This window comes from Dromaius novaehollandiae, chromosome 1 (genome assembly GCF_036370855.1).
Source record: "Dromaius novaehollandiae isolate bDroNov1 chromosome 1, bDroNov1.hap1, whole genome shotgun sequence".
Taxonomy (NCBI): Eukaryota; Metazoa; Chordata; class Aves; order Casuariiformes; family Dromaiidae; genus Dromaius; species Dromaius novaehollandiae.
Window position 1 is genome coordinate 20,921,989 of NC_088098.1, and position 144,179 is coordinate 21,066,167.

Here is a 144,179-nt window from a genome sequence, read left to right on the forward strand (position 1 = left end):
GCCAGAGGTGATTTCACTATTGCTTGAGGTATGTATATAGTCCTAAATATAAACCTCAGCCCATGAACTAAAATTACTAATGGAATTTGGCTCTAGCCACAGAAAGGATTTAAAATCATCTGTCTAAAGTCCTATTTAATCATGCTTCCATTACTGCTTACCTGTTGCAGTATGCTGAATTAGATATGCGACTATTCAGGTTCTTGTATTATGGTCACTGTATTCATCAAAATTACCACTATTTAGGCTTTATTATGCCTATATTTCTTCCTAGGAATTTCCACAAAGAAGTATCTGTTTATGGTTTTGTATATATGTTTATTCAGCATACAGGCATTTAGCCCGGTATGTCCAGGATGCATTGACCTACGGAGCCCTAACTGTGAAAAGCCATGTTGGTTTCATGGACTATTCTGCATTCAGACCCTGTGTGGAGTGGGACATCCTACAGTCAGGAGTCAGCAGCAGATGCCAAATACCTAGAAATTTTGCAAAAATAACCAAATACTACTTTTTCATCCTGGACAAAATTTCTGTCAAGAAACAGAGGACAAGTCTGGGAAACCCAGATGACTAGTAATCCTACTGAGACCAGAAGCAACAATTAAATCATCTGTTTGACCCTGTACATGTCACAGACCAGTAATTTTTATTCTTTCCATTTGGTCCCTTAAATCTGTTGTGACCAAGGACAGATCCACAAAGGGACTGATGTAGCTGCCTTTGGAATTGGAATTTACATCTCTAACCAAGTTATTTGTGGCAATTATATAGAGTAAATAAAAAATAAGGAGAAATTCTGAAGAACGGGGGAAAAAAAAAACCCAAACCAGCCCACTGAGTAGGGCAGAAGGATGCTTGAGCTGATCTTTTGTTTGTTTGCTCCTGTGTGTGTGCGTGCACACGCACATGTGTGTGTGAGAGAGAGAGAGAGAGAGAGAGAGAGAGAGAGAGAGAGAGAGAGAGAGAGAGAGAGAGAGAGAGAGAGAGAGAGAGAGAGAGAGAGAGAGAGAGAGAGAGAGAGAGAGAGAACCAGAGCTAAGTGTTTTGCTACACTCTGACTTAGGCACTACATAATGCTGACATCCACCATGTGAAATCAATTTTGAATTTAGGGCTTTTGAACTTTTTCTTTCCCCTAACATAAAAGGGATGGTAGAATTGCAAAAGGCTGAAGTGCAGTTCACTTCTGATAGAGTAGTTTAAAGATTATTTAAGCAGATGTATTTTCCTCTAGGCATGTACAGAAATATACTGCCAAGTGCATCACAGCACGGCTAAGAGTGTTGTTTAGTCAGGTTTGGAAGTGATCTGACAAAACTCTGTAGGAACCATAATTAAAGTTATGAGATTATTTCTCAAGTAATCAAGCAACAACATGCTGCTTGATTTCCTTTTTTTTTTTTTTTTGGTCCATCAAAATCCACTTTTTCTTTAAAAAAGCCTACATAAAGTCTCTCAGTCTTTGCCAAGAATTATACCATGCTACCTTGCATGCACAGAAGCTGTAGTTGGGAACATACACTCCGCCAAAATAGCAAAAAGGAACCTTTGATTTTTTTTGGAGAATTTTATAATAGGATTATAATTCTCAAAATACAAAATGTGTTATATTTCAGGCCAATTACATGACAGAGAAGTGCAGGTAGTGATTTAATTTTCTTTGCCATACTAAATTACACATTTCTTTTCCAAATAATCTGATGCTAAAAAATGAGAGCAGTAATCATGTTTATCATCTTCATTAAGGAGTCCCTCAGGAAAATTCTTCTTGGAATAATCATTAAAAACAATTTTTATCCTTTATTTACCTAAATTTCCATTTACTGTTCCACACAATTATTATAGTATCCGTATTCTGACTTTAGCCAGTATTTGGATAATACAATGTTGATTTAAAACATAAAATCCAAGTTGAGCTTTAACGTGCTGGTTTTTCAGAAAAACCTGTTCCCATAAAAGACCTGTTTACAACAAATATCAGGGTGTTCTGAACCATAAAACGAACTAAACAATTCTCCAGCTAGTCAAAAATAGTAAAGAAATGAGTCAAAGTACAGATTGTACAGTTATTTTTTTAAAACTAATCTAAATGTATCCCTTCTCCATACAGATCATATTCTTTATATAGGATATAGTTCTTGAGAACTGGTGGAAGTGGAAACTTCTTCATGGATGACAGTTTCTGGAGGCTCTTTAGTCCCATGAGTTTACGTATTTTCAGACGACATAGATGCTTCAATGAGCGAGGATTATCTAAAAAAATAGCAAGAGAGAAACGGTGGGGAAAAAACGCCATCAACAATGATGGTACCCCAATTCACAACCTTAAAACATGCTCTAATAAAATTAACATCAAAATCTATTACCTTGGAGTGCTATTAATTTGCCATTTATGAATAAAATACCATTCCTTTTACTTCCAAAATGTGATGTTACATGCTGTTGATATTTCATGATAAACCTTCTTCTTTCAGCTATCTGCCTAACATTACTGTCCACTTTCGGAAATATGCACACCGAACTGCATCTCCAAAGTATCTGAATAATTAAACCAGGACATTATTTAGCATAATAAATGATGAGTGGTGAATGATCTCTCCTTTCTTTAGGTGCACATCTTAAAAAAATGGATGCTGAGGCCAGCCATGCAAACTACCTAGCATCTTCAATTTCTGCTGTATCAATAATGCACCAGGACCAGACCTTATCATGCCTGGGACTTTTGAGTCTTCTAAATAAACACTTCATATGAGAATTTACATCACTGCAAGAGCTCAGCTTTCCTGAACAGATCAATGTATTTCAACATACTTGAAGTATGAGTACTTAAGACAACCAAATTATTTTGATGTTCCTGTGACAATAACCAGAAGGATTTCCTCTGCATGCTGATATAAACTATGAAAGCAAAATTAAATACAGGGTATCAGCTTTAAATCTAAATATTTTGCTCTTAAACAGCTGATGTTAAATCAAATGCTATCTAAAAATTTAAAAAAAAGTTAAATAAAATTAATGAATACAAAAATAACTGTTTATATGTTTCCCCAACAGAACAATGTATAAGAAAAAATAAGGAAAAGACAGCTAAGAATAAAAAGGTTGTTTCATGTTAGACATGTTAGATGACCCTCCAAAGAATTTTATCAATAATATACAAGTTTAATAAACTTGTATTAAAATTCATTATCTAATTTTTAAAGTCATAATTCCAGTTTATCATCTGGATATTTATGGAGCATTTTCCAGTGAATTTAACCACTCGTTATGCAAAGCCTATTGCAGTCTAGTTTATATCCTGGTACATTAACATTTTCACATACCAAAAGAAATTGTCAGATGCTTTTCTAAGGACAATTAGAAATTCATTCTTTGCATGAACTGAATTTTGGAGATCTAAAAGTATGTTTTCAAAATATTATTGCAACAGCTATAAAATAATTTATTTAAAATAATAAAAAATAAAATAATAATTACATTCTGTATTACTAATGAATTATCTAAATTTACCGTCCTTCAAAATGTGGGATTAAGTTATCCCACATACACATGAAATCACATACTCTAAGTTACCAGGCAAATATGTCAGATTTTGTGAATCTGATTTATTAGGTTAAATGACAGGCCGATTAAAATCAAAGTTTCACTATTGGCTTTGGTGCTTCTCAGTGTATTTTTCCCAGGCTCATTTTTTAGATGGTAAAGGTTTCATTTCACCACTGAATTGGAAAGGAAATCAAAACTCCTAAATATCAAAGTTCTAAATCTTCTGAGATGCTGGCAGATCTTGAAAGATCTACTGGACTCAGGAAAAACTATATACAGCTAAGAAGTGAGATTCATTTAAGCTAACTTATGGTATACATGATATAAATGTCCATTAAACTGAATTAGATGCCCACACTCCCCTTGTAGCAATGAAGGGGAAATAATCATCTTGGTTCATCTCATCCTAATATATATCTCATCTTAATATATCATAGACGAGTTACTTTCTAGAAGTTTTTCTCCACACAGCTAGCTCAGATGTAGACATCCAGCCTGTAGATTTTTAAATTTAAGGGAGGTCAAGCCTATCTTTGGTGCCATCAAAGGTGGAAGACCCAGGATAATTTGTAGAGTTTTAAAAATAAAAGCATACATAGGAAATATTATTCAACTGGTGTACTAAAAATGACAACCCCAAACATGTATCATGAAAATCAGACTTCAGAAATGATGGTACAATTGTGATGGTACACTCATTGTCACCACCTATAATCCTGAATATTCTGGCATGTAAAACCTGTTCTTATGGTACTCCTCAAACAACTAGTAGAGCTGAAGGATCAAGGGAGTGAAAAGAAAGACAAATGTGCGAGCAATATTCCTCGTTAAAAAACATCCTGTCTCCCACAGCTGTCCAGTGGCTGGTGTCTTAAAAATGCATGGGTTAATAAGGAGTTTGAGAAGTACCTCAACAGTCCCAGCTAACTAAAGGGGCTTCCCACAGAACAATGACATTCTCTGTGAGAGTAATTCTCACCAGGTGCATGTTTGCTATATTCCAGGGAAGTTAGCTAACGTATGACAAGCGGCAACAGGCAAAGATCTGCCTCAATCTGAGAAATGGATGATGGACAAAACCTGCTTCTTAGCTAGTACAGGGGAATTGTAAAATATTTTGGATGAATATGGCCTGGCATAGGCAGTTAAAGTCTCTAATAAATCATAAAGTCATTAACTGGAAGGTAGATATTTACCCAGTATCTGACGTATCTCTGGCCATTCCTTCTGTGTTTCTAGGACAAACTTAATTTTTGTGCATAGAGGAACATAATCCATATAATCTATGAAAATACGAACCACTTTTCCTGCTAAATGTTTCAACCAAGGAACAGAAATAAAATCACAGAACTGAAAGGGAAAACACATCAAATAATAATTTCAAAATTTGTGCAAAAGAATACCAAAATAACAAATTTTAAAGCAATGATAGAAGATAATTAAAATAAAGTATTAGAAATAATGTTAACAGTCATAAACTAATACCTAGGTAGATTACTTCAAAAGTCATTTGCTTCCACGCTTAACTTCTGTGATCCCTTAATCTGTCTGGACAGGCTTGAAGGCCAATATCTGTGACAACATTGCTATAATTTCCTGCACTGTTCTGTTTGACAGTGATTTCTCTTTGGAAATACATCTATTCCATTTGTTGGACAGAAATAGAAATTCTGATTTCTTGCCCTGTGGCTTCTTAAATCTTTCTTCCTAAATCTCTAATATACAAGCCCCAAACTAGTCACTCCTCACACATAATTTTCTCCATCTCAGAGTCAAAACTGAAGAAAGGCTCTTTTATTTTTAAGGTCTTTTAAAAAGGGATTTTGCCAGTATCTTAATCTTAATTATGCACAATAATCAGGAAATTTTAAAACTGGCCAATAAGAAAAGTGAGGAGAAGGAAATAAGGTATGTATTTACTGGATTATCCTTAATTGCAGAAGAAGTCCATCCTGGGAGAATTTCTTCCTCTGGAGTTGACCATACAAAGGAATTTCCAAAGATATCTTGATGCATACAGTCAAAACACATCTCCACATTGTATCCATGATTGAGCAAGAGCCTTAACATCACCTCATCATTCAAGGCATACTGAATGGCACTGGGGAAATGGGTATCATTGACCACCATAAAGCAGCAGTTGACATTTGCTCCATAGGATAGGAGCAGCCTTACTATTTCATGATTACCAGCTCTCACTGCCACAAGGAGACAGTTTAAAGGATCCTTGTTCGGATTTGCACCTGCTTTGAGTAATATTTCGGTGCAGAGAATGTCATTGTTAGAAACAGTAAAATAGAGTGCTGTTTTCCTTTCATCATCATAACTGTCTGAAATGTGTTCAGCCAACAGAGTATTGACATCAAAATCACTTTCAATGAGGAGCTCTAGACATTGCAAATTCTGGCCATCTGCTGCTGAGTGAACAGGGCTTAACCCACTTTTCTGGATGGCAGTTTGGGATGTGACTGGAATGAGATATTTCAGGGCCCTAAAAAACAGTGAAGATAATTAGTAAGGCATCACTCCCCTGCACGAAGAAAACAGACCATCATCCAGCTGTATGCTAACTTACAAGACACTTTGCACAAGAATATTACAACACACAAACATCTGTTTTCAGCAGTGTCAAATGGGACCTTGTGTTAATTTGTTTCAGTGGTTTTCACTTAGTCCTAGGCAGTAAGTTTGGTATTTTGTAGTGTATGTGCTAAAATAACATTTAAAAGTTAATTCATATTAATGTAATACAAGTACTTCTGAAATACAAATGATCTGTACATTTGCATGTTTAACACAGTCTTCTTCAATTTGACCTTGAGCCACAGAGTATCTTAAATAAAATGTGAAGCCCGAACTCATACTCACAGGTAATGTCCCTCATAAGCTGCTTTGTGTATGGGAAGCAGTCCTGCCTTATTAGGCACATTGCCACTTCCTCCATACTCCAAAAGAAGTGCTATGCAGTCTGGATTACCTCCTCCAGCTGCATCAAATAGTATCGATGCACCATCATCTGCTAAGGCCTGGACATCTCCACCTTGAAGAAGGATAGGGAGTTTATTGTTATATCACAGTTAATTTGCAGGTCATCACAAAAATCAGCCCAGATTACTTTCCTCCTCATTTTCAGAAGAAAAGAAGAAATATTTCTCATGGCAAATTTTAACCTCAAAGGCAAAACACATCTTGTACAGATACAAATGCAAGTGTTGGAAAATGCTCACTTGAGTGAGGTCTGCTTTGAACTAAAGCTTTTAACTGAGTTTTTCAAAATTCAAAACACACTTAATTCCAGTAATTAATACCACTATAATTCTATACACTTTTGGAGGGAAGGAAGGGTAGGAAGGGAGTGAAAGGCAGGGAAGGGAAAGGAATGGAAGTCAGAGAAGGAAGGGGAGATAAAGCAGTAAGTCCCTCCTTGATTGAAATGGATTGATAGCAAACCTGCCACCTCTCTTACATACATTATGGAAACGTGTAAACATCATTCCAGTCCATATTCACATATGCTTCCTTTCCTTCCAAGTATCCAAATCTGATTCATCACTGCTCTTCCTTTCCTTTTCTATTACTGCCCTAAACATATGGAGGTGCGGCTTTTTTTAACCTGACTACATACCTTTATGAATAAGATGCTCCAGCACATCACAGTGACCATATTCAGCAGCAACACCTAATGGTGTTACTCCATATCCATCCCTGAGGTTCACATTTCCACCATTCTTCAGAAGAAGAGAAACAATATCTTTGCAACCCTGTTTTGCAGCTTCATGCATTGCTGACCAACGTTTCACACACGGCTGGTGGATATGACAGTTGTGTTTAATCAGAATAGATGCCATTTGAAAAGAGCGCCTCCTTATAGCTTGAAGATTTTAAAAAGGGATGAAAATAATACAATTAAATTTTTAGATATATTGTCTTGAAAGTTAAAAGATGAACTAGTAAGTCTAGAAAAATTTTTTCTTCTGCACCGATATGAGGAAATTAAAAAGATCTCCAGTTCTAGAAATGTGGGGATCAAACTCACCGGCAAGTAAACAGTGATATCCACTACACAGGAAATCAAGGTAAAACAACACAAGTTGTAAAATATGTTAGTTTGGAACATTGAGAGCAAAAGCAGCATCAGTTAGATTCTGAGAAAGCAGAAGTGACTTCTAGAAGGAAAAAGCAACAATAAAAATAATACAATATTAGAACACAGTCCTTTACTTTTAATGATGGTACAAACATTACAATGCTCCCAGAAAATTACAGTTGTAACTTAGTCATCTCGTATCTCTAATCCTAGAGTGTACTCTGTGGCTGCTGTTAGCCAAAGTACAATTGACATCTGTCATACTTACAGGCCACATTCTGCCCTTTTGAGATTCCAAGTTTGAAATTTTGATGGATAACTACAACTGGAACTTATCTGCATAAAAGATCCAGAGTAAGAGTCTAATTTCACTTCCAAACTGTCCTTTGGAATAGTGGATCTCTCCACTGATTGATGAGGGAGCTGAGAGAGATCAGCATCAGGGGTTAATAAAATTAACTTCTGTGAATGTCCCATTATACAAGTCAAAGGTTTTTAAGAGGCAATAGTCTTCATAATTATCCATAATTGCTTTCAAGTAGAGTATTAGTTAATGAACCTGAAAGCAGAAATTATCCCACTAGATACTTCAGCATTTACCTTTGTTTGTACTGAAGAACCCTTTAAACCAGAGTTTTAGAATTAAAAGGAATAACTAAATGATAACTAACTCTGAATATCATCTATTAAATGTTAGCCACCTGATCCTCTGTCATGCTGAGTCTAAGACTGAAATACATGATGCAGACCAATATCTACTAGCATATCTCAGCCCAAGGTGATACAAAACCACAAACAATACATAGCTGATGATCTGATTTTCAGGAGTTTGTGTAGGGAAATATTTATGGAAATAAATTGTCATTATAAGGGAAAACATCCTTTATATTACTGATAGTTTTTCTTTCCACAATTCATTAAATAGCAAAGGCTGAAAATAGTGTAAAAGTTTCAGACTTAAAACAACTGTAAAGAGCTGAAACAACATAAAGAAAGATATTTCAAAGTAGGCCTCTAGAAACACCTTAGATCCTTAAAATTTCAATACATTAATTGCATCTGAGTCAATCAAAGTCAAAAAAACCTCAGAGAACTGAGCATTTTAATATTGCTAATTGCATTATATATCATATTTTCTTACACAGTATAATGGTATTTTGTTATACAGTACATGAGAATTGTAGTAATTTTACAGATTATCTTCAGAAAAATGAAGATATTTCCAGTTTCAACAGGAATTATAACCTGATACAGCTAAATTACTCATATATGGTAAAGCATATTTAAATCTACCAACAGTATAAAATCTTCCAAAAGAATCGCCTTTCTTGAGGTATTACTCAGCAATGTAGTTGAAGCTCATTTTCTATAGAGGGAGGGAAATGAGCTGGGTGATTTTGAAATCATTCAATAGAAATAAAAATCTCCAATAAAAACTACAGGTCCAAAATTTAAGCAACAGCTTATTCTTTGTACAATACTTGTACCTTAAGATGGGTATCTGAAGATATAGAGAAGTTGTGTTGAAGAAAATAAATAGGTATCAGACTCTTAGGAGTATCTTTAAGAGCAAAGTTTCAGCTCAGTGATCACCTAGGGCATAACTAGTGCTCAGCTGAATGCTGGGCACATTTTAGTAAGTGCTGGATATTAGTTTCATCTTAAAAGATGACCACCATTTAAAACATATAAACCAACAGGAGTACTTAGGTGAATAAAAATTACTCACAGTTATAAAGATTTGCAAAAATGGCCCTATATTCCCTTTGTTAGAGTCAGGTTTTGAGTCTGCAGAAATGGACATGACAGTTTAGTTGAGAGGAAGCGCTACAATTCTTTTTGCTTAAACACAGGGAAAGGAGGCGATTACCAATAAGAAGTGGAGTTTCTCCTTTGTCATTTGTGGTATTTGGCCAAACACCCTTTTCCAGTAATGTTCTTACATTTTCCACAAAGCCAGCTTTTGCTGCCAAAGTTAATGGTGTTTCTCCATCACATGTTTTGTATTCCCACATTGTTTTATAAGATGCTAGAGTTAATAAAGAGAAAAAAGATAAAATTAAAGCACGAGGCTATTAGGACATACACATACACCAGAAATCCTCACATGCTAAATCTTTATGAAAATTATTTGTAATTATGCTTAACTTAATCTAACTAGTACTGCCAGACTGAGTACTGAATAGCAATTTTTGCTCTACATACCTATAGGTTTTTGAACAAAGTGTTAAAACATGGCCCAAGGTCTTTGCTCATGTAAATTCATATGACCTCCCCAAAACAAAGTTTGCCTGATATTTAAACAACATAGCAAGATGCTCCATGAAGGAACATGTTCATACTTTCTTTAATAATCAGTTCCAGCTTATTTCTGTGCATGCTTGCTTATTGTTGTTTCTTTGCTGCTCCCACTATCTTGGGTCTTGTGTGATATCTTTACCTTACTCACCATCCAAAATGATTTCAAGTATTTGCTGAATTGGCTGAGCTGCAGCCTCATGCAGTGGAAACCACCCTTTTTCATCAGCTTCATCCAAAGCATATTTCTTTTTCACAAGGTCTTGGAGCCCAAATACTTGACCTTAATAAAATCCAATAGATAAATGAGATGCAGTTGAAAATAATATGCTGAAAGCTCAGAGTTTTGCATAAAGATTATTTCATTTTAGGGGTTTTACCTTGCTTTATGGCTGTTACAATTTTCCTGTTTTCCTCACTAGGTGGTACAAATCTATCAAAAAAACTCAGAAAACAGAAAATACAACCAAATAATAAATGCATTATATGAAATCATTTATTCAATATTTGCCATTTGCTTCTCATCAGAGCCAGCTTTCCTTCAAATACATTAGCTGCAATCTTGATTAGCCTTGTGACCTCTTTAGTTTTGCCTGTATTGTGGCACTTCAAAAGTATCCAAAGTTCCTAAGTTAGATGCAATTCATGCTGCAAGATGACTTCATAAGGAATCCCCAGAGCGTATTCTTCATGTTCCTTTCCCTTCTCCCCACTCTGCTCCCCTAGTATAGCAGTTTCCAGAAGCAGCTGTGAAGTGCTCTGACAAATCTTCTAATTTGGAACAGAAGTGGACTAAAAAGTGTTTTTGTCACACGGTTACACAGAAACAAGCGTTTCAGATTCAGAAACATTAGATAGTAAATAATTTGATGGCATCAGAATATCAATATTCCTTAATGAAAGAGAGCTTGATGGCATCAATGTTACAATTTTCTCTGAAAATGAGTTGTCAATATTGTTAACAATATCATTTAAACCTGCATGAAATAGAAGTTGAATGCTGGTGCTTGCTAGTGCCTTGAGATATTTTGATGATAAATACATCATAATAACCGGACCAGAAAAAAAATAGATAAAGGAGCAGTCAAATAAAAAAATACCTAGTGGCTTTAGTGAGAGCCTTCAGTAAACAGAGAGATTCCAATCTTACAATAGGAGCCCCTTATGAGGACCTAAACTTCCTTGAGATCTCACAGGAAATTAGTCAATTGAGACTTACAGTTCTGTCTCCCTTTCAATTTTACATAGAGCATTCTGCAAAAAATATTTATGAGATTATTGCCAAAGAACTTCTATTAAGATCATGCTTCGTTTCACAAATATACTTTTTAAAAGAATGCAAATGGCCAAAAAAACTAGGGGAAGTATTAGTGTAGCCAAGTGAATTTAATCTTCTCTGTAAACCCCAAAGAGATAGGTTGCTCTAGAAGGCATTTCAGAGCAGCTCTCTTCAGCTCTTAGAACGTTGCTCATACAGCACAGATCTCTGAGTAACTGCAGGTAGAGTTTTGCCACCCTGAATAGCTCAGTTGAGGCCAATATTTTCTAGTCGAAGGAACTAGTCTTAACCATATCATTAATGTCGTGTATGAATCCTTGGTGGATCATTCCTGAGGGCTTTTTATTGTTATTTTAATTTGGATTTTTTTGTATAAGCAGTTTGAGTGCACAGGGAAGGGCTGCAACAAGCAGACAAATAACTAACAAATCACATGTTCTTGTAAGTTTGATCTTCTAGAAATGTATGAGAAAAAAAAAAAATCAACATTTTATTCTGCTTACTCTTTTTAATCATTGCTTCAGACAATGCTTCATTGAGAAAGACAGATAATGGCCGAACTAAGAATTCTTTTTAGGAAGATACAAAGCACTAAAACAATAGGAGTGTCTCAAAACACTCTAAAAATATGGCATAATCTCTTCACATGTGCATTGAATTCACAGTACCTGTCGTTATAGCTGGAAGATACTGGTGTCTTGGCTGCATTTGATTCTTGAATGCTAAGCTGTATGGCATAATCAGTGAGCAGATCTTCGACCAAATCTTCACTTCCATCCATCATTTATTATGGAATGATGAGCTATCTTGAAAGACGCACAAAATATACTTGCTAAGGATCATACGCTGCAAAGGTATATCTGAATATTTCTTATAACAGAATCAGGTGTTTCTATCAATTTGTTTTAATTTAATAATATTCTGGTGAGTTTATTCCTATTTAAAAATGATAGAAAAAGAAACGACCCTGGAAACATTTGAACTGGGAGTACTGGACATGCCATTTGGAAAAGCTTTTTATTACTTGCATATTACATTTACCACCTAGAACCAAATATTAGACAATTTGTGAACCACAAAACAAGACATTTCCTCTTTAGAAAGCTACGGTCATCAAATCAGTGAATATATGATTTCCACAAAAGTATAATGAACAGTAAACAAAGTTATAAACTTACGAATGATTCCCAATCTAAAACAGGCATTCACAAGCAATTCATGAACAAACCAAACTACATATATGTTTAAAATTCATAGTAAAAAGAAAAAAAAGACTGAATTATTTACAGGGAAGGTCAGCTACTGAGAATCAAATATTATGTTATAAGGATGATCACATATCATACTTGTTCAGGATTATACAAAAATCAAATTAATTCATAGAAGCTATTAACTAACCTGACTCTTTTTTTGATGGAAAAAGAGAATTTTTTCCTGCTTCCTTCACCTAGAGTGGTATTGGCAGTAGATGTAAGTGATCCACCAATTAATACTGTTTGGACACAGAATTTCAGACTGAGAAAGCCCATGGCATCTCATTACAGCTTGTGTGGTAGCTCTTCACCCAGTTCTGAATTCAAAAGAACTTTACTAGATAGTTTTCAGTTGCAACCTGTATTCCCCCCCCCCCCCCCCCGCCCTTCTTGGTGCGGAACAGACCATGGGGATGTCTTCTCAATTAAAAAATATGGGATTTGAGAGATATAACATCAAATGCAAAAGCCAATCATATTAATATAATATTGTATAAGATTTTACACTTCACAGACAGGTAATACTGTATAATAAAACATCACAATGATCTTGTGTCATTAATTATCACTTGTAATGATCATTAATATGGTCAAAAAAAGCCTCACTTCCAAATCTTGCTTTACTTTTGCACCGCCAATGCATGACGTATGAAACTAAGCAAAGGTCTTTAAGTCTTTGCACTATTCTTGCGATCCTGAATTTCACTGGACGTTCAGAAGACAAGCCATAGTGATGCTAAACTTCCCTGGATTAGGCTCTTAGTGATTATTTTCAAGGTTTGAGAGTAGTTGGAATGCTCAGAGGATTAGTAATGGAATATGCTGCATCTTTTAACTATAGTCACTAGTTTAAATTTGGTCTGCTCATATCACCAACTTTAACTGTAGCTGATGTTCAGTATGTTTTGCACTAGTGATATCACATCAGCCAAATGCCTTACTAGCAAATTTTAAGTGGAAGGTCAGGAATGTTGCCTGTTACACCATTTTCCTGTAGGTCCTTTAAGTGTAAAATAAAGTATCTATAGATCATAAAACGTCTGTAAAGAACAAAAACTTGCAAATTAGTATTTGATCTACAGGAGAAAATGCTAACAATATTTCTTTTTAGAAGGAAGTTTCAGAAATTAATAACTCAATCAAAACATCATACCCAGTATTATAATCCCATCCACAAACAGTTTACTATTTAGTATAGTATGATAAATCTCACAAAACAAAACAGTAAGATTCTGAGACAGAATGACTCTGAAGCTAAAGGTCTCTTGATTCAGATTCACACCTCTTTCAATGTGTATGTATTAGTGTCACGATCCAAGATAGCCAATGTGAAGGCAAGTGAAAAAAAACCCCCAAACCTCAGCCCCATTTTATTTGAAGGAAAACATACACAACTTTGGTCTTGACTGCCACTTCTGATTGCAAAGAACTTCCATAAATTAAAAAAAATCTTTTATGGCCTGCCCCTTTCTTTTGTTCAAAAGAATAGTCCTTCATGTTATTCACCATAAACAACGCTAGTCTAAAGGATTCTCTGCTCCTTACCTCTGTTTCTAAACAGGGCTTCAGCATAACAGGTCGAAAAAGATTTTACACACTAGCTAGTTGATGAACTGGTCAGCAGAATGCAAACACAAGTACTAAGATGTTTCACATACTACCTAATGTTAAATCCACTGTATGTCCTGTTCATGCTCAGAAGTTCTGGAAGTTGTGTTCTAGAACAGTGAACTTCAGGCAGAACTCCTGCGGAAAAGGATTTCTGAAATTTCTGAGAACTTTGATCAAGTTTCCTGTCAGATGCAGAACAGTATGATCTTCTCCATATGTATACAAAGAATTATAAAGATGTTCTGAAACTCTTATAATCAAAACAAGCTTATGAAAGCTTATCAAATTTGTTGCAGCAAAAAGAATTAAGTTTTTTCTTCTACATTTTCCCCAAAATTTGCTTTATGCAGAAAGGAAGACGTCCTTTCTCAAACTTTCAAGGTGCAATACAAAACATAGGAATGTCAAAAAAACTATGTAAAATGAAGCAGGTGAAAACGTATTTCCTAAATGATGCCACAAGTTTCTTATTAACAAGAACTTAAAATTTTCCTTATCACCAACAAAAGCCATGAAACTGAGCCTCTGCTCTTCGACTCTTACTGTTGGCAATATACTTTGTTGACAGGCGGGAAAATTTTGTGGCAAGGTTCTGTTGTGTGTTTATTTTACTCCCATCTTCATAAAAATGTTTTTAATTTTGATGGTAGCGTAAAACTCTTTGTGTAACATTCATAACTTCTTGTTTCTACCACAGCAGCTTAAAGGTAAACAGTAAACCACCTTCCTTTTCTTCACATTTTATGTTTAGAAAACCTTCTATCTGAAGTCTTCATGCATGTCAAGTGCTCTCCTTTTCCACTGCTGAACTTTGTGAAGAGTCCTGCCTATGAAGCAGCATAGCTGAACTGTATCTGTATGGGTGGACTTCCACGCTCTGCAAGCCCTACTGAAATTGCAGCCCTTAGGAGAATCAAGTTCTAATGTTTGTTTATTATTACATTACAGCCCATCATATTATATTTACTTTAGAGCCTGAACCAAAGCCAAATTATTTGAGTGGAAAGACTCCTAGAGACTTATACAGGCTTTGGATTAGGCCTTCACATTGCAAGCTCTTTGAAAGAAGGCTGGTTTGGTATATTCCTGTTACTTTATTGTTCATAAAAGTTCCCAACATTTCTTAACAGGTTTAATCTTGTGAGGTGATGAATACCCTCCAGCTTCACAGATTCCAAAAAGAGATTAAGAGCGCACAGCACTTCGCAGGATAACCCTAGTTAGAAATTTATTAAGAAAATCCATATATTTTGGAAAAAATATATATATTGCCTGTCCTCCTCCTCATCTCTGATGGATTATAAAAATAAAACAGTTTACAGGTCATCATATAATTTTTTTTTCTTTTTCCTGGTTGTATAGCTTTCTTACCTATTTGGTCAACTAACTCCTGCTTTGCTGTACTCTCCAGAACTGATTATGCCACCAAGCTCTGCTTGAACACAGACTTAACTAGAAGGGTCTCAGTTTAGTAATGCTTTAAAAATGTTGTGTGTACTGTTCTCAAAATACTTGATCCCACAAAAAAAAAAAAAATCATAAAACGGAAAAAGTTAAGAAGGTAGCAAGTGACTGTGACATGGTAGAATAAGTAGGATAAAGCAAGTAGCTCATAATAGCACAAGTGCTGGACATATTACTAGAGGTTTATAAATGCTTTGGGAGCTTGATTTGCTATATCACTGCTGGTAATATGCTGTGCTGAGGTGACAAGATCCAAATGAAGTGTGGATGTTCCACTGGGATCACAGTGGAATATAGCTGTGGCTAGTACATTGAGCAGCAGTAGAAGCATCCTCTTATACGAGGTAGCAGTGAAAAAGTTAAAATGCTCAGTAGCAAAATCTTCTTTCATTTGCTTATGGAAATTCAGTTTTTCTATTACCAGATCGAGATACTAGATCACTAGAAACAATTGCAAATGCTTACTCTAAACAAATTTTAGTCTTTGCACTACCAAGAATATTTTTCTGAAAAAAACATTTTGAGTAATATGTCCTTTTTCTGATTTTGTTTCCGCTTTTCCCTGGAAAAAAATAAAAAGTTTAGTTATTGTTGCTCTTTAACTTTGTATTATGGGCATACTTACTGTGAAATGAAAATTCAGTTTTCCTAAAAAACCAGTTCAGCTTTCTTGAAGTTAATGGTTTTTTTCATTGCAAAAGGTCTGAAATACTTGCTAATCATGGAAATCATGTCCTTCCATAGAAAAAAGTGTATCAAAGGTTTATCACTATTAAACATACAGACACAAAATTAATGTTATGCATTAATGTTATTCTAATTTCTTATCTTTAAAATAAACTAGGCAATCCTAGCTTAGCTCTCTATAAATAGAAGGCCCTTAGGCATGCAGTCTCAAAGAGGTTATTCATAGCAATAAAATGATTAATAACACTCTAGATTTGGATTCAGTATATTAAATATTACAGTTTTAAAGTATTTCACTATTAGTCAAATTGGCGAGCATAACACATTCTCACCTTTTCAACCCATTATCTTGTCACTGTTACTCTTGGGCCTGCTTTTCGAATAGCCAAGAATAATGCCCTGCAAGCTGAGGTGTCCTGTGATATTTCTAAAATTAAATACACAGTTGCTAGTTAAATTAAGGTCTGACCTTGTACAACTGTAACATAAGCATGCTCAGCCCACAGGAAAGTATTACACATGACTTCTCTAAAAGCTCATGAAATGTAACACGAGGTCTGGATGGCATAGTAAGATTATCTGTGCCCTCATTGGTTCAAAAAATTCTCATTAAGACAAATTATTTGCCAACTTACTCTCAATGGCTCTATTAAGAAAATCTGTTAACATATTTACATAAATTAAAATAAAACAAATCTGAGGTTTAGTCTTGAACTAGTCTTGGGTTTTGTCACATTACATCACCAAATATTAATCACTTTCTCTGAAGCTTATATACAATACTTTACAGATTCACTGACAGTCAATTATAGTACTTATTTAAGTAGATTTAATAGCCTGAAATTGGACAAATAAGCAGGAAACAGAGCACAACAGGCAGTAGTGAAGCAAAGCAGAATAACCCAAGCGTAATATCAAGAATGGCAGCACCCAACAAGTTAACACACAGGCACAGGATGAGTCGGAAGCTGTATTTTTTTCTCTAGCTAGACTGACACTGATGCAAATTAACCTGTCCTGGTTTTGTTTTTAACCAATTAAAGTTCCAAAGATAAAAAGAAATACAAGTATCTATACCAAATTGAACAGTCACAAACTGAACATAACAAATTGAAACAATAAACTTTCAACTTGTCTTCAATTGTTCTGAAATGATGAAATGAAAATTTTAGACTGTGAACTCTGAGGAGCTGATATAAACAGGCAGATACTTACTGGAATAAATGTTCAGAACTCCATTGCTCCTCTGCACCCCATGCTTCACTTGCATTTATAGAACAACGAAACTATAAGCCTAACTAGGGCACTAAATGCATGTCATCTTTGGGCATAAGATCAATGAAATAATTTAATGATAACAAATAATATTCACTTCAACCGCTTTTGCAAGTGTGACTTAAATAACTGTGAGGCGCCTCCAAAATAAAACCCGTCAATATAACAGAAACAAACAGAAGCAGTGCTGGGAACCTACTCCACAGTTGGCTAAGACATAATATATTTTTATATATTGAAAACAAATATATAAAAAATATACAACTATATGAGGTATATATATATATGTGTATTATTTGTGTGTGTGTACATATACACATACATATAAAAACACAGATGTTTTAATTTCTTACCTTTAGCTCTTTCATCTCCTTTACATCACCAGTACACTACCAGAACTAGTACAAATCCGTATTACAGGCATAGTATTATTTTGCTTTTCAAATTGTTTTCAATATTATTTTGCATTGTTGTGTAAACAGTGTCTGATTCTGATTTTACATAGTTATCAGGTTTAAATCCATCAGTCAATTATGTTTCATGGATGTAAAGCCAGAATAAATAAGACTCTTGTCCAGATATTGAATCATATGGCAATTTGCGGGACTGCATGCTGTGAGATAAATTCACTGGTGAGACAAAAAAGGGAAGAGAAGTCGCAGCTATAGCAAGGCCTTCTTAGGGTGCCTACGCACTGGGTATTCAGAACACACAGGATAACACTGCTAACAGAGACCCCAATGCTAAGACAACAAATAATAAACTGTAAAATGCTATGTAGGTCTTTCTTTCAAAAACAGGCAATTATTGTATGTACTCTGATAATACTTCTATGTACACATGGTCTGGGAGTTGTTATATATTAAAATACATACACTATCTTTTGAAACAGGGCTTAACAATTTGAGGAATTTGTTACTGAAACACTTCTGGGTTCCTGATAGATTTTATCAACTGCCTTACTAATATGTCTTAATATTTTGTACTCTTTGTGCTAGGATGTGGCAGGGACACCTGTATGTTTGGGTTGCCTAAACAGATCACTACAACTAGTATTTGAATGGCGCTAATTGGGCTATATGGCTAATTTGGCTAAAGATGACTGCAAACCACAGAAAAATTTCTGCTGTGGTTGGTTATGAATCACGTACTAATCTAGTTGAAACACCACAAAGAATGGAAAACTACAGTGATGGTCCAATAAAAAGGGCTGAAATTTTTGAAGAATTTCATTTTGAAAGGACAGACAGATTCCCTATACCTCAGAAAGGCCATGTTCAGAAATCTCAGAACTTTCTGATGTGATCCCAGAGAACACTCAAGAGTGAAGAAGCACAGACTGTGTATTCTAATAGTAATTCTGTCAATGAGTTTGCTTCAGTTATGCAGCTCAGGTAGCCCATGTCTTATTCAAAGACTGATTTTCAGTGAAAATTCTATGATATTCTGTAAGCTCAGTTTGTTGGTTTTGCTTATGAGTTAGAGGAGAAAGAAAAGAGGAGCTCAAAAGCAGACCAAAAGAAATATAAAGAAAAAATTATGCAGAATAAATACAATATAAAAAGTTACAACACAAATATTATCAAGTCCTACTGTGCAAAATTCACCCTTTAAATAAGCAGCTAGGTCATTAAGATAAATCTCTGTATAATGCCAACTCAGTCTTCATATGAACATCACATTTACCTCCAGTGTTTACTTAAAATGTATTTCTAGTGCTTATTTCTTCCATTCTATTACAAGTCCCTTAATTAACAGGTTTCTGTTTTTCACAAGTATTCTACATCTTGATTTATTAACTTATCACATTAACTCAGAAATTACCAATTTGCCATATCCTATTACAGTGAACCTTATTTTTGCTCCTGCAGTGAAATTGTTCCTTTTTATGCAAGTTTCTAGTCACCCCAATTTCACAACTAAAATTCATAAAATGTATATGCATGCTTCTGCTCATTAAAGCAATACCAAAAGAGCTAGTAATTCTCACGACCTTTCCTGAACAGAGGTAGTAAGTTACTGATATCAGGAGACTAGACTGACAACTACATGTGCATACAGCCTTTAATACAAAAAGGAAAATGATTTTCTTTAATAATCTAACTGTTTATAGGCTTAGGCCTTACTTCTAAATTGGACCCTATTTCCAAAATTGAAAATGTTACACATTGCATCAGTAATCTATCAGCAAGGTATTTATTTTTACATGTATGTTGTAGAAATCCAGAACTTATTACTAGATACTTCTGCAAAGCCTAGATACTTGTGTGTTTCTTGAAACAATGCCAGAAACTGAAGCATATTCAATCTCATCAACTATACCAAAATCTCACTTTGAATGGACTTACACACCTTTACATTAAAGAAAAATCATACAGACTGCTTTCAGCAGCAGCCAAACATGCTTCTGAAGCTTTAAGGCTTGACTGTTGTTTGACTGCAAAAGAAAGCTTTGAAATTAATTTTGAGCTCTACTAAGCTGGGATGCTGAAGGATGACTGCAAAATGTTTTGGCAAAAAATCCCAAAGCATATGATTCTACAATAGTTCTAAGAACACATTACTTGCAGTTACTATTACCAAGCTAACTATTGCTTGGTACAAATCTGTTGATTTCAACTGTCACCAGTGATAGAGAAAACACTAACTGCTTGTATAATTACACCATTTGTTTACCAGAAATAAAGTGAAAATCTAAATGCAACGCATAGGACTTGTGATTTCTGTGTGAAGCATCTTTAATAACACAGCCTTCAACGGAGCTGCCCTCATTCAAAAGGTTCTCTGCCAAATTTTGCAAATGGATCATTAATTTCACATTTAGCAGTTTCACACAGACATCTTCACTTACGTGAAAATCCGTTTCCACTTAAAAAGGTATATTTATAAAATGCTAAGTAGCTGCAACACGACATAACACGGGACTATACCCATCCCATTTAAATGTGCTGGGTTTGAAAATGAGGGCTGCCTTCAAACTGGACACCCCCCAACAGCTGACTCTCCCTCGGGGTGCGGGCCTGGGAGAGCAGGCCTAGTAACCTCTCCCCACACACAGCAGGCCACAGCGCGCGGTCAAGGCCAGGCCAGGCCAGAGCCCCCATCTCGACGGCTGCCCCCCAGCTCCCGCCCCCCACGCGCCCTCCCCGCCCCTGCGGCTTCACACAAAACGTCTAGGCACCTGCCCCCTCCACAGCGACCTCGCCACCACACAGCGAGGCAGCTTTATCCGTACGGGAGCCCCGCGCTGTGCCGCAGCGAACCGCGGCGCCCAGCAAGGCGACGAACTGCAACCACCGAGCTCAGGCAAACTGCGCGCGCGAACTTACCCCTCCGCTCCCACAGCTCTGCGCATGCGCCCAGCCTGCCGCATTCACACGGCGCATGCGCTGAATTATACTGCATCTCCTGGCGCGCGCGCACGCCTGAACCAACCGGCCTCCTGTTTTACTCGCCGCCCGGAGGCAGAAGTGGGCGCTACTGCGGCGCGTGCGCAGTCCGCCGTCCTTCGCCATGTCCTCTAGCCGGCGACCGCAGGCGCCCGGCATGGCGCATGCGCGCGGCGGCGGCTCCGAAGCTGGTGGTGCCTAAGTGGGCTGGCGAAGCGGGCGGCGCCGCGCGGCGCAGCTATGGCGGGGGCCGTGAGGAAGGTGAGGCGCCGCGCCGCCTCGCGGGGTGCGTGTGCCGGGTGTCCCCCGCCATTTTCGGGTGGAGGGGTTGGCCGAGCTGCGGGAGGTGGCCGGCGGGGCGCGCAGGGGCCGGGTCCCCGTACGGCTGCCGGGGCCGCCTTTCCGCCGCCTCCGGGGCGCCCGCCGCGGCCCCAGTGCGCCGCGGGGAGCCGCGGCCGTTAACGGGTGTGTGGGGGAAGAGCGAGGCGGGGGAGCCGCGGTCACGCCACCAGAAGCTTTGTCGGTAGCGGCTCGGTAACGAAAGCTGCTCCCTGTCTTGGCCCTCTTCTTCCCTTCGTGTGCGCGGCACAAAGCGCCGCAAACCGGCGGAGTCTGACGTGCGCGGCGCTAGAGGTGCTCATGTCGCAGGAGGTTCCGAGGAGGGGGTGCTGGGGGGGGAGCAAAACAGCAGTCAGACAGCTCGAAAATAGCTGCTTTGGGGTATTAAACGCTCTTCTTTATGCTCTCTGTACAGACTACTGGGCTTGTAGGACTGGCGGTAGCTGAAAATCCTCACGAGGTATGTTACAAGTTATTCTGTATTTAACTGAAATTGAGAGGGAGAGCAAAGTTTGTTTGGGTTTTTTGGCTGTGAATGCAGGTACGCTGAGTCCCTTAAAAAGATGACAAATTAAATGACAGATCGTAAAAGCGTTCCAAAGTGATAAAGAAAGAAAATTAATTCTTAAAGTTTTAATTCAGATCACAGGACATTATTTCGAATATATATTCTTGTTGCATGTGCTCATTTCAAAAACCTCTCTTCCTGCAAGTTCTTTTCTGAGTCCATTTTTGATACATCTTTTATAGTACTCCAATTCAAATGCAATAAATAAATCTTTAAATTCAATCCTTTATAAATATCATTACTAGTTCACAGGCATACAGTTTTTTCCTACCTCACTATTTTATTTCCAATAAGTACCAAAAAAAGCTATACCTGATCTGGTATATATCTGACTACCTGGGGTAATTTTACCTGATAGACACCTTACTTGGAGGCTAGCCATTTAATGGCAAATCAGATCCAGGCCCTGTGATGTTAAGCACTGGTGAGATTGGAATATCTCATTGGTTCTTGGGGAGCACATTAACAGATTCATGAGCAATTTGGTACTTTCTTATTGCCTCCTCTGGGAAGATATGTTTGCCACATCTTGCTTGTTCATACAGGAGATAAGAACTTTGGAAGGATTTCCGAAATTTTTTATTTTCTCCTTGCTTTGAAATTTCTGGCTATGCAGCAATTCTATTTAAAATATGCTTCTACCACCAATTTTTAGGAATAGTGTCAGAAGGTATGATTGTTAAAACTATTATTACTCTCTATAAATGATTCTAGTTTAGTATACAGACTTGTTAAACACCTTCTGAGTGAACTTAGTAAATTTTGTTTTTTCAGTGATTTAGGGTGCTAAGGAAATCATCAATGGTTTAGTTAAAATCTAATCTATGTTAGTGCCCTTTCATTTTCTGTTGTTTATTATTTATATTTCTATTTACTACAGTATTCAGCTTCTGTTTCTTATTTTTCTTATAGAACTTCCATTCCTCTTCAGTTAGATACTGCTACCAAGCCAACAGATGTCCCAAAAGCTGTAATTTCTTCATCATCTCGTTATGTCCTTTATCACTGCATATAAATACAGCAATATAATAAGTTCAGGTTTTAGTTGTATTTATGAACTTTGAACTTTGCACCAGCATGAGAAAAGATGGAAAAAAAAACCCCAAAAAACAAAAAACCAAATCTGAAAAACAATAGTTATACTTTGAGTTATAAGCATCTTTTTATTTTCCCAGGTAATTTTTCTGAAACTAATTGTTTGAGGTTGAATTTGTTTAATATGTGAAAGATCTGGTTAATGCTAGAAATACAGATTTCTAGTTTCAATTTTGTATCAGATATACTTCAAATTACAATATCATTTTATTTTTTTAGGAAGCTGCCAGTGATAACTTCCCACTCCTGATATATCCTAGTCCAGCCCAAGATAGAGTTGTGTGGTTCGGGCTTGGCTATTTTGTTATTTCAGACATTTCAGATCCAAATACCTTCAGTACTTTATATTTTGTATACAAATGGTTAAGTAGGAGAGGTGATTAAGTCCAGTTTTGTATTTTAACTGTCTTGTGATCAATTTAGCGCCTGCGAATACTGTACACAAAAATTCTTGCTGTCCTGCAAAACATTCCCAAAGATGCAGCATATAGGAAATACACTGAGCAGATTGTAAATCAGCGAATTAATTTGGTGCAAACGGTAAGTACAGTGCTATTTCATAAATATTACATGTGAAAAGATTTTAGGATGTGAAGAATGACTTTTGAAGTGACTGGCTGTTTTCCAGGGGTATAAGCAACTTTCAGATACCAATTCAGAAATAACTGAGGTCCCAATTTATTTTTGTTATTGACTAGAATATGTTCGATGATATATTAGAAATAATTGTTAGTTTCTGTTACTGATACTTTCTGTGAAAATTAGAAGAAAAATAATTTTCTGAAGATTTGTAGAATAGTGGTAATTTCCACACATTTGTACCAGAAAATCCGTGTGCTGTTAGCACGATCTTCACATTTGACATTTTAAAACAACTATTGGGTGCAGTAAGCTATGTAGTACTGGTATTGTATTTAAGGTGATAATTGGAAGGTTGCATCTCATTCTCCAAAGAAGATAAGAAAAATATCTTTCAAGAAGTGTACTCCAGCTCTTTGCTGCTTCTTTGTATATCATTAAATAGTACTGCTTTTCAGTATATATAGTTGAGAACTTGACATTGTGTTTATGCTAAGAAAAGTGTGAGATTTCTTTGATAATGTAAAATGATAGAAGCTAGCTAGTTTGGTAGTCTTTAGGAAGACTGGAGTGTGATCTATTTAAATGATTTCTTTCATTCTGTATCTGTGCTTTCTACTTCTAAGTAAAACTAAACACATGTATTTGAATACACAGGAAACTGATGTGCAAAAACTACAAGACAAACTGAATAGTGGTCACATAGAAGAAGTCATTGTACAGGTAAAACTGGGACATTTAAGATTAGGTACAAGTTGGAGTAGTATTTTCCAGTGTTGCTTCAGCTGAACTTCTGTTTAGAAAATTGGCAGTTTACCTACCTTTTCTATAAAACAAACAAACAAAAAATATTTCTGAGGAAGCTGAAAATGAAATGTGAAAGGGATGATCGTGTTGAAAAGTAACACAATTAGTAATGTTCACCATGTTAGTAAAAAGTATATGCTTAACTTACTTACAGTTCATGGAAGGGGCAGATGACTGAATGAGATTGCAGGATAATCCGGATAGGATATCAAGGGCAAAGAGGTTATCATGAAGCAGTCATTGGGAATGACTAGGTGAACAGTCTGTCTGTGTGAGCATTTGGGGTTCACCTGATGTATTAAAAATCAAAAGGAACTGGGTATTTTTTTTGTCTGTTCGTTTTTAAGATAAAATTTGAAGTAGTCCTGGACCATGCTAGGTGGTGACATATCACTGGTATGATGAACTGGAATAAAGTTAATTTCATACTTTGGTTGATATTTACTATTAAAGAACTTGCGTATGATGTTTCTTAACAGGCTGAAAATGAGCTTTCCCTGGCAAGAAAAATGATACAGTGGAAACCATGGGAGCCTCTAGTTGATGAACCTCCTTCTGACCAGTGGAGATGGCCAATATAATACTCAAAATGGTGTAACTTCTTGAAATTCAAAAAAGTTAAATATTGATCTAATGTTACTGACAATTGTCCTTAAATTAAAGAAAATAACTTAATAAAAACATGTTTTGTTTTAATATCCATTTATATTTAGCAATCTCAAGACTACTTCCAGTGTCTTGCAGAAGTGGTTTAAAAATATGCTTTTCAGCTGTTCTACAACTTTATTTCATTTTGTCACTTCCAGATTAACAGCGTATTTATGCCTAATTCTGAGCTGCACAACATTTCTTGTCTCTTCAAAAAACAAAAAAGGTTTTGCAAACCATTTTTAATGTTTTAAAATCACTGTACAGTGTAAGTTATCATATGAGTAGATTATAGTATCATTGAGCATTTTAAGAGATGAAGAGTATTGCAATTGACAGTTATTTTTATAATCTGTATTTGCATGTTAACAAATACAGATGTGATAGGCCATTGGAAATCAAAATCAAAGTTATAGAAAGATGTGATCTTGCCCTTTTCTCGCACCTTTGCTTGAGTATTTTTGTCAACTTTATAGAGCTAGTACAGTGTCTCTGTGACCATGCAGCCACCAGGATGAGGTTTCTGATGTGAACCTTACCAAAAATAACAGTATTTTTTAGTTTTTAGCTGGATCACTTCCTTGATCTGGCTGACTTCACTGGACGTGTAGACACTAATTCTGGCAAAGGGGAAGCAGCAAGAAGATCCAAGATGAGAGAGGGAGGGATTAACCCTTCAGGTGACAACAGGGACAGAGGTTTCTTGATCACCGAGTAGGTTACCCCATTTAGTATAACAACATAGCACAAGACTAAGTGTTGCTCTCCTTTTATATGTATAGAAATTGGTTTTATAAAGGATTTGTATATAAACATGTATTTTTCTAGATTTATTTGTGTATCATGGATCTTGAACTGGAATATTACCTTCTAATAAGGAGGGAAAGAAAGTAGATCTTATTTGGCACATCTGGCTAGGTTCTTCTTTCAAACATTTAAATGAAAACAGTATATATCCCTCCTCTGAAAACTTTTGTTTGTTGTACAAATTTAAACTTACGGGCACCAGTTAAAAATACTCAAAACAGAGCTAAGAATACTGTGCAATTTGCCTTTGCTCATATTTTTCAGTGCCATCAACAAAGTTGTTATTGCAAGATAAAGATAAAAATGTATCTGTATGAGGAAAAACCTATATAGAGTGCATTAAAGGTTGGTAAAGTGCCACTACACTCAACTACATAACATATTTTGTAATAGCTTTGTAATAGCTTTGTCTTTAATGAGTACAAAGGATGCCTGGTCTAATAAGAAAACTGATGCTGGCCAGTAAATATGTTAAAATAAAATGAAGTCTTTTTCATATGGGTTGGGATTATGGTAAAACCCAACCTTTGTAGTTAATACAATATTAACACTTCATTTGCTAAACTGTCTTATTTAAAATGAAGCATTTAGCATTAATGCTATGCTTAACAGAGTACTAAAGCCAAAGGTTGGGAGTAACTATTAAAATTACTGTACTACTAGTAGTTTGGTCCTTTTTGTGCATCTAATAAATTAATAAACAATTAGAAAACAGTTACAGTGGGTAAAAGGCTTTTTCCTATTTTCAATATAATTGCTTATAGACAGATATTAATACAGTAGTTCTGAGGACTTGATAATTCTCCTTGTACATATGGAACTCATGACGTTACTGGCAGTTACCTTCCATGTTCGTATTAGATTAGAAACCTGGTATCTGGCATTTGCCATGGCACATCAAATTTTATCATTTGAAGTCATTGTTTATTTTTATCTCATTTCAACTGTTCAGATACAAATAATAATGTGAATGTGTACGAGCATATAAACATTTCCTATATCGGGACCTAAATCCCAAGTGTGAGGATTCTTCCTTGTTTGAATGATGGCCCTGGGATATTGCTAGAACATAGCTGTTGCTGACTTTGATTTATCTGGTAGATTGACAAAAGGACAAACTATAACCTAGGAGCTCTAAAGCTATTTTGTTGTGGTTCTTGTAAGATGATCATCTTTATTAGTTCTCTTCAGTAGCGTATTAAGCAGTTGCTAGTTTGTTCTTATAAAAGCAAAAGGCAGGAGCAGTTCAGAAGCTTCTTTTGTTTAGGAGTTATGATTTGTATTTGGTAGGCATCAGAGGATATCCATCTCGCAACATTTAAGAAAGCGGGGTCAGATATGTCTGTGGAACAGTCAAGTTTGACTGTTATTAATTCATGGGATTGCTCAGACATTCAAAAAACGTAAGGGAAAAAGAAATCTCCTATATTGGAAGTGTTTTATCCTTTCTGTGAAGAATTACATTTTGCTAGAGAAAAATTGCTGTTATCTTGTTGTATTTTAAGGCATTCATGTTAATGAAATACTCAAGCCAGTGTTCCCTTCCTAGGGCAGCCTTAGCTGTACACCTAGAGCATGTGTATTACGATAGTATTCTCAGATACAGATAGCTAACGGTGCATAACCATTACACATTTTCAGGAAATTTTGTAAATTATTTAAAAATAAGAGCCCCCAGAATGTTATACATGTCAAGGTGAAGGGAACAAGCTTTACTGATCAGTTTATTGGGCTTGTATATATCTTTTCAACATTAAAATCTAAAACTTACCTTTTTCTGTACTACCTTCTGACAATTTTGTCTGAAGAAAAACCATGTGAGCTTGTAAGGGATTATGAACTTTTCACAGGATCCATTGTGGTGCTATAATCAGATCTGATACTTCGTAGTTGTGAGTATAAAATTTGAACATGTAGATATTAATACATGTATTGACCACTAGAAATAGACTCCTTCCAGACTTAGAGTTTAGTAGCAAATTAATTTATAAGGTTTCTTTTATGATTTTTTTTGTTTTGTGTCATAAGGACTATTAGTTTACCATTATTATTAATGATGAATTGCATCTTTATATGGTATTTTATCAAGGTATTAGAGGAGTAGGACAGCAGAAAATGGTTCAAGCAGGTAGAAGAGAAATTACAGCTAGTTTAAGTTACCTGTTGCTTTTATTGATTTATTCCTCTAGCAACTATTTTCACAGTATTCCATTCTTTAGGGTTTTTTTTTTCCTCACTGATATTATTACTGTAGTTACAGAATTCTTAAACTTCTGAAAATTTCAAATAGGCTTTTTTCAGCCTTGACAAAGGTAAAAGCTGGCCTCTTCCAAGATGAAGCCACTAGATGGCATTCCAGAGGACAAAAATTAACAAAAACAATTTTTCAAATGAGAAATGCTAAAGGATTATAAGCTTAAATGAAGGCAAATGATAGCAAATGAGAAATGAAGATGAATGGTTGTAGGTAATAAATATTGCGCTGATGTGTGAAGAAGCAAAATAAAAATATGAAGTCTAGTATGAATTATACTGGCATGTAATAGTTGAGGAAAAGAAAGCTCCCCAAAGTACGGTGACAATTATTGGAATTCTGTCTACTCTTTCATAACTGAAACGTTAGCTGAACTCTTCTTGCTCAGTTATTTTTTCCACTTCTAATGCAGTATTTGTCGTGTGACTTATAACAGTTGTCTTACAAGCTTGTGATTATGTTGCAGGGGAAAAGAAATCTCTTATTCTTGGCCCACTGCTGCTAAAAGTTGGTATCTGATATTTTAAAACTGAATTTCACTGTTCAAAAGCTTATTCGCATCTTTTTTTCCCTTTCTCAAAAGCACAGTCCTCACTAGGGATTCTGATGTAAGTTGTTTGCTGTCCTGAAGGGATTTTTTTAGAGGTATATTATCTAATTTGTATTCTCACTGATTTCTCTGGTCTAGAAATGTTTCTTCCATGTGACTCAAAAATAGGATAATTTTATAAATCTTTCTATCCAAAACAAGCTGAATGCTTTAGTTTAGGAATCAATTTGAGTTTCAAAAGGTCTTACCGAAGACAAACTCTAGGAATCACAATTTTTCAGCTTTCTAAGCTTTTAATCAAATCTTAAAATTATTATGATTTACTTTCATGGTTTTATTATTGGTTAAATTGCCATTTGGTTTAATTAGTGTAAATTAATCACATCTGTGCTACATGATGAGATTACTAATTTAATAATTGTGTTGTAGCATCAACATTAAATAGTCACTGAGACTGAAGGCAGAAAACACAATGGATGAAAGTTTTGGGATAATATCAGTGTATACCCTTTGTAAAATGTTTCATCCTGATTCCTGGCTAATTTAAAAATACATCTTTGCCAAGAAAGGAAACGAAGTAATTTTTACTTTGTCTATTAACTCTGTAACTATATATCTGATACTTATATCCACGCTGTAGCAACGAACAGTACACACATATTTTACAGGCAAGAGAGAATCTATATTAGGAGTACTATGTTGCAAGTAATTTATTTTAAGATGAATATGCTAGCAAGGCATAATTTAGAGACTGATTGTAATGATTTTGCTTGATTTTTCTCCATTAACTATGCTGGAAATAAGTGATGAAGGAAGAGATTTTATGATTATCTGTCATAAGGTAAATCACTGTAAACCCTAGAGTTAAAACTTTTAAAACACTTTGAGATCTTCTGATTAAAGTCATTATGTGGGTGAAAACCATCATATCTCTAGGATAAGACCTAATAATACAAGAGATGGAGCTTGCTAAACCAGGAAAACAACTTCGGATTGCCATGTAACAGCAGTACTCAGGTTTTTTATTATTCTTAATTTGCTGTCCTTACTACCTAATGTGTTTTCAGTGACTGTGTTCTGACCAGGACACTGTTTTTATCTTTGACATAGGAGTTTCTGATGATTCATGTTGGAAGGAAGATGAAGTGAAAGCTGCTTTCTATTTACAGTATATAAGCTATTTGTTTACAAAGAAATGAAAATTCATTTTTCAACCTGAAAGCGAGTTGGAATGTATAATCAAGTTGATAATACGATAGTAGCAGAGCAGAGAACTTTCTGTAGAGTTACTGGTGGTACAGTGGTCCTGTTCTACTCTGAGCGCAAGTTCAATCCAGGCCTCAGGACAATTTCTGTCCTATTGATGGGAAGCAGGTAGTTCATATGCTTAACTATGTCTATGAAACTTGAAAACAGTGATTGTGGTATACTATTACATAGCATAGGGATGTAATTTCAAGACTGGCCTATTTAAACATACAACTTTTTTTTTTGGATTTCTCCCAGAGTCTAGTGTGACACAGCTCTGCATTTCTCCTCTAAAATGGTTGCGTGTGAAGTCAGTTGAGTCTCAGTTTTCCTGTTGTGTGCTGAAATACTCACAAGAGTTGTTTCAGAAATCACACATCAAACCCCAGGAAATTCAGTTTTGTATCTTCTTAATTCTGGTAAAAATACTATTTCTGCTCAACAGTCTCAATCCTCACACCAGGTCTGCAGACTGCGCAGGGCAGTGTAACACTGCATTACGCTGAACACACAATTTACACTAAATGGTGATATACAGCTAGAGGATGTTGGTTTTTACAACAAGGGCTATCACCATTTCTTGGAAACTTTAAAACATACTTTTCATAATATCCAGTAAACAGTTGCAGGAACTGAAAGTGCAGGTGCAATTTCAGCTGGTATGCTTACTGCACTCAAGCAAAACAAAAAAAAAAACCCCTCAGTATTTTCTTATTACTACATCAGTGCCACTGTAGCTTGGTAAGAGTTCATTTTCACCTGCCCGTAAATTACAACTTAGGGAAGGCGAGGTGCCGGGACAGGGGGAGGAGGCAGCGCTGGGTGCCGCAGGCGCGTTAACCCGAACAGGTAGGTCAGTAGCGCAGGTAACAACGCACGTCCCGCCCGGGCGCGGCGCTCTGCGCCCCCTCGAAGGGCGAGGCAGAGCCCTGCAGGTCCCGCCCCGCGGGCCGCTCCTGCACCCCCGCTGCTCTCTCGCGGCCCTGCCGCTGGGGCGGGTGGGCAGCAGGGCCGAGAGCTCCGCGGCGGGCGGCGGCCCGGCCACTCAATGCGCACGCGCCGCCGCTCCGCGCGCCTCCCCCCTCCCCCGGCTGCCACGGGCTCCGCGAGACGCGGCGAGGTCTGGGGTTGCTATAGCTACCGACGCCGGCGCGGGGAGCGGCCCGTCCGGAGGGGAGGCCCGGCGAGCGCCCTGGCCGGAGAGCAGCGGAGGCGGGGCAGGTGTGCCGAGGGGCGCTGAGCGGCCGCCGGGACCCCGCACCTTCGCCGATCCGCGGCCGGGCCCCTGCTGCGGCCGGTACGCCGTGGGCCGGCGGCGCGTGGCATGCCGGGAAAGCGAGCCCGACGGTGGCCGTTACCGCTGCTCGCCACGTGCCTCTGCCCCTAGCAGGCCCCTGCCCGCAGCGCGTCGCCTGGGCGAGGGCCCCGCGGGCGCTCCCCGGCCGCGCCCCCGGCCTCCCACGCGGGGCCCCGCGGAGCGCCGTGTTGGCGGGGACGCGAGGCGGCATGACTTGCGTGCCGCCGCGCTAAGTGGGAAGGGTGGCGGCGGGAAGCCGGCGGTTAATGGTGGAGCATCCTCTGCTGTCCTCGGCAGCGCAGCGGCCGGTGTTACCTGCCTGCGCGACTTGTGGCGGCTGCTTTTCTGGCCTAGACTCGAAGCCACGTTGACTGGGCTACCTCTGTAGGCGATAGCTTGTTTGCCTCAGCTGTGCCTCTCTCGTTATCCGGTTCTTCTTGTTTTCTGTTCCATTATGAATATGAGATTTAGATTCAGTGCATGTCATTTCAGTTGCAGAGCAGAAAATATGAAGTGATTGCTCGGTACATTTATATGCATGCACACACGTATTATGCTGGCCACCTCTTGGCTGTGCCATGGGCCCTTATGCTTGCTAAAGACTGGTGAGAAGGTGTTGTTGAGTGTTTTGCATTTGGTGGAAAGTAAGACCTCAAACTATTCTAAATAGACTGGGAAATGATCTAAAAAAAGTGTCTCTGGAGATTGCAGTGCATATGCTTGGGAGTAAAGATGTACTAGCATGCATTTTTAAATAGATACTGTGCTTATTCTTGCAGAAAGTTTAGAAATGTACAACCTGTAATTTAGAAAATGGAAGATACATCAGATAGTGGCAGCAAAGTAGATAAAACCGAAACGTCAGATACACACCAGCCAGCTGTGTTCCCCCAGATAAAAGAGTTTGCAGATGCTAATGATGTGGACCCAGCAGAGAAACCTTTGCTCCCAGAAAAAGCTACAGACACAATGCAATCAAATGAGGAATGTGAGCAGCAGTCTGCTCTGGAGCAGCCAGATGTGGAGGAACAGGAGCAGTCAAGTATAGTGGAGTGGAAACTACCTGCAGAAGGACTAGATAATCAAGAAGAACCGCTAGAAAGTATTGAGCGAGATGAATTTGAGCCAGATGCCTCAAGCATCACATCATCTGATAATGCACCTCCTGTTATAATTAAAAAGTACACTACTTTACCTGAATTAGGAAATTTAGAAAAGGAGAAACAAAGGTCTCAAAACTTAGTACTGTCAGAAGATACATCAAGTGCCACAGTAACAGGTAAAGAATTTGTTGAACACCGAACATTACTGTTTTAAAAAGATTTTTTTTTCAACTTGACTATAGTGTCTTGCACACCTTCCCCCCTGCAATTCAGTTCAAGTTTGCATATTTTTTACCTTAAAGTGACTTTTAAAATTGCCATGTAAAAAAGCATGCTTGAGAAGGTGAGAAATATATTTACCTCAAATTGTGGAAGCAATTTATGGGCTAAAGAATGGCATTTTATAAAGTGATCCTTGTTCCTGAAAATGTACGTGAGTATGCATGTGTATTTTGTACATGTATTTTAAAAATAGCAGTGCATAATTCATATGAGTACATGGGCTACTAATAATTTAGACTGGATCATAGCAAACATTTTACCATTTTACATTTCTAGCTGCTCCTGTAATTCACCTGCCACCTTTCTATTTTCTATGCCTCCTACCTGCAATCCCTTAAACACTTCACTCTTTCCTTCAATTTGTTTTTCTCAGTTTTGAGTGTTCTGCATTACTTCCTCTCTTCAAATCAGTGCCCCTTTCTTAGGTCTTTGGAGGTGAAGGGTAGCATATCCTGTTAAGCATGTGAGAGCACTGACTGACCCTTCATATTATGGAGCTGCTGATTGTCTAGTCCATACCATACTCTTAGCTGGTTTGCATTCAGATGGTCTTATTTTGAGTAGTCAGTGATCACTTCCTAGGAAATGCACTAATTAAAAGGAATAGATGTCAAATGAACGTCCTATCTCTGAGTCAAAAAGAAGTAACTTCTGAAGCTTCAAGTCGTCTAGTTCAGGATGTTGTCTCTGAATAAGCTCCACAGAGTCAAGTATTGCACACAAGAGCGCGCTCATTCAGCCATCAGATCAGGTCTAAACTGAAACAGGTTTAGGTCAGATTTTCAAAAAATGTTGAGTGTATGAATGAATAACTTTGATTTAAAATTCTTTATTTGCAAATACAATAAGTAAATATATTCATTTTATGTTTGGTATAATATGAATGACTATCTAATGACAGTATTATGTTAGACATCACTTTTTAAAAAAAATATGTGGTGATGTGTGTCAGTTTTTATGTAAACTCTTTTCAGCTCAAAAATCCATGATTATACTTCAATAAAATCATCTGAAGGTAGGTAAATTTGAAATTCTTATTTATTTCTTTTGAGAAGAACATCAGAAATTAGTTTGTGGGTTTTTTTGTTTTTTTGTTTTTTTTTAAGGAAATGTGATTGAGGATAATGAAAATCCTACAGGGACTGTGGCAAAGTCTCCTGAAACTATCAAGTCTGAGGTGTTATGTCTTGATCCAGAACGTTCTTCTAGGAAAGCAATTCAACAGGAATGCCACATGCCTGACATAATAACTGTCAGAGTACAAACAGGTAAATAGTGTTTTAAAATATGTGTTAATATATATTATCTCCGTTTGTTACTTAAGTAATATTTTGATCTTGTAACTTCTATTTTAACAGATTTAGATTCGTTCCAAGATGTAACTGTAAAAATAGAAAGACCTACCTATCATAAACCATTTCTCGGTGGATTTAAACATAGGATAACAGGAGTGGAATTTCATAATGCAGGCTCACAAACAGTACCCAAAAAACGACCTGACAAAGGGATCAAAGTATTTTGTAGGGAAACACAGGTAATCTGTTTATAGTGTTTCCTTTAGAATATTTTTTTGCCAAACTGAATACAATGTCAACATAATTTCAAGTAGGAATGAATCAATAAATGAGAAATGAGTATGCACTTGAATGTATTTAACAGATGAATATCATTAGGCTTTATGATTTTTGTTATAAATAGTTAATTTTACCAGTTATTGTAATGAGAAAAAACTGTATATTTTATTATTTGACATGCATTTTTTCCAGACCGTTTTTGAGAAAAATAAGCTTCAACAAACAGTAAATACAACATCCACACAGATGGCTAAAATTGGCCTTTATGTGTCAAACATGACTGACAAACTAATAAGACCTGGAAAGTATGTTACAGCGGATGAATATCATAAACATAGACTTGAAGCAGTAAGTTTTTCCCTCTTTGAAACTGTATCTGTAAAGCCTGCCATATGTAGGCAGGTGTTTTTTGCCATATGTAGGAGGCGTGTATCAGCTCATTTATAACATTAATAATGGTTTTAGCAACATCTGAGAGTTGTTTGTCTATATGCAGCATTAGGGGGTTAAAAAGTAAACTTTTTCCTATGGCAATCTCATGATCTCTTTAGAAGGGCCCAAGCTACATGCTTAATGCCATGAATGACCTCGTATAGATAGAGCATTAGATGAACACTTCGGAGACCTGGATTCAACTTCTGGGTTTTTCTTTTTAATAGGCCTGGTAGGTGACATTTGGCAAACTGATTGATTTTTGATAGTGTGCAGGCTACCTGCTTTGGCATGAAGGTAGAACCTGCCTGTTCAAACCAACTTCGTGGGTTTTTTGATTGAGAGTTTTCTGGGGCACTGAACCACTTTATGCAGGCTCCTTGTGTAGTCAGAGTGCAGAGGTCACCATTTAGGCATTCTGTTCTGAATTGCTCTTTGATAACTTTCTTTTCAGTGACTGCACATGTAACTCAAGTATTCCCAGTCACCATGTTAGACTTGGCACCTGCTTCTTAAATATTCTACTTCTTAATTTGGATGCTTAAAATAGGCAGTCTGAATCTAGCTGTCTGTGCATTGATTTCCTCAGTTGTTGAAGTGGGATAATTGTATTCATGTGGTTGGCAAGGTGCTTTGAAATCTCTTGATTAAAAGCTTTCTGTAGGAACTAGATATTCTTAATTACTTGGTTAATACCATCTGACAGCAATAAGCATCTTTGTACAAATAGACCTGAATAGGTAAGTGTGATCATTAGTGCCACTTACTGAAATCGTTAATGCTATAAATGTCATTACACAGTGATTTTTTTTCTTTAATTTTCACTTGGAAATCAAATATTTTGTAAACACATTCCAAAATACTTCCTCTCCTCACTGTGGTCTCATAAAACCAGAATCTGCTTTCAGGTTTTAATGTCATCTCTACGGTGAAGTCTTCTGTATTTCTTCGTTGCAGGAACAAATCCAGGAATAAGTCTTGATTGTTGATATATAGCATGCTAAACATTTGTTACAATGTATCTATGTCAAGGTGTAGAGCACAATACACAGACATCAGCTTGGCGGTGATCCAAGTTGATGGATTTGCACAGTGCAGTGTACTTCTATATTGAAATATTAACTGATGACATATTCAAGAGAAATGTTAGGTTAAGATACCTCTAGAAACAATATAACTGTATTACCACAGTTTTGCTAAACTGCTTGTGGTTCAGGTGCTGACTTAGTTGGTGGCAGCTTAGGCTTCAGCATTGTTCCCCCTAGTATAGTACAGACATTTCCTTAGTCTTTAATAGCTGCTGCAGCTTTGGAAGCCTTTTTTTTTTAAATAGTATCATAACAGCGTTGTTTGTATCACGTTCGTTGTTCATTTGCAAACAAAATGCCGTTGATTTCTTGTGTGTATATGTTGATCTTTATTTAGAGATTTAGAAAAAAAATTGCAACTGTGTATCTAGGTTCCCATTCAAGTTGTGATTACACAGTTTAATTTGTATGGCTGAACTTCTAGAAGACGAAGTCATGAGCTAGTCAGTGTGCAAATTGCTAATAAAATGAGGATCTCTGCCCACAAAGCTGACAGGAAAAGAACAAAAACAATAAATGGCAAGAGACAGTTTTTAAGAAGAGATTGGAAAAAGAAAAACGAATTTTGTTATTGCAACTTGCACTTCAATTTTGATAATTTGAACTTAGTTTCTCTGCTGTACCGACTGAGTGCACTTCTGCAGTTGCCTAAGAAATAAGCGTGCTAGTGCTTAGACTAATGGTACATGACTGTTTTTATAACACAAAAATAAGTTTGAGTACAAGACAAATGTTAGAAAATGTAGTTAATTAGCTAGAAAAGTAGTGTAAATAGTGTACCATTTTTGTTCTTAACTGTTGTGTTTTAGATTGATGATTCTTCTGTATTGTATCGCATGTAGGTAGTAGTATTACAGACCTATTTCCGTCGTTGGCATGCTATAAATCTAGTACAAAAGCTGAGGGAAGAAAAGAGGTTAAGGCTGGAATGGGAAGCACAAGAAGAGTTAAACAAAAAAAAAGAGAAAGAAGAAAAAATAAGAAGTGAGCACAAGCGGAGGCTGAATCCTAAAACAAAAGAAGACTATGAGCTGCTTTACCATGCTTTAGAATGTAAGTTTTTCTTAAAGAGATGCTCTCAAATCAGCAATATTTTGTTTAAAACAGTATATTTTGTTTAAAACAAGCTTTCCTGGTTTTATGGTTCTGTAGCTACTTTCTTGAATGTTTTTGACTTACAGTGGAATTTCATTTTTAAAGAATCATTTAACGTTTGTATATTTCTAGAAGCCTTATTAGGAAATAATCAGCCTATAGAGTGATGCTGATTGTTGTGCTATGGGGCAGTTTTATTATTTTCTTCACTCAGCTCTAATGTTAAGGCCAGTTAGAAGAGAAGGACCTATTTTTTGTAGAGTAATAAGATTAAAATAACTCTGACACATTTAAGTAGTTGAAAATAATGCCATAAAGAATTCAATGTTAAGGTCTATCATAACTTAATATATACAATTTTTATAGTGGATTAAATTCTTACCCAGAATTTCACAAAAGATAACTGAGGCTCTTTTGTCTGTGTCCTTTACTGCTGTTGTTTTTTCTCCTATTTTCTTTATTTCATGGTTCAGTAAACTGTTGTCAGTCCTACAGGGCATCCTCAAAGACTTACTTCTCTTACAGGAGTGAAATGTGTCTAATACAGACAAGCACCTCTAACCTTTGCTGGCAAAGTAAAGTGAATGCTGCAGATAACTGGCATAACAACTTACAGGAGAATGGCATTGCAAATACAACAACAAAAAAAAACCAGTGTAATCCTTTTTGGAAGAACAAAACTGAAAACCAGTAGAAAGCAATGAACTTATACCAGCATAGAGTAAAACTGCAGGAATTCTTTTAAAATGTCTCCATTAAGCAAGGTGCTTGCATTGTGACTTGTAACAGAGCATGTTACCTGAGGCTGCAGTGCTTGTTTAAAGCATACCTCTTTGGCAGTTGTTACTGTACTCCTGTAGGAGATTACTGTGCCTGTTGCACAGTAGACAGAATAGATCACTTGCTTCATTGCATAGGCTGTTAAAGCTATTTCTTCCATGGTAAACTGACCATAAATTTGGTGGCATGTGCTGTGGTGGAGGCAACAGTTTCTTATTCAGAGGCCTTAGGATCATGATTCAAGTATTCCCAAGTTATATCCTGATCTTTTAATTCTGTCAAATTTTCAGTGTGGCCTTGAACAAATCACTTCAGTTGTTTGAAAGTATGAATGATTTAAAATTATTGCTCTTCCTCATGACAAATTTAAACATTTTTATTGGTCTTGAGCTTTTGAGTCTTGGGAATGGTCTCTTCATAGGGCTTGCTTTTCTTTTTCTTTTTTCCTTTTCTGTTCTTTTTCTTTTTTCTTTTTTTCTTTTTTTTTTTAATTTTCTGGGTTTTTTTTTTCATTTTTCTTCCAGAGAGTCAAGCTTTTCACTTCTTAAGAATCAAGCTCTTTTACAAATGTATTTGATTAGGTAATCGAAAGCCAACATACTCAGATCACCATTTTTTCCTCTCCGTTTATTGCAAGCCCTATTGTTTGGAATCTGATTTCTTCCAATGTTTTGTTTAGAAAACTGTTCTCTGGTTAATGTTCTATTGACTGCGTGATCCAGTGTTTTTTGTGTGAAGAGTCTTATTTGCAGTAGAAACAACAAAGCTCAGAGTTGAACTTGTGAATGAGCCTGACATTTCTGATATTTTTAGATTTGAAACTTATGGTTTTATAAGCATCTCATTTGCTTAGTTAAATACCACTGGATTCACAAATAACAAAACCCTTTGCATGTTCAGGAATTTAGTGTCTGGGTGTCAACCTGAGAAGCATTTGCCAATTCAAAAGATGTGAAAGAACAAACTCCAGTATTTGAAATGCCTCTTTCATGTTTTGTTGTAAATAATGATCTGATATCAATCTCTGTTTTTCTTTGCTGTAGTTGACTAGTTGCATCTCTATATGGACATTTGCAGTCATTCTCTTTATTGTAATGGAGCTTAGTGATTCTATGAACTATTTTTTCTACCTGCAGCTGAAAACAACTTTCACATTCTTATAGTGTCAACAGTCTACACAAGCTAAATCATTGTGACACTAATAGAATGAGATTATTGTCCTCTAGAGAGCTGTGAAGGGTATTGCTGCTGATCACAACAGGGGGATATTATTACAGGGTCAGCCAGTACAAGCAATTGCTTTTGGTACAAAAACTTGCCTGTTGACTGTATGGTGTAAATAAGATATATCTATGTATTCAATGTGTCTGCATCTAGAGACATGCATTATTTATTTTTAAAAGCATCAATTATTTTATTTATATGCTTCATAAAAACTGGAACAAAAATTATAATGAATAAAATTTGCATGCCTGTAAAACAGACAATCCAAGAGGAGTATTTCTAACCTGATTGTACATATATAGAAAATCAGTAGATGAATATTGATGATAATTGTGTTTGAGAGGCTCTTCATTTCTGTAAGTACAAAATTGCTTACTGTATTTATTAGCTTTACCTTTGAAATTGCTGCCCCCTTTAGGCATATAAAGCTTCATGTAAATCCGTGCTATGCAGTGCTATTCTTAGCTAAACTGGTTTTATTTGAAAATATCTTGAGGTACTTGGAACTTGTCAGACAGCAGTCATATTAATACCGAAGCTTGGAAAGCTTTAAGGAAATGAACTGAAATACTTTAAAATGGAAAACATAAGGTGTTGTAGCTGAGAAAACCACAGACAGAAAATAAACATTCCCCCTCTAACCCTCCCTCTGCCATGCCCCATTCTTTCCTGATAGAGAATATTAGAGATTTTTGTGGAAGTGCACATTTCATACTGGATTTTCTTTTTTTTTTACACTGTGCTCCGTTTTTGTATAACTGTTCGGAAACAGTAATGACACTTGGAGATAAGATTCAGGAATGCAAAAGTTTTAGATCTTACAAAACCCCCCTCTCTCCCTTGCCCCTCTGCCCCCTCTTCTCTCTCCTGAGGAAAAAAGACACTCCAAATGAATTTGAAATGAAGCAGACCTCTCAAAGACAGGAACTGTAATATTGTATGCAAAGAAAAATACTATTCAGTAAACATGATTCGATTTTACTAACAGATTTCTGTAAGGGCATGTAGACGGTTTATCATCAGTTAGAGTCAAGAAAGGAGCAGTGCAAAATAAATGATAAAACATCTGTATGTTTTTATCATTAAGTAGCTTACATATTTAAATGCAGCAGGTACCCATGGTTTGGTGATTTCACCGTAACAGTCAGAATGCCAGATTTTTAACAGCATGTACTGATTCACATGCTGCTGATATTATTGTATGGCTTGCATGTCCCTTCCTTTCACTTGAAGGACTCAGTAGTAGAAGAGGAAAGGGAGAGGAAAGCTGACTGTCTAACAGTTAACACATGTGAACTGTATTAGATGCCAAAAGATGATACTACTGAAATATTCAGTTTATGACCTTGAGTGCTAGAATTGGCTGTCTAAATTTGACTAAGTTTTATCTCAATTTTAGATGACTTCAAGCTTCTTGAGATTTTACTACTTTATGCAGGGGAAAACGGTAGTATTATATGCATTGAATACTTGTGGTACCACAATAAGATACTGTCCTTCATCAGTTGAGAAGATCTTCATGGTATCTTTTCTTGCTTCTTTGTTAGTGATGATTTTTAACTATCATTAGGAGCATAATTGTTTATACCCTTTAGAACTGTTTAAAGCTCAAACAGCTGTTTCTGATGCAAAATCATGAAGAAATCATTTCATCACACATCTCCAAGAAGTGAATTCTTCCATCTCACATACAGAGTTCCTTTTTTTTTTCTCATAAAGCATCTCTGAAGTTGCAGCATGAATTGACAGTTTGGCATTGATGTACACAAACACACACTCACTCACAGAATATCTACATATTACAAATTTAATTTCTGTGCCATTTTGTGCATCTTGAGAATATGCATAACAATCCCCTAACATGCAAGCTAGCTTTTAATTAATATAGAAAATTAAATATTATTTCTTATATATGAAAGCACAAATTTCACTTGAAAACACCTTCTTGGTAAAAATACCAAAAATATTTGTATTTATAGCATGGAGGCAGGAGGAGATGGAACAATTTAACAGAACTCTTACTGGAACCGAAAGAAAGGCAGCCCTTTGTGGATTTCTAGAGCAAGAGACACAGCTGATTGCTTCCATTGGGAGACACAAACTAGATGCAGATGAAGAGAATCAACAAAAAGCAGTACTGCGCTTTCTGGATAAGGTCAGTGAAGTAATTTTAGTTTGAACATAAACAATACAAAAGCACAGGAATATGACAGACATCTGCCAACTATTGGACAAAAGTTCCTCTTAGCTTTGCCAGTTAATCATGTCAATGCAAAAGTTATCTATTGTTTAATTATCCTGGTTTTATTCATGTCAATAAAATTCAGTGGTGTGTTTTTTTTTTCCAAAGCTGAGAATTTTCTATCTCTCTGACAGATTATTGATGGAAGATAAGAACAATGCATCATTACGGCTATCATCTGAGTTTTAGCATAGATGCAGCTAGTTATATACCTAATATAAAAATTAGCACCAAGTGGATAATTTTGCATTATGTAGCTATTGCGCATAAAAGACGTGATTCTGATGGCACTGTTGTCAGCATTAAAGGGTCAAATTCTAACAGAATTCCTAATTGCTAATTTGATGTTATAAAGCATCACGATAATTCCTACCATTACACATTTTGTGTTGTGTGAATTATAATGATGTAGTAATCCATGCATGAAACTTTAACTATGTTCATTCTTAATCTATTTTTTGAAACTTTAAAAAGCTGCCAATTAGCTTCTCTTTTAAAAATACCCAGTTTCACTAATCAAAACTAATGACTAAGTGATCTTCCCCTCAGATGTGTTCTATTCATTGCTCTATATACTGAAAAGTTTGCTATTGCATTTTAACTTTCGATGCAAACACTTAAGCATGCCTTTAAATGCTTGTAAAATTAAATTTTAGCCCTGAAGAATAGATTGATAGTTTATTTTCTTCTCCACAAAATGTTGTCATATAGGAACTAGATTCATCGTTTATTCCCCTGTTCTGCATAGGCTTTGGGTCATAGGTCATCGTATGTCTGTCTGAAAAAGAAGTGCTTATTCTGTGTTCATGTACAGGATAGAGAGTCAAGAGCGCATTGACTGAATCTTACCTTATTAAACAAAGGGACTAAACTGACTGGTCTCAACTGGGCTAGAATTTTAGCCTGATACTTTATTCTTGTATGATCTGAGGGATGAAGTGTACTTCAGTCTTTCATCTATAAAAACAAAGATGAGAATACATTTATATAAAGATGATTTAAAATCACACTTAAGCTTAAAAGTGAAACATCTTAAAAACTCCTTAGTTTCCATAGCTGGGAGAAATAAAAGTTCAAATAACTGACAAGCAGTCTGGCAGTTCTTCATTGCTGTGGTACTCCCATAAAATTCATCAGAGGTATTCTAAATAGTGTTTTTTTGGAATTTGGCTTAAGTGAGGAATGGATTTTTTTGGCATGAACTACATGAAGGCGCAGCGAAGGCTGTTAGGCTCCCTTCAATCTAAGATAAGGAAAAGGCTATTAAGGGAGGGAAGACAGTTAAAAGAACTTCACCTAAATGAAGAAATAGGAAAAGACTTAAATATTTACATGAAATATAATAGTGACATGCTGGAGATGCAGGCAGTAATAAGAAAAATAAGAAACAAGTGTCATTTCTCTCTCAAAATATTTTGTACAATGTTTGCTTCAGGCTGTACAAATATATTGCCATAAACCTAAGTTACACTAATACAGCCTGTCAGATGAGTACTTCAGCAATATAGGGTATGGAACATAGGTATGCTTAATTCTTTGCTGTGATGTATGTACATTTCAGTATTAAAATTTAAAAAATTCTTTGTTGTCTCAACTGTAGAATTAAGTCTTAAAAAGCTGCCAGTAGTCTTCAGCAGAAAAAATGAATTTCTCACCCATTGCAGTTAATGGCTGTCTTTTCAGAGGTCTGAATCCACTTCTAGCAGGACAAACATACAAGCATGTTTTCGATTGCATTTGTGCAATCTAGTTAATGTATATTTTCACAAGGTTTGTTAGCTGGGGCAACCTGACTGCTGTGATTGCAGATTGCGTCTCTTATCCTCACCTTGTTCATCAAGAGAGCACTAGGGGGAAGATTCCCAAAGAAGGAAGCATCCTGGCTTCTGCATCTCTGTTCATAAGATGATTTCTAGTTTTTGTTAAATGACTTTAATGTAAAATACAGAAAAAGTCCTTTTGAATAGAAATAACATCCTAGCAATGCATCCACTTGGATAGCCAGTTGCATCTGATTGCATCCATCTGTGAAATAATTATGAAAAGAAATGTTGCAGGAGAAAATTTTTTGAATGTTTGAATTTTTTAATTTAGAATGTTTGATGATAAAAAGTAAAAATGACAATTTTTGTCCAACAAATATTTTTATTGCCCATTCTTTTTAATATTGACGTATGGGAACTGCTCATCAAAAACCAATTTGATTAAAATCTATGACCTTTCTTCGTTACAAACAAATTACTTGATCTGAAATGCTGATGGAACTGTTATGAGTTTATTATCATAATATGATTGTATTCTATGTTACTGTTTTCAAGAGCATAAAAAACAAGGAAACTCTTATGCTAAACATTTGCATCTACTTTTTAACCCCTATTCCATCAGAATTAAAGAAAGGAAAAGGTGTTTTTTGAGATATACAGTTTCTTCCCCAGGGGTTTATAGAAGCCTAGAACTGTCTAAATCAAATATATTTCTCTCTTGAATGCGTCTCTATCTTTATTTTTCCTTTAAAGGGCTGCTTTTCAATATCACCTGACATAGATTATTTCCAGGATATATTCTCAGGAGTCGCATGGTTTTCTTGAGTCTAGGGATTGGAAGCAAAATGCTTTTCAGTACCAGAAATCCTAATAGTAACTGATGGCCGGAGATTCCTAGATACGTGGCAAATGAGATGCTATGTCTTTCCATCAGCATGGCATATTTCTGAAATACTTACTAATAATTTATTTCTTTATATTTTAAACTTTATTTCACTTCTTTTCAACTTTGAATATGTGCCCTAACCATGCATGTGTGTTTTAGAATGGTTGCTACTGATCATACATGCATTACATTCTAAGCATTTTTTATGATGAGCTCATTCTTCTGCCTCTATATTTTAAAGGGGAAAAACTTGATTTGAACAGCCAACAGATTTTCTTTTAAAGAAATTCCTGCATCATTATTAACTATTGCTCAAGAGTTCATAGCTTTCATGCTCTGTGCTATTTCTGTACCCATCCTATGGATTTTTTTCCTTCTTCTTTTCTTACCTTTTTTTTTTTTTTTTTTTTTTTTTTTTTTCCTGTGTCCATGCTCTTCCTGTGCTGGCAAGAGAGTGCAATTATAGTACTCTTGCTCTCTGGAGCAATACAGATAACAGGATTATTGCAAATTCCACACCACTGCCAGCTGACTAAAAAGCAGGAAGGAGCTGGAGAAGAAAATCTGGAGGTTTAAATTTCTCACATTGATCTTGAATGCATGAAAATAGTCCTGAAATCAGAGAGTTTGAGATTCTGAAACACTCAAAAACTTTGTTTTCCTATTGATAAGACTTTTATATTTTTTTTCAGTAAAGAGCTGCATCTCTTTTTTTGCTATAGTACCCACTTATGGTGAGATGATGAGGAAAAAAATACAGAAATGACAGATATGATATAATGATTTGAATAAGCTAGGTATCACCATAATATAATTAGTCTGTGTTACAGCTTTTCTGCAGTGTGTAAAATGAAGACTGTTATCTTATATATCTTATATGTGGGTTATGTAAATTTATCAAAGGAAGCTAACTTTAATAACCATTTCCTAGTGGGTAAGCTTTGCCCATTGACTCTCTAACATGAGCAAATGACCTTTCAGTCTTGCAATAAATGATTTTGTTGAGAAGGATCAAATGTAGATAATGAATATAAGTATCCTCTAGAAACATTAAGAAATTTAAACTGTAACATAATGTAAAATCCTGAATGATTTTTTTTTGCCTAGAGGGGAATTATAAATGATATAGCTCCTAAATTTTTAAAGGATTTCTAGTGCTGTACAAATGTAATGAAACAAAGTCCTGAAGACATAGTAGAATGCATCCTTCCTTATGGCAGAAAGAAAATCGTCTCTTTCTCGTTTTGCAGAAGTTCAAATATTTCACTAAGGAATTAAAAGTTTTAATTTTACAGATGTCTCTCTTACTATTGAGTTTCTTAGTCACTGTTGGGTCTGGACTCTGACCTCTGAATAACATATCTCATTTAATTATAGTTCCACCCTCATTCATAATGTAATAATCAATATTTATTGTATAAATGTCAGATATTCAGCATTAAATCCTCTTTCCAGTTGTTTTGTCTGTCTTTTGCATACCTAGTTTTATAATATATTTCTTACAATAAAGTTTTCTGCATTTTTTATTTAGTATAGACTAATTATATCTGTTCTAAATATCTAATATTTCAGACAACTTCTCATTGTGTATAGAAGTTGATGTGCAAAGAGAGAAGTGAGGTAGTAGGCATGTGTTACGTAGTAAGCTTGCAAGCAAGGAGCTAGCTGAAGTGTCTGATAAGCTGTAAACTCGTACCATACCTTAGTCGGCTTTAACTAAGTTTATGCATTTTATCCATCTGTATGGCTAACATATCTCAAATCGAACAGCTCTGTGAAGATGCTTCATACCGCTGTAGGCTTTGAGGGCTTAAGTCTGCAATCTTTACAAAGTCAGTAGTCTCACTGAGTTTAGTGATAGTTTAGACTGATTAATGACTCCAAGGTGAAATACTGAGAACTGTCACTAAGCTCATTTTAAAGTAGCGCCTATCCCAGTAGGAGAATATTATTTGTTTTTAATACACCATAAGCCAAAATTTTGATGACCTGAAATTTTAAATAAATTATGCAATATAGTGCTTGCTCTGGTAGAAAAGGTATTGTAGAAATATCAAAAGTAGGATTGGCCTTTCATATTAGCCAAGCATTAGAGTTAAGTCCTTGTTTGCTCTGGTGAAACTTGATGTAACATAATGCACTTGTTCAGCTGGTGATCAGATTATAATAGCTCAAAGTGATACAAATTATTTCTGAAGTGTGCACAGCCTAAGAGTTGGAAAGCATTTGATGGAAAAATCACTGAAATGGATACACAGTACACACTCCGTGCCAGAGAACTATTTGAAATCTACCGCAGCATTAGCATGAACGAAATCCTGAAAGATGAGAGAATAGATGTGCTGTTAACACTCAGACGTACAGTGAAGGTATGTTTTATTTTTCTGTTTGTTTAGCTTGAAGGTGTGCTTTCCAAACCCAGAGATACAGTCTCTTAATTATGTTGACACATCAGCAGTGCTTCGCCTGGCAAATGGGTGCCAGAATGATCAATTGGCAGCAAGAGAGAGAAAGCCTAGCGTACCAGCTGGCATGGGAGAGTAGCTGTTACATGCCAGATATGAAGTGCAACATGAATTTAGAACATGCGATGTGCACTGATTTTTTCTTCAAGTTGTGTTAGAATTATAACACCATTGTTTTAACCTTTTTTGTGTGTTAATATATAATAATTTCAATATAAAGTTTAGTTTAATATTTATTACAACCTGATAAAAAGCTATGACAGAAATTTTAATGGTTATTATAATTTTTTGTTATTTTTCTTAACTCTTTGAAGTGTCTTTTTAGAACCTCATTGGTTTATTTTGTCACTGTTACAGCTGGCAAGTACTGATGCTCTCCACCCCACACACTCCCCTACCTCTACTGCTACTACTAGTATTCCTATGAAATAGCAGCTGGCAGCATATCTTCTGATGTTTTGTTTTCATTTTCTATTCATGTACAAAAATAAGAATATAATGAGATTTAAAGTACTTTCAGGATGCTGTTGGCATCAAAATAAAATACCATGCTGCTTCCTGGTCTTATTGAAACACATGAATACCTGGTTGTTGGCTTTGGTAGTACGTTTGTAATAATTCAGTCTAAAGTCAGTACAACAATGGGAATGTTGCTGGTACATGAACTTCTGCTCATTTTGATGAGAGTCAATATTATTGTAGCGAGCAACTTTTGGAATTTCTGTGAATTAGTATTCTATTTTAGGTAAAGAAACATTGAACTCATTGTCATTCACCTGTCATCATCTATCTCTGGAGATCTGTCTTTAAGCATTTGAAATATTGGAGTTATTCATTCCTAAACGTAATCATCAATTCCCCCATGCCTATTGTGATTTTTTTTCCTCTTTTTTTTTTTTTAAAAAAAAACCTACTTACTGTGTATATTCATTACACCTCCTGTTGCATTCCCGGTTGAAGCTTCTTAGGGAGATACTTCTGGACCTATTGGAGGCTGAAAATTTTGCATGTGCCCTGTGTCTCATCTCAGATGCTTAGCTTTCTTCAGTGCCTCCAGATTTACAGTTTCTCACAGCTTCAATACAGGCTTTGACAGCCATAGTCCTGCCTCTTGTAAGCAGAATCTGTAAGCATTCTCAGGTTTTTTTAGCTCTTTATGTTAGTTTTCTTGGAGGTTGTTTTCTTGGAAGTTGTCTGGCTTGTGTTTTGTTTACTTTTTTATGGTGATTTCTGTTTTCAGAGTTAAAAAAGGAACATTGAGTAGGTCTTTTTAAATGGAAGCATTAAATGACACATTTGCAATCTGATGACAGGAAAATCATTAGTAAAATCTGGTTCCTTAGATGTTTAATATTGCTTCTCCAAAGGGAGTGGAACTGTTTAGAAAAATGTATCAATTCTTAAGGTAATAAGATCTTGTTTTTATTAGACTAGATAGAATAGCCACACATGAAATTTCAGTAGAAGTCTAAAATTGTCCTGTTTTGGACATAAAATATAACATTTCTAAGACATTAAGGGGTCCTTTTGTGTGTTTTTTGTTTGTGAACATACAGAGGTATGAAAGGTGAATGGCATAGAATCCATAGGGTTTTTTTGCATCTGTGTTAGAATTTTTTTTTTTTTTGGTATGATTTCTTATTGATGTACTTCTGGTTTTGTTTTTTTTTTCTTTCTGTGATTTCTTTCAGGAACATGGATGTAAGTTAACGCAAGAAATAGTGGAATTAATTGACAGAGAAGTCGATCTTATGTTGAGAGACGTGAAAGAATGCAACTTAGAAGGACTGAGGAAAAGAATTTGTACATTATTTCTACAGTATATTAAAACTCCAAAATTTAACCCTGAAGTTGCTAGAATACTTAAGGTATATTCCTATTCTGCAGTCTGACAGAGGGGCTAGCAAACTAAAGATAGAGAAGGGGAATGAGAAACAATTAATGCTTTTTATCTTACTTCCTATTAGCTTTTATGGTAGAATTGCAGGAGGAGTTCCTCAAGAAGTAAAATGTTGAAAGAACACAGTTCTTGCACAGATAGCTATTTGTATAGGGAGCATGGGGCATAGACATGATTATAAGAACCTGACAAATGGTTGTATTCTGTGGTAGTACTAACAGAGCCCAGGAACTCTAGGTATGAAATAGCAAATTTGAGAATTGTAAATGGGTAGGGCTTACAGGGTGATAACAGTAAACTGCAAGAGGGGAGCCAATAGATTTAATGAAAGTGATATAATAAAAAAACAACACTTTTGTTCTTTGCTGCTGGAAGGAGGGCAGCATCCCATCAGTCCAGAGAGGAGGCATATTGCCTTTGTCAGTGATATGCAGTGAACTTCCACCTAAGCAGATGTTGTGGTTACCAGCTTCTATTGTGCAGCCCATTGCTACTTCATGAAAAGCAGATATGGGTAGGAAGTGGACATAGTAGTGGACAACTGTTTTAAATTATATGTTTTTTTCTTGTCTGACGACAAATTACGTGAAAAATATAATTCATTATGGCTGCTTTAGGCAGCATTGTGTAGTCTGCATTGATCAGCAGAGGATTCCTCTTAATTGTGTTTGATGACATCTCAGGAATAGAGGCCTAGTAAGTAATAGTGGGATTTGGAACCAACTAATAATTATTTCATATTACCTAGGTTTAGTAGGTATAGTGCAACCTAGATGAGTCACAACAGAGACTTTGTCTTCTGTAGCTTTTGGTTTACTGCACTCTAACTTCAAGTTTGAATTGCACCTATATCTGTATTAGAATCCTGTAACCTTCAACAAACCAGTTGTACTGACAAAAATTAAAAAAGATGGCAGTTCATTGACAGACAGCAAGGGGACACAGGCCCCAGGTTTCTCTCGGAAAGGGCAAATGACCATAGTGGGTGGCTGAATTGTCAGACTGTTTAAACTCACCAGTAATGGCCATGGGCCCTCCTCACAGGCTATATCATATTCCTCACAGACCCCATGAAGCAAGGGGAGGGTGAGGAGCTTGTTAGCAGGTCTAGATTATTATCTTCCCCTCTTTTTTTTTTTTTTTTTTGACAAATAGCTCTGCTGTTTTTATATTCTTATGCCAAAATATCAATATGCCCATAATCTCGGTGTTTCATTTTTGATATAAAGGACTGTCTAAATGAAAAATTAAATGCTGAAAAATTACTTTGTTTTCTCTCTATTGTTATCTTTCCAAAGTGGCTGATTATCTGCATACATAAAAGTGCCAGCAACAGCACTGGACCATAATGTTTGAGGTCTTTATATAGTTCAAGAATGAAGGGACTGATTTGTGTGACTGTTTTTAACAAATACAGTAAGAAGATAGAATAGCTTTTGGTCTTTTATTTAAAAAAAAATCTATTGGGTATTTTAAAATAAATTTTGCTAACTTTTAAATATTAGACTATTTGGAAAAAATTTTGTAAAGGGTATTCCTTATACTCTTAGGATTACATGCTAGTAATAGCCAGATACTCTGTGATAAATTGACTTTTTCTTTTTTTAAAACCTTTTAGGTTCCACCAGATCCCTTAAAGCTTTATAAAAATGTTAACTTCTGTCGTAGCTGCAAAAATTACTTGCCATCTACTGAGTTCTCTGTTCCTGCTAATTCACGCACCATTGGCAGATGTCGCTTATGTTGTAAGATCGATAATGAGGCTCGGCAGCGAGAAGAGTTTTTGAAGTACAGACTTATACTAAAAAATCTCAGAGAGTCTGAAGCTGATTATCAGGATGATGCTAAAATTGTTTACTTAGTTCAGGTACTGTCTGAAAGAACATTGCTAGTAATGAAAATAAGTGCCTTTGGCTATAATTTTTCTTTTATTTTGTGTGTGTTCTTCATAAGAAAAGAGATTGGCTAAAAGGTACAAAAACTTCTTCCTGTGATATGGAATGCTCCATACCATAAGGAAGCTCTCAAGTTCTGGAAGTATAGCTATACTTTCAAAAGTGATTACAAGCAATACAGTAGAAGAAAGTAAAAGTCTAGTTGTTGGGTCAAAGAATCAGGTGATAAGAATTATTCTGGTTTTGCAGCTGCCCTCCTGTTGCTTGAAGATAATTGGCATCATCGTTAAAGTGGCAATGATGTTTTCATAGGTATAATTCTGTTCAAGAGATAGTGCTTTTAAAGCATTTATAGACCATTGAGAATTTGTTTTAGTAAAACAACTATATCATTTTGTGTTTTCAGAAGGCAAAAATGAAGAAGCTGAGGTTTTGACATTCTTGTTCAATGTTAGTAGAATATTTGTGTGTTTGGAGGTTCTACTGTTTTGCCTTCATTAGGAGTGAGAGTCATTAAATATTTTAATTGTCTGAATTTTTTACCATCATCTGTATTCATCTGTTATCTTATGCATTATTACTAAGTAGCTAATGTTTCTTAATAATCATTACTGGAACAACATCTCAGTTCAAAGAACTTCTTGCCTCTGTCTTCAGCAAATTTTCTCTTTAGTTCTCTTTAATTTATAACTTATTTTGTCAACAAAACAATTTGACATCCAATAACTACTGGGAAGGTTTTAAACTCTGAGGTAATTGCAAAGTCTTACTTATTAAAAATATCCAGCAGTCCAGATTTTTATTGCTAAGTCTCTGAAACAGTTCAAATAAAATTTATAGTTAACATTCATTGCACACTTTTTGAACTGTATTGTCAGTATGTGTAAAACAACAGACAAGCAAACAAACAAAGTCAAACACCAACAGCCCACTGCCACCAACATAGTCCATACTGTGGTTTAGCACTTTACCACAGACAGCTGCCAAAAGGAATATTGAGATTCTTTAAATATCATGACTGTGTTAAGAAACACTATGAAAGAACTTCAACTTTATAGCTGTTGGTTGTTCCTGCCAGTTTCCAATTAAGCCGAAAAGCTTTTTGTCTGTGTGTCTAACTCAGTTTGTCTTAATATGTAGACATCCTCCAGACTGTCTTGGGCCCTACTCTCATCACACAACTTCTGAAATTTTTCCAGGTAACAGCTTTTGCTGCTGACATATAATATTTCAGCTAACATATATATGCTGATATATAACAACAAATGTCTGACTTCACAGAATGTTGGTGGTCACTAGTGTACTCAGGCATGACATACTTTTTAACTTGACACTGAAAGCCCTCGCTTTGGCAGTTCCACTTGCAGTTGTACCACTGCAATGTCTCTAGATATTGTGTGTCACTTTCATCCAGATTAACTTCAGGTTCTTCTCTTTCGAATTATAAATATCTAAACAGCAGAGGATCTTGGTCTGGTTTTTGTATCTTAGGTTAAGTCACTGAAGTTTTCTTAAATTATTACGTTTTCTGACCTAATGCTTTTTTCTCTGGCAAGAATTTAAATGGGCTTCTGGCTTTTGGAAGCAAGATGGGTGAGAATACATGAGGTCACATTTCATCAAAAGCATTGTGTTAGTATACCTTCATTAATCCTCTGTCAGGAATTCACTATGTAACAAGTAAATACCATTATTTAATCACATAAGTCAAAATTTCTTTTTAAAAGAATGAGTCTACTTCAGATGGCTAGCTTGGAGGAAAACCTGTTTAGAAGTCTGGTGTTGCAGTCTCATGTAGATAAAATTCTCTAATAATTTTTCCATGACCAACAGAGAAGAATTAATGGAGGGTGACAGAAAAGCTTGCCAAAGTTTGGTGGTAGCCCATGAGTCAAAATATTTTTTTGCATTCAAGAGGCTGTTTTTATTGAGAATTAGTAGTGATTTCAGATGTGTAGTAGTAAAATAACAAATTAAGATTAATGTAAATTAACCTTAAACACATGTAGAAAATACATTTAAAGGCCTTTCTGCACGAGAGAACCTTTACAAACAGACCTTCCACTATTTTTGTTTGTTTGTTTATCTTGTATCATAGCTACCTGATGTTATAACTTCATTTGGTAAAATTCATAACAGTATCATGTACACAATAAACTCTTCCTAGGCAGAGGGAGGGGAAGGAAGCAAAGTAGGCAGTGATTTAGAGTCAGTCACAGGTTGGGGGGTTTGTTGTCCTAATTTCCCATGTTTTCCAGACCAAATTATTCTGAATACATGTAAACTTCAAGTAACTTAGCAAATAGTAATAATTAATTTATTGAATAACATGAGAATAAATGTATCAGTGCCACACCACACTAAAGGAAAATGTGCTATATATCTAGACATTCTTTAACCAAGTGATTATATGGCATATGCATAGAACAGTTTTTCACTCAAAGCTTTTTTTGGATGCTTATGTGGTTACAAGACTTTCCTGTAGAATTAAACATGCTTCTTTCTCAACACTGTTTTCAATTTCAGCAACAAGATCTGCAGTACATGGTTGAGAATATATGGGGTTGTCAGTCAGCCCTTAGTGCCTCTGATGATCTGTATGATTTGGTTATGGTTAGATGGGATAAGCACCGTGAGTGGTCTCCATGGAACACTATTCTCCTCACTAAGGATGAGGCAGATGCACATCTTAAACTGCGCAGCCTTCAGGAGGTAAAATTTGATGTTCTTTTTTTTTTTTGTCAATGTTTATATTTTAAGTGAGTCATGTGACTAATGATATTTGGCCAGATTACAGATTCTTTACACCCATACACGTTTAGATTGGCCTATTGTGACAGTTTAAAGATTGCATCTGCACAATTAAATAAAACATGCACCAATCCAGAGGGCAGCTGGCACAGTACAACTCAGATGCATGTTCCTAAACTCTGTCTTGCCCTGATTTTTTCTTCAGAAATGCAAAAAGCTAAGTGTCCTCATCTGTGCTGCTGCTTACTGAGGACAGTTCCATGCCTATGCTGTTCCCTCAACTGTTCTCAGAAGTAGATGCCCCGGATGAAAAACGTACCAAGGATTAGCCATAAATTATATGACAGTTGTATGTCTGTGATCTTGCACATGTTCTGTCCCCATTTAGTTTACTAGTATAAATATAACATTAAATAACAGAGTGGTTATATATAGCTCTTTGTCTGGAGTTTAAGCATTTGTGAATAAAAAAAATTGGCTAAATTTACTTTCTTACAGGGATGTCATTTAAGTGAAGGTGTAATCTTATAATTTGTAATTAGACAGTAAAAACATAAGTGCTGTTCCGAGTTGGAATAACTGAAGAATTTGTTAAAGTAGTCCTCTATCTAGACATGGTAGTTAAGTACATGTCTCACTGTAGTGGATATCATATGGTAAAATATTTAGTTTTTTAAGGCACAAGTGAATCCTATGAATTGCATTTGTGCTGCAGTTAGTAATGGAGTACTAAACCTTTCTGCTGTATGTTACTGATTTATCTAAATAGTGATCCGAGATCATTGTTGTGCAGTGTCCTTTTGTTCAGGGTGTTCTTAATTCAACTTCTAACAGAATATGTGTGCGTTACATATGCCATTTCCGTTGTCACTAATTACCCATGTTTTTGGAAGTCTTGAGAGAATATGTGCGGACTAAGACAGAGAAAATGAATTACTCTGTCAATGAAAGATTCACTTTGGGGATAAAATAAATTAGTCATAGAATTCTAAAAATAAATGGAATTCTGACATCCATGTTGTATTTTCTGTGTGCACCCAAATTGTGTTTTCAAGCAGACACTTACTGTGCTTATGCGAGCATTACCTTTTAAATGGTAAAATCAAGCTGGAAATTCCATTATTGACTCCTCCCTCGCACTTTCACTCAACAAAGCTCTTCAGGCAATGTGAACCTAGTGACACGTCTGTGCATGCACAGATTTATGTTACTGGCATTGTGGCAGGAAGAACTACTTTGCCTGGCAAAGGATCTGATTAAGCACTTCTCTGGTTTAACTTAATAACTTTGGATGTCACAGTCAAAAAGATGCCATTAACTTGACTAGGTCCAGAATTTACATTTGCATTTTTAATATGAATGATAACTTCTAGTAAAATTTTTTCATCACTTTTATTTAACTGAAATAGAAATATTTTCTGATTAGCTTTAAACTTTTTCCATCATTGGATTCTTCCCAAATAATGAAACTTAAACTACCTAAGGAAAAGTGTGAATTTTTTCAGTTCTTTCACATTATCCAAGTACAATGTAAAGCAAAAAGTGAACAAACTTCATCTATGAATACAAGTAAACTAAATCTTGAATCTCATATGCTAATATATTATGTATTTATGCTTTTATTTAAAACATTTTAAGCTGATTATACCCACTGTATCTCATTATACACAGTCTCCAAAAGAACAATTAATTTTCCTATTCCTAATATTTTCCTTCAAAATTTGAAATTACGATTTCAGAAGTATTTGGCTTTTTACAGCCGCTTCTTTATGTTTGGTGGAGAGGATTTGAAGGTTAATAGCAATGCATGTCCTGCTTCAGTACTTTTAGCATGTTTCAGTGGAGATGAAAGGCCAGAAAAGCAACAGATAAGCTATGCAAGCCTACTTGAAAGCCCTAAGTTATTTTCACTTATTTTTTTCTAAAAAAAAACAGGCCACCTATAGTAAGGAGTCTCCTTCCTTCACTGGTAATGGCCAAAGCTTGTTTTCAGGAAATGAATATCAAATAAGCAAAAATGAGACAAAATTAAAATGCAATGTCATAAGTTGGATCATTGCCTTTCATTCTTTGAAATTAAAAAAAAATGGCCTCTTTACTGCTTTAATAGTGGTTCTTACTAATAATGATGACAATAGAGATAGCAAAGGATTTTTTCAACTAAATAATTGTTTATAAGGTAGTCTGAGTTACTAATAATAATTGAAAATTTAGGAAGTTACATCACTGCAGAAAGCGTAGGCTAACTGAAATGCTGGAAAATGCTTGCTGCTGTGATTATTTATAAATAATCACTCGATTATTATCAAGGAAATTTCCTGTATTCATCACCTTACAAATGCTGTCATTTAAGCATTGTCTTTTTAATTTTCAGAGGTAAGTAAAAATGATCTTCTATGAAGAGGTGTAAATGAATCTTATCTTGAATGGGTAAAAAATGCTCTTTTTTTGTTTTTTAAAGATGGTTAATATTTCACAAGGAGTGGTCAGTAGTTTCTAGTATTGGGCCATAAGGTAGCAGTGTAGAACTAAATATCTTATTTTCTTATGTATTTTTTATGAATAAATTATATGGCATAATCATTAAATGGTCACTATACTATCTAAAGTATAAAGCAACATATAGCTTGCTAGCTATTGTAATTGTATTTAATGCAATTTGCATTTTCTTTCCTTTCAGGCTTACGAAGCGGCATTTATTCACAGAATAAACCATAAGCATATCCGTGCAAAAAAATACTTTGCTCAGATTCCAGCGATGGCATCCTTTTTGCATAGGAGTGGCGATCAGACTGTATTAACAAATGAATTTTTAATAGCTAAGCCTATTCCTACTGGTACAAAAGCATAACTCATAGGATAAGTTAACTGCATTATGACTTCCCTAATGGTTTTAAAGAAATGTCCTTTTTCACCAATACCTGAATAATTTACATAGATAAAAATAAACTTCTGAGGATAAAATAGTTTGATCCTGACCAGTCAATATAACTATATGTCATGTTTTATAACCTCCTTATTTAAAAAGTAAAATATTGTTGATGAGCTTTTTAAATTGCAAGTAATTTTTAGAGCAGTGACTATCTTTCTGTGCGTGCCTGTGTTGCTTGGACCATTTTGTCTGCAGTATAAATACTTCTGCTAAGGGAAAGTAGCTAATTCTGTGTCACTTTTCCTTTTTTTTTTTCATTAGAAAAGTCATACAATATAATTCTAGATCATTTTGCTGTTTTTAAGCTTATAAGCCAAAAACCCTAAATTCCTACAGGACAGAATTGATACACCCTTCCAAATATAGGTGCCTTGCCTTGCAAACATTTGTACAAAAGAATAACTTTACCTTTTTGGCCGATTCTGTTGGTCATAATGGAACTGCCAGCATGTAATTATTATATCTAAGACCTTGAAATTATTTTAAATCAGGGTCATTATTTGAAATACACAAAACAGACTGTTTGGAACTTGTTAATTTCTTGAAGAGCTTGTGTCTTGAAGAGCTTGTGTCATTACAACAGAAGTCAGTTATCTCTTTAAACATATTTGGTTATGTTTATGTTTGGTTGTAGTTACAGAGAAAGGTATTATATGATATACATTCAGTAAAGTCCTACGGAAAGCTGCAAACTTTTGACGACTGCTTGAAACTTCCACTCTAGACACTTCTTTGACCCAGGGCAAAATGTTTTGCTCTGAGAAATATAACTGTCTAGGAAAAAGGAGTGGCCTTTAAAAACAGAAAGAAACATATATTTAGCAGCAAACAGCCACGAACTGTATTGGATTCCTCAACAGCATATGCACCATAGACCTGGTATTGAACGATGCATGCTAATTTCAGTTGAAGACTTTTTGTTGTCTTTAATGGTATTCAGCTCCTGGATTTTAGTTCAATACACACAGAACTTCAAGCACATGAGCAATCCAGTTGACTTTATGTGTTTCTCAGGATTTGAGCCTTAAGGTAGGAGTGACTGCTAAGATTGGGCTTCTGCCAAAGTAATAAAAAGATTTCTGAAGAAAAGTATGGGCTGAAGGACAAACAGGAAAGCATCAATCATGTAGGTAATAGCCTACGTCTTTACACTTGTCCTCTTTTTTTTTTTTCCCCTCTCAAATGGCTGTTTAAAAGAAATGTACATTACAACCCCTGAGGGATGATTTTAATAAACAGTAAGGATCTAGTTGAAGCAAATGCGAGAGGCCTCTAGTCCATAGATTTCAGTGGCATGCACAGTTGGAGAATTTTGGAATTCATAGAATCATAGAGCAGTTCAGATCAAAAGGGACCACAGGAGTCCAAACACCAGCTCAAAGCATGATAAACTATGAGCTCAAACCAGATTTCTCAGGGTTTTTTTCATTCACGTCTTGAAAACCTTCAAGGATAGAGACTGCATAACCTCTTGGAGCAACTTGTTCCAGTGCTTGACTGTCTTCATCTTGAAAATGTTTTTTATTCTGTCTAGTGGGAAGCTCCTTTCTTTCGCTGTAGTCTGTTGTCTCGCATCCTCTTACCATGCACCACTGAAAATAGCCTGGCTCCATCTTCTCAATAATTTCCTAATGTGCTGGAAGGCTGCTATCAGCTTCTCAGCCTTCTTTTTTCAAGGCTAAACAAGTCTTCTTTCTTCAGCTTCCCTTCAAATGTCAAGTGCTCCAGACCCCTGAGCATCTTGACGGCCCTATGCTTAACTGGGGTTAATCAAAATCCTTCTTGTTTTGTGGGACCCAAAACTGAACATGGTATTCTAGACTCCTGCATGACAAGTTCTGTATTCTAGATTCTATTCAGTATTTGCAAGAAAAGTGTTTTGGCCTGCAAGAGAATAGGTTACCCGCAAAATATTTGTGGTTTATGCAGAAGTCCAGAAGGCAGTCTTGATAGTGCTGTTTAATTATGCGAAGATATCTCTCTGTATAAATACTTAAAAATTTGTATTGCACTTAAAATGCATTAAATACTTGACTATTATCTGGGACATGACTGGTGATTTTGAACCTTCAAGGGAAGATGATATGTGACTGCCTGTGTATTAAGTCAAAACTTATGTCTTCTTTCAAATTGGTGTCCAGAAATGGCTTTTGAAAGAACAGGAATTGAATGATTTGAAGAACATGATACTTCAAAAGAGAATTGATGGAAAAATGGAAAAAGAATTATATTTTGGGTATCTAATTGAATCCTTTTGTTAGGTCAAAGCCATGTATAGCCATCATAATTCAAAAATACGGTAAGATTTTTTTTTTTATCCAGCATGATTGAAATTAGTATACAGTTCTTCATGTTAGTTTTCTTTAATTGCTACTTTGATCATCTTGCAGCTTTTTCTATATTGTTACTGAATTTAAAAATATATATATTATTTTCATTATTATTTGCCCCTAATATTTATAGTTGTACAGTGTAAAGGATTTTAATTAAAACTTTTGTCTAATAGTTGTTACTGTGTTGCTTTAACTGTTTATGTAGCTTATAAATGATATGAAAAAGGTACTGAACAAGTATGAAGAATGAAAGAGTTCTCTATATCATAATGGCAAATACTGGAAAAGCTGACTGAGAAGGTCAGAACCAGATTAAACGTTATATTTCTAGAAGTATCTTCTAAAGCAATGTGTATTTGTATGATACACATATATGCTTAAAAATATCCATATTACACAAAATGCATGTAACTTAGGTCTAGCTTAATATCCAAAACTGCTGCTTTATTTGAAACCTGACTGCTTTTAGCGGTTATTCACAATAAAAATTTTATCCATGTGAATGAGAATTGTGCTGTATTTGCAGACCAGTAACAAACGTATGCAAACATATCATCTCAGTGAATAGCATGGCTTTCAAACTATCAAATTCATAGACTTACTCTATTCCAGTTGGTAGCACAGATGTTTTTGAAAGGCACTTCATAGTTTTTTCTGTTCTACTGTGTCACACATTTTTATTTCAAAGATCTTTGTAGATCAGCTCCACATACCTTGATATCCTAGTTACCTGATATGTGGCTCAGTGAAATCTTAAAAGCAAATCTATCTTATTCAAGCTTTGTGCATTGGTGTGAGCACCAGGTTTGTGAAATTACTCCTACTCTTGCCAGTACTAGTAATAGAAATTAAAATATTAGTTTGAGAGTAGAGGGCTGACATTTTCCCTGTTGAGTTCTAAACTTCCTGAGCACTTTCTGTTTTCTAGGTGCTTATCAGTCATTGAACCAACAGCTACCCCACCTTAGGGGTGGAGTTCAGTTGTTGTGCAGCTAGCCACCTTTCTCCAAACAGGATGAGTGCAGTTCACTCTTCTCAGCGTCACCATCTTGAGTTACCACTTATGCAATGTGAAGTACTGAAAACAGCTCATTAGTTAAGCAGCCTTAAAAATGTGAAAATAAGTTACGAAATAAAGAGGACTCCCAGTCCCAAGGAAATGAATTAGTCTGGAGTGAGATGGAATTGAGGGGTAGCATAAAAAAGAGGAAAGGGACAATAATTTTCAGTTGTTGGGATTTTTTTACCTGTAAAACTAGTACATGTTTTGAAACTAACATAACTTGTTTCCTTGTTTGCAAAATTATTTTTCAATATCAACTTCTCCAAAGAGGTGAACAGAATTATGAGGAAACAGAATACGATGGTTTTAGAAATGGGAACATGGAGGCAAAGGAGAGTGAAAGCAGAGGTGAATTTAGAAGAAGGATATAGGGCACTGTGTCAAAATATTGAGCTGAGTAAGAGAGACTTAGGGAAGTGGGAGCCAAAGTATTAAAAGGATATAATATTAAGAAAGGAGTTACACTCCCCCTGAACTTCAATCTCATCTCTCACAGGCTAACTGTGACCTTGAGAAAGTCTCTCTTTCAACACTTGGCTTTCTTCTTTTGTAAGTATATAATGATAGTTAATTAGCCATAAGTCAATGTTTATGCAGGCAAAGTAGTACAGTATTCCTAGCAACACTGCTGGAATTCTTTGACTTAAATGATTTGAGATGTCAAGAGAGGAAATATAAAAGGAATATTCTTTATTTTTGTAGCAAGCTTCAAGTGATTGCCTGGTTTGAAATACAGATTTTCAGTTTATAAGCTGCAGGACCTCATCCTACATATGATGTCGTATCTCTTTGGATAAGGCTTAATACCAGAATCAGTGAACACCATAATACAACTCTTCAAGGTCAGGTCATCTCTTGCAAACAGCGGCTTTTCTTTGATAACTTTAAGACTTGTAAGAAAGGAGCCTGACTTTCAATTAATATGTAGGAAAAATATATACTCAAAAAAAAATCAGTAGAAACATGACCTTAAATAACCATTATCCTCAATGTTTCCAAGTCTTACGGGTTCTAAATGTTCCCCAAAATTAGCTATAGTAGTAGTGGTATATGATCTTCACAGGTGATAGAGTATTTTTCAAGGTATTTTTCAAGGACCTAAATAATTTGGAATATTTTTAGCTGACAGAGTAAGATCTGTGACACATCCAGTACCTTTTTGTGGATTTTGTAATTCAAAAAAGATTTTTTTTTGTGCGTAAGCTCTGTGACTACAACGGGAAAAAGGAGGATTAGCTTCAGTAGTCTATAGTATGATGTTATCTGACTATCTTATAATGTTCTCAATGTCTTGCACCATGATACTATAGAGAGTAAAACAGTTTTCTTGCTTCTACACTATTGTCTTTGAAGCCTCGGCAGATTTAATTTCAATTGTTATTGCATATTATTAGGAAAAGAAAATGTTCAGATAGAGGATCAGATCTTCTTGCTTCTTTGAGAACTGGGTGAATTCTTTAAATGCACAGCTAATTATCTTTGCTTGGATTTCAGTGCTATTCGCAAGAAGGTTGTGGAATCTATTGGAAACAAAACCTGTGCTTTGGAGTCTAGATCTTTCCTGGATGATGAGATCAAATGATTGAAACTGTTATGCCTCTTTGGAGAAGAACAAAATATAAGTTGAAATTTTGACCTTTTCTTCTTACTTCAGAGAAGTGGCTAAAGTGATAGGCTTATGAAGTCTCTTAAATCCTAGCTTAAATGTTAAGTCCATGAGGAATCCACACTCCAGAAATACTTCCAACCCATAGATACTGTCTAATAAGAAAGGGTGTCAGAGTCTGCATGGCTTTCACTTCTTTTGCACTAGCTGTGGCGGACAGATGAGTGAACTTTTGCCTTAAACATTCCTTGGTACATAAGGTGCAAGCAAACCATAACCCCGAACAAGCCATCTGTTCCCGGCAGAAACAGGACTGAGCTGCTGCGACCCCTGAAATGGTCTCCCTGCGACCACCCGAGACACACCGAGCCTGCGCTGAACCAGACCATGATCGGGCAGAGACTTTGGGACCTGGACTGCAAATTACTGCCGCTTAGCACAACTTTTATAAAACTTGCTTAGCATGAGTAGCTAAATTTGCTGAAGCCTTAGGCCGCACTCCCTAGTTCAGTGAGAAAGGGCCCCAGAGCTGGTGCAGGCGGGAAAGATAAGGGAGTTACAAGCAGTTTGCATTCCTATGCGTCACACTCCGGGAGGGACGATGTCAAGGCTTTGAAATAAGGCCTGCTTGGGCGCCAGGACCCTGGGAAACAAAGCCTCCCCTCACGGCTGAAACAGTGTTAATTAGGGGGGGTCTGGATTATATCCTCTTTGTCAGGACCTTGGAAGATAACACCTACTGTCACTGCTGGGGCAGTGCTAATTGCTGGAACAACACCTGTTTGTCAGGGCCCTGAGAAAGAAGGGCAGAACCCGAGGAATCAAAACACATTTGTCAGCAGAAACCGCAACAGTAAAGATAAGGCAGAAAAGCAGCCTGCCTGGGAACAACGATGAGACCCAATAGGGAGCAGGAGACCCCAGACCCAAAAATTATTATTGGTCTGAACTACCGCGTGAGGGGTGGGAAACTTAATTTGAAAAAGCTATAATTGCCCAGGGATTTCTTTGTTCGGGGTCCCTCTTCGGAGGCACCCAACTTGAGCTGTAACTACTGCATGCGTGTCATTACAATTTATTTATTTAATTTGCCTTGATTTGGCTCTGAACTTTTCAGCGGGAACCTAGGGTCGGACCCTGCTCGAGTTGTAATTACTGCACGCGCATCGCTAAAATTTACACCCAGGGTGAAGAGGACCAACGGGACCCCGCTGGATCCACGGGTGGTGATATCTCTTTCTCTCTCCCCCTTTTCTCTCTCTCTCTTTCTCTCTCTCCTCCCCTTTGCCTTTCCCACCTTTTCTCCCCACTCCGTGGAAAATAAAGTTAAAAGGTTGTACGATATTTGACCGGTTTTAGCGTCTTAATCTCGTCCTTGGAATCGTAACGGCCCCCCCCCCCCGATATTGGATCGGGACACTAGCAGAGACGCATGGCCAGTTATCACCTGCAGCTTACCGCACAGGATTCTTTCGTGAGCAGGACTCTTCAAGCAGGAAGCAAAATTTGTTTTCTGCCCACCTCCAACACCACTGTTAAGCCTTTTCCAGAGGGAAAAGCTCCAGCCTTTATTCCACAAGCGCAAGTGGATAATATGTTAATTTGGCAAAGATGATCATGCATTTTGCCTCCCCTCTCCCAAGAGAACCCTCTGTACTTTTTCTGGGTTGTAAATTCCCCTATTAACTCTCAAAGGAAGAGAAACTCAGAGCAATCACTCTGCACCTCCAAAAAGTGATCTCCCCAAAAGATGTCCCAATTAGCAAAGCATTAATTCCATTCTTATATCAAAAGGTGATTGTAAATAGTGATAAAGGAGGATTACAGATTAACTAATGTGAGAGGAGCAAAGTAACTGCCAACCAATATTTGGCACTTGGAAAATACTTTTTCAAAAGGAAATAATACTAGTAATAGCTGAGATAAAAAATATCCTCTGAGTCCTGGATTCATTTAATTATTTTTCTTTGTTTGTGTGTTTTTTTCTAAAAGAACCTAAATTTGAGTAAGTCTATTACCTTAGCTGGGGGATTCTTTAATATACTGTGGTAGTACTGTGTTCGCTCCTAAACCTATGGCACCAGGATCATATTTGCATGCAAAATTGATGTCACTTATTTTTTTCACTTGTCTGTAGATGATTCTTTTTGCTTATCTCACACTGTAAATTGTCCTTGTTACAAGAGTTGTCCCTTTTAGCATGGTTTAGCGTCCTAAATTTATCTTCCTCCCACACAAATCTGACATTCACACTTTTTTAAAATTCAGAATTTTTTAAATCAGAAATGAAGAATTATGAAGCTGAGAGGATTTGTTTCCGTTTTTAAAGAAAAGGATTTGTAAGTGAAAGAATTTGAGCCTCCATCATTTCAATACTTCCTCCCTGTTATTTCTTGTGAGTCCCATATTTCAACTTTGACAGGATGAGAATTATGTGGAATATGTGCTGTGCATAGGATTGTAAAGAAAGCATGTATAAAGTCAGAGAAATGGGTAGGAATAGAAAGTGAATATGGGGTATGTCAATATTATAGCTTCACTTAATAAAATTATTTGAACTAAGCAGATATTTAGTGGTGGTATAGTTTTTCTTCATTGTGGTTTTGTAACGATTTTACAGTAGTCTGATTTTCAGCATTTTTGAATTAGTGCTGGATTTAAAAAAAATCTTCATGTTCAAGCAATGGTTGTGTCCTGCCAGTGTTGGTCATATTTAACTAACTAGTGGAGCAGACCCACTAGACCCTACTCTAGGTTGGATCATATTAGAACAGTAAGGTATGCTTCTTTCATATTCTGCCTGCAAAGCAAGAATCTTTGCATCGCGCCAGCTAAAGTGTCTACAGAGTCACAGCCTAAGAAGGCGTGGGTTTAGTGGAATATGAGGCAGTGTAGTAGTAATGTACTATTTCTTTAGTCTGGCAACTGCAATGCAGATCCAACACATACTGCAAAATTGAAAGTTCTGCTGAAAATTCTGATGATTCCTTTAGTATTCTATGGACAATCACATTGTGCCTTCTTGGTTTATTTAATGCTGACCTTCAATTCTTCTTGTTTTTTATGGAGAGTGATTGTAAACAGTAGACAGGAAGAGTTACAGTACACTTCGTGGACAGAAGTTGTACACAAAAACTGTCAAGAGTATTCTAGATGGTTATGTGAGAAACCGAATCCCTCATTTTCTGAAATATGAGAATGGAGAAGTCAGTCCATTTCTAGAACTAATGAAGTACTTTGCTTGCACTGACCAATTTGTTCCAATTTATACTAAATTCTCCTTAGAGCTTTCTAGTTCTACCCTTTGTCCCTTATGTTCTGGATTGTAGTTTAACCTGCATGTTCCCTTAAACAAACACAGTCACTTGAGAAAAGGGAGATGGAACATTTATAAAATATCACTGAGAAGGATAGGGAAAGTTCAATTAAAGTGCTAACTTTAGTGTTACCTAGTGGTAACAGCAAGAAGAAAAGGCTCATGTAGGGGGTTGGCTTTATTACTTTCCTCAAATTTATGTTTTTTACCAAGGCTCAAAAAAACTGATTTCAAACTGGAATGATGAAATAATTGTCTTATATTAGACAACAGAGGTGTAATAATGTACTGTGAATTAAGACAAATGAACTTCATGAATCAAGTTACTAGTGCTCAGATTCAGAAATGAATATACATCCTGCTTTTCCTTTACATCTTCTCTTACAGTGTTTATTGTGCTTCCTTATTTTTCATGTATCACAACTAGTTATAACATAGTTAACAATTTCTTTTGTCTATTGATCTTATATCTTGTTCTGAATATAGAGAGGCTTACATGCCCCGTGCTGAACATGACACAGTGTAGTCATATGATATAGAAGCAGCTCAGTGCTTGACAGGGATAAAAACATATATACCAGAGGAATTTATTTCCTGATGTGAAGAAATTCTGTATGACTATTTTGATCTTGCATGAGACTTGTGAAGTACTGAAATTATGTCAGGTTCTGAAGCAATTATAATTTACTCCTGACTTTTGATATTTTTGATTTATGGGTCAATCCCTCTCCATGCAAAAGATAGTTGAACAATTCCATGTTTGGTGTATACATTCCAAATTTATCTTTTTCTCACTCTCTTCCTTCTTGCTGCAAGCTGCAGTGGTTGGACTTAGTGTATATTTCAAACCTGCGAACACCCAAATGTGTGACATCAGCTCTCAATACATGCAAAAGAGCTAAGTTGAGGGACATGATAACATATAGCAGGGGAAGTTATGCAGAAAATATTTTGTACAAATCAGAAAACTTTTCTGTAAACTCTATTTTGAAGTTGAGCAATTCTATCGTTATCACGGTGTTAGAAAACAGCAGAACAAGTATTTGAGCTTCACAAATCTCCCACGTGCTGGAATATTATTTTTCAGAGCAGTATCTGTACTTATACTGCAGGCAGTTTTATGGGCCACTTAAACTATGAAACTGAAAGTTATTAAAAGTATTTATAGCTCCAAGCTTTGAATTAAGGAACTCCATGTTTTGAAAATTCACACTGTTGTTATAGAGCAGCCTTGCCCAGCAGCCTGGCTGGATCCAGTTCACGTTAGTTAAGCTGGAAAACGCAGCTTGTTTCAACATACGCTCAGACTTTTCTTTGCAGCTAGCCAGTTATGTACTAACTTGACTGGAATCATGACACAATTCTGCTCTGCTGCATTAGTCCAGCTGTTGTGCACCATGGTTGTGCTGTTCAATGTGACTCTGTCAGTGGAGCATGTACCTGTGCTGCTTTGGTCAACTTGGAGGTAAGAAATCTGATAAAAGAGTATCTGTGAATAAAACTGCTCTCTCTCTCTCTCTCTCTCTGTGTGTGTGTGTGTGTGTGTGTGTGTAAAAATATATTGTATATAATCAGTTGTGGTAAATAAAAATTGATAAGCTCGTCTCTCATCTCTGGGCAACAAAACCTAACTGTTGAATTTACCCATTTTTATTTGTAATTTTGATGTTCTAAGCTGGGCAGTGAGAAGGAAATAAAACTTATATTCCTCAAACCTGAAGTAGATACACTTTTTCACCCTTAGGCAACCTTGAACTCCACCACTGTTAGTGATGTCATAATTTAAACACTGTAACATAAGGTAAAAAAACTGGAACTGACTGCAAACTGTGTGGGCAACTTTAATCCTTGCATTTCCTAACTCCAGAATTCTGATTTTTCACTTTAATATTCTTTTTAAAGTAGAGAATTTTTTAATAGAATACATTGCTGTGTGAATAGCATCAGTTGTTAGAAATGATTGAGGGGTTGCAGAGTTTTGACAGATCCAAAGAGATACTTGAAAATCAGAATACATAGAACCAGAGTGTACTTATGAAATAGGATTTTGAACCTGTCTTGAAAGAGCTAGGCTGGTTTCAGCAAACATAGACCTCTTTTTCCAGCTAGAAGTTCTATTCAGGTAAAATGTAAGGATTTTATATAATTATTTGGGATTTCCAGAAATACAGCAGCTTGGGTAAAGCAGAATCTCCAGGTGGGATACTGGATATGTAAACATATAGGCAGATGATGCAGTGCTTGCTCACAAAGCCATTTCTGCAGATTTTGTGTAGCCAGTTTTGTCCAAGTTTTTACCATGGTAAATCTTTGTCAAGATTTGTTCAAGAACCTGCAATGATGAAAATTCCTGGCAGGTCCCCTTGTTCACATGGCTGCTTATGTGTTCTTGAACAGGGAGTAGTTCTGCTTCCAAACTCCTCTGGTCATCATCAACTTTTGTCAGGTCTGGATTCATGGGACTTGCTTCTTCTGTACCTTTACTGCTTCATTAATTCCCAGAATGTTACTTATGATCTGCTCTTCTGTAAAGTGAAAAAGGAATCAAACCAGTGGTTTCTTGGGAGATAATTGTCCTTTCAGGTCAATTTTCAGTGCTAGATGCCTTTCTTGAGACTTTTAATCCATTTTTCAGCATGTTCAAGTTATTATGAATTATGCGTCTCTCATTAGGAAAAAAATTAGACTAAACTAATTTATCCACATGTAAATCTATTGTCTTTAAGGAATATTATTAAGATTGAAGTCTGAGAGCTAAATCTTGATGCTTTTTGATCTTTTTGAGATCTTGTTTGTATTTGCAGTTGCTTCTTAATGCAGTAATTTTAAGACAGAAATAGAAAGATTCAGAAATTTTATGAACACTAAGAGTTAGACTGAATAAGCTCTTCAGTAAATCCTTCTCCATGTGAAGGGCCATCTAGAGGAGCATGGTACTTTTATGATCTTTCATATGTCATGCTTTAATCTTGAGGGCCATGGAGAAACTGCATTTGAAAACAGATGTGCATGATTTTAAATGTGTTTCTTTCAAATGTATTCTGGAAATTGTTTTCCTTCCCTATCAGTAATTAATACCACCTTTGACATATGTCTTCTCATCTCTTAAGCATTTTAAGAAAATGAACCTCTGGTCCATGGGGAGCCACAACATATGGGAACCTGCAAATGTTACCATTTTACCAAAGTTAGATTAGCTGACCTTTTGTTTTTTTCCACCCTGAAAGAAATAGACAAATGTTTCAACACCAAGGGCTTTTTCTACATTCAAAATGCTTGATGTGTTCACTTTTAAATAAGCTGGAAAACTGAAAGACTTCTAAACCTCTGTATTTAAAAGCAAATAAATGTGGGAGAGAGTTGTTTTTAGAATAGAGGTGATTCTAAGAGTCTAAGAAAAGATCCTGTTTCCTTTGTCCTAGTTCCTAGGTTATATAAATATTACAGCTGTTGTTAACATAAGCAAAGTCTTATCAGTTAATCCAGGGTAGTCATAAATGCAAATTTTCTGCCCGAGTGCAGATCGTTCAGGTTTATACAAAAGCAGAGCAAGAAAATCAGGACAGTGGACTGATAAAACCAGTTTCATGTTTGTATAACTAGAACTTTTTTTGGAAAGGAGTGTTCCTCCTACCATGACCTTTGTATTTTTAAAAGTAATAGTTCTGTGAGGGAGAAATTAGTTCTGGTGAAAGCCAGTGAAGCAATTGGCAAGTAGAATTACATTATTTTATAAAATAAAAAAATAGTAACAGTAACTTCTGTTTGCATAACCCTTTACTCCATGCTTTGCAATTGGTGCTTTGACAGTGATACAAGGTTTGCAGTGTGTGATCTCCAGGGTTATGAAATCTGGAAATTAATATTAAGAGTTTCAGGAAGGGTGACTAAATAAGCTCAGCAATTATCAACAGATTTCTATTTACTTTGTGGGAGTATGTCCACCAGTGTAAAACTTGCAATACATAGATCAAAAGTTGAAAATCATCAACCTAGTCTGTCTGCCTGTCTCAGATTAATTACTAGGGTATGGCATATAATAGTTGAGAGATAATAAATTGTGCCTTTTTTTTTAAACTAGCCAGTTGCAGTGTTTCCTAAAGCTGTAAGAAATTTCCTGAAAAAATCACTACGAAGAGATGGAACGTAGAAGTGATACAGCGAAAGCAGAGAATTATTTTAGCTATAACTCTGCTGGACTTCCATGGAGATATATTGTGCTCTAGTGCTTGAGTAGCTTTTTAAATTTTTTGTCATATAGTCATCAGTTTTCATTCTACTGGTGCTACTAGTAATGGTGACGTGAACTTAGCATCTGGAAGTGTATTTAAAGGTCCCTATTTACTTCTGCTGTGCAGGAGGAAATACTATTTCTTACACGGTATTCATGTGGTGACTGAAAGAGACAACTGAAAAAAATAACTTGTAGGAGAGATTCCAGAAGCCAGCTACAAAACAAGTATGTAAGATCACAAGCTGAAAGATATAAAAGTCCGTAGCTAACAGGCTGTTCTTCCCACAGGTCCAGATACAGGAAATCTTGAAATCTTTGCTTCCATCAAAAATAACTGTCCAAATACCAAATTCACAGAACTGCCCAAATACCTATATATATATATATATATATATATATATATATATATAAACAGTTCAGAGAAGGTATTTTATTATCCCAACTTTGCAATAATCTGTATTCTTACATTTGTTGTGATGCCAGAGCAGTTAGGGGAAAGAAAGAAGCAAGAACAAGCTTGGCTGTCCTTACTTTCTTCTTTGCTGCAACATCTGCCTCCTGCAGGGAAAAGTGCATATTTGAGCCTGAAGCTTCTTCCTTTTTAGGCAGAAGGAAAGCATATACATTAGAAGAGATCCTCATCAATATGAGCCCCCCACAGGTGAAGATGATGGTTCTATAGTGGAGAGGTTAATTCTAACGTGCTTGGCATACAGATGACTGCACAAGGCTGTGTATCTTTGGTCATAAAAATCATGCAATCAACACGTGTGTTGGCCTACTGCCTATTTCATCGTATGCCTGACTCACCTTTCCTGGCCAAGGGCTTACTCTTGCTATTTTGAAAGATCTCTGCCACCCCTAACTGATCCTTTGCTCCCTGCTCGAGGTGAAGAGTTCAAAGGATTGGACCAGTTCATTGCATTCAGTCAAGCATACCTTCAGCTTATCCACGGTGTGCTGCCTGTAGCAGTCACATATCATCGTTTTACTTTGCAATTCACTGTAAAATATCTAGTAAAGCATACTGACACTTCCCATCTGAACCATGGTCAGAATTTTATTACATTCAGCTTTTACTACCAACTCATTCAACATACGGTGTTGCCTAGTATATTGGCACATACAGTACTCAGCAAACTAAATAACAGAAGCAAAATAAATGTATCCATAATACAGTGAATATGGATATTAGGCAAACACTGCATTAAAATATTGAATAATTTTAACCTCTGAGTTCAGAGAGAGTCCTTCTGCTGTCTCCTATTGGTCCTTACAGGGTTTCAATCTACAGTTATTTTGTTTTGTTTATTGAGACAGACCAAGCTGCACAACGTAGCCATTCCAACAGAACATACACACAATAAAATGAAACAGTAGGACACACACAGAATTACGAACTAACTGATGTAGATTCATTTTTCTAATGATAATGCTGGACTTATCAAAGTTAACTAGTCAGAAGCTAAAAAGTTTCACAAAGGGTGCTTTGCCAGGTTAGAAAACCAGCAAGAGCTGCTTCAAGGAACAGGCAATAACTTGGGAGCAATTATGCTTTAAAATAGAATCATTTTATTTCTAAAATCTGTATGTGTGACATTTCTGAGTTCAAGACAAAAACCTTTGCCATTGTGCCGCTCTAAATAACTTAGTTCTGTTTCATGTGTTAATTTTTATTTTCAGCTGTAAAAAAAGCTCTCAAAATCTGCACTTTCTAGTATTTGACATGAAACAGATTTTACCGATCAGCTGATGTGCTGATAAACATAAAACAATATTCATTATCATTTCCCTTCACATGATACATTCTCTAACATCTCTTAATTTAATCTATCTTCTTTTCCTTTAATATCATTGCCATTTTGATGTGGCCATGCAAACATAGCAAATTGGTAGAGTCAGTATGAAAATTGGTTCCTGAATAGTCATTCTGAATCTTTGGGAGGTTTTTCGTTTGTTTTTTAAATCTTTTATTTTTAAAGATAATACTTAAATCTTTGAGATCATGTGGTTTGTCTTTCCTCAAAAATTGAGTAATGTCTGTAGTAATTTCTAAGTTATTGGGCTTCATAAATATAATGTTGATTTCTAAGCACACATGAACAAGGAAGTGACGATGCTGCGCACAAGTAAGAAAATGTCAAATGTTAACTTCTGTCAAAGAAGAAGAAGAAAAAGAACTGTCTTCCTCTACAGCAGAGTTTACTTTTAAAGCTTGAAAACGTGACAGGCTAAGGGTTTACCAGAATTTAATTTTAACATTTGCAGCATCTTGTCCTGGAAGAGTCTCCCACATATATTGTTTTCTCTAACCCAAAATCTACAGTGAGTTAAGTATCTAATATTGCACGATTGCACTTTTATCTCTGCTGCAGGTGTGGCTGGAAACTTTTGGTTCACTCCACACAATCTTCATTGGAATTACTGAGAAGTCTCAAAGTGAAATATAGGTTTTGCTTGTCTGAGAAACATCACTGAAACTTCCTACCTGTTCATTACCCTTGCTCTGCCTCCATCTTAGCAGACTGCAAAGACCATTTTTATTCATAGAAGCTGCATCTGAAAAGGGTCGTTCTTGCAATTTGCTGTATAAGAATGTAATCAGTATCTCAGCTTCACCAAATTGCAGTCATATAGTAGCTGGTGCTACAGCAAACAGTAATTTTGTATGTCCTGTTCTTTGTAATTGCAATCATTTAAATAGATTAGAATACCTGACTTCTCAGGCTTTAGTGGCCAATGTATGCTTGTGGAAAATGGGTGATTAGGCTTTGAGCTTTGGGTTTTCTACAGGATGACAATATTATCTTAGACATAACACTTAGGACCAAAATTTTCGTAATAAATTTCATCCAAATAGACCCATGTAACATACCACTAAAGGTGCATGATAAGTTACTCTTGCTTTTACAAAAATCCTTATCAAATTTTAAAAGAATAATGCCACATCTAGTTTTGCCCATAACTGTTCTTTCTAGTAATAAAACTAAATAAATGGTCTACTTCTCTATCAACTCCTCACAGTGACAGGTTGGCAAAAGAATTGTAAGCTTTTTTGGAGTCTTTTGCCATTCTGTTCAGAAGAGTTCGTGCTTCTGAAAAGGTTGTTTTTCTGTGCCGGTTCTGCAGAAAGGTTGATTCAACACTAAAAACCTTAAGACAGAACATGTTTTTTATAAAATATTGAAAAGACACTTTTACTGAAGAAAAGGTTTATGAAAAAGAATGTATATCATGCCAGGTTGTGGTCTAGTTTGAATTCTATTGCTGCCTGGCCACCAAGATATCTGACAGCATTAGAAACTTTTTTCAGGAGTTGGGGTTCCCTTTGGGAATACTCTCTGAAGGTTTTCAACATATTCTTATTCATTCCATTTAGTAGTTAATTTTTGAAAAGATGCAGCTGTGCTATTGTACACAAAAAAGAAAAGCTAATAATAGATAAACATGGACTGGGCCAATTTCATTCCTGTTGTAACACAGTTAATTTGTTATGGACATAAATGGACAAATTCTTTCCCCTCTTGAATGAGAGTAAACTGAACAGTAAACGTGATCGTAATCTAAAGATGATATCACTGTCTCCTTCTGTGTAGTTGAATGAAAGAAGAAGTATCATCATTGGCAGCAAATTTTACAGGAAAAATATTTTTCTTTGTAGATTACAGTGGAATCCAGACACTGCTTTGCATGAGGGACACATTGTCTCAACACAGGAGCTGGCTGTACTCTTGCAACCTGTTTTTACCCAGAATTCCAAAAACCTAGTCTTGCTTGTTCAAGATACGGTATGTAACATTATTTCCTTTTATCTTACCAATGTTGAGTGCAAATCTGTATGTAAATGAGATGGCGTGGTTCTTTCTCACCAATCTAATCTCTTTCTTTTTCAGCTAAGCGTAGATGATTTCACATATTACAGTGAACCCTATGGTAACAAGAAGCCATTTCAAAATGTTCAGGCAAGCATTTTTCTCTTTTATTTCTTTATATGGAGTATTTGAAATTAAAAATGATGTAAGATGCAAAGAGACAATAATTGGCTGAATAAAACTGAATTGTAAGTTTTCCTATTTAACTTATTTATTGAGACTATTTGGTTAAAGCAGATGGATTAAAGTAAATCAATTGAGTTTGCAGAAATATCTTTTGTAGCTATTTTATTTCTGAAAATCAAGTTCTCCGAATTAATCTTAACTGTCAAATTTTTTTCTGAGCTGAAATTTTATTTTGTAAAAAACAATATAAACTCCCATAATGGCAACCTGAAATACTGTTTTGAAGCCACAGTAAGAAAAGTAGTTATAGGAGTCAATTGTTTATTCTGAATTTTCAAAATTTAAAACCCATTTTATTTTTATGCAAAGTGAAGCTGTCTTAACCCATGCAGACAGCTAACAGTTTCATATTTGAATATAGTTAACATGTACCTACAAACTGAATTGCTTTAATCTACATGAGAAAAAGTTGTGCTACTTCAGTAATCTGAAATAAACTGCAGGCACAGAAATTAAGACCGAGTCCTCCTGAGCCACCGAGCGACTTCAACTTCCGTTCTTGTCTTCCTTATTGAGGAGGTTTATAGATTTTGTGCACAGCATCTCTGCTTATACTGATGTGACAATTTACTGAACTGTTGAAAAAAAGAAGTGTTCACACAGGGAAGTCATAAATGCAGTCCTGTAGAGAGCGCTGGATGACCAGAGCTATTAGTAATATAGTTAGTGCCAGAGCACATGAGGAAGTGCAAATTTCTAAGCACCACACAGCAAGCTGTATGTGTAATTAAATACACAAATATCCACATATCACCTGTCTTTGCATCTATGCTCTAAGAATCTTCCTTGTGTCACTAATGCTGGAGAGCTCTTCATCTTGTTGCCATCCGAAAGTGTTTTAACACTGATGCTGGAACAAAAGCAACAATTCAGAGTACGTAAATGGCTTGCATTGAGGGAAGAATGGGAGTAATATTCATACATACTGTAAGGATCAGTGGTTGCATCCACAGACAGATATATTGATACTTCTCTGATATGGCCTTTCTCCGTTGGATTTAAAATCTATGCAAGGTTGCGTCTGGAGCAAATTTTCTTCCTGCTTCCATGACTGCAAAGCTGGTTTGATTTTATAATTCAGGAGCTGTGTGAAATGTATACATCACTGCTGCAAGCTCCTGGTGATACAGTCATCCTATTTAAGTAGGCCCCTGTATGCTTAAGAGGAGAGATATTAAAGTATTTAAAACTTTACATCTTTTGCTTTGTAACTGGGACTCTATCAGCAATTTAGAGCTTATAGCCAAAGACTAGAAGTGAGTCCAGGGACTGATGGATCTAAAAATTTGGAGTGGTATACTGAATAGATTGAAGTCCTCTGGAGAGCTACTAAGGAGGTCTTCAGATAAAGGATCACATATAACTAAGTCTGTGGTCTGTGTCTGGCAGAGCAAAGATTTGAACCAAGGTTTTCAACAAATAAATGTCAGTAACAGGAAGTTTATTTGCTTTCTGGTCTTGCCTCTGCTCCCACTCTGTCTTGGAGCTGAAAACCTTTTTCTGATTACAGTTTCTTCAAAACTGAAAAGTTTCTTTTGGGAAAGTGATAACCTTAACTCCACCACTTCCTAGTTTGGATGTATTGGATTTGACAATCTTAATACTTTTCTAGCATAGTTTTGTGGGGGTGAGGTGCTATAACATAGACGAGAGGGAATGGGATGTATAAACTAAATATTTCTTTTTCATTTAGGTGCACATATGGAGAATTTTGACAATATCTATATGCATAGATTCATAGCTTTTAGTGCCAGAAAGGCTCTTTCTAATCATCCAGTTTCATCTTCAGTGTAACAGAGGCCTCAGAAATTTGCTCAGTTGCTCTCACATCAATTCCATTCCACTTCAGTCACTTTGTGAAAGAAATCCCTTCTTAACCATGGTATGAAAGACTCTATAGTAATATTCACAGAATACAGGACAGACTGAAGGTCAGGTCTGAATTTTCTCACTGGGGAAATTAAAATCTTTGATGTTGCATAATCACAATTTTTTATACCTTCACACTCTTTATTATACAAGTGATTCATTAAGCTATAATAGATGTTCCATGTCACTCAAGTAGCCTCCTTTTGAACTTCAGCAATGCAAATTTATTCACAGACTTAAACTGAAGATCTCATTTACTATGTATATGTGCATGTAGCAGCATGTGTACTACAAGAAGAAAGTGTTATTTGCTAAAGAGTTATAGGCTTGTAAACCACAGAGACATTTGCAGATATTAGATTTGTTCAGCTACATTAGCAGCTGTTTGAGTTTTTGGGATCAATGGTTGTGTATGTAATAAAAGAATTCTATTTCCAGTTATTACAAAAAGAGATCTTATAGGTAATTCATTTACCTTAAACATTCAAAGAACATTTTAATTAAATAATAAAACACAAAGATTAGCATTTGGGGATTTTTTCTGTCAAGCAGTCACCTATCCTACAAACTACTGTTCTTTAATATTAGCTTTCACTTTCCCCAGCTAAGACTCATTTCTTTAAAACTGCAGTGTATGGTAATGTACTCCAATTAGTTGCTAACTATGCAGTAACATAATTATTATTATAAGTCAGAACTTTTTGCTAGTCCTATGTGGTATCGTTCTGGCCATCTACTATTCTAGACATTAGAGATGCATACATATTGTATGATAACTTGCAAAATTGAATTTGCCACACCAGGACTAGACATGATATGAAAAATCATCAATCACATCATCATGTTGGTAGTAAACCATGTTCATTTCTTAATCAGCTGGCTAAAGAGCATTGTATAATCTGATTTTGATAGGAAGTTGCTTAACAGGAATATGTTCTACTGATAAAAACATGATGATATTGCTGTTTCCACATTAGAACTGCACACTATTTAGGCTACTCATTTTGTCTGTCCATCTAAGACCACACATTTTGATAACTTAGGTAATTTTCTGTATCCTGTTTTTTTTTTATCTTAACGATATCTGTAATTATAGTAAAACTCAAGTAGCACAGCACTTTCCTTTGATTCCTCTTTTTCATTATAAACGGAGTCAGGAAACCTACTATTGGGTAGTCTTCAGAGATAAGTCCTGTGAAGTTTGCTGAAGTAGTTTAAGAAGTTTCACTTGTCCAGTAGAAAACATATTTCTGTCTTACAGAATTTACTCCTGGCGGTGTATTTGTATGACTCAGCTAGTCTAATGCAGAGTGGTGGATAAGACAAAGATGTACATTCCCTTCTGCCAGCAATCTGTGGCAGACAGGGCCTGGTGAACAAAAGTGTTTGTTTTTTCCTGAAATGTTACATGAAAAAAGAATCACAGGAGAAAATATTCAAGGCCTCTGCATCTATCATGATAAACCCCGAAATAAATGTAAGAGTATATATCAGCATATTTATGTATGAATCAAATATGAAGTTTGGTGCCTTTTTGTAAAATATCTTTGGCTAGGAGAATAGTAAATTTAAGGAAGTAAGTAACAATTATGATGATATTAAGAGAGATACAATAATAAGAACTGAAGGACAGCCATACTAGGTCAAACCAAATGCAGATTGAAGCTCCTGCTTTTAACAGCGGCCTTTAGTGGGTGCTCGAGGAAGAATACTAGAACATGGTAAACACATAAATATCCAGCTTCTAATGAATTGCAGCTCAAAGATATCATGAGACAAAGGTAATTGATAGTGTCTTTGCATTTAATAACCCTTGATAAATTTTCTTCCATGAATCTGTCCACTCACTTTTTGAACCTGTTTCACAGTTGAACTACATGCTGCGTGAAGAATTTCCTCCTTATGTTTGTTCGAAACCTTTCATCTGGGTTGTTTTGATACCTCCTTCATCTAGTACTAGAAAATACAATGACTGGTCTTTCCCTCCTCTCCTTTGCTGTGCCATTCATGGTTTTATATTTCCATCATATCCTCACTCAGTGGTCATTTTTTCTAGGTTAAAGAGTCCTATTAAGTATCCTGTGATACAGAAGCCCTACTTTAGTTTTAATTGTCTTTGTTTGCTCTTCTTTGTATCTCTTTTAGTTTTATTGTAGTATTTTTGAGGAATAGGGGGATGGAGAACTGCATACTAGTCAAGATGTAAGTGTACCATAGATTCATTCAGTGACATAATGGTGCTTTCTGTTTTGACCAACACTTTCAAAGAGCTGTTGCTGCTTTTTAAAATTTTATTCCTGAAGGGTAACACTCAGGTCTGAGTCCATTATTATGTACATAAAATTACTGTTGGTTTTCCCCCATTCTCTGCTTAAGCCAATTTACATTAAATCTTATCAGTTGCTTTGTCTCCCAAGAGGCTGGACCAAAAGGTGCTTCTGCAATTCTTCAGTCAGCCCTTGTCTTTACTATATCAAATAATTCAGTGAAATCAGCAGACTTCATCAGTTCAGTATTTATGCCCTTTTGCCAGGTTATTTATGAACATATTGAACAGAACAGACCTCAGTGCACATCTCTGTGAGATTCCACTAATGACCTTTCTCTGTTTTGATAACTGATACTTATTTCTATCCATTCCTTGCTATCCTTTTACCTATTTATTTATCTACATGAAGATCTCCTCTCTCACACTAAAGCAGCTTAATTTCTTTAAGAATCTTTGCTAAAAGTCTCTGTGAATGCCTTTTGTGAACCCAAGTACTCTATTAGCTAAAGCTCCCTGGTACACATTCCCGTTTACTCCTTCAGAGAATTCCAGCAGAATTGTGAGGCATAACTTCCTTTTCCAAAAGCCATGTCAGCTCTTTTCCAGTATAACTCTACTTCACTGTTATATTCAGTGCTTTATTCTTCAGAATATCTTCTCCCATTCTTGAGCTTCAGGTTTACTTTTCTGTGGTTCCTCAGATCTCTTTGGAACCCTTAAAAAAAGCTGGAATCATATTTGTCACCATAGAGGTATGGAAGCTTGTTCACCAATACTTTCCGTGGCTGAAATACATTTTATCTGCTAAAGTACACCAAACTAATTTCCATTAAAATGATAATATGTATGTTTATGCATACATCTAGGAATCACAGATAAAATTTAGAAGTCTGTAAGATTAATAGTGATTGGAAAGTAAAAATGCAACAGTGATAATTTCTGTGCGGTTATCATTGTGAGTTGAAACAGATGTGCTTCCAAGTCAGTTTGAATAGATTTGCATTTTGTAGATGACACCTAATGATCAATGTTGTAGAAAATAAATACAATATTTTCATGTTTTAAATGAGATTCTTGTAGGTAAAAGATGAAGATTTAAAAGGTCTCCTTTATATGGAATAACCTGCCTACTTCCATACTTCTGGAACTGCTAAGCTAACAGGATAGCTAACAGGAGTCTTTCTCCCAACTAATATATATATGTATTTTTATTATAAAACCAAATGATAGTTATGATGCCAAGCATAAACTAATTTAGAACAATGACTATGCTTACATGGTCTTTTTAGGTGGATTCATGAGTCGTTAACAAAGACTCTGAATAAACCTAAACTTACTTTGTTTCAGTGTCAAATTGCATAGGTGCCATATGATTCTAGTTAACACAAAATGGAAACCAAAACTGGGGAAATTAGTCCAAACACAGCTTTATCATAATGCAACTGTTTGTGTTCAGAATAACTAGAAATGTGAGCAGTGTCATCTTATACTGACCTTCAGAAAAACCTAAACAGTGCTATATGTAATCAAAGAATTAAGTTTATTGTAACTGCACTCAGGAGAGGTGCTTCCGGGGAATCTAAAAAAGGCAAATGTACTCATAACTAGAGTAATTTGCCCATAGAAATATTATGGATTCTACTGCTAATATAGGAAGTTCTGCTGTCAGTCTATCAGCTCAACAGGAGGATTTCTTTCCCTTTCCCTTTCCCAGATACTGTGTGGTTTTATTTCTTTATGTTTAGCCCTTTAGTAGAATGCAAAATCAGGTGTTTCTCAGCAGTTCTGTTCATTCTTCATTTTCTTTTCAGGATTTTAGTGCTTTGAACATGCAATAGAATTGAAATGCTAAAATATTTCAAGCATCATATAGGTGTTTTAAAGACAAATGCGCAGTCACGAAATGTCAAAAGGCACAAATAAGAGACAAGGGATCAAAATAGGTATGTGATGCAGGTGAGTAGAAATCCAGCTATGCCTGCCCTTCAAATGGAAAACAGTTGAATACCAGTGGTTGAGACAGATGGCAGTGCAGGATTGGTTAGGAGAAGAGATTCAAATTTGAATATTACTCAGTAATGATGCATTTTATCTCTTATGCTACAATAAATGAGTAATCTGCCTAATATATATCCTTGGAAGAACTTGCTACTGCCATTTTGAATGCTACTAGGGAGAGAGGTATTTAAATATCTAAAACAAAATAAAAATAATTGAGTATTGTTCAGGATTTTAGCTCTAAACTCATTTATGCAAAACCAGAATGGAATGTATCATCCTTTTCTTCCGGAAGGTGCTGAAAACACTGCTCAAAGGCTTGTGAACCAGATCAGTGTTTTCTGCTCTGTTTCAATTTCTGCAGTTACATTTTCTATTAGTCTGGCAAATCAGACATTACTACATAATCCTCCCTTATAAGTATCTATAGAAATGTGAAAATAACTGGCCTTTGCCTAGAGTTCCCTCCTTTTGAAATCAATGCTGAGAGAAAATATAAACCACAGGAAAACATGTGAGCAATTAGAAAGAACCAGAAAAGGTCAGAAAGTGGTAGGCAGTCACAGAAAATACAAAAAGGAAAAAGAGTAGGAGGAGAAGAGTGTTAGCAGCACCACAGCACTTGCACCAGTTGGAGAGAGAGAGTCTATAACACATTGGGTATCTGGATGTTAGACCAAGTGACAATTTGACTGAAATGTAGAAATGCAAAAGAGAAGCTAAAAGCTTATAAACTGGGACTCAAAAAATATCTCTAAATGTTCAAATTAAATTTTGAGCAGATTAATTTTGATCATTCTCAAGTCTCCATCTTGCACTTTTCTTCCCTGAGTATTTCAAGTGAATTTTATCATCAAGAAAAATCTTTGAAAAGATGTTTTTCAATTATTCAGGCTTCAATTTTTACGGAATGAGAATGTTTTAAAATTCATTTCACTCAAGTATTTTCATCAGAAACTCAGATATGAGAATTAAAAATAAAGTAATAGTACGGGAATTAAAAATAAAGTGATAGTGATGCTTGATTATATGAACCAGTTCGGCCTGAATTTTGCAATTTGTATTTTGAGTGGAAGGACAGGAAGTACATAAAATACATAAAATACATTAAGGTTATGTCTGGAGGCTTTGCAGATCCTAAAACAGGTGGTATTCTTTAATTAATAGTTACAAATTAGACACTTATCTGTACTGTGACCTGCACTACTAGGATATGTACAAAGGCAGGGTATTTATTATACTCTGTAGTGCATTGAGCTGGTGGAACTTGTGCTGTCCTATACTGATCCTTTTGATGATCTTTGCTTCTGGAAGCTATTCATAACCTGTTTTTTCCCTTTCTCTCCATCATCTCCAGTGCCTTCTCCACCTTCTCCTTTCTCAGCTTGAGAACTTAAGCTGCCTCTCCTCTTCCATCACATGTGTTGAAAGGGCAGTATGAATTTGATGTCACTTAGTGCCTTAAGCTTGCCCCCAAACAGTGCATGAATAAGAGCCATACCAGGTGCCACTTCACTGCCCCTTTCCAGGAGCAGTGGTCAGCGTTATGCTAGTGTGAACTCACTTAATGTTTACCATGGTGGTTCTTCACCTTAAATATTAAATTAAGCATATAGAAAAAAAAGGTTTGTGTTTAATTATTAAGCAACTAAATAAGCTGTCCATAAATTTATTACAGGAAATTCTTCAGTCATCTCCTTCATCTTTAGTTTTGCCTGCTGTTGACTGCAGGGCTATCCGTTATCTTTTGGGCTTTCTTCAGGAGTCAGCAGATTGGAAGTTAACAAACATAACTAATCTTGATGTCTCTCAACTAGAAGTGAATACATCTAAACCAAACTTATTTGTGGTACAACTACAACCGTTTATCAGGTAGGAATTTGTCATAATTAAAACTGACCCAAATATATGCAAGATTTTTAAAGCTTTTTGAAAATATCGGTAATACTCAAGAAATTTAAATATCAAAATGGAAGTTTACAGGGTCAGTAAAGTTATTGTTCTTGTAAATGTGCATTCAGTGCTTTTTTATGTTCTCTTATGAGCTTAGCAGGTATAATAGCTGAATTGTGTTGAGAAAGTCAATCAAACATTCCTCTTTTGCCTGCCTCATTATATGAAAACAAAGGGACAAGTAATAAAATTAAATGGCAAAACACTTATAGCAGAAAAGCTGAATTACTTTATGCAACACATGATTAACCTGCAGAATGAATTGCCAGAAGGCATTCCAGGAATCAAAAAACTGTCACGATAAATAAGCAGACAAACAAATATACAAACAAACTAGAAGTTAATGTCAATAATGGAACTATTTTCAGCACACTAGAAGGAAGAGGAAGGCTATAATTCTTCATGCATCCAAACCTATGACAACCATTATCTAATGGAGGTAGAGAGAGACTATTCCTTCAGGTGACTATTGGTGTTTGTTACTTCTAGGGCTTTCACAGCTCTGTGGACTATCTGGTACAGAACACTCTTAGACACTGGATATAGGTTACTGACCTAATCTGGAATGGCAGCTATTGTTATCATTTCAACAGAAAGCTGTGCAGTTCCTATGCATTTGTGCTGAGTAAAAGTGATGGCAATGGTATATTTAGGAAATATTGGGTGTGGATATGTTGAGTCCCTCTGCCTATCTTATGCTGCTCTTCTCTCTTCCTAAACTGTTACCTGGGCATTGGTGCATGTTAGTATATGGTCCATGTGTAAATGGACCTTAAGAAAATACAATTGTAGCTATCATGTCACTGCACAAACGATACCCACACTTGATACCCATTCGAAGGAGCTCAAGCACAAATGTTAGACCAGGGGAAGAAGGAGGCACCAAATGCAAGGAAGGCTGGGAAAGGGATAGCCAAAATAATACCAACAATCTGGCTTCTCTGCAGCTAACAAAGTTTGATGTTTTTGAGGAATCAGCTGAAGATGTGGTTGTTGTTGCTAATTTCTAACTGAATTTGCAGAAGTAAAAGCTTATGAATAGAAAAGAGAATGGTGGAGCAACTTTGTAATCTGGCACTGGAAGTGACACCTTTATTAGTCCATATCTGTGTACACTTGTGGGTAACATTGTTCTTCTCTGTAAAAGATTTTTAATTATCTTTCTCTCACTCTCTTTGTAGTAACTTAAATGATGTTTCCACCCTGGAAGCAATTGCTGAAAATGGTAAGCAATGTGATCAAGATATTACTAACATTTCATGAATTAAGTCTGTGTTTTTGCTTGAACAGATTGTATTCTCTAGAGTTTCCCAGGTTTTACTGTAATATTAGCACTACTATTTAAAGGCTTTCTTTTTTCCCATCTTTAGCATTTATAAGTAGTCAATTAGCATACTGCTTAACTGAATGATTGATTCAAAATCCACTGAACGGGAGACAGCTCTGTATCAGACATGATTTGTAATTATAATCCACGGCTGCTTCAGTGATGGGCCTTTATGCAGACCCTGAGATCCTTCCAATTCAGAATATGAACCCTACATCTCAGAGCAGTTTGGACTGCCTCCTTGGATCTTTCCTTTGCAAAATCTTCTGGAGATGTCAGCCTTATCTGGTAGTTCTGAGGTCTTAGTCTCAGAACAGAGACCAAGTGATTGAATGACTAGGAAATGGTTTTCTAATCTTTGTAAAATAATGCCAATGACTTTCCCAGCCTTTGATTTTAGAATTGTTTATTGGTTTTGCAGGTATTATATACAGCTCATTAAGGATGAATCTCTCTATACAATTCTTTAATAAACCTTTTCTTACCTAGTATCTGTCTGAAAAAGAGTTAATATACACTGAGAGACATCTGATATTTTTGTAGGGCTTTTCCTTACTACACTAAATTAGAGACCATGTTATAAAGTCTGCAAATCACTGTAATGGTAGTTTCAGTGACACACATTGTGCAGTAGTTAAGGCAGATAATTAAGCAGTTTTCCCTTTCTGTCCCCAGCAACTATTAGATACAAAATAAGCTTGACTGCTCTAAACATGAGCTGCTTCTTTAACGGGCATTTGTCTATTTGTCATCAGCTGTACAAACTCAAGCAGAAGTTAATGAGGGAACTGTGGGATGATGGAAGAACAGGCTGTACCAACTTTCTAGTTAGTGTGAACTAGCTGTTATCAGGAAAGATATGTGTGGATCTGGGAAGACATGCCACTTTGTATGGCTAAGTGCAAAATTTTGACTTAGTATTCTGAGTCTCAGCTGTGCTCTAGAAAAGCGGAAATGTGGGCAAAATCCTCACCTTCTGGTACTTTTGCCAAAGCAGCCACTGAATGCATTGCTGAATAAATCCTGGAAATATCATCAGCAGGAGGTTTTAATTCAGATGAAAGTTACTGAGCCCCTGTTCCTTAAAATTATCCCACTGTGCAGCTGATGGGACAGAATCCCAGAAAAATCTTTCCAAATATAGTAGTAGAGGGTCCCAAACACAGCTTTCAAATCATGTATTCTGGTCTTTATCAGATCCATGTTCTGTTAGCAGCATTACCACAGTCATTTGCCAAATATTGGTATCAGGATACCGTTCAAGGTCATAACTGCTTGCAAAGTCGTTAGTTGTTGGTATTTGTTATGGAGTGACTGCTGTTACATCCTATCTGGATAAGCAACAAAAAAAATATCATTTGTCACATACCTGTAACATGACGAGTGGATTGTTAGCCCATAAATATTGCTTGTAATTTTTTTTACAGTATCAACAGTAAAACCACAGAAAAACACTTCAGACCTGTATGAGGCTGCCTAGCAGTTCACAAAGCATTTTATGTTTGCCACTGCAAATTCTTTGTTTTTCACTGTAGAGGGTTTAAAATCTGATGTAATAAAATGCTGGAGAAATCTTTCCTGCTATTTTACTCTCTACAGATAGCAAACTGTAAGATGAAACAAATGGGTCCAGATTCTGCCCCAAAGAAAAGTGCTGTTCTGAGCTGTCTAGAAACTGGAGTAAGACAGGTTTTCTAAGCACATTATTAAAATGAGACAACCTATGAAATCCAAATTGGACTTCAGAATCCAAACCTGTTCAAGATTCAAGGGAGTCAGGCTTATTTCCAGTCTCTCCCTCCCTGTATCTATGGATAGACATGCATGAGGTAATTTGTATAAAACCATTACTACAAAGATTCACCTCTACTTTCTCTTTTTTGTAGTAACAAGCTTTTGGGGGAGCAGCTCCTCCCTTTCTTAGCCTTCATACAGAGAATACTCTTTTGTCTTCTTTTACCTCTCTTTGTTCTTCATGTTTCTGTTCAGCATTTTTTCTTTTTTTCTTTTGCATGAGATTTTTTGCCAGTTTTCTTAAATGTTTCTCTTCTCAGGAGAAGGTTTACATTCTGTCATGTTGGTCTTACCTGCTGAATTCAGCATACCTCAAAATCAATGCCAAAGCTGCCTATGACTCCATTTGCATAACATGAAGCTCTTTTAATTGCTTTTGCATATATTCCTCTTTTCCCTCCGATTCTCAATCTGATCATCCTCTTTCTCTTCTCCTGTCCCGTATTCTTCCCCTTCTCATGTTGCTCTTTTCTGTTCTTTCTCTCTTGTTTGTAGTTTATACTCTTCCTTTCTCTTGACTTTTCTCCTTCCAGAACATTTCTTCTCAGTTTCTTTCTTCCACCCCTTCCATTCATGTATAAAATCACACAAAGAAATTATGATAGATTAGAAATTAATAATAGCACTAATTCTGCAGTTCCCTGGTGAAGTTCAAGGGATGTGTCTGCAGTAAGTGACAAAGGTTTAATCCTTCCATGAGGACACAGAAGCAGGGAATTATGCTAACCAGATGGAGTCATTCTGGATAAACTTTTTATATTCATAGATTTACATAGCGTTTCCTTGATTCATCATATCTAAGATAAAACCTGCATTAGGATCACTCTAAAGTTATTCTAATGTCAAAATTACCATCTGAAGATGCCTCTCTGCAACAGAGAGGGTCTGAGATAACTGATGTTCTCATGTAGGCATGTCATTTAGGTGCTTTAAGACAGGGCGGACAAATCTAGGCCCTTCGCCTCAAAGAACTTGCAAATACTTCATAAGCAATGTGGACTACATGGCTTGGGGGAGTTTTAGTCACAGGTAAATGAAGATCTATATCAACTTCATGGTCATAAACATGCTTGCAGAAGCTTCTCTGAATGAATGCATTGCCTCTAGGATGTTCTGAAAGGCAATAGCTATAATTTTACTGGTAACTTTTTTTTTTAAAAAAATGATATAGTTACACATAACTCATTATTGAAGTGAAATGGAAATAATGTGTGATTTCAGAATACAATCAGTTGTTTCAATGAAAGGAAAAACAAAGAAAACCTGTGCATTTACCTATGTAGTATTATTCCTTCTGCAAATTTTAACTGAGGCTCCTGATATTTTTAAAAATAAGTTGCTCTCTGTGCACATGGAACATAAAATTTACATTATGTAAATCTTTAGACCCTTAATCTCAAAATAATTACACTAGTAATGCATAAGCAATTGTTTTCTGAGCAAGTCTGTTTCTCATAGCGGACACTTTTAATAATCATTTTTTTAAAGTGAACTTTACATAGCTGTGATTCTTGACTAAAATGAGGAGAACAATTTGGTAAAAATCCTTCAGAAAAAAAAATACTTGCACTTTCGCAAAAATTAAGCATTTTTCTTAGTCAGGAGACCATAATTACTATAAGTGTAACAGGTTAAAAAGAGTAATAAAATAAGGTCTGCTACTAATACAAGAGAATGAAATACAATTGTTGTAAAATATACCCTTGAAATCTGAACAGCCTGTTTGTCTGGGTTATAAAATACCCATTCATTAGAATGTTTTGTGGATGAGAAGTGGAAAGACACCGATAAAGCAAATGTTAGTCTGCTGGCTTATTTCTTTATCAGTCGCAATGACAATACTAATAATCATTCTTGATTCACAACTATTATGCTGCTTAGCATAAGTGCATCTTAACAGTTCTGCATACAGTTTGAAAACATTTATGAATTATAAGTATTTGTCATAACTACCTGTGGTTGGAGAACTAAAAGAGAATCTTCTGTGGACAGTTCTTTGGACCGTATTGAAAATTCTAGTAAAAGTCTGGCAAGAGAAAAGGGTTGGAAACTCAGGCATTTTCTGTAGCTCTTCTAAATAAAAAAGCCAGGCTGGAACCCTTCACTTCTGGACTTGACTTTTCCTTCATTTTTCAGAAATATTCCAGCATAGTTTTACTTTGACCTCCATTGTAGTCAATAGCAACATTTTCCATATCCTGTTGAGGGTACAGAATCAGGCTTTACCTGTCTTTACCTGTCTCTACCAGTCTTTTGAGTTTTGTTTCTCAGTGATCATTTGTTCTGTGTACTTTGTAATTCACGAACTAATGCTACTTCAGCATTATTATTTATTAACTAGTCACTTGACAAACAGTATATGCCTGCTGCTCTTATCTGTTCATTGATTTCTCCTGCTCCTGCTTTTAATTTCAAAAAGTTCAATCTTTTAGGTATTTTTCTACTGTACTTACTTGTTGGCTTCAAAATCACCCTTTATCTGAACTGCTGTAATGTGTTTGCTTTGTGTGATTGGAACTGTGAATTTTTCAAGACACTGAACATGTCTTAGCCTCTTTGTAGAAGCTGTCATATAGATAGTAGCAGCACCTAAATTGTATAAGTAAACTAAATAAGCTTAAACATCTAGCTTGTTACATCCAACAACCGTAGGATTTTATTTTTCTCAACTGGCAGGGCCTAGTAAATTATACAAGTTTCTCTTTATAGATAAAATAATTGGAAGACTGATCATGGGTCTACAGGAACAAGAGATTCATTTTTCAGTAATTTATACTGCAGTGAGACCTTCAAGGGTGAGTAATCCTCAGTGCCTAGAACTGTCAAATTTTTGGTGTCTAACAACTTAATATTTACTGAGAATGCTGTCCATGATTTTCAAGATTACACAACCAAGCAATCTTTATTATATGAGGTTTTGACCAGAAACGATGGCTTGAATTTTCATGTGCAATAGCTGTGTAACATAACAGTTGAAGTCTAACGGTCTAAGAGACTGTGAATCTGCTACATCTGTAGAACTTTAGAACTTATTAAATAAGATAATTTTTCGATTTTTTTTTCCATTTAACTCTAATGGTTGTATAATATGTTCTATGTGGAGACTTGGGTGACTTATCAGGCTTTTCTCAGTGTAGTTGATTCATGTCTAGACCAGGCCAGTGAAGAGTGAGTGTTGTTAATTAACTGGAAGCTTAATTTAATTGATGGTTTCATTCCTTTTAGTCAATGTTTAGTATTTACCAAAATTCATGAAACCCCAAATTCATAATTTGAATGTTCATAATTTTGGAACCCAAAATTCATAACTTGCACCCTTGCTGATAGTTAGAACACTGTTTATAGATGACATCAAATCATGTTGGCAGTAAGTAGCAATAGGAAAAAGTTATTTATGCAGAATTATCTGTTTTGTATGAGATATTGGTTGTAATCAAGCAATATTTATATTATAATGCAATTAAATGGAAAACAGTCATGCCTTGAGGAAAACAGAATGCAGCTCCTGCTGAAGAGAGTCATAGAAGGGACGGACTTATATCCTAAAAAGCAGTGACTTTGAAAGGAACTTATCCCTTCTAGTGGATGACACATCTGAGCTCCCAAGATGATGCTTCATTTAATTTGAGTTTTGGATTCAAACTCAGAATAATGCCAACTGAGAGTACAAAAATCGTAATTTCCTAGTCTTAGGCAACAGGAAAATCACTAATGGAATTCTTTGTTTAGTATGAGCGTGAGCACTGCAGACAGGATCTTGAAAAGATAGATGGATTTCAGGAGGGGAACATTAAGAACAATTCAAGGCCTGGAAAACCTACTTTAAAAGGGTATGGAGTGAAACCTATTTAGCTTATCCAAAAGAAGAGTAAGAGTCAACTTGACTTCTGTTTATAAGTTTTCTTTAAAAGAAAAATGGATAGCGCCCTCAAAGGTGTTCTGTGTTCAGTCAGAATTGATCTGGCTTTTTGCAGGGAAGTAGAATCTTGAACCTATGGCTATCCATCAAAGATATCAGAATGGCCCTTTCAGACCCTAGGCAAAAGGCTGGTTTTACTGAAGGAAAACAAGAACTTTCTTCGATAATCTACCTTACGAATCTTATTTCCAGAGATCGGTTTTCAAGATAAGAGTTAGAGTACAAAGCCAGAGTGTAAGGAAGCTCAAATTGCTATTCTCAGTGCTGTATATCTCTTGTGGTAAAGGAGAGGACTTGAGTCTCCAGGAGTTCTGACCTGCTTTTCTCATAAATATGCCATTAATTTTTTATGAAGGTCCAAAAAAAAAAAAAAGTTATTGCAGGTCTTTACTGTTTGAAATCAAAGGGAGATGGCCATTCTCAGTTGCAAATATGCATTTGGAACAATCAGAATGAAAAATATTTTTAATTAATGAAAGAATTGGAGTCAAGAGCAGGAATTTTTCGAGTAATTTTAAAAGTCTGTTGAATTTTAAAATTCATATATATTTCAAAAGGCTTTTTAAATTGAAGTAAGTTAGTTTGAGAAACCAGAACACTTTTAAATAATTAAAGCAATTTATTTTAAAATATTCTGCATTTTAAAAACTAATCTATTTTAAACTTTTCTTAATTCTGTAAATTCAAGCCTGTACAAAACCATTGAGGGTTTTTTTTTCACAATAATGTTAAGTTATTGAAGCATATTTAAGGTTATCTGCTTCTGTACAGAGCTAGGACAGGCAAAATGAAAACTACCTTTGAGGGCTGATCTGCCTGTACATTTGCATATAACCTCTTCTCAGTATGTATTGCATATCTTTCCCTGTGCTTGAACTACTGAAGATGTGAACTGTTTTGTAACCATAAGCTAAAGGACAGATTCCTTCTGCTTAAGCTCTAAAGACTGTATTCTGTGATCTAGGAGTTACAGGGTCACTCCTCAGTGATAACCAAGAAGATCATTATATATGGGAAATAAAGACTTTGATTATATGGGAAAAGATTTTACATTACTCAGCACATTTGAAGCTACTCAGTATAAAGGATTTGCATTTACTAAGTGGCTTTTTCCCACTGATGAAGGAAGTGAGCTTTAAACGTGACACTTTTTCAAAAAAGGACAGCTCCTTCTGATCAGGTAAATTCATCTTATGCAATGAAGCTCCCAAACACTAGAGCTAAGAGGTTATTTCTCTCTGGATAGCTCTGCCTTCTTGCTGATGGACAGTTAACGGCTTCACAGCATCTTGTTATATCCATTCATCTTTCTGTTGTCTCAAAGAACGAAAAAGAACTGGGAGAAATGCATATATTGAACACAATTTCAGACTGGAATTTTCCTCACAGAAAGTGAATTAATGGGATAGTGCAAGTCTGCACTATCTCCACTCCAGTCTCCATGTGCAGTGCAAGATGGAGATTCAGGCTAGTTCCTGTTCCGTTCCAGTGTCAGGATTTGAAGTTGGTAGACAGAATATTAAGATCCTGAAACAGAGGATGTTTGCTGACACGAACCAGTTGATGATTCTTCAGGATGCTGCATTCTGTCATAGAAGAGCTGCCTTCCTCCAACAATGCAACTGCCAGTTCTTATGAATCTTTGCCTTTGTGGTCTGGCTGAGTTGCTCTGACACTGAGAGTGTGGTATGTGTCAGCTAATTTTGGATATCTGAAATATAAACGTCTGCATCTGAAGTCATCAACTAAGTCTTTCCTTACAAACAATGGAGAGAAATAGATGTTTTTAGGGTGTGATTCCTCTGACCTATTTTGTAGTTGCCTGCTTCAGGATGAGATAAAACTCAACCTTTGTAATCTGATTTCTCTCTGAAAACTGTAAAGGCAGTCCACATGCTTAGTTCAGCTCTCTACATATAGTCAGGCAACTCTCACTCAACATTTCTCATCTTCCTGTTTATTAAAATCTTGAGGAAGTTCTTTATTCCTCCCAAGACTTGAGGAATCTCTTACCAAGATCTTTCTACTCCTTGGAACTCATTTGATAGCTTTTTTCTTTAGGAGAATCAAAACATTCTACAGTCCTTGTTTCACTCTTGCATCTGGAAGTAGTTTTCCTTCCAGAGGGAATATTTGCTGTCTTTCTCAGTCCCCTTGGAGACTGGGACCCTGGGGATGAAGGAGTGCTTCTCAGCCCTAATGAGCAAGACAAGTACAGGCATTAACCCAAGCTACCATGCCCTGCTGCCTGCTGTCTGAGCAGTGTCTTCTCGTGTTCTGAAACTGCCAAAGCCTTGTAGGGATGGCGGATGTGAAGAACGAGGATTCAGTTTAACCAGACGATGTTATGCGAGTCTACTCTGCTGTTTGTCACTAGACAGATCTCACATTAGTTGCTGGGGAAATAACTTCTGTGTTCTCTGGTGAATGTTTACAAGCTCCTCATGCCACTTTCGTAAATGGGCTATGATCAGTTTCAGCTAACATTGAGTTCTCAGGAATATATGAATTTTTGTGTTCCTGGAGACTGTGATCAAAGTCACCCCTCCTACCTGAGCATGGGGCTAGTTAGTTTTGATTTGTGGTTGTAATGCATAATTTCACCTGTGTTGTTGTAAGACTGCATCATAAGTCTCCCCTTGGAGAGGTTAAAAAGGTTGTAGTGACTGAAAGATAGACATACCTTGAATCAATCATAAATCTCTTTGTGTTCCCCATGCTTCAGGTTCTCCTAGTGTCCCTGTCACATTTTTACAAGTTTGCTCCTCAAACTTCTCCAAGGCAGTTTTACAGTTGGTGTCTTTTCGTGGTTTAGCTGAATGCTATTAAAATCATCATATAGAAAAACCACATATTGCCAAAAAGAGATTTCTGGCCACCTCCCAGTTGATACACATTTTTCTGACTCCACTTTTTACAGATGTGTTGTGAAGTGCTGTTTAAACCTTCTCCTCTGCCTGCACATTTCCAGATAATTTCAACTACACAGGGTTTTTGACTGCTTAATTCTTCATTTTGCAAGCTGCCTACTTCAGGTAGCTTCTTTTGGACCTTTTTGTTGAATCTTTGGTCCCACTCAGAGCCCAGCATCCTGAATTATATGAACTTCTGATTAAGGGGATGTTTTTAACTGTTTAAGATAATTAGACATTATAATTGGAATGTTCCTATGACTCAAATGTTAGCAAAATGATTATAATGCCATTTGCTAGAGTTGGGGTTTTAGGGTGGATGTTCTCAGGCATCCCTGAGTATAGGAATTTCCGTATTAATTTACTCTTGTATTCTTCACATTTGAAGGAGCAATTATAGTTTGACATAGTAGGCATCAGTGCTTCCAAACTACAAGAATAAACCATTGGAATTGCTCATCCTTTCATCTTCTCCCTTCAGCTTAGAGAATTCCATTATAATAAAAAATAAATTTTAACTTGTAGGTAAGGAATATGCACTTAATTATTTCCCAGCTAACTTAGGTTTTTCTACTGATTAGAGCTAGAGTCATTCTAAATAAATACAAAAGAACTGCTTGAGGCTGGTTGAAGCCAGTTGCATGTCACTCCAGAGGGAAAAAGAATGAACATAACAGTCAAATTACCTTGGAAATTGAATGTTCAGGAGGTGAGAAATGCTCGCTAGCAATTCTCTATGATTCACTCCATGTATTAGTGTGGAATTCAGGGAAATAACTGCAAGCTAATGTTTTACCTTTCACCCTAGACTTTGCACTACTCTTTTCCAGACATAGACATTAAGATTCACTTATCTTAAACATTTTGGTAAGTTTATCGTTTGCTTTGTATTTATGTTTTCTATGTGCTTATTGACTTCCCTGGGAATTGGAGGGAAAAAGAGAACTAAACTATTTATTTTTATTTGGTTAGAACAATTTTTTTAAATTTTCAGTTGCTCTCATAGATGGAGCATCTTTGTTTAGTGTTCCATATAAACCAAATTGGAGAGTTATAAGAGAGTTTAAAACTAAAGACCAGGAAAGCTGACAGGGTGGTGGAGGTGAGAAGAAATTCAGGTGAAAGTGATATGTTCATAAAAGCTCTGTCTTAGAAAAAAAAGAAGAGACATAAACTGATAAAATGCAGATATAAAAACTGCAAAGAATATTCTTAAATATACATTTATATGTAGACAGACATCATAAAAAGAAGCAGTCAGATCAAAACTAAGGTATAAACCTAAAAATAAGATAGAATATATGGAATGCCTAACTGTAAATAAGGATATTGATATAACAGGCATGTTAAAAACTTTCTGGAAGGAAAATGCCAGAATAAAAATTATATAAGAATGACGGAATAGCTCAGTAAAGGAGGGCTGCTGTATCTTAAAGGTAATTTGGATTCAGGATGAGAAAGATAGCTATTCAAGGAATTACCAGAGAGTCTTGGAAGACTGAGACTGTATGGAGCAGCCAAGTGATCTGACTTTAGCCTGAAGATGCCATAGACATGTACTTGTGATTTAGTGAATTATCCTGTAAATTCTATTATGTTGACTGACTTAACTGACCAAAAAGGTAGCCTAAACACAACTAGACAAGAAGACACCTGTATTGCAGACATCTAAAGTTTAGTCAAGAGAATTCTACTTACATGTCTAAATAGAAAAAGGTTTGCATTACACTGTATTCACAAATGAAATAGTGACTGCTCTCTGAAATGCTAAAGGAGGCAAGAGGCTGCAAAGAAAACAAGCGTAGTAATTCTTGGACAGGGACTTCATAAATGTCATGGCAGATTATCCTCCAGAGGTTATGTTTTGAGATTCTAAGTGAATGAGTGTTGGAACAGCTTCTCAGAAATCCTACAAGAGAAGCAACTTTAAGTCCTGAGCAGTGTCCAGGACCTGTTCAAGATCGAGGTCAGTACTCATTCTGTAGTAGTGAACACTGGGTACTTAATCATAAAGGAAGGAAGAAGTCCAGTATATCCACCATAGAAACATTTGATTTTTGAAAAGAATTATACAGAATACCAAGCCTGTAGAAAGGAAATTAAAATCATCAGCTAAAAGAGTAAAATGTTTGTAGACAGAGTAGAAACCTTTTAAAGAGAATATATTAAAAGCTCAAACTATATGTAAATCTGTTTTTGAAAGACCACTTCTTCACTCCCACCCATAAGGAAACCTCCCAGGCTCTTGCATGATAAACAACAGAGTGAAAGTGGTGAGGTTAATAGAAGTAAAAAAGACATGCTTCAAAAAATCAAAGTCCTGTACGCATAAAGAAAATGAAAAGGAATATAAATTCTTGCAAGTTAAGTGCAAAATCACAAGGCAGACTAAAGAGATTCTGAGGAATAAGATGCAAAAGACATAAAAAATAATGAAAAAACACATTAGACAGAAAGTCTTTTACAGAGCGTTGGACCTAATCAAAAAGAGCTCAGAAAAATATGTGACAACACAAAACCAAATGAGTCTGTGCACTGATGATCTCTGTGGTGGAACATAGAGAAGTTTTCATGCCAATTACTTTTTTAGTAATCATCAAGCTTCAAAAACTTTTGCTGTTACTGAGATGATAGTAGAAGACATTTCAGAACAAATCAATAAAATGAATAGTAACCTATCACCAAGAACACATAATTTTCACCTAAGAGTTTTAAAGAAAATAAAATAAGAAACTGTAAAACTATCAATTTTCATGATTTATAATGTATAACTTATAAATTATTTATATATATATACACATATATGTAAATATTTTATACATTAATTTGGCCTTAATCCCAGAGGAGTAATAGGTGGCGAGTGTGACAAAAGGTTTGAAAAGAGGTCGCATATTTCTGGAGAAATACAACCAGGCAGCCATACTGGCCAAATTGGTTGAAACCAAAGTAGAAAAAATGTAGATAGATACAGAAAATATAACATAGCTTCAGTGTACTTTGAGCTGACAGACAGTGTTCTTTTTTATAACAGAGAGTCATAAAATATGTGAGTAAAAATTTTCATGTTGCTACAGTCCGATTAAGTTTTTTAAGGTTTTGACCGCATACCTTACTAAAGGCTACTAACGAAATTAATTTTCTCATTGGGTAAGAGGTCGAGTTATTTTTGTGCATAAATAAAAAAATTAAAGATGAGAAACACAGGATAAAAATAAAGGATCAATGTTTACAGTGCAATGTAATTACTAGTGAAATTCCATGGGAACTTATGTTGATACATGTGCTGTTCAGCACAATCATTAGTAGTATGGAAAAGGGGCTGAAGTCTAAAGGTGCTATAGTTTGTTGAATACTGACAAGTCAGAGAGACAGCTCACAACACTGAGTTACTGGGTGATAAAAAGGCAGATGAAATTCAACATAATAGAAAGCAACACACATGAGGAAAACCTTAAATATGCATATTACATTGTGATGAGTGGCTGTTACTTCTCAGAAAAGAGATTATGGTGTGACTGTGGGTAGATTTCTTGGAACATCACAGCACTCCAGAGCAGGATGAATAGAAGCAAAATGTTACTAATTATTTGGCAAGGAAAAGGGCAAAACCAAAAGCTTCAGTTATTTCATTATGTAAGTCCTCAGTGACTGCAAGCCTGCAGCTGGAGTACTGTGTGCGATTCTGGCCACCCCATCTGCAAAGGCATACAGTAGAACAACAGGATGTAAGAGGGAAATAATAAATAAAGTGATAAATAAAAACTCCAGTAGCATGGACAGGCTAAACGGCAAATAATTATTCACTCTTTCTGGCTGCTGTTCACTATTATGACCAGGACATAACACAGGAATCCAAGAGCACCAAATTCCTTGAAACAAACAAAATTAACTATTTTTTGCTTTACACAGTTTTGGATGATAAAAGTACATGGACTTCACTGATTTGTAAACTAATGGAAGAAAGATCTATCAGAGGCTATTATGTAGGTTCATTTGAATACAATGTTCAGCTCCAAAGGTCTGTAAGCCAAAGATTACAGGAATGAAAGGGGGTATTGATTTTATTTGCCCTTTTCTAATTTTTATTCTGCTAGTCACTGTCAATAGCAGTGACAGTGAGCTAGATGGACCTTTGATCTGACATGGTTTCACTAGTCTTATGTCTTAATTTGGCAGTGGAAGGTTGGGATATTGGCATAGCATTTCTCTGTGATAGGAATGTAAATGGTAATATGTAACTTTTTTAACTAAAGGCCATGAGCCAGAAGAGGCAGCCAACAGACTAAAGTAAAGGAAGCTTATGGACTTTCCTCTTCATTGTTGCTTATCAAGTTGCTGTAGACTTGCAGCTTTTGAAATATGAAAATAATGGCCACATTGAATAGCTGTAGATAAATCACTGTTCTTTTGGCAGTCAGGATACCCATAATAAAAAACGGCTGGTCAGCTGGAAATCAGGTAGGTGGTGCCCCAAACCTGGTCCAATTTTCCTGATTTTCAGTGTAATGAAATGGATTGGATTTTTCAAGATCCCTGTGAGTAAGTATCCATAAGTTGCTTCTGGGAACTCCAAATCCCTTGCTGCCTAAGAGGTGGATGCCTGTTCCTGTTTTGGAGAAACAAGGGGTTAGAGATAGGAAACGATCTCACCCATGCAGAGGGGCACAGCATACATGTTTCCTTCCCATCCTAGGGATGAAGTGCAAAGATCTCTGTACTCTGGTTAGACAGCTCATGCATGTGGTCAGAACAGCCTCACCCTAAGCATCTACCTGCAGTACTTTCTTGTCTTTTTTTTTCATTTTATGAATTAAATAAACAAAGCTGGAAAAAGATCCCTCTGGTACAACCACAAGGTTGCCCCATGGACTGGCAAAAGCATTTAAATCCTGCACCATTTGATTTCTAGTTCAATCTCTGTCATCTGTGCTAAAGGAATAGCTATGAGAAGAACAAAGACACACTTTACCACCATATGATGTAAAAATTGGCCAGTCATCAGTAAAATACAGATTCTTTATGCGTATTTATGATTCTGGGAAGTGTATGCGTGATCTAAGGGTTAGAGGCAGTATAATGAACACCTAAGTTTTAGTGCATCCATTCTGTAACACAGTTAAGACCAATTAGAAGAGATCTGGATTATGTCATTTTAGTTTCAGCTGCTATTCTATATTCTAGCTTTATTTTTATTTTAGAAAATAATGCAGTCATTTTATGTAGTCAGAAATTTTTTATTTTAAAAATTCAATGTTTTCTGGTAGGAAGACATTTTGTTGGGCAGTTCTAGATCTATCCTATTTGTGCATGTAATAGTTGTGCTTTTCTCTACTTTCTGTTATCCTTTCTGAGATTCACTGAAGTGTTAGACCCCTATTCAAAGCCATCAGCTAATGAATTGCTGACATATGCAGCAGGAAAGAGGTGCCATTGTTATTCATACATTGCTACTGTGCGTATGCAGCCATTACATTCATAAATACAGCATACATGCCTCTAAAATTAGAATAGAGGACGATAATCTTTGGTGTAATTTTCAAGCATTTTTATAGATTTTAACAGAGAAATACGTCCTTGTTGTAGTGATGGGTAGTTCTACTGAAATGTTCTCTCTAAAAGTTAGCATTATTAAATACTACAGGGTTTTCCATAAAAATCTAATAACCTGCACTTGCATGCAAGCTATTCACAATTTTTTGTAAGGATTGCACCCTAGAGCTTCAACAGACAAAGCTAAGAACAAGGCCAGGGTGCTATTATAGTGTTGACAGATTGTTATTGAAGTGCTTGCATATTAAAATGCAGATTCTTGTTCTTCTCAAGGACCACATTACCCCATCCCTTGTAGCTGACAAGTTTAAATTGTATAGGATTTCAGTCAGCAAATATATGGTATCTTTCATCATTTTGACTTAGAAAGTTGTCCAACTAGAAAATCAGCTGATTACAGAAACTTGTGGAGCTAGTATCTTTTGGGGAAATTAGCCCTGCACAGGCAGATCCCTTAACTCAGAGCAGTGCAATGCTGTACAGTCACCTGAGTTAGCATCAGCCAAACTACTGCAGAACCAGAGGCAATAGAGAGAGGGCTCCACAACTTGCCAGGTGGGTCCCCAGATTATTAGCCCTTTTGAGAGCCTGGGATGCTGCAAGAGAAGAGGCAAATTAGCCCAGTACCAGGTTGGCAAGACTCTATGCCTTCTGGGATCCAGCCTACTATCACGGTACTGTATTGATTCACGTAGACTTACAAGCTGCCTTGAACTAGCATGGGAATTTCTAATGTGGGGTTGTAGTGTGACATATATCCTTAGTGTCACTGGTAGACACACCCTCAGTAAATATGGCAAGAAACCCATCCTTTTCCTGACAAAATGTCACAGGTCTCTTATGTAATTTGTTTGAATCATTGCTGGAAAATCCAGACTTACAAGTTAAACTATAAGGTGGTGCCTGACATCAGATTTGATATTACACGCCATATTTTGTCCTTGTTTTGTCCTCATCATCTTACAAAAGCCTCAATGTTTACCATTTTAATGCAGCATTGCAGCTGTAGTTTTCCTGTGTGTAGGTTTTCTGTTTTAACCCAAATGATTGACTTCACAGATAAATATTTAATAAGTCATAAATTTAAACAGCATCAGTATGCATTTTAGTGCACTAGAGTATGTAAGTTAAACCTCGAGTATTCTAGCACCTAGATATTTCTGCCTCTGGCACTTTCAGCCAAATCGCTGGCAATATCCTGTAGGATAAGGAGGATTGCTTGCCTTTTGATTGAGCAGAACTCTTGCAAGGTGAATCTTAAATTCCACTTTCCCTCCTTACAGTTGAAAACTCCTTCCTTCTCCCCAATATATGCTTTCTTTGTGACCCTCTCAATCTTCCTTGCTATTGTGCCAAAATTTTTGTCATGGCATGTGCTACCAGCAGGAGCAATTGCATGTGGTAGAATCCACCCCCAAGTCAGGCTTGCCCATTACCTGGAGAGAGAAGCTTGCCTATGGGGTAAGAACAGCAATCAGACCCACAGGTGTGCTAAAATAAATCTGGTCTTTGTTTTCTAATCCCTCTCACCTGATAAGGTTCAGATTTCCAAAGTTTAATGTCAAAGTATCATGACACAGGAGAGGAAGCAAATTACAAAAATGAGATTGATGACATTGACGAAGATGTGTCTGAAAGGGTTAACTAAGCTTCAGTGTAAACATTGCTATTTTGATACAAACCTGGAAGGGGAAAAATGTTTACCAAGAAGAAAAAAACAGTGGTAGTGTCCTTCCAAAAGGTATTTGCTGTTAGTTCTAAGATTGTCTAGACTTTCTGATGTTTTCATTTATATATATATACATTCTAGCTTACATACACTACTGTCATAAGAATTAAGCAGACTACTGAGTGCAACAAAGCACAGTAGAAGACTTTTTTTTAATTGAAAAAAAAATGCTTGTTTTAATTAACCTTCCCTATCCAGGAAATCCAGTTTGCCAGTATTATTTGCCTTTGCCTTGTGATTCATCAGGCTAGAAAGATAGAGCCAAATTCCCCTCACAAGTTCCTTTAGTGTAAGTTCTGTCTTTCTGTTTTCCCTGAAAGGGTTGTCAGAAATGGAGATACTGAAACCAAAGAATGGCATTGTCTCATTGAACACTATTTTTATGGAGAGAATCTGACCAGTGGGTTCTGAATAACATACTAGCAGACCACCATTTACTACAGAAAGACCCAAGGAACTGTAAGAATGATATGTAAATTTTTAAAGTTCAGAATTACTTTCCTTAAATTATGAATGTACTAAATTTTAAGTGTAACATGTAATACTGCCCGTCCCTTCTTTCTTCAAGTTAAAAAGAATTGAGAGGAAGGCCCTCCAGTTTTGCAGATTAGTCCCCCAAAGTGCTGGAGGATTAAAATATTAAAGAGGGGAAGAGGGATTTTTATAGATTCAGAATTTTAGTTCTCCAGTGACTAGTTTGCATCTGGGACAAACAGCACTGGCAAGTCTTCCAGCACTGTGAGTAATACGTTTTGGACCTGGCCTGTATATGCCTGTTTTGTAACCCACCAGACCCCTATTTAACCTCAGCTCACCATCACTACATATCTGTTTTTTCTTATTGCAGCAAAGGTTCCTCATCCTTTTTCATGTCTCCTATGGCAACTTGGATTCTACATAAAGACATAAGGAAGTGGGGAAAACAGCCAGTTGGAGTGGGTATTTCCCTTAGCAATCTAAAAATGATGTAAAATATGTAAAGCTTCCTTATCATCATGGCAGAATTGTCTGAAACAGGGCCCAAAATCTAATGATAAAACTGGGGAGACTGGCATCAGGGAATACTTTTTGAATGATACAACTGGTATATTCCTTTCAGAGGTAGTTCTGTTTTACAATGTAAGCTCTTTATTCATTTTTTTTAATATTAATTTGAAGAATTTGAAGAAAACCTGATTAACTAGAGGATGCAAATGAGTTTTAGAAATCTGGCAGACAAACAAAACATTGTTTTCATTGGAATAATTGTATTTGGGGTATTTGTCCTGAGTGAAAATAAAGTTGGAGAATGTGAAGGGTAGCAGGTCCTCCCACTGCTACTCCAACTTATAAATATTATGTTTTACTTTCTAAAATTAAGATATTCTAATAGACTAATTCCTGCTCTTCCTTAAGTTAGCTGAAAAAGTTTGGTATAAACATCAGTTACAAGTTGCAGTGATAAAATAGAAGGAAATATTCTTTTTTCAGAAAACTGGGACTATTATGGCATTTTTGCACATGCCTGTATGTCCCATACATGCAAAAATCCCCTGCATCATTTTAAGACCTTTTAAGTGGATCGATTAGCTCATCACAGCAGTACTGCTCTTCTGCTCTGGGTTCTGGCCTGTTGTGGCCCAAAAGGAGTCGTTCAGGACGACCTCCCTCCCCTTGGGACCAACGACCAAGTTCGTGATGCCCTTGGACTGAATTAAGGTGAAACGACACCAGCCAACCAGTTTTAAGATTTATTAACACAAAGATAAGGCATGTGGTCAAATAGGATAATTCAATGGCGGTTACTGCAACTAGCTAGACAAGTCCCGTGCCACACGTTTCGAACAGATCTTACCAACATTCAACAAAAGAGAGAGAAAAAGAAAGAGAGAGAGAGAGAGAGAAAAAAGATACCACCCGTGGATCCAGCAGCATCCCGTTGGTCCTCTTCCTTTGGGAGTCTCGGCGGGGGGGGGGGGTCCCGTTTGGTGGTGGGGGGGTCCTCTTCACGCTGGGTGTAAGTTTTGGCGATGCGCGTGCAGTAACTACAACTCGAGCAGGGTCCGACCCTAGGTTCCCGCTGAAAAGTTCGGAGCCAAAATCAAGGCAAATTAAATAAATAAATTGTAATGACACGCATGCAGTAGTTACAGCTCGAGTTGGGTGCCTCCGAAGAGGGACCCCGAACAAAGAAATCCCTGGGCAATTATAGCTTTTTCAAATTAAGTTTCCCACCCCCCACGTGGTAGTTCAGACCAATAGTAATTTTTGGGTCTGGGGTCTCCTGCTCCCTATTGGGTCTCATCGTTGTTCCTAGGCAGGCTGTTTCTTTTCTGCCTTATCTTTACTGTTGCAGTTTCTGCCGACAGGTGTGTCTTCATTCCTCGGATCCCGCCATCATCTCTCAAGGTCCTGACAAAGAGGTGGTAACTCCAGCAATTAGCACAGTTTCAGCAGTGCACAGGAATGCAAATTGCTGGTAACTCCCTTATCGTTCCCGCCTGCACCAGCTCTGGGGCCCTTTCTCACTGAACTAGGGAGTGCAGCCTAAGGCTTCAGCAAATTTAGCTACTCATGCTAAGCAAGTTTTATATAGCTTGTGCTAAAATGGCAGTAATTTACAGTCCAGGTCCCAAAGTCTCTGCCCAATCGTGGTTTGGTTCAGTGCAGGCTCGGTGTGTCCTGGGTGGTCGCAGGGAGACCATCTCGGGGGTCGCAGCAGCTTAGTCCTGTTTCCGCCAGGGACAGATGGCTTGTTCGGGGTTATGGTTTGCTTGCACCTCATGTACCAAGAAATGTTTAAGGCAAAAGTTCATTCATCTGTCCGCCACATGGCCCTCACATGGTCCCTTTTGCTCCCTTGCCTTTGCACCGTATTCAATTGCACAGAGTAGTCACATTCTCTGTAAACCAAAGTTAGATCTCTTATATGGCTTAGTGTTACACAAGGACCCAGCTGTGAAGAAACACACCTACACATAAACACATGGATTGACATCACAGATCACATTTATACAGACCACTAAACTGTAGCCATGAAATAAACATGGGTGTTTTATTGGCTTTTCTAAGTGAAGATCTCCAAATGCTTTCTGATCACTTGGATAGTCTCTGCAAATCACTATGAATTGAAAAGGAGATTATCATTATCTCTTATAGTATTGTATTTTGTCTCTAACATAAGTGTCCCAGCCTCACTTCTTTAAAAAATTCTGGGAGATGAAATGTAGAATGCCAAGCAGGGACTGAGTATCACAGTTCCCAGGTAATTTTCTTGCTGATAGAAGTACACATTATTGGACAAGGGAGCTATCAGATCATAATGTCAGCTAGTAATCTTCACTTCAGTGTGCTAACAGTGTTCTAACCAACTGCTGAAAGTGATAATGAAAAAGAGAAAGTCTGGTCTACCAAGTAGGCCATTTTCTGAAAGTTTCCTTTTCTTTTTTTGTGAGGACCATGTTCCATTTTCAGCAACGCAGACTTAATGCTTTGAAAGCGTATTTCCTGCTGTGTGTTTATAAGTATGACCACTTCCTCAGCTCATTCTCTTTGTCCTCTTGTAAAAAGCCTCTGTTGCATGTTTCGTTGCACTATGTTCTCCATCTGGCTCTATCTGTGTATCCATGGGGTCAGCTGGGAAGAGAATGAGATGATTTGTTCTGAGTAAGAAATTCTCCTCTTCTGAGTACCTTTCCACTCTGCCAAATGTGCCTTCATGAACTCATCTTATGCGTGGTGTATCTTGGTACTCCTTCTGATACTGCCTGCATGTGTGAATATATACGTGAGCACTATAGGTATCCAGGTCCATACTTATGCCAAATATTGTCATAGTTCAGTTATGCATAGGACTACATGTGGATTTTGAATTAGATGTTCTTTTTTTTTTTTTTTTTTTTTTCTTCTTAAACATGTTTCTTTCTTTGCTTGTAAATTAGAACAGATTTTCTATTTGGTGTTTCACAGAAGAGAAGCACATTGTGTGCCTGCTTGTTTATTCTGCATACAGTGGTGATTCTGGTCAAAGTTTGCCGTTTTTATTTGGGAAAAATTTATCAGTGTTGATAGGAAACTTGTCTGAGTAAAAAGTGTAAGGACTTGGCTCTCACAATCCAACAAGCTTACTCAGGCTTCTACACACACAAAAAAATAAATTTTTCTAAACCAAATTTCTAAATTTTCCTGAATCTACTCAATGCACATTTCTCCTTGCTTTGTTTCCTTGAAGACTGTATCTCACCTCATGCTGATTGAATCAAAGACAATTAACTTAAGATGAACAATTTCAGAAATTGAATTCTGTCCTGACGGTGGTTCTGATAACACTCGCAAGTGCAATTACGTGGGATTTGTGCAGTTATCAGATATGTAATTTTTGTTGTATTACATTTAAGTTATAAAATTTCAGGCTGATTCTGTGATTTAAGCATGAGCAAAAATTTCAAATTTGAAAAAATACCTTGAAATTGTGATAACCCACCATCTTAACTGAGATGGGGCAAGAAAGGTGCATTCAAACAAGGTTTTGGTAGATCCTGATAAGCAATGAATCTCCATGGAAAATGTTTGGAAGATTCTGCATATAACCAGATCACCATACAAGCTTTCCTAACAAAAAATGCAGTTTAAATGTCCTCAGGGTTTGGCTGCAGCAGAGCATAAATTTTGTTGTGTCATTTTGGGGTACAAGGAATGAAAGTGGAAATTAGTTGCAGGTAGGTAAGATCTTTTGCAATTTAGCAAGAAAGACCATAGCTGCTGCATCAAAGCTTTCATCAAGTCCACTCAACAAAACAGAGGGAGACTTCTTGAGTTTTAAATGGAATAAAAGATTAGCCAAATCTAGGGCCAAAAATGGCATGACATTTTAAGATAGTCTAGAGGAAAAAAGAATCCATACAAAGAGGGAATCACAAAAATGTAAAAAGTTCAAACTATGAAAAATAGAGAGTAATTTGTAACTGCTTGATGTTCTAAATTTCGACAGATCAAAGCACTGTTTTGCTATGTTTTTTTCACCAATGAATGAATGAAATATTTACAATCAAATGCATTCTTTCTGTTTGCTGAATATGTGATTTTCTAAACTCAACACTGGAAAAAACATCTTAGGGCAATATCAAATTCTAATCTTTCCCTTTTAAATCTCTGATCATCTTTTGCGGTAAGATACAAGCAGCCATTGCCTGCCTTGTGGGTTTTTGGTATGGTGTCTTTCCAAAAAACAAACATATTGGCAGGAATGGTGGCAGTCGTGCTATCAGTTTGAAAAGATGAGGAAAGCCGACCTGTTTGGTGTGAAATAAACTGAAATGGAAATCTCAGGAAAAGTATTTGAAATGTGCTGATACTTGGCTGGGATGTCAATGCTGAGTGGCTTTGGATATGCCACAACCAAACCCTAGCAAGTAACATAATCTGTCATTCTGCTGGGAGCAGCATCACTCAGCACACTGCAGTCTCCTATCATGATTTTTAAAAGTGATTAATTCTTGCGAGAAAGAGTTGTAAAGATCCTTGTTAAAGTGAAATAAGAAAATTCAGGTGTACAGTTAGCCTGGTGTCCTATCGAAAGCATTACTGGTGGTATGTAAAGGGTAGACAGCAGTTCAAGCTACCAAGACTAGTTCAGATAGCTGGTACTTGTCTTTGAGGTTCTGTTGTAGCACTTGTCGCACATTTGCATTGTCTGCCTTCCCCTCCTCAGACTTTACACCTCATGATTCAGACATTCAAATTCATAAGTGACCCCAAAGCACTCCCCCCGCCCTTTACAATACATTTTGAGCTTTTGTCTTTGGTTTTCAAAGCTTTTGAAATACATTACATAATAAATACATATTTACAAGCTTTTTTCTCCTTTAGTGAAGTTCAATACTAATAAGCAGTATCTGGTTCTTACTCTGCGATTTTAAGAAAACAGACATTCTTATAAAGTTTTGTGATTCCAACAGTTGAATTTTAAGACATTATGATGAAACTGGGAAACATTAAAATTTGTCATGTCAGGATGATATATGCAGAGAATGCAGTACAGTCCACAGTACTGATGTGGAGGCAGGAACAAGGCAAAGATACAACCCAGAATGGGGAAGAGAGTTTAGTTTGCCCTTCTTCTTTCTCCCTCCCTCACCTCCCTAAAAGTACAGATAGACCTTCCCCTTGCTCTATTTGTTAAGTAGGAGCAGCAACTGCACAGAGAGAATGTGGTTATAGACTTATTAGAAAGGAAAAGGAGCAACGAGCATCATCAGAGCACCTTTCTTGTTGATATGCATAACTAAACATGGCAATAAAAAAGTCAAGAATATGCAAGGTTGAGACAGGAGGCATAACCATCTGCTGAACTAATATCCAAAAATCCTACTTTGGAACTAGTGAGAAAGGTAGCTTATTTTTATGGTTCATTACCATTCATGATTTTAGTCAATGAAATTTTTATTTTCCCAGCATTTTGTATCTTTTCATATGTGTTTGCAACCATTCCATTTCTATTTTTTTGTCATTTCAAATACATAAAATGCCCCCAAATCTTTTTTCTTGTCCTAGCCATTTTATTTTGGAACAGCCAACAAAAACATCAGCAACAACAAAACAAATGAATGTTTTTGGATCTAAGGTCTGTTTGCTTTGAAAAAGATCAGTATGTTGGTGCATCAAAATGTTGCCAAATCAGCGGTCTTTCTCCTTTCCAAAAGATGATTCTGAATTAGGAGGCTTGCAAAACAGATCAAAGGGAAGAATTTTGTCCAGGCTACTTCCATTGCAGGTTCAGCTAGTAACTATAGTATCCAATTCTGATCTAAGACAATGTAAATATCATTACTTTCTGTGCCTTGTTTAATGAGGTTTTGTGATTGTTTGCTCTATATCTGAGACCAAAAGTGTCACTGGTAAATCCAGCCAAACAAGAGAGTTAGTCACACATAGCATGGTTCAGATAAGCTAAAAGGGAAGGGGGTGATAAACAACAGAACGAAATATAGTTTAATGATTTAGGACATTGTCACTATGGATTGTTCAGGAATAACCTAATTTGATTTACAAGAATTCAATGTAAATATAATAATTTTTCAAGGAAGTGTCTTGTTGGTTGTAGTTTAGCCTGAAATATACAACATGTGGAGAATGATTTTAATGCAGTAAACTCATGTTTGTGCAGCAACAAAAGAATAAGAAAATACATATCTGAAATAGAGAGAGGCAGGGATTTAGTGGAGGAGCTCTCAGCTCCAAATTCCAGGTCAGCTGGAAGGAGTGATTGCCATCCTCAGTTCTCCAGTAGGTGCCCAGCTGGGGTGCTTTTCCTATCCTCCTTCCAGTCACAAAGCATAATTTTCTGTGAGTAAATGCTTCCTGACTGAATGTGCTAAATCACCTCAGCCACATTTCTGAGGCTTATAAAAATATACCTTCAGGGTGAAGTGGTGAATATACAGGCCAGTGAGTGTTTGGAGGCATTTCTCAAGGGAGGTGATGCTTTCAGGCTCTGATTTGGCTTATTTGTCCTGCCTGCCTATGGTTGTGCAAGTAAGGAAAGGCTGGGCTGCACAGTCTATGACTTTCTATATTTTCCATCACAAATAGGAGTGTTTGAAACAAAAGCTGCTGTAGAAATGTGTTTGGCAGGCTCTGTTGTCTGCCTTCTTCAGCATGGGTAAATTTGCTAAAACAGGCTTAGTTAGGAGAAGGAGATTTCTCAGTCTCTGGCACCCCGTCTTTACAGGTGAATGCTCTTGGTTTATATGCTTTTTCAGAGGCTGAAGGGAATCTTTATGCGAGAGCTTCATGGTGAAATACTGGCAGCAGAGCAATAGAATTAAGGCTGTAGTTTCCTGAATATATTCTAATAACTTTCTTTTTGTTTTAACATACTTAAAACTAATAGTGAAAGTGAGCCCAATTGCAGTCTCCGATGTAGCATTGTTTTTAGCTATTAGCATGTGGTTTTTAGAGCCTTCTTTGGATGATATGCGGGGCCCACATTGTGAAGTCAATTCTTAGACAGGATATAACTTAGACTTCAGCTCTTCTTCTCTGAAGTAAAATGATTACATTGCAGGAGAGCCTAAGGGAAGATTAAAAGTTTTATATCAAAAGTTGAATATTTTCTTTTGTTGTACATTATTCTTTCAAAGAAAATGGTATTCATTTAAAATAATGTGTCTTCTGATGAAAAGGCACTACTCTGAATTAAAAAGAAATTCATAAGGTATGCATGTATGTGAAAGGAAGATGGTAATCTTCATTTGAGTGTTTAGTCAAAGGTTTTTATCTCAGCTCATTCTGCTTTGTATCTAGAATGAGATAGTTATCTGTAAAGCCATATTGTAATATCGTAAATAACAGATGGCCTGCAGTGTTTAGCGAGCAGCAATTAAAGTGACAAAATCTTCCGGGGCTCTTCTCTACAGACAGGTTATAAAGCTGTATTTTAGCCTCTGTTCTAGCCAACAGATGCTTGACTGCAAAAATGGTTCTTGCCTATCTTTAAACCTTCTGTAAGTGGTTTCAGGCAATAGATCCTCATAATTATAGTTCTGGTAACTCCTGTAATGCCTCTCATTCCTTGCATCCCAAAGTTATCCAAGGGCAGAAATCACTTGTAGATTACAAAGTTGCATAGCTGACATGGGAGTTAAAATAGATGGACTAATCCATATCAGGTAGAGTATGATATGAACAATAGGATAAAGGTATTGTCCAATAAGGTCACCTGACTTTTACCACTAGTATCAGTGGGAATGTTTTTAGCAAGGAAGCTCTGGATGCTTTTATAAGAAGGCATTATCTATTAAAGGGAATTCCTGGAAGCCTCCTGATGACAAATATATGTGCAGTGAAGCCTCTTTGTAATACCTTGCCATATTGGCCAAATGACCATAGATCTTCTTTTTCCAGAAGCTATCAGAAGAGTCCAAATATAAAACTGTTATAGTTTAATAACCTGCCTGCTTTCATGCTTGTTAAAATGAAGAGTGTCAGAACTGTTAACATTACTGAGGAGAGTGGTCATTGAACTGGCAAGATGAAGTTTTCTTGTAATTTTATGATGAAAATTATGAAAATTATGAAAAAATATAAAAAAAGATTTTTTCAGTATGTTCTTCTGTTTTTTTTTTTAAAATAAAAGTTTATTCCAGCTGTCAGCGCTAATTGACACTGCTATCCCAAAGCAGTGTTAACATAGTTTTGCACTTACTTGCCTCATGTTAGTAGTGCTTGTTTTCAGATGTGAATACCTCACTATGGGAACCAGGTTAACAGCACCCTGAACTCTGTATTCAGTTACCAATATCATCTCTTGCAAAGGCAACGAACTGTAAATGTGTTGTTATTCCAGATTTCTAGAAGAAGTGATGTGGCATGGAAATTAAGACGACAATTAATGGCCACTGAGGAAGAAGACAGTTCGTCATATCCTCCACTGAATGTGACCAATGGAAATTATACATGCATCCTTTTTTATGCTAGTAATTTCAGCCTCCAGGCCAACGATTCACTTTTTATAGATTTGACGAATATAACATTTGTAAACCAGAATGTGGACATTTCCTCCTCTGAGTGCTCAGACACCAACACGACGTGAGTAGAACAAGAAGATTCATATCATAACACGTGATTCTGAAAGCTAATCAGAAATGGTGCAGTGGCAACAACTTAATACTAATTTAATTATTTTCTTCTAAATAATAATAAATTGGATATCTTAGCAGACAAGATGTGAGGCAAAGATACAAAAATTGTACAGATGCAGCCTCTATTTTTGCTACTTTTTTCGTTTTACATTCTTTATAAGAAGGTGTTTGGCCCACATAGGTTTCTCTGTGCTCTATCTTACAGTCACACAAATCTCCACTAACATTAGAGGAGATGATGATTTCATTGTAGAATTCCCTTGAAGTGGAGTATTGCCAGTTCCCAGGTAGTAATTCAGCTGGAAGTACATGCATGAAACATGGTCTCTGTTTTCCTTTATTTTGAAGAGTGTGCTCTTGGGTAAAAAACTATTTCTGTAGAAATGTTTTGTCATATTTTTCTGTGTACTGAACCTTTGCTATATGACTTTTTTAATTGCCTGTTGATTTAGAATATTCCGTTTGACTGAAATGTCACAATGATCTAATTAAAGCTGACTACTCGAACATTAAAAATATATTTCTTTGTCTTAGACTGTCATTAAAATACACAAATCCAGTGAGTGAAATCAACAGCCTGGAGATAAGGTAATTTATTATTTATTCTTAAATAAATCTTTGTGATGTACAAAGTCTGTTTGTAAATTAGGACAAAAACAGGGGAGGAGACAAGTGAAAATATCTTCAAAATTATTTTGTTTCTGTTTTGAGGACTTATTGTACAATAAAACAATGATGCAGTCTTTATATAGATAATATATAAACATACTCAGGTAAACTTTTGAAAAAGTAGTGTGGGTAAACAACCATCTGAGATACTGGCTTATGAAACATCCTGTTGCTATTGTTACTAATACGATCAGACCATAATCCCATCTCAAGGGAAATGTAACTGTGATTTGTAAATAATTCTAGTAGCTGAACTCTACTTGTATGGCCAGGGTTGTATTTAGTCCTGTTGTGGATTACCCATGTACTCTATTGGAGCTAGTTTGTATCTAATGAGGGATGCAGAAACTCCTGATTTTTCTATTCCATGGATGGTGGCAAAACCAGGCTTCTCCTATCATAAGAAAAGGGAAGAAGAATTAAGAAAAGGAAAACCTGGATGAAAAGCCAAAGGAGGAACTTGCTGCTGTCACTCTTGGTAGTGGACTCTGTGGATGGGGACAGCATCTCTCAATAATAACAAAAATAACAATCAAATCAAATCTTAGCTTTTCATCACCATCTTCATAGCTTTGTGAACATGCCTGACCTGATTCACCAAAACTGTGCCCTGTATTCTCACTCTGCTTCTTTGCTCATACCGGTCCAGGTCTTAGCTGCTCTCCTGTTATCTTTTTTTCAGGCAGTTATTCCTATTGTTTCAAGTGTGAATGAATCTGATTGCTTTCTACATTTGTCCTGAATGGTTATCCTTCACTGACCATCCCCATCATAACAACATGCTTTCTAGTAAAATTACAAATTCAAGAAAACATTATGAATCATTAAGCACTTCAAAATCTTCTGGAGCATGACACTGTGTTACAAAACTAGTTATTGATTAATTGATAGATCATAGAGGGGTTGTTTTCATTAAAGTAGTCCACAGATTGTGTTTGACTATGCAACAGCAAATTCAAAACCTTAGGATGCTCGTGTGGAAACAAAATGCTTCTGAATTTGAAAAAGTTACCTTAGATTTTGATAGGTGCAGCAGGAATAAGAAGATCAAATGTGACCTTAGTGCGCATATCCATATATGAGGACTTATAAGTATTATTCAGATTTACTTTAGTCATCTGTTTTTTAAAATCTCATCATTTTAATTAATTGTTTGGAGAAATCTTTAATATGATCCTGAATGTGAGATCCAGCTGGAGAGAAGAAATTTGAGGAAACTCTCTGGACAGACTCTAGATTGGCCTTTAGGGGGGATTTGGGCACAAAAATGCTTAAGCTGAATATTATTATTTAACTTATATGTGACACAGGTGCTGAGGGTCCTGGCCCCATCAAGATAGTGGGAGCTATAAGTGTAAGCTGAACTTTGGGCACCTTATGGATTTGAGCTGCTTAAACAGTTAGGCAAAGTGCTTTCTCTATCAGATGTAAGCAAAGGTTGGAATTAGTGAAATTTAAGCACTTAAGTCATCTTTGGAACTCTGTGGAAGTGTCTGAAGATTCCAACTCAAGTTACCAGCCTTTAAAAAAAAATTGGTAGTTCTAGAAAGAGATGTATGTCATTAAAACCTCTTTTGATAGAATTTTTCCCACTAGCTTCTTACAAGTCCATCTTTCCTCTTTCACTGGCTAGAAACTAGGTGCACATCCTAAAGATCTGTAGGCAGAACTGACTCTATCCACTTAAATACTAAGCCCTCCTACACAGCAGGGGACTGAGCTGTGGAACACCATTGGTTTCACATCATTCTTCTTTGTCTTCAGATATAAGAACGAGTGGAATCAGACAGATACTCAGCAGTTCTTATAATGAGCGTGGTATCTCCAATTGGCTTTTCCCCAGCTGTAGTCCTACACTGCTTCAGTGAAGACGTAAGCACATGGAGTTTCTGCAGAGAGGATCTGTGAGCTGTCAGCAATTTACCAAGCCACCCTTCTCCACCTTGCCAGCCAAAGTCTGCCTGCTTTTTCCCTGTGCTCCTTGTATGAATGTTGGAAGTACAGACTGACTCTCTGGTGAGAGAGAAAGGAAGCATAGACCACATTTACTTCCCATAAGGTTGTAACACCCAGTGAATACAAATAGCTAAGGACAGAGTTTTGCCTTAAAGTGTTGTAATGTAAATAAATACATAGCTTATATGAAGTTTGGTTGGGATACAAGGTGTGAGGTGAGTTATATAATAAAGGGGAAATTCAATAGAGTAAATCATTGAAAGCAAAATAGAAATGACTAGATGGTAGCTAGTATATGTAATAGTCTATTCATCTAAAGTAGCATAAGGTTGGAAGATATAAAATTAATGACAATGTTTACTCCTTCTGCCACTGAAACTCAAAGAGCTGTTAATGCAATGGAGAAATGGCTCAAAGCAGCATGTAAGAACAACAATACTGGCATTTGACCAGCCTCTGGCGCAACATCGTGACACCATGTAGAAAAGGGATAATCAACAGAAAGAGAAGATAATTTCAGAAGTCCTTTTATATTTTGATATACACACCACAATTGATAAGGGATAATCTGGGAGAAATTTGGTGGTGTAGAAGATAGAAGAAGTACTAAGTACTAATATTCTAAGATTGTGGCATTTATAGTTCATATAGTATCTAGTACAAAGGGAGTCTGGCCTATGACCAGGAGTAGTTTGTGCCACAATACATAAAGTAAACAATGGCTGTGTGGCAGTTTGCTTCCTATATTGACTTTAATGTTTAATATGAACACAGCATTTCCTGTAAAAACCAAGAGGTATTTTCAGTTCTTCAGATAAAATCTTTGTCATCTCTCCTCCCCTTGTCATTCGTTTGCTATACTGTATTCATTCTATTTGCTATCTATTCATCTAAGAAAATAGTCATTAAATTAAATGAAGTATTTGTATTAATCCTTGCAATTTTAATGTCTTTTTTGTAATTTAATGAATTATAGATAAATCAATTATCAGTTATGGCTGCTTAAGCATGTGCTTGCTGGAGACTCTTCACTATCAGATATTTGATAAAATGCTAAGGATAAAAGCTTGGAATGTTATGTTAATCTTGCTCAACTAATTCACTGCTTAGAATCTTAATTCTCATAAATCTGTAAATAGCATAAAGTGTAAATCTAAGTCTTAGGTGCAATGTGGAGAGACAGCATTCTTATGAAGGTCACTTTTGACCATATTTCACATCCATAGCCTTATAAAACTTGTTTGCTCATATGGTAAATCTCCAGAGAATTTCCTTGTTTACCATTTTTCTTGTCTTCTTGGCAAGGGTACAGAACGCACCCAGCATCTGTGGTTGGCACAAACATTTAAGTAAATTTCTTTATTTTTATAAATGGCATTGTCTTAAGGTCAAAGACATTCAGCTAATGCCCATAACATGGCTGTTTAGATACAATAGAAACTTGGTTCAGATTATGCCATACCTCAGGAGAGAGGCCTTTCTTCTGGCAGTTGATATAGAGGCTACTATATGTTTTAATTTATATAACTTTAGCATTATAACAACAGAATATTTTCTCATAAATATTGCTGAATGTGCATTAGATATAATTCAAAGGGTTCTTTTTGTTTGTGGGGAATGTTTGCTGCGGCAAGTTACATCAAATGGACTGTTTAGAATCAGTAATCAGGAATGCCATGAAAAAAAGTCCTGTTCTCACCTGAATGACACTTTAGTTCTAGGATTCCAAGGATTTTGAAACTCTTGAGAATTATGAAGTTATATGAACCAAAAGCCACATATATTAAAAAATGGATCAATTACTGTACATAACCTAACCTGTCAAATTTTTATGCCACTTCTAATGAGTGTTGTCTGTGTTGAGCTTAGAGTCTATGGATGATATGCCACAGAAAGCAACTGATTTAAATGAACAAGCAATATTCTATAATATAGAATATTTTATATATATATCCTATAGAATATACAATATTCTGTATTGTGCAGCATTTATAGACAATGTTTTATTTTTCAAACTTATTATAATTGCATTTAAATACTACCCCAAATTTTAAAATTCACATGTAGTGCCACTCATAGTGGATAGACATATTTAAATTTTTTCTTTTTTTGTAGAAAGTCTCGATTATTGCTAAAAATATTCCTGTCCTACATTTTTAGTGCTTATTAATTAGCAAAAAAATTCTTTAGCAAACAATAGAGCAGTAAATAAATAAATCAAGTAGTGTTTAAAGTGTTAAGCAACATACAATAAGGAGAAAAATTTATCATTTCCTCAATTATTTCTATGTCAGAGTATTTGGGAGGTGCTCATATTGAAGTGATAGCAATACAAATATAAATCCCATGATTATAAAGTACTTGAAATTGATGCAATATCACACATATATAGACCTTTGCAAAAAGACTTTATTCATTTATGCCTATCCTGCTACAAAATTAGGAAATTAGGGCTACCAGTGCACACACACACATGTCCCTAGTGAGAGAACTCTGTCTTCCACTGTCAATCCAGATGTTTGCAAAGGCAAATGGCAATTTAGGCATTCAAGCCAAGGAAGAATTTCAAGAATAATTCAAAATGGTTATCATGCCTGTACCTTTCATAAAAACCATTTAAAAAAATCCCGTAAAATGTTTATTGAGAACTACTGCAGGCCTACTGACAGTCTCTTAGGTTCTGCTCCACTGATTATAAACTATTGCTAACTGATAAAATACTGTATTGGTGGAGACCCTTGAAGAATGAAAGCACAATTACTTGTTCTTTGCCTGTCCCAGTTGTGGAAAACGATGCTTATGAGATGAAACTCTAAGAAGTCATAAAAAACACATTCACAAAGTCTCTTTATTTATGAACTGTCCTAATGATATGGGAAGCCAAAATGTCAACTGTGATATATGCAACTAGAAATATGCTACTTTAGCAAATGAATATTGACTTTTCCCTTCTGTCATTTTAACTCTCTTGTTCTGTTTTCTTTTTAGATTTTTAATGACCAACATGTTCTATGAAGTCTCAGCTAGAAATTGGTCCACTTTAGAGTTGGTTGAGATTGTACAAGATGATGAAAAGTTGGCTAAGTTTAACGTTTCTGTCATCTCTGCTCCTGCAGAGTATTCATTTCATTGTCAGCTGGTGGGAACAAGCAATCTCTATCCTGCAAAGCTGATTCCATCCAACGATGAAGCAAAAAACTGGGATGTTTTCATTTCCAGGTTCCAAGTGAGTACACATTGCCATTTCAGAGATAATTCCAAGAACTATTATCTGCTATTTTAGGTGCTGAATGGCATACATTCATAATGCCCTTACTTTCATTTCAGCCTGAAGGAAAATGTAAAAGAAAAGCCGTTCCCCCTAGGTGAGCTATTCAATAAGGGGGGAAAGAGAAGGCAGTCGTTGAACAGTAAGAATGTGAAAGCACAGCTGTGAAAAACAAAAAAGCCATGAAGTTGTCCACAGAAAAGAAAAACCAATAAAACCAAATGCACTTAATCAGGCAAAGAATGACTAAGTCCCCATGGCTGTTTAATGAATTGGGCTGCTATTGGAAACATGGACCTCTTAAGTGGGTGGCTTTATGCTGCTTACTTTGTTTTTATTTGATTTCTTTGCACTTTGTTTACCTAGGAAAGTACAGCTTAGTGTGGTTATGGTTTTCAATAACATAGCGAGTCTGAACTCCTACAGACAAAAACAAAGCCCAGTGCAATTAGATTTAATGGAAGGTTTGCCACTGACTTCAATTGGGAGCAATATTAGGTCCCACATGGCCCAGAGGGAAAGCAGTTTGCTCTTCTTTGAATGAGATACACTTTTTCTGTATATGTGATGCAGTAATATAGACCACATATGTGAGGTGTAGATGATTACTTCTTTATTATGTTGAGCATTGATCTTTATTTAGGAGGAGCACATCAACATTTATATCTTAAAACACACCAAGGGATCTCTGATTAAAGAGATCATGGAAATGACAGGAATAATACCAAGCCAGACTCTATTTGTCAAAGATAATCTGATCTCATGTTAATTGGATACAAATGCTAATACAGTTTTATTTAGGATTTGGATACCAAACAGAATCTCAGTGATCTAAATCCGTATTTGGCATTTCTGTTTAAGCAATGGAAATCTCAAAGAAACAGCACTAGTGCTGACATTTCTTCCCCCCACCCCTCCTACTATCCATAACTATTTTACTCCCATTGCAGGATCAAAATCTAACAGAAGATGGGATGCAAAAAATTGAAGAATTGAAATAGCAGCAAACTGAATATCTTTAATCATTATTAAGTCACATAAAAACACCAGACCTAAGTATCTCTGTCAGCCTTCCTTAGGAATCATTATTTTTGTCATCCTTTTTGGAGAAATCCACAGATTCCAAGATCAAATCCTACTGTTTTTGAGAAACTACATAGCAATGTAGTGAAGGTTCTTTCTGATGCTATTGTTTATGGCAAGGCCTGAAAAAAAACTGAGTCCATGTGACTGTACCTTGCCTAGTAAACTCTTTGAAGTGTGAAGCAAAGCCTTTGACATCATTAGGTACAGGGGCTATGAAGAGTCCACTTACAACAATCTGTCTTTTTTTAGAATTTCTACACACATCGATACTGTTACCTTCTCAAAGCTTAGACAGAGGCCTTGCTCCATCTTGAGCAGGCATCCTTTCATTGGGGTCTAGATCAAGAGTAGAATTAACAGGATTCCCAGCTTCCTTACTGTTTTGGAGCAGCAGCTTCTTCTACTGCTCTCAGTTTCTCTTGGGGAAGGCCTTTTTATCACACTAAGTCCTAACCAGGAAACTAAACCTGAAAAATCCTGTTCTGTTCATTTCTGTTGTGTAAGCCTCAGTAAAACTGGAAAGTCACCATCTGAAGCCACTTTTTAAGCTTTATCTGAACTAGAGCATGCCTTTCTAGATTCCTTCCACTGATACATAGTTAAATCCAAATTATCTCAGCTCAGTCAGCTGAGATATCAGTCTTTGTCCTAGAATGAAGTTTGGAAAGCCCCAAGCTCTGTTGCAAGATAAAAGAAAGCACATGGTATGTGCTCAATGACTACAGACCTGTAGGCAGCGCAGAATCTGGTAGCTGACGTGGAGGAAAATGATTTTCATGTCAGTATTAAGCAATGAATCAGAAACCAGGTTCCAGTGCCAATCTAGCTGATACAATTGCACTTTACTGATTTGGGTCCTGAAAACAGTATTGCTATATTAGCGGGTCATAGCACCTGCACAGCTAAGCCCTGCATTACTTATTCCAGAGCTAGACTGAACTGATACAGCCATTTGCTTTAGTTCAGGGTCTAGCTCACTCACTGCCACTGAAGGAACCTTTGTAGGATGCTCTCTATCCTTAGGATGTTACCACTCACAGATGTACACAGTACCAGTACTGCTGTGTTTTTCTGTGAGAGGAAGGAATGTTCTGCAATGATACCATCTATCCTTTTGAGGATCCCAGAGCAGTCTATGAAATTAAAGAGGAGGCTACCATCAGGCATTGCTTTTCTTTAGTATGTGTCATACTAAAGAGGGAGGGATCTTATCAATGTGTATAAATATCATAAGGGAGGGTGTGAAGAAGACAGAGCCAGACTCTTCTCTCTGGTGCCCAGTGACAGGACAAGAGGCACTGTGCACAAACTGAAACACAGGAAGTTCTGTCTGAATCTAAGGAAAAACTTTACTGTAAGGGTGACTGAACACTGGAATAGGTTGCCCAGAGAGACTGTGGAGTCACCAACCTTGGCGATATTCAAAAGCCACCTGGACACAGTCCTGGGCAGCCTGTTCTTGGTGACCCTGCTTGAGCAGGGCAGCTGGACCAGACGATCTCCAGAGGTACCTTCCAACCTCAACCATTCTGTGACACTATGATTCTTCCATACTTGTTTAGAAGCCCCTTTGTTCTTAAAAGAAACTGCCGAAAACTTTGAAGCTAAGAATTTTAAAATGTTTTGAGGCTAAAATATTTCTAATTTCAGTAATTAGATGTAGTGTACTTTTAAAGGCAATGAAACAACAGAGATTTTACTTGAAGGTAAATCAAATCAAATGGGATTTGCTGAGGCAAATCCCATTAAAAAAGCCCTAAATGATCAGGAAATGTAGACTACTATAACCGAGACAAATGACGCTGATCCAAACACTAAAATTAAACCCTCCACAGGACAGGGGTCTTTAATCAAAAGACTTTTATATGAATAAAAATTAAAGAACCACATTTAAGTATTTTAACTTTCCATAGGTAGAAATGCTGCTAGAAGTCACATTTTTATCTCCCAGCTAGAATCTAACACTCCCACAAAAGAGATAAAGCTTCAGAAAAACAATAAAAGAACCCTTAATATACTTAATCTCCTTCCTAAAAGGTAGACACAGCATTTTAAGAATGTGCAATTAAAGCTTTCACCGGAAAGGTTCAATAAGCATAATCCCGCTTGGAAAAAAAAAGAAAAAAAGGATTGACATAAAAAAACCCAGTATTACTGGCTCTCAATCAGAAGCGGTAACGCCTTGCTAAACCAAATATACCTGCTAAGTGCCTCAGAGAGTTCTCGTAAATGTGGTAACAGGAATGTATTGTTTTTCAGAACTTCATTCTTCTGTGAACCAAAATGACATAAATCATCACCAGCTTTCTGTGTTTTTTTTTTTATATAAGTCTTTCAGATTACATTTCATGACTCCTATTCATGTTCTCATCTGTTGTCCAAATGGTGGCTTAACAAGCAAAGGCCTTGGTTATCACCTGTACTCTCTAAAACTGTGTGCAAATAGTTATCCAAGCCAAAAAGTTTATTTGCTATAATCTTACCTTAATCAGAACTCTGTGATGGCCTATAGTGGAAAACAGACCATATTTGCCAGTTAACTGCCATTGTAAGACTTGGAGAGATTCTTGCAAGAGGCCCAGGAAAGCTTGTATTGCCAAAATTACCTTTACCTGTATACTTATATACCTATCTTCACCACAGTGCCTGCATAGCCTCACAGGCCAGTTCTGCATATGACAATAGTTGTGTTAATCAGCATCTTAGAGGGAATAAAGACATCACTCTTAACACATGTATTGCATACACATTGACCTTAAGGTGCCTGAGCCAGAAGTGAACTCAAACCTGAAGGGCTTAACGATATAGCATTGTATGCAAGCCAAAGACCAATTTCTTCGCTGTTTGCACCAACACCTTTCCTTGGAAGTACAAATTCTGTTTTATTACCACAAAGTTATCCAGTTTATTCATCATAAAGCATGGAATAATCAGGGTGTAGGAACATACAAAAGTAGAAATACATGATCTTATGCTTCATCACTTATTGCTTGGTGAGGGGAGTGATTTAAATGAAATAATCTTATGGAAAACAGTCATTTTTAAGGTTTACTAGTGGATTTATAATGCTTAGTGCTTTCCTTAAACACACATTTCAAAGAATCTGTAAATACATAAGAATACCAGCCTTCATTTTTATTTTGAAGTGATTTAAGAAAAGCTCAAAAATGTATCCAGGATCAGACTCATCCAAACAAGTCATCAATCATTAAATGCATTTTAAAGTAGGCTTCAGGAGTTATACTGTTAAAAATATTCGGCTACTTAAAAATCTCAGAATATTTCAACATATTTTGTGATTTGGGAAGCTTTAACTGACGTGTTTTTGAGTGCTTTGAGTTTCCTGATTCTGAAATGGTTCATTGAGCTAACCTGATTTCACATCCCATTTGGAACTTTACTTTTAAAAGTAGCCCAAATTTCTGAAGTGGGGGACACAACCTTGTTCCTATGTTCTGCACAAACAACTCATGTGTCTTTAACTTTCTGGGAGAAAAAGGGAACTGGAAAATCACTATGCAAAGGATTTGATCCTGAGTCTTTTTTAACGGGTTGACTGTGAGTGGTAATTAATAGGTGCGGGTTTTGTAATGACCAAATACATTCTTAAAGTAGGGTCTGTGCTGTACATTTATCTGCACTTACATTTTTTTCATTCTCAGATTCAAGGCTTCAACATCGAAAACGGTCAATTTTCCTATGCAAGTGACTGTACAAGTTTCTTCACTCCTGGAATCTGGATGGGCCTGGTGACCTCTGTGGTTCTGCTGTGGATCCTGGCCTATGGAATCCACATGATCATGCAGCTAACAACAAACAGTAGATTTGACGATCCCAAAGGTCCAGCTCTGTCAGTTCCTCAGACAGAATAGGAGTGGATTGAGTTAATGCCTCTTTAGCTTTTCCTAGTCTGATATTTACAGTTTTATAACCTCTCTACTTTAGAATAAATATAACCTAAAGAGATATGATAGCAGAAAGGGATAATTAAACTAGATATAAAAGGATCCTTTTGCTTGGCAAAAATAATAGTTCTATGTGCTATTACCTCAGTTTGTTAATAGTTATCTTTGTTAAAGCTCTGAGATGAGACCATAGAAGTTATTACTCTGTCCAGCTATTAGAAAGACCAGTAAGAACTTCTATCAGATTAAATATTGTTGGCAAAGAAAGGATATCACAACAGAAATACACTGGAAGAATTTATAAATAATTTATTCAGTAAGACTATATATAGAAACCACTGAAGTCTCTTTAAATGATCTTTAATAAGCATAGCATGTTAATGCTACAACTTAAGAAGCCTGAACTGTGTCTTCTTGTCAGGTTTTCTCCTGAAAAAATCATCCAGAAATGTAGAGAACTAATAAAGTACAAGTTACTAAACCGAATGATCTTGGAAAGTTTTTTCAAAATATATCACATTATTCAGATGCGGTATCACAAAAAAGAATGGGTAAACTAAGGCTCATCTTCCCTCTAAAGTCATCGTATGCCTCTGAGAACTGTGCTGAGTAACACTAACTCATGTGTTTGTTTTAGCCACGGGCAGCTGATGGAGTTACTAATCAAGATAAGACCCTGTCCAAACTAATCACAAAGTTGTATGTAACATCATGATAATTAATGCAACTCTTCAAGCTTATAATCAGTTCCAGTGCAGACAGTACCTTAAAAGAGATAAGGTAATTTTCTTAATATTCCTCCTTTTCCAGGTATCTTTGGGGTAGTTTTGAAGTTAGTACAAAAAAAACCTGTGTGTGTGTGTGTGCGCGCGTGCATACATACATATATGTGCGTGTGTGTGTGTATAAGTCATTAGAAGAAATACTGTGCTAATGTACTGATAAAATCTGAGCATATTTATAGTGATCCCAATGATTTCAGAAGCCTGAACACATTCAGAGTGTGCTGAATTCTTTGGCAATGAATAAGACACCACATCTTCTCACTGGGCGATCTGACTACAGTGAATTACTAAACATTATGAAAAACTATTTGCTGTCACAGAGAATTAAGTGTTCAAGTCAATGTCTGTCAAACATGTTATCACTCAAGTCATATTATGAATTAAAATGAATTTTTTTTTATTCTTGTCATATTAATTCTTGATTTGGAAAAAATAGAAAATTATTTTCAATGACATTATTATTTTGAAAGATATAAGAGGTTATGTGAAATAATAAAATATCATTTCCATTCTTTCTTCTGTAATGTTTTGATATGACTGTACTTGTTCTATTAGTAGTAAACAGAATAAAAAGATACCAATTGGTCACATGAAAAAAAATTCTAACTTTTGTGATCTTGATCCATGTCATATGACAATGATACAGAGGAATGATGGTTAGAACCAACTACCTAACTAAACTGATAATAATCTCTACCCATCATTCCTGGATCTCACATTTTTATTATGCAGTCAAAGAAGTAAATTAAATATTGTCTGAAGCTATTCCTCCTGAATTGCTCAATCCTGACCTGGAAAACAAAAGAGACACTGGCATGAAAGTAGGATAGGTAACTCTAGAGCTTTAATATTTTCCCTAGATGTTATTCAAAACCCTGAGGAATACTGTAGTTTGAGCTACACAAGAATGTTGTATTAGAAAGGCACTTATTCTTTGCAAAAATTAGTTGCCACGGGAGACAACAGGACTTATTTTATTAATTCCCTTTTCAAAGCAAGTCATGTGAATGTGACTTAATTGAAAATTGACATAATGGTAGTGTAAGTGATAGAAGAGAGGAGGGAGATAAAAAAGGTCTTGGTTTGTAGAAGACAGCTTTCTTATGACTTTTATCTAGACTCAGCAAAATCTGGAACAGATTTTGTTCAGTAGTGATGATATATAAGAACTGAAGAACTGCTGTACCATGAAAATGCCACCGAGCTCAGTATCCTGTCTGCAGCAGCAGCATAAGTACAGCAAGCGTATAACAATAATTCCTGCAGACCTACTCCCAGCCTGCACGACTGAAGCTCACAGACTTCCTTAGCCAGAGGTGGTGTCGGTATTTAATAACTCTGGGTGGACTTATTTCCCATGAATGTGTCCAGCCTCCCCTGGAGCCCATGGACTCTTCTAGAGCTCACAATGTCCTGACTGTTGTACAGCACTGGGGATACATGTATGCTCCCTTCCTTGCCTGGACCGGGCTCTGAGGAAGGGGAGGAGAAAAAAGGGTTTCAGGGAAACTGTATCATAGGGAAGAGATTGGCCTTTTTCAGAAGATACCAAGTCGGGTGGAAGAGATGTTTGTTGCACAGGTTTTTTGTTCATGTGATAAAAATGAAGCCCACAGAAAAGGGCCAGACTGAATCTGCTGTGTTTAGTGTTGCACTTTATAGGGGGAAAGGGAAGGTGGCTTGCGGGGGGTAGGAGCTTTTTACTTCTAGCTTCCCTCGTGGCAGTGATAGTATGAATGCTTTGACAAATAGCAACAGCCTGTAGAGAGGTGGGGGATATATAATCTATTTCTATAACAAGTTGGGATATCCCTGTTGCCTTTAGGGTTGTAATGTAAACCCATTAGGGTTGTGGCTCAAGCCCGTGTGCCATAGCCCTGGATGCAGCTGCGTCACTCTCATGGGGCCTGTTCTGGGAGAGAGAGCAGCAGAGGAAGGGCACTGTGTACCGGTGCTATCCCACCCATCCTGGGGGGCTGGCCAGGGCTCTGGGGACCTTGACCTGTCCCTGTTACAAGTGGGTGAACTGGCTGGTTCTCTAGGTCAGGGCAGTGTGAAATGCCTGAACCCAAATGCCTGTGTGAATGCCTGCAGCTGTGCACCGCATTGCCCTACGGCCAAAGGCAAAGACAGCTTGTTACTGATTTCAGCAGGGCTAGGTTCATGCCTTTTAAACAGGAGTGGCCCTCAAGAAATTCCAACAGAATGTTGCAACCTGTCAGGGGCCTTCTAGATCTGCATGCTTCTGTTTTCATAATTCAGCTTAATCACAGGTATACTTGTTAAAACATGCCTGTTTGGGGAGTTATTCCAACAAGAATATAACTCTGCCAGGAAGGTGTGAGCCTTTAGGACTTTCTCTGGAGCTCACTGAAGTCATCAGAAGTATTGCCACTTACTTCAGTGAGTGCTAGCTTATAGCTCTACAAAGTACAAAATAATTTAATAAACACTGGGAGCGGATGATGGGAAAGAACAATAGTTGAAAAGGTAGTCTTTTTTTTCTTTCAAATACATAAATAAAGATTAATTAGAAAAAAAATCAGCTACTACCAAAATTACAGCAGAACTTGAAAAATATATTGAATATGAAAAATCAGGAAGATTAAAATCAGAGAAAAACCAAACCAAAACAAAAAAGCCCTGAATCTATAATGTATTCAAGGTATTTCCTCACCACCCAGTAATGGGTGGTGAGGAAACTCATCAAGCTTTGTTGTAGGGGAGAGTAGAGATGGAGATAGAATCTGAAACAGCTGACTCCTCTTGCTCCTCTACTCATGCTGTTTTGCTTTGTGTCCTGGTGTGTTTGCTTTTCCGCTTGTGAAATGACCTCCTTCACAAACCATGTGGAAACCCAGCAATGACTTCTAATGGAACAGAATTATACTGAAAACAATGGTATTTTTATGTAGATAATAAAGGAAGATGTCATGCCATCTGTCAAGGCTCACTGAAGTAGTTGTTTCCTCCTCTCCTTCAGTGTGGCCTGTTAGATAATTAATATGCAAATCTAAATCAACCAACTAGATTAGTAGGCAGTGTCCAGGCTTTAGAGGGCTCCATATATGAGTGGAAGATAGAGATGCTGAAAAGAAAGTGTGGCAATAAAAAGCTAACTCCTAAGACAGAGATGGAGATGAGAAGCCTGAAATTTGGATGCTGGTCATTTCTGGCAAAAAAACTATCACTAGTCTGAGCGGGTGTTGATGATGGTGGGAGCAAATGTAGTGGTAATTTTCTTTCATCAAATGGAGTAGTAGATGATCCACACCCACACAAAAATGGGAGGGAGGACAGGGAGTCCTTTTCCTGCTGGCTATTTTTCCTGTTGGACCCCCACAATGAAAAGAAATGAAATGTGCTCCTGAGGATGGCACTGAATGAGGAAACCAGCTAACTGTAGGGCTGATGACCAAAGCATTGGAAACTTTAAAGGAAAAGTCAGGAAGGGGGGGATTTTGAAGAAACATGCCCCTATTGCTTTCCAAAGGCTGCAGGGGAACTAGTGGGTATTGTTCAATCATGCTCCGCCCGGGTATGTGATAGAAAAAAATGACCAGAAATAGGATCCCTGACTATTTCTCCTCTCAAGTTTCATTCTTTTAGGGCTTTCAAAAGCCAATAGAACCAAGAGGAAGGTGGCATCAATGTCTGGCAATTTTGTGGGATCTCCAATAGGAAAGGCACAAATGAAGGGATGAGGGGATAGTGCAGCTGCAATACAGGGTGGCCAGGAAGTTTATAGGATTATGTGAAGATTGTTCTCCTTGCTCTTACTCTGTCCTGGAGTGTCATTAAAAACTGCTTGTTCCCTGTCCTTTGATTTTAGGCAGAAAAGTGCTGTCACTCTCCTGCAGCTCTCTCAGACAGCAAGGGCTGATGCCTCCAGAGCCTCGTCATTCTGTGTCTGTCTCTGAAGCTGTGATAAAGGGAACACAAGCAATGAGGGACCGACTGTCACAACAGGCCCTGCAGCATCCTGCAGTGTGTTGGGTTACAATGTGGAATAGATTATTTTTTCCTGAAACACTTCTTAAAAGGGTTCAAGACTGCAGCTGAGTGGAAAAAGTAGGAGCAGTATTTTGAGAAATCTATTCAGAGGTGAAGAAGAAGGAAGGAGAGTGTTCAAATGTTAAAATTCTGTTCAATGCAGAAAAATCCTATGATGTCTAATAATCTTCCAGGAAAGGAACCTGGTCTTCTTCTGTTTGCTAATAAAGATTCTTTTCTCAGACCAGTCTGTTCCCTATCAAAATCAATGCAAAATCAAGGAGGAAAGAGTTGTGTCTTCAGAGCTGAGGTTTCTAAATGTTTAAAAAAATATTGAAGTGCAGAAAAAAAAAAAAAAGAAAAAAGAAATAGGATCTTGCCAAGGGGTGGTTCCCTGCTCCTTTGATAAGTAAGTAGCCTCTCACTTCCACTGTGTGGGCCAGTGTCTTTCTTAGTCTTCCTGCCTGCGTGGGTGGAAGGGAGACTTACAACAGTGACTGAGCCCAAGCTCAAAAGCAGGTCATCTGCTATTGATGTCCCACAAATGAAGTGACCTCCCATTCTTCACCACAACTTTTTGTATGACTCCTGTTGAACACAGGTTCGCTGCTCTCGATTGGTTGGATTTCTGTATAACCCCCGGACCGGGTATGTTCTTGAATTATTATAAATAAACTTAGTTTTAGACTCTCTTGTATATCATTCATTATTGCCATTGCAGAAAATAGTTTACAGAATCATCATATCTTTCCTGCTTTGCAAATGGCAATGTGGGTGTCCAATGGAAGACTGTGAAATCTGTCTCCAGTCTGTCTTCATACTCCTTTAACTAGTTGTCTAGAAGCAGCATAGAATGAATGATGTACAGTAACCTTGATATGCAGCTTTCTTTAGTCAATGAAAACTGTGCAAGAATATTTTTTGCAGCATAAAATAAAACAAACACTTTCATAAAAGTACTTTTGGAGGCAGGATAACAAGCACTTTCAGATATAATATTAGAATTCTAATTTTCTGTACCCTATTTATTCTATGTATCCTATGTATGTTGCTTTTTCATTAATGGATAGCAGAGTGATCAATTAAGCTATTTAACAGATATCTTTTGCTGAAGTATACTGGGATAATTTGAGATCTTACTATCCCCATCTACCCTGCCTTTCATTCATGTGTGCCTGTGCCTCTGCTGCTCATTCAGTACATACTGCTCTGCTCTCTTTCTCCACCACGGATGTACTACATCAGATTTTGCACTGGAGTAGTTGAGGTGCAGGTGCTTGTCTGGTACTGTCATTCCTGCTGCTAGGTAATTAAGCTCTGGCAGAGGAGCTAAGCAGATAGCTGCAGACACAGATGTCTTAACACATTACAGAGATATTGGTGAAGTATTTTTGTCACAGCTGTCAGGTGGGGAAAGTGAAGCATGCAAATGTCCCTGTGAGTTGCCAGGGTCAAAGACCACATTACTGGCAGCCGGAGAGGCAGGACCCAGCTCCACTTTGAGCAGTGTGTTTTCTGTCTCTGAATACCTGGATGCAGTTCAGCTAACAACATGTATATTAGGGCAGTCTCGGGATTATTCCAGTTTAAGTCCTGCTACGAAGACCCCTAAAGGCTGTCCACCGCAGAAGAGACCTAGAGGCTGCCATGATCCAGCTGTGGCCTTCTCCCACTTTGTATCTTCAGATTGCAACTGAACCGAGATGTCCCAGCCCTCCAATGGTTTAGTAAGAAGGAGGACAAGAAGATGTGGAAGAGGAGGGGCAACATCAACAATCCTGTCTTCTTCAAGAGGCAGACTGGGAGTCCTTGCCTTTCTTTCTGAGTGACAGCCAGAGTCCTACAACCCAGTAGAGAAGCAAAGGTGGCATCAAAGAGCCCCACCACCCAGGTCTGTGTGTGCACATCTGTGTGGTGCTGGGCTGTCTTGGAAGGCTCACCAAGTCTTCAGCTTTCACCACTGTGAAATGTCCAGTGCTTCCAGAGCCCCTGTGTGGTGCTGTGAACTGTGGCAGGAGACCCCTCGGCTGCATCCCTCAACACTGAAGCAGCAGGAGGAGGGAACTCTTCATGGACTCTATGGTGTTTGTCTGACCCATGCATGAAGAAACACAGTTGGACCTCAGAGTGTTTGAAACAGGCAGTTGAATTTTGAATGGAAAAATGTGAGGCTTCATCCATCTTCTTTTATAACTAACTAGTATTGCAGTTACAGAATAGATGGCCTGCTTTTGCTTGTATGTGTTCTGTGGATGTGTGCTCATACAGTGAGTGGAACAATTGCATCAGATTTCATTGAGCTGCATTTTCCCAGAAGTTTTTGGCTGGGCATACTGGGTGTTTCTGAGTGCAGAATTTACACCTTAATGGCTTACTACCAACAGCTTTGGTGGCCTAATCATGGTGCCTGGACACCTAAATGGAGTAAGACTATGTGTGTTTTTTTGTTTGTCTTAAATAGCACAAAAATCTCTTTATTGGATATATCAGGGAAATGAAAGTTGACTCATGTTCATTCATGTATCATTCGGACCCACTTCTGCTATACTCATATTTACAGCACTCTTTGAAGCTCAAGGGGGAAAAAAGGGATTCGTTATCATAGATCGTTAGGCTGAGCACACTTCTGGCAATAGATAAATGAGCTAAAGAATAGCAGTCAGTTTTCTAAACTATAATATCTGAAACTTTTTCCTGGATTAAATTGATGTGTAAGACTTAAAAGGATCACAGGATTTTGCCTAATGAATGACCACAGAAATACCACCTGCTGTTTGTTATGAAACCTTCGATTAACACGTGAGCTAGTTACCTCTACCACCTTACCTTATCAGAAAGGTGAAGGACTCCTTCAGCTGGGTCATTGTCTTCAGCTGGAATAGGCAAAGGTTTCACTTCAAAGATTCGGTAAGATTACACGTTACTCATTAAGTAAAATCTACATCTTGTCTAATCAGCAGTGTATGTGTCTGCTGCAAATCCAGGGCTGGATTCCACTGTTGTGCAATGGGACTGTCACTCTAAAAGCTGCTTACAGTGAGACCATTGCCCTAGCTGGAAATTACGTAGTGATTAAAATTATGACTATATAAAAGTGTGTTCCTCTTCTTTGATACTGTAATATATTGGGTGTCCTGTCTAAAAGTATTAGCGTGAAGCTTCAATTGCAATATAATCCTGCCCTTTATAAACTTTGTATGAAAGGAAGACTAAAGGACTTGCAACAGAGAAGGTATGTCTGTGTGTTTGTGTTCTAAGTTAAGTAATTTCATTGTTGTCATTTATTATTACTATGTTTGGAAGAAGGATGATCTTTCCCTTTTGAACACCAGGTTCAGTGTTATGCAATTGCTTGTTAGATACTTATAATGCTGTTAAAGAACTTTATGATTTTGACCTACTGGTGGTGGTATGGTAGTATACATCTGATACCTGGTACTAATATGTGTCATGTCTCTCATCCAGAAGGGGTCTCCAAATTAAAACATATTCATGGAAATTGCTTCATCTGCATTGAAAGACAGCAACTTTTTGACAGAACATAACCTTTATTTACTGTTGTGCTACAGCAGCGCATGAAATTGTATACTAAGTGACGAACACAACTTACATCTGAGATGACACTGGCTGTATAATCCATACAGTTTGGCCAAGACACTAAAATTAGCATTTTTTCCTCCCAAATCCTGATGGGATAATATTAAGATTCTTTAGTTTTATGTGTCTCTCTTCTGCAATATGGTACTCCCACCACCTTTTAGGAACACCGCTGCTCCAGTGCTGCTCACCAGTGCAGCTAGCTCCCAGAAGCAGCTGCCGGTTCTGTTGATCTCATTGACAGTCTGACCTTGCTTAGCTTGTTCAATCCTAGCCAGGGTAGTTAGGACTGGAGATCATGAGTCATTGCCTAATTTTTCTAAAGTTCAATTTTTGTAAACTTACCACAAACACAAGGAATCCAGAACTTCTACCTGCTTGGCAATAATTTAGTCAAAAAGCTGAAAGAATCAATAGACATGAGCCAACCCATAGGTTTTCTAATGAAACAATCCATATTTTCTCACATATAGATAAATTCCAACCTATTTAGAAGATGGAGGAATGTAAAAAAATAAAAATAAATACACCCCTACACCCACCCACCCACACCCTTATATGCAGGAGCTCTAAAATAAGATTGGAAGACCTGCACAGGGTATGGGATGAGTGAGAATGGATGGCTTCTGTAGAAATGCATGAAATCCTGCAAACATTTAAATAAGATACCTGCCAAGTAAAAGATAAAATTCCTAGCTTCTTCACAATTCGCTTTCTGTGAGCGATAATACATAAATTAATAACTGGAAAAACATAGCAGCTGTTTTAAAATGTCAGGAATGTTTCTATCATCATAAACTTAGTTCTGTAGGAATGCATATGCTGTGAAATACAACATGCAAACAGCTTTTTTTCTGAGAAAAGATCTGCTTGTACAGAAAAAAAATGAGCACTGCTATATTTGTTCTTTGAAAACAGGCTCCAGGGAGTATCTGCAGTGTTAGACAGCTTCCAGTTCCCCTGTTAGCTTGCTCAGAACTTGTTAAGCAGTGAAAACAAACACTGTGTTGTTCCATGCAGATACAGCCCCTGGCAGTGCAAAGGCTGGCCTGACGGACATTGTCTTGCTCTTTACAAACAGGAGAAGCAGTGTCCATCCCTCCGTTGTCCACCTCTGCAAGCCCTGGGCAAAGCAGCTGTACCTGCGTGCTCCTCAACTTGGGAGTGTTCTTGAAAAACACATCAAGTGATGTTAGCCCTCTTCCCCAGAAGAAGAAAGCATCATCCTGCTCCCTAATAGGCAGAAGTGGTCAAGCCTTTTGTTCTTCCACTCTTGCTCATGGGTCTGTTTTGCCAGTCGCAGCATAAATGAGGGGTGACTGAATTGGATTTGGAAACACTGTGAAGTCTCTGACTCCAAAACAATCCCCCGCTTCCCACAAACAAGGCTGCATCTTCTAGCTGGTCCTTCCTGTTGGGTGACCAAATTGCTTAGAGCCCAGCACAATGCTTAAAAGCATTTGGCAAGTGCAGTGCATGTCTGAGAGCAGCATAAGTGCCATTTGCAGTCCTTTTGCAGAGGGAAAAGCTGCTTATTTTTTTAGGAAATAGAGGTTATAATGCTTAACTTGTGATATTTCAGTCACTTCCATGGCAACAGACTCCGACAAAGCAGGACTTCACCAGATCATATAATTACTTAAAAATGAATACAGAAAATTTAGCATAGCAACACTATAAAGTTTTATTTAACTTTTATATTTTTACCTGTGTTAACTGATAATTTGCTCACCAGCACAACATTTACTTAATTGATTAGTTATGAAAAAATTGGCATTGATTTATTTCAGTTTTCAGGCATTCCTTGTTTCTATAAGGACAGAATGTGCAAGCACAGTGCAGTGTCCCTCTCTCCCTCCCAGCAGGTTGCACTGTCCAAAGATGAGCCATAGTTTTCAGTAGATGCCCTGCAATGACAACTATATTTAAGGAGCAGCATTATTTAGAAATGAAGGTCTAGTTCAAAGGTGTTGGAACTGACAGGAATTTTTCCATCTCCTTCCAGGGCCTTCAGATCAGGCCTTATCTTAGAAATATGGCATAGTAGACTGAGTAACAGGTTGCAAAATGCAGAGCTGAGGACATGCTTTGGAACCCTCCTGTGTTTAAGGGCAAACCCTGAACATCTGTTCACTGGGATTTTATGCCTCTCACCACAGGCAGGGAGAGGAAGAGACCAATTTACACCTCAGGCTCTTTGGCTGTGTGTATCACTTGTTCCATTTCTTTGGCTTGCTCATGCAGGTAGAGCAAAAGAGGGCTATAGCACATGTATATCAAATGGCTTATTATTAAGCTTTCACATACTGCAAGAAAAAGGAGAGGTGTTAAATGAAAATACTGATATAGAAACAAATGGATGTTGTTCTATTAATAAACCTCACACATCTCTAGTAAATTAACCAGAAATTGCTGCTGCAATATGATGTGCAAAGAAATGCACAAAAGAAAATAGGGTGGGTTTCTTTTTTAACTTCAAATGGCAGTGGATGAGTTAATTATGATGCAAGTAACTGGTTAAGTAGCTTTATGAGTGAAGCTTGAGCTTTTTAAACTTTAACTTTGATTAAGTCTATTATTAGAAATGTGCCACTTAGATAAACTAATTTCTCTAATTCCTGTCATATCTTTGCCTGCATAACCATCAGCCTGAGGAGAACATGTAGTCCGTGATACCTGGTCATTTTTCAGCAAATGAAATGGGGACTGTCGGATTTCAGTGTGAGTCTTGATTTTTGAACCTGCAAGCAGGAACGAGTGAAATGCCCTTCATCAGCCATCTTAGCCAAGTCATAATCATTTTTTGTCTCATTCAGTGGCTGCACACCAATATAAATAGTTGATAGTGAGATATTGCAACTCTATGACTTATGCTTCCGTATATTCTCCTATGCAGTCCTTGCATGGCCTGGTATTTGCCCCATAAGCCTGCTATAATCCATTTCTAGGGCAACTTTAGGGATAAAGAAAAGAACTTGCTGCTCCTCTTTTTTTTTTTTTTTTTTTTTTTTTTTGTAAATAGTTTTTTTCTTTGTCTTGAGAAGCATCAGTTTATACCATAGGAGACACAGTGAGGCTATAGTACAAGCTTTGATCACATTCCCATTGCTGGAAATTGCAGAAATCCGTACTGTAATATAATGGTTGGTCCAGCATGGAGGTAGGTGTCACTGACAGATATTCATATGTCAAGGTGGTTTTATGTTTGTTACTTTACGTTATTTTGTTTTTCTAATTTACTCGTCATGAAGCAGATGCTTTGGATAAAATGTTTAATCCTTAGTTTTCTTTATGTCTTAAAAAATTAAGCTTCTAAATATCGTTCTTCAAAACAGAGCCCATCAGGAAGCTATGGAATAGGGAGGCAATATCACCTAGAGGTTAGACCTGGGAAAATCTGTTTTTTCTGACTGTGACTTAGTCTACCAATAATCTACAATATGTCATGGAGTACTAAACTTTCAGACAATCTCAGATTTTGGACACAATTTTGTAATACCTGAAGCTGGAATTTAGCTAAAGAGCTGAGGTAAAGGCCCTCAAACACCAGGCAGGTTAACAAAAGCTGCAGTTGCCCAATGCGGTTGAACATTTTGACAGTTGAACCTACATTTTCAGAGACGGGAAATTGACTTTGTTGAAAACTAACACCCTAAAGTGGAAGCACTCCCATTTACAGGCTGTTTTTTTGAAAATTTAGGCTTTCGTCTCTATATGCCTTGGTTTCCACTTCAGTAAAATTGAGAATCACTAAGATGTGCCTTGAGATACTCAGGATGCTGTGCTACAGCAAAGTATTTTATGCTCCTTTTGATAGCTGAACATCCACTTTTTTCAGGCTGAGTACCTGAATCATTATTTCTTTTGTACCAGTGAAACAGCATTACTTTCAAATAAACTGGAAAAGGAGTTTTTACTTTAGATCAAGTGGTACTTAGACTCTTGACAGCTCTCCTAATTTTTCCCTTACTTATTGTAGTGATTAAGTAAGATTTGTTCCACTGAGGTCAATGAAAAGAAACTTGTAGTGTTGTTTTGGTTGTTTTATTGTGTTTTTTTTTTCTTTCTTCTCAAGGTAAAAGCAAGTTTTCAAGTTAGAGTCAAACTAGGCATTAAACCCTTAGTATGTGTCCACAATTTCATTTTCAATCTTGTGAGCTGGGCTGTATATGCAGATGCACCAAGATCCAGAAAAGGAAGTTGTTTTTCCTTCTCCCTATCCTCTTCTCACCATACCATGTCAAAATAGGGAAATCTTATACATATTTTATTAATATGCATAATATTCCTAATTTTATTATTATAATTAGTTATTAGTTTTCAAGAAATTGCTTTCTAGTGCTTCATCTGGTTCAGGTTAAAAGAATGTTGTCTGAAAATAAATTGGAGGTTTTTGTGGTCTAACAATGAGCAGACAATTTGTCACTCTGATAGAATTAAGGGGACAATTTATAAGTGACTACTGTTACTTAGGAAGGAGCTGGAATTTTTTACTTATACCCTGTTCTGTAGTGTTATCTATATTGTGCATTTCTCTGGGGGAAAGAGGTTTTCTAGCTTTCTTCATTGGTGAAAATTAAATAGCTGGAAAAAAATGATTTCCAGAATTCAAAGGAATTTGTAGGAAGTTACATCCTTGCTTGTGTTTCTATATGAAGCAATGTGAAAGCACTTAGAAACGCTGGATCCCTGTTTTATTTTTTATTCCCCCTGCCACCTACACAGAGCTTTGTTACCTGCTCTTGAGGAACAAAGCAAGCCTTGTGAGTTCTTCATAAGGCTATACTCCCATCTGCTTTTGTTTGTGTCCAGCTCCTCCTCAAAAGCACCTGAGAAAGATAAGTGTCTTGACATGAAATGGTTGGCAAAGTACTGGCATTTTATCTTTTTATTGTTTCATTGTTTTTGCATAATGATCATATCATGATGATGAGTGCCTAAAGCATGAGTGCCAAATTCATATTGCTGGCTGTTCCTACTTCCAGTTCATATGGCAGTTTTTTGAGTGTGATTAATTTTGAAAACTAAAAAAGAATGTGATTTTTACAGTAGAAAAACCAAGGTACTAAGCTGTAGTATTGTTAAGGAGCCTGGGTCCCCTTATCCATAAGTAAATTGCATGAAATCATGGTGTTTGGACTTAAAATAAAGAGTTGTGAAAATTAGGCTGTCAAGACATATTTATTCAGTTAAACATGTAGCCTATTTTGCAGAAATTCTGGGAAGTGAAACACTGCTATAGAAGCTATTGGCTCAACAAAGTCATGTACTTTGATGTTACTAGAAAGAATTGGAGATACTACCCTGGTAACTGAGCAGAGACTTCTGCTTTGCCATTGCTATGCCCGATTGTATGCTGAGCCACAACAACCGTTCATTGTGCCACCATCAGTTTTAAGGAATCTGCATCATCACTTAGACTGTCCTCAGACCTTAGGTAATCGTTCCTTCTGTTTCCACCTTGCACTCCTCTGGACTTTCTTGACCATCTACTCTATTATCTAATTGGTTGTGATATTCAGAGTATTTTTCATCATGTCAGGTGTTAGGGATGTTTTCATTTCTTCAGTTCTTTCACCCTGGTTTTCCTTCCTGGTTTAGCTAACCCCTACATTCAGTAATTACCAATAACCAGATCCTCAGGTATCTCAAGCACATTAGCTCCTTATAATTTGATGAGGGGAGAGGGATATTCTAACTTCTTACTATTAGGTATGAACTGAGAAAATGAGAAGAATCTCTGTAAACAGTCTTTTATTATAAACAGTCTTTTATTGAAAAGATTTTTAAAACTTCCAAGTGGAAGAAGAGTGAGGCACATTTAATCTCTTAGTCTTCCTGTAGGAGAATTCTGTCCTTCTCTTTCAACTACCCTTTGAGTAGAAAGCAACCCTTCAAACTCAGGGAGGAGTAAAAAAAAAAAAAAAAAAAAAAAAAAAAAAAAAAAAAAAAAAAAGTATCCTTCTAAAATAATTAGAACCTTAGGAGTGTGATACCAATTTTCCATTATCTAAGAAATGGATGAAAATTAATAGGGTGTTTTTATGTGTACATTAGAAACAAATCACCCAGAGTGTTCAATTCCTTATGAATCCTAGAGAATTTCAACAAGTCAATGAAATGGAGTGTTTTGAAATGCTGGTAGATACAGCTTGAAAATTTCTCCCCTTCTTCTGAAGCAATATTTTGCCTGACCATGGCACAAACCTACACTGCAGTGACAGGAATTCACCTGAAAGGACTGCTTCTTGTTAAGCAGAGAAAGGAAACCTCTTTAATTAGGATTTTACTGTAGGCCAGCCTGTCAGCAAGTCCACTGCAGAACAGATAGAAAGGAAAGACAGAGGAGAGAGAAAGAAAAGAGAAGATGAACCAAAATTCAGATGAAAAGAAGAGTGACAGTCAAAGAAAAAAAAATAGGAAAATTCATTCTTCCTCTTACAAAACTACTTCAGATACTGTGAACAAAGTACTCTTGATAGGAAAGACTCAGCTCCACTGACCAGATGAAGGAAAGTTGAATACATAAAACAACTGAAGCTGAATGAGTAACATGAATAGATTTACTTGGATTGTGTTTGAGCCATCTTTTTTGTATGCTCTTGAAGAGTGAATTCTAGTGAATAGGCTGTCAGTGAGCACAGGGGGTGACTGTCAGTTGATTAATGAAGAGTGTTTGAATGGGTGTATGGACTTAAATATTAAAGTACTAATATTTCAGAATCTTTAACAAAAGAGGTATAAATAAAAACAGGGTACAGCTTTTTATTAAAATTCCTTTCTTTCTTCCCTTTCGGGTATGACAAGACACAGAAAAATATCTATTAGGGAACATTACTAAACAAAAAAAAATTCCCAAAACAACAAAAAATCTTTTATTAACTACTGATGGCATACAGCAGCCCATAAGTAATCACAGCCTGCCTTAAGTGCTTTAAATATCTTCAACTCATAAAGGTTCAAAAGTTTATAAGCATTCAGATTCTACTTACCTTCATAACAGAAGAGATTATGAGACAGTTTTGCTAGGATATTAAAAATAGTGTTTGTATTGCTGTGTTGTAACTATGATCTGTATACTTGCTTAAATTAAAAATATAGCACGTGCTGTATGTATTTCTGTGAAGTATTGATTTATTACAGTGTATCCACAGCCTGTTGATCTACTGTTTAAGAAACATTTGTCAAAGCACGCTATAGCAACAATGAACTACCTCTGCAAGGAGATACTTTGGCAAAAATTAAGGTAAATGCAAAATAAGTTAAAAAGAAAAGTCAATTAGTATTTGCATTCGGGAATCCTATATACAGAATTTTGAAAATTTGCGGAAAAGAACACACTGTATGTATTCACTTGTGTTCAGCTATAACATATGACACTGTCTGAATTTGAAATATCCAGTGTTGCAACACAGTGATTGCTAGCTGTAAACCAAATCCGGCTGGAGAGACTAGCCAATGTTAACTCATGTTAGGCAAGGCTCTTACTTCCTATACCCAACAATTACAGCTGCATTGCTCCCACTATGCTTGCGGTATGTGTAACAGAGGGCATGGACTTAAAAAGAATGCTGTTTTGCAGCTTAAGCTGTTATGGTCTTGTTTTTCCTTGTTTTTTTAGGGATGGGCCTAAATTGCAGTGTTCATATGCACAATTCCCATGACTGACTGTGCAGGTTTGCCACTGACTTCCTCACAGTTTGGAAATGCTGTTCCGATTCAGGATTTTATTTTGGATAAAGCACCAGCCCTGGTGGAGTGTGCTCGCAAGGGCCAGGGCCAAAGCGCGTCACCCCTGTGTGCACGGTGGACACACGCACGGGGAGTCCTGTGCTCTCTGCCCATGCACTCGGGTCTGGGCAGCCGGCAGATGCTCGCGTTGTGGGCTTGTGTCGCTGCCACCGCTGTCACTGCTGCTGCCTGCTTCGGGCCCTGGAGAGCTGGCCCAGCCTTGGAGAAGGCAGCCAGGGCCCAGGCAGCGGCTGCCACGGGTACCCAGTTGTGGCAGAGGCAGGACAGCCCTGGTGGCATTGGCAGCTCTGCCGGTATCCCAGGGAGCCAGCTCTGCCATTCGGCCTGCTACGGAAGGAGCCGGATGGAGGAGGCAGTAATGGGGAAGGGGCTGGGGCTGTTCACAGCAGAGTACCTTCTGCTTCCCCAGCTGTGCAGCAGGGCTGATTTTCCAGGTCTAACTGATTGTATCGTGATTGCTGGCCATCAAAAAAGCCATTGGGCTCATGCTAGAGAAGCCTGGAGCCACACAGATTTGACACGTGATTTGCTGGTTCTGAGGCTTTCACACTATTTTTTAAAATAGAAACTAGCAGCAACCAACAGGAAAAAAAGGAAAGATGGGAGAAATTGCTGCCAAGTGAGCGTGCTTAGGGAGCAGGAAGGGCCAAGTGCCTGCTGGGACAGGTAGCGTGGGAGCAGTGCCCAGAGCTGGGAACCAGCTGCCCAAACCCTGAGTGAGGAGCTGCAGTGGGGAACAGGGAGCAGCTGGCAAGTCCTTGGTGGGGCCAGAAAGGAAATCTCTTCAGATCGGTGGAGTCTGTGCAGAATTTGCTAATATCAGAAAGTCACAGAATTACTTAAACTGAGCCTAAAGGACGGAGTAAGCAGAGGGAGAGCTATGTATAAAACTTTAAGTTTTAAAGCCACTTGGTTGCCTTGAGGGAGCCCACAGTAAGGAAACAGTTTGGAAGGAACTTCAAAGCTTTTGGTCAGCCAGACAAACAGCTTTGAGGCTGCAAGATGTTCTTATATGCCTAAACTTGAAGCTGTCTGAAGATCAGATTGATATAATACAAAGAATTTCTCTCTTCAGTTGCTCCGCAGCTACCTGCAGCAGGTCTCCTGTTGCTAGATCGCTCTGGCACTTTGTGCAGGAGGGCAGAGGCAGTTTACTAATCACCTGGTTAGCCGGAAGAGAGTTCCCAGAGTCTGGCACAAACTCTCATTAATCCCATTATCACTTTTCAGAATACTCTGCGGAAATGGGTGTGTGTCTCCATATACACACTGCATATATAACCTGTAAGGGAGAGCTATCGTCACCCTCACTATAGTGGGTTAGCAGCATCATTTCTATGTTACTAGAGCATAAAGGCCCTAAATGAAATCAGGGCCCATTTGGACGCTGCTGTTGACACACCCGCAGCAGAAGATGCTCTATCGCACACTGTCCTGGCCTCGGCAGTCAAAAGAGATGGATCTGGCTCTGAAACCGCAGTTCAGGCTGCCATCCCTCCTCCTTGACAGGCTGCAGAGCCGGAGGCTGCTCTCTGCATCTCCACCCCACCGGCAGGTGGATGTGTCCCATAGGAAGGAGCCAATGTGTGGGATACCTGTTGGGCTTTGCCTAACTGAATAGAGAAGACACAAAAAGGGAGATGTATTGCCCCCATGGGGGATAAAAGCTTAGTGAGCCTGAGCAGTGTCAACTTGACAGTGAACATCAGAGCCAGGAATGTAATTCTTGTTTTCCAGAAGTATTTTTTGTATTTAAGAAGGGGGTTTGTTACAGTAAGATTTAAAAATGTTGAGTCAGGCAGGACACTGGTTTTCAGAACATGAAAAGTTAACAACAGGTTGTATTTTCTTTTTCTTGTGAGTTACTGGATCACAAAATAGGGAAGGGAAGAAGGGGTTAATTTCATTGAAATGCTGACAACTGGTTTAAAATGTATCCAACAGTTGGTCAAGAGCTTCATTTAAACTAATGCTACTCAGTTAGCTTTGCAGGAATCCAACCCTTGAAAGCCCAGAGCTGCTGTGTCTTGCTACATGGCAGCACAGAAATATAAGCTATTTGCCTCTCCCTTCTTCATGAGTACAGTAATAATCACCCGGGATGGATTTTAGAGAATATGAACCAATTCTAAAAAGAGTCTTACTAGTAACTTAGTAAGTATTGTTTACTCCACTATGACTGGATGAAAATTTTGTAAAAAACATAGAGAACATACTGCAGGATTTAATTTGGAAGAATCAGAAAGACAGGAAGCTTGCAGTCTGCAGCTCGTTCCTACTATCTGAATCTGTAAAACTTTTACAGAGCTATATAGGTGAGTTGGCTGAATGTTAATGTTTGCAAAGATTAAGAGTAAAGGTAGTGACCTGAAACCAAGTTAGAAAGTACAGTGATTAACGACTTTCCATAACTACTTCCAGTAAGGTACTCTAGACTGTCGTATTTCCTATATTTTTGGAACTGTATATCTCTTATCCTTCTCCTTCACATTTCTGGGGGAATTTGAAATATATGGCTAATAAAATCTTTCATATAAAAATAAAGAAATGCTATTTAATTTTTAAGATATAAAAGCCATTTTTTAGTTTCTGATATGTAAAGTATGCTTTATGTCACTTCCTTCCAGACTTACCCCAAAGAATGTGGTGATTTGACATCCCTGGCCAAGCAGATCCCACAGGCAGGCAGGTCATTGGAGGGGGTCTGCAGGACTGGCCAAGACGTGGTGTTTCCAGTTCACAGGAGATGGTGATGTTAAAACTTGCCTTTGTTCTGAATCAGAATGGTACTAGATTAGAAAGAAAGATCTTGCAGGTTGGAAATTAAAGAGGGGATGAGAGGGAGACCCATCTTTTTAAAACATGAAGTGTTTCTGAAATTACATTGTCCAGCTAGCACTGGCATTGCCAGCTACTGCTGGAAATTTAGCCAGGCTACCTGAACAAGTTACCAGGAGTCACTGTTACTGATGCTGCAATGATAACTCTAGAGCCCTTGTGTAAAGAAACAGTAGTTCATTCCCACTTCATATCTGCTGTACAAGCTGTACAGCATAACCAACATGCTGTAAATCCATCTCCTGAGTTTCCTTAAAACTACTTGTTGGAGAAGCCTTGCCCATGAATGGCATAAATTTGTGAGAGCCCATTGACTCAGGAGCCTAACATGTCCTGCATGACAGGGCTGGCCTGGGAGCCAGGGTGCTCCAGGGCTCTGCTGGGACATCAATTTCTGCAGAATTCTGCTGAAGACTCAGTGAAAGTTCATCATCAGGTTTGAGAGGCTTCTGCAGAACACTTCAAGGACTTCGTGTGGGGTCTTTCCAATGAAACAGCATATTTCAAAGGTCCTAGCCCTGCTCCTATAGCATCTCTTACACTTAGCCATCTCCATGAGGAATCACAGCAGCTTCTATCCTCCCCTCCGTCATGGTGAACTCCTAAGGGAATGTGAATATCCCCTATCGCCGCAGTGTAACTGAACAGATGATTGGTTATTTATTAGGTGTCTACTCTACACTCAGAACTCCTGTTGACTTCAAAGGATGACAGGAATAGACTCCAAACGAACAATTGCTGAAGATGAGAAATGTACAAGCATGGAAAAAAATCCTCTTAAAATAGCTTAAGACCTTAAGTACAGGCTCAGAGGTACTTCTAATAACAAAGTAATAGCATTTTTCTGTGATTTTTACATATCCTCTTAGGTATAATTGAGAAGAATTCTGAATCTTTCTGCAAAAATGGCACGGCCCTATAATATTAATTTACAGCTTGCTTTGAACCTGAATAAGTAATTATTTCAGAGTAAGGGAGAAGGGGATGGTGCTAGGCAAACCAGTTTAGCAGTCCCTGATCTTTCAGGCTGTTAGGATCCAATACTCATCCAAATTCACACAATGCAAATAGCATCTTGGAAGAGCCTTAAAATCTGGTTTAGTACAACTCTGGTCCTGACTTCTGAACTTGGTTCATTTTAAAAGATAAATATTAATGACTTAAGCAACTATTGATTAATATTTTTCTTTTCTGGACCTTTGCTGTGTTACTTTAATAAATACATTAGAAGGTTCAAAGGAAGATTCTTTGTGTGATTTTACACGTGGATATTAGTCTTTACCATTAGCCTTTGAAATATACTGTTTTCCTTGGGTATTGATTAAGTCATATTGATATAGATTTGCTCTTTTGTTGCATGACTGCAGTTGTACCCCACAAGAAATGCTTTTCTTGAAAGAAAGAGCATTTGCAGCATGCCACATGAAGTCTCATGCTGCCTCTCTCATAATGCATTAATGGGGTTGTTCCCAAACTCAGTGAAACTTCTTGTAGGATATGAGTCGCAAATTCTTTGTTTATCTAAGTTAAGGCTTGTTAATTGGTGTAGAATAATTCTGAGGATATAAGAGAATTTACATTTGATCAGTTTTCATCATAGAGGCATTAGTCATTCTAAAAACTAGTTCTCAGAGGAGTTTTTCCTACCACTCCATTACTCCTTCAGACAATCCCTGTGAGAATGCTGAAAACATAACCTAAGAAAATACATTTTTACCAAGAAGAGTTTACTTTTCAACGTTGAGCTTCTTTTTTAATTAACGTGACAGTGGCAGGCCTTGCTGTGACTGCAGGCAGAGCACTCTTGACAGATACAGTATAAACACGGGGAAAATGCAATGTAGACAGGAGACATCCCAGTGCTGTCTCTGGAATTTGGACTGTTCCTAAGACACATTATTAACAATATAGTTATCTTATAGTTTTCTGTGATTAATTTCACTTGGTAATAAAATAAGTACATGCGGAGATGGGCATAAATACAGAAGCTGAGATTTTCAGCTGCCCGCTTCTCCTCATGCCAGTGGAGGCTCTGCAGCTAGAGCCTCTTATCACCTTTGCAGCTCCAGCCTGAACTTTAAACTTTGTTAACAGAAAAGTTCCTTGGCCACGCCAAACGAGGCTGGCAATGCAGCGTGTGTGCTAGTAGCTCACCCCCTCCTTCAAGCCGTGGCTTACTCTGGCTCCTTTCACTAGGACTCCCTGACCTGAGGCACACTGCAGGCCTTAATTTACTACTTGCTGAGCTCTCGGGTCCCTCCCGGGCAGAGCAGGCGGCGCTCTGCCTCGCCAGGCCTGCGCCAGCTTTTCCAGGTGTGGACTGTTTCCACTGAACGAGTAAAAAGAGAAATGCATTAAGCTATCTCAAACACTTCACGAGCATGTTTTATGGGAAGCCTACTTTGTCTGCTGCAGAAGAAGAGATGGGAGTACTCATGCGGCTAGTTTGTTTTGATAGCAGGTTTTATAGAAGCTTTTTTTCTGAGAGTCTAGGTTACAAATGCAGAATTTGACATCCTTGAGTAAATATATCTGTGTGTTTATTGTTTGAAAATCAGTGAAAGATTAGGAAGCCAAATCTTGCCTGAGATAAAACCTGGCTTTGATCTGGCTAGGAGGAAAAAAAAAAAATCTCAGGACTGTATAAATTTAAATGATTGCCATAATTTTCTTGTTGATGATGATCTAGTCACTGAAATAGAGACAGAATATGATTAAAAATTGAAGGAAGGGACAAGAAAAGTGGGAATTAAGATCAACTAATGTATGCCTTTCAGTGAGAAACTTCGGATGAGCTCTTCTGGCAGTCTGATAAACTTGATAATAATGACAGGTACATAAGAATATTGACAGAAAAGATATACTTCCAAACTCAAAAGTATTATGAAGTACAAACTTTACGCATAACTAACCACTATCAGATGTATTGTTTTATATGTTTTTAGATGTGGACATTTATAACAAACAGACAACATTTTGGAAAATAAACTATTAATGTGAAGTTTTTGGCTGAGGCAGGAGAAGATCTAATAAAGATTTTCAGAAAGATTGTACCAAGATGAGTAAATGTGATGATGATCCCATGACTTGAATATAGTCCTATATATGAATATAGGGCATATAGTTTATATAACAGAAGACTGACCAACTAAATGCCTCTGGAAAAAGAAGTGTTTCTTTTTTTTTCTCCTCACAAGGTTAAACATAATGGAGGAATGTTAAATAAATTTAGAGGCTTTTAAAGTACATTGTTAAAATGGGGTGAAAAATGTCTTTTATAGAGAGGCAGCAAACTGTTAATGTTATTAATGACTATAAAATGAAAAAAAAAGATTAACTTTAGGAATGATCAATTTAGGATAATTATTCCACCAAGAAATCTCACAGTGACATTATCAGTTAAAACTTCTTACATATTTTTGACAAACTATTCAATTTATGTTTCACCAGAATAACTTTAGCACTCTTCTTTGCAATAATTTTTCCTCCAAGACTTCCAAGGGAGCAGAAGTTGAATGATGATCTTAATATAAATCAAAGATACTAGTTAATGTTTTTGTCTGATTAATATCTTTCCTCAGCAATAACACAAACTGATCAAACATCTCAGACAGAAGTCAGCAAGGTTGATGACATGCTAATGTCATCACATTACAAACACACAGACAACATCAACTGCAGGAAGTGTAGTTATGCCTCTTCCAATTAGCATGTCATCATTTGAAATAAGTAAACAGCACAGAGCTCTTAAGCTAGCAAACAACTCATGAAATGATTTAAATATTTTCCCTTCTCATGTTGCTTCTCAATAGACGTTATTATGTTGCAAACCCATCGACTCAAATTTTACTTCATGGATTACCACGTAAAATAAATTTTGCTTTCATGAAAGAAAGCAAGCAAAACCATATTTTAGAGCCATCGGTGCCATTCTAAGCAGACTTCTTTTCCCTACAACTCTACCATTAGACTGCAGACAAATCTGAAGGGTGTGCATGCTGTATGAGACTACGCACATAGTCTTCTAGGAAAAGAAAACCTTGATCTGGGAGTCATGTCATGCAATTAATTTTAAAGCAAAATTCCTCCTCCAAAATGATAAAAGTCGAAAGCACGGTATGCTGCTGAATCAGGCAGCATCTGAATGTCCATAGCTAAGATTATTTGCTGAAAAATCGCACAGTATTTTTACAAAAACATTTTGAAATACCCTGCTAAGCTTGTGTTTTGTAAGTTAGAAGAGCATAATTAGCACTTCATGAGATGAAGAGGCTTACAAATTTATGTTTACCCTAGCACAGGCTCTACCACCTTATAATATGGAGTATGTACACCTTCTAGTTGGTAGACGTCTGAATACTGTGCTAAAACCCCCAACTGTTTGCTGGTCACCCCGTTTGTGACCGGCAAACAGATCTGCCGGTATAGCCACCCAGGAGTGCACACTGCCTCTCCCAGACTTTGGGGGTGTCCTTGCTGGTTTGAAGACTCATCTGTGCAGATCCACTGCAGGTTAAACATTTTGGTACACACAACAGTCTTGGATTCACACAGCACTAACTATATGGCCACCGTTCAGCAAGAAAAAACATGTTTGAGGGAGGTGAAAAAAATGTTAAATGTTTTTAAATTAGGCCTATATATGATTCAAGGTTGTGTTTCGGTTTTGTGTCTGAGTTGTGTGATGGCAGCCCAGAGGCTGCCTGTTCAGGCAGCAAGAAAGATATGCAGGAGGCTAGAAGGGTGGGTTTTTTACATCAGAATCATACCGGTAATTGGCAAGGGAAGTTTGCCAGGATTTAGGAGCACAAATATGACTGGTCCAAAGACAGAACAACTCTTCTCCTTAAAAGGAGCACATTGGGCAACTTCTATACAAGGCTGAAAGATCAAGTGAAGCCTCTGGAACAAGGGTGAAGGAAAATATTGCCTAAAGTGGAAATACGGTGGTTCCTTCATCAAGAGCTCCTGGAGAGCTCCTGGCCAAGAAAACAGCTTATGTTGTGGAAGCTGAATGGCAGTTCCTCCAGGCAGGTTTCCAGGATGGAGAATATTAACTAAAGGTACTGAAAACATGCAAGTCCATTGGAGAATGGGGGTCAAGGTGTCAGGTGCCAGGTTCCAGGTGCCAGGCCAGGCGTGCTGGTGCCAGGCAAGGTCACAACTCTGCAAAATGGGAGCAAAGCAAATAACATTTTTAAAGCAATAGCAGTCTTATATTAAGGAGTGAAAGAACAGGGCATCCATGTGCACATTTGCTCATAACATCATGAAGCATTCCACCAACTTACGGTTTGGAGAAAGACAAATATATTATTTATTTATTTATTTATGTTACTTATGGAAGAAATGCATTAAATTAAGTGGGAAGTAAGTAAATCAAAGAGACGTAACAGTTAACTCAGGGCAAAAGGTATCTATATACTGTCCCTGAATAATGATACAGGAGGAGAAATACTAAGAATATGATCTGAAACTTTAAAGAAATGTAAATATAGGTTTATCAGCGCCTTAATTGCACCCTATTGTGAAAGGATAATAGCACATGCAATAAATATGTTTCCATGATCTCTAATTACTATAATTACAAAAGAGGTGGAACTAAAACATAATAATGAGGCATACTGATCTGACTCTATTAATGAAGATGTTTATGTAGGTAATTAGAAATATTTACTGTAGTCTGATAGCTTCTGGCCAGGATAGAGTCAAGAGACAAAAAAGAAATGGAAGGTGTATCTACCCACGTGAACATACCATCTGGCATTGTTCTGAATGGGATGATCAGGTTGATGGGACATTGTGCAGTGCCATGTAAAGATACTCTTGCGGGCCACACAATCTGTTTCACTTGATTAGTGTCATGCTCCATCAAGCTCACACTCTGTGGAGAATTAATTTACCTTGGGCAGAGTATTGCATTGGTGAAGCTAAATTGTTACCAGTTCTGGAGCTAGCTTGTTTACAGATAGTTCAGGAGTGAAGAGAAGTGTTATCAAGGAGTTATTTGTGAGAAGCAGATTGATGTAGAGAGAGACTTAGTTTAAAGAGTCTGAAGTAACTGGGCCTTTCTGATCTTTCATGGTGTGCTTCAGGTATTAGAGACCAGATTAAGGGTTCTTTATTGTTTTAAAATCCCATTATTCGTTCATATCTTACATTTTACGAGCAATATATGTAGTTTGCATGTAAATTGCATTTTGGAAATACTGCTTTGTGACATTGTATTTACCACTGATGAATGATTCCAATGGGGAGACCCACTGGAATGGAGTCTATCCAGGAGGAATAATGAATATAATGGAGGATCTGTATGTTATCTAGTATCATTAGACGAGAGGATTCTGCTTCAGAAAGGTGGAAGACTGTATGGTAATTGCTGAAGGAGAAAGCGCCTGAACTGATTCCAAGAAGAAGGCTGTAAGTACAGGTCATCTTAAAAAATCATGGTACTAATGTCCTTCAGGCACAGTGGGTTTCTATGCAAAACTAAAAGAAGCTACATAATGTGCTTACAATGAATAGGCCAACAGAAGTGAACTTTATATTTCCTCTTAAAAATTTTAAATGCAAAATTGTCTCAAGTTTTTTTTTTTTTTTAATGCCATAAGGACTCTGGAAATGTATTCAACAAATATCAGATTCCATCTGTTCAGAAATACAGGTTGAATATAGGTATGAAATGGATTTCTCCTCCTCCTCTTATCACATCATGAAAATAGATTGCATCCAGTTTCTGTGAACGGCTTCTCCAAAAGGTGTCAATAAACCTTCCCAAAGAGCTATCACTTTATCAACAGTTCTGCAGTTTAGAAGCAGAAAAGCTAGGGAGATTGGGAGGGTTTTTTTTTTTTTTTTTTTTTTAATTACCACTCTTTGACAACTTAGGCCGAGATCTTGGAGATAAAGCTCACTTGTATTGCCAGATTCTTAAGTCTCATTTCATTAATGTTTCAGGGAGATACTTTTTTTTCTGATTGCTCTGCATCTTGGTTTTCCTTCTTTTCCAAATTAATCTCATTCTTCTGATAGCATCCTTGGCTTAGAAGTGGCTTTTCTTTAGGAGGAAGTTTAAAATAATAAGACAAATGAGAAAATCAAAAAATGCAGCTTAAAATGCATCAGATAGCATTTCCATAGAGATATACTAACTATACTCAAAGAGTTTTTCGAGCAGTTGCCTGGCATTATATTGAATATGTACTTAGAAATATGAGCACTCTAGGATGTGATTTCATCCTATCACCAACCCTAAGTGCTAAATCTTAGAGATGCTCTTACATT

General features: G+C 36.9%; 4 protein-coding genes and 1 long non-coding RNA gene across 35 annotated transcripts; 4 read left to right on the forward strand and 1 right to left on the reverse strand.

Moving 5' to 3' along the window:
- Nucleotides 1–1,783: 1,783 nt before the first annotated feature.
- ASB15 (ankyrin repeat and SOCS box containing 15) lies at nucleotides 1,784–20,910 on the reverse strand. 25 transcript variants are annotated; one of them, XM_064506810.1, is made up of 13 exons: nucleotides 20,833–20,910; nucleotides 16,561–16,655; nucleotides 16,167–16,310; nucleotides 12,612–12,660; nucleotides 11,882–12,019; nucleotides 10,315–10,379; nucleotides 10,086–10,217; nucleotides 9,507–9,665; nucleotides 7,175–7,420; nucleotides 6,418–6,589; nucleotides 5,470–6,040; nucleotides 4,746–4,899; nucleotides 1,784–2,256 (listed from the first exon to the last, which is right to left on the reverse strand). In XM_064506810.1, the coding sequence occupies exons 5-13, from the start codon at nucleotides 11,995–11,997 to the stop codon at nucleotides 2,084–2,086; spliced, it is 1,788 nt and encodes a 595-aa protein (XP_064362880.1). In that variant the 5' UTR covers nucleotides 11,998–12,019; nucleotides 12,612–12,660; nucleotides 16,167–16,310; nucleotides 16,561–16,655; nucleotides 20,833–20,910; the 3' UTR covers nucleotides 1,784–2,083. The 25 variants fall into 25 exon arrangements, with proteins under 25 accessions (XP_064362880.1, XP_064362877.1, XP_064362860.1 ...); XM_064506807.1 differs by having other exon boundaries at nucleotides 12,612–12,705; XM_064506790.1 differs by having other exon boundaries at nucleotides 12,612–12,783.
- A 70-nt stretch (nucleotides 20,911–20,980) lies between these two features.
- On the forward strand, nucleotides 20,981–24,976 carry NDUFA5 (NADH:ubiquinone oxidoreductase subunit A5). Its single transcript, XM_026113029.2, has 5 exons — nucleotides 20,981–21,153; nucleotides 21,647–21,691; nucleotides 23,318–23,434; nucleotides 24,131–24,196; nucleotides 24,760–24,976. Exons 1-5 carry the CDS (start codon nucleotides 21,133–21,135, stop codon nucleotides 24,859–24,861), a joined length of 351 nt encoding a protein of 116 aa, XP_025968814.1. The 5' UTR covers nucleotides 20,981–21,132; the 3' UTR covers nucleotides 24,862–24,976.
- Nucleotides 24,977–30,756: 5,780 nt separating this feature from the next.
- Nucleotides 30,757–63,065, forward strand: IQUB (IQ motif and ubiquitin domain containing). Of its 7 annotated transcripts, XR_010387743.1 has the most exons (13): nucleotides 30,765–31,084; nucleotides 31,864–32,363; nucleotides 33,576–33,737; nucleotides 33,828–34,003; nucleotides 34,236–34,391; nucleotides 36,406–36,616; nucleotides 40,642–40,817; nucleotides 45,752–45,922; nucleotides 47,710–47,886; nucleotides 49,537–49,785; nucleotides 52,340–52,525; nucleotides 55,245–57,795; nucleotides 60,387–63,065. XR_010387743.1 is itself a non-coding variant. In XM_064506776.1 (12 exons), the coding sequence occupies exons 2-11, from the start codon at nucleotides 31,898–31,900 to the stop codon at nucleotides 50,999–51,001; spliced, it is 1,992 nt and encodes a 663-aa protein (XP_064362846.1). In that variant the 5' UTR covers nucleotides 30,763–31,084; nucleotides 31,864–31,897; the 3' UTR covers nucleotides 51,002–51,012; nucleotides 52,340–52,437. The 7 variants fall into 7 exon arrangements, 6 of the variants coding, with proteins under 6 accessions (XP_025968844.2, XP_064362846.1, XP_025968845.2 ...); XM_064506776.1 differs by lacking the exons at nucleotides 55,245–57,795; nucleotides 60,387–63,065 and adding an exon at nucleotides 50,954–51,012 and having other exon boundaries at nucleotides 30,763–31,084; nucleotides 52,340–52,437; XM_026113058.2 differs by lacking the exon at nucleotides 60,387–63,065 and having other exon boundaries at nucleotides 30,764–31,008; nucleotides 55,245–58,800.
- A 1,979-nt stretch (nucleotides 63,066–65,044) lies between these two features.
- LOC112990943 (V-type proton ATPase subunit S1) lies at nucleotides 65,045–118,416 on the forward strand. Its single transcript, XM_026113049.2, has 10 exons — nucleotides 65,045–65,279; nucleotides 71,710–71,836; nucleotides 71,942–72,010; nucleotides 79,921–80,114; nucleotides 81,377–81,420; nucleotides 86,026–86,111; nucleotides 106,752–106,993; nucleotides 107,581–107,634; nucleotides 112,660–112,897; nucleotides 117,688–118,416. Exons 1-10 carry the CDS (start codon nucleotides 65,167–65,169, stop codon nucleotides 117,895–117,897), a joined length of 1,377 nt encoding a protein of 458 aa, XP_025968834.1. The 5' UTR covers nucleotides 65,045–65,166; the 3' UTR covers nucleotides 117,898–118,416.
- On the forward strand, nucleotides 90,746–97,967 carry LOC135327529 (uncharacterized). The gene is made up of 3 exons (XR_010387797.1): nucleotides 90,746–90,856; nucleotides 90,956–91,014; nucleotides 97,747–97,967. It is a non-coding gene; the product is annotated as an uncharacterized LOC135327529 (long non-coding RNA).
- Nucleotides 118,417–144,179: the final 25,763 nt, after the last annotated feature.

Coding starts and splice junctions, on each gene's coding strand:
- IQUB (XM_026113058.2), top strand. CDS start 31,898: ATGGAAGATACATCAGATAGTGGCAGCAAAGTAGATAAAACCGAAACG. Junction 34,392..36,405: donor ATAAACATAGACTTGAAGCA/GTAAGTTTTTCC, acceptor TATCGCATGTAG/GTAGTAGTATTACAGACCTA. Junction 36,617..40,641: donor GCTTTACCATGCTTTAGAAT/GTAAGTTTTTCT, acceptor TTGTATTTATAG/CATGGAGGCAGGAGGAGATG.
- ASB15 (XM_064506855.1), bottom strand. CDS start 11,997: ATGATGGATGGAAGTGAAGATTTGGTCGAAGATCTGCTCACTGATTAT. Junction 9,666..10,085: donor ACTTGAAATCATTTTGGATG/GTGAGTAAGGTA, acceptor TATTAACTCTAG/CATCTTATAAAACAATGTGG. Junction 6,041..6,417: donor GCTTATGAGGGACATTACCT/GTGAGTATGAGT, acceptor ACTGTTTTTTAG/GGCCCTGAAATATCTCATTC.
- NDUFA5 (XM_026113029.2), top strand. CDS start 21,133: ATGGCGGGGGCCGTGAGGAAG. Junction 21,692..23,317: donor TAGCTGAAAATCCTCACGAG/GTATGTTACAAG, acceptor TGATCAATTTAG/CGCCTGCGAATACTGTACAC. Junction 23,435..24,130: donor GAATTAATTTGGTGCAAACG/GTAAGTACAGTG, acceptor TTGAATACACAG/GAAACTGATGTGCAAAAACT.
- LOC112990943 (XM_026113049.2), top strand. CDS start 65,167: ATGACACAATTCTGCTCTGCTGCATTAGTCCAGCTGTTGTGCACCATG. Junction 65,280..71,709: donor CTGCTTTGGTCAACTTGGAG/GTAAGAAATCTG, acceptor TTTTCTTTGTAG/ATTACAGTGGAATCCAGACA. Junction 71,837..71,941: donor TCTTGCTTGTTCAAGATACG/GTATGTAACATT, acceptor TTTCTTTTTCAG/CTAAGCGTAGATGATTTCAC.